The 102,357-nt window shown below is 36.7% G+C and overlaps 17 protein-coding genes, 1 long non-coding RNA gene and 1 pseudogene across 26 annotated transcripts in view; 8 read left to right on the top strand and 11 right to left on the bottom strand.

Annotated features, from left to right (window-relative positions):
- Positions 1–13,118: 13,118 nt before the first annotated feature.
- Positions 13,119–17,694, top strand: LOC103950806 (agamous-like MADS-box protein AGL30). 5 transcript variants are annotated; one of them, XM_009362049.3, is made up of 12 exons: positions 13,119–13,254; positions 13,844–14,096; positions 14,611–14,667; positions 14,756–14,774; positions 14,923–14,987; positions 15,082–15,097; positions 15,213–15,274; positions 15,398–15,494; positions 15,973–16,020; positions 16,147–16,274; positions 16,477–16,840; positions 17,217–17,694. In XM_009362049.3, exons 2-12 carry the CDS (start codon positions 13,912–13,914, stop codon positions 17,226–17,228), a joined length of 1,053 nt encoding a protein of 350 aa, XP_009360324.2. In that variant the 5' UTR covers positions 13,119–13,254; positions 13,844–13,911; the 3' UTR covers positions 17,229–17,694. The 5 variants fall into 5 exon arrangements, with proteins under 5 accessions (XP_009360324.2, XP_009360323.2, XP_009360321.2 ...); XM_009362048.3 differs by having other exon boundaries at positions 14,608–14,667; positions 17,220–17,694; XM_009362046.3 differs by having other exon boundaries at positions 14,608–14,667.
- Positions 17,695–17,767: 73 nt separating this feature from the next.
- LOC125471703 lies at positions 17,768–17,859 on the bottom strand (annotated as a pseudogene).
- Positions 17,860–20,091: 2,232 nt separating this feature from the next.
- On the bottom strand, positions 20,092–22,097 carry EXP5 (expansin-A1). Its single transcript, XM_009362050.3, has 4 exons — positions 21,939–22,097; positions 21,680–21,819; positions 21,263–21,575; positions 20,092–20,936 (listed from the first exon to the last, which is right to left on the bottom strand). Coding segments are annotated over exons 1-4 (762 nt in total). The 5' UTR covers positions 21,941–22,097; the 3' UTR covers positions 20,092–20,629.
- A 13,409-nt stretch (positions 22,098–35,506) lies between these two features.
- LOC103950805 lies at positions 35,507–39,338 on the bottom strand. 2 transcript variants are annotated; one of them, XM_009362043.3, is made up of 4 exons: positions 39,183–39,338; positions 37,849–38,627; positions 36,754–36,794; positions 35,507–36,672 (listed from the first exon to the last, which is right to left on the bottom strand). In XM_009362043.3, exons 2-4 carry the CDS (start codon positions 38,168–38,170, stop codon positions 35,788–35,790), a joined length of 1,248 nt encoding a protein of 415 aa, XP_009360318.2. In that variant the 5' UTR covers positions 38,171–38,627; positions 39,183–39,338; the 3' UTR covers positions 35,507–35,787. The 2 variants fall into 2 exon arrangements, with proteins under 2 accessions (XP_009360318.2, XP_009360319.2); XM_009362044.3 differs by having other exon boundaries at positions 36,754–36,788.
- A 1,429-nt stretch (positions 39,339–40,767) lies between these two features.
- Positions 40,768–42,426, bottom strand: LOC125468213 (putative methyltransferase-like protein 7A). Its single transcript, XM_048571678.1, has 4 exons — positions 42,319–42,426; positions 41,806–41,930; positions 41,281–41,431; positions 40,768–40,926 (listed from the first exon to the last, which is right to left on the bottom strand). The coding sequence occupies exons 1-4, from the start codon at positions 42,424–42,426 to the stop codon at positions 40,768–40,770; spliced, it is 543 nt and encodes a 180-aa protein (XP_048427635.1).
- Positions 42,427–42,765: 339 nt separating this feature from the next.
- Positions 42,766–45,116, bottom strand: LOC103950804. Of its 2 annotated transcripts, XM_009362042.2 has the most exons (7): positions 44,959–45,116; positions 43,971–44,142; positions 43,713–43,775; positions 43,545–43,592; positions 43,395–43,445; positions 43,133–43,196; positions 42,766–43,045 (listed from the first exon to the last, which is right to left on the bottom strand). In XM_009362042.2, the coding sequence occupies exons 2-7, from the start codon at positions 44,115–44,117 to the stop codon at positions 42,951–42,953; spliced, it is 468 nt and encodes a 155-aa protein (XP_009360317.1). In that variant the 5' UTR covers positions 44,118–44,142; positions 44,959–45,116; the 3' UTR covers positions 42,766–42,950. The 2 variants fall into 2 exon arrangements, with proteins under 2 accessions (XP_009360317.1, XP_048427479.1); XM_048571522.1 differs by having other exon boundaries at positions 43,545–43,775; positions 43,971–44,161; positions 44,959–45,093.
- A 676-nt stretch (positions 45,117–45,792) lies between these two features.
- On the top strand, positions 45,793–48,278 carry LOC125471330 (casparian strip membrane protein 1-like). The gene is made up of 4 exons (XM_048571644.1): positions 45,793–46,502; positions 46,878–47,391; positions 47,490–47,613; positions 47,903–48,278. The coding sequence occupies exons 2-4, from the start codon at positions 47,165–47,167 to the stop codon at positions 48,116–48,118; spliced, it is 567 nt and encodes a 188-aa protein (XP_048427601.1). The 5' UTR covers positions 45,793–46,502; positions 46,878–47,164; the 3' UTR covers positions 48,119–48,278.
- A 505-nt stretch (positions 48,279–48,783) lies between these two features.
- Positions 48,784–49,750, bottom strand: LOC125471329 (photosynthetic NDH subunit of lumenal location 2, chloroplastic-like). The gene is made up of 2 exons (XM_048571643.1): positions 49,175–49,750; positions 48,784–49,081 (listed from the first exon to the last, which is right to left on the bottom strand). The coding sequence occupies exons 1-2, from the start codon at positions 49,682–49,684 to the stop codon at positions 48,983–48,985; spliced, it is 609 nt and encodes a 202-aa protein (XP_048427600.1). The 5' UTR covers positions 49,685–49,750; the 3' UTR covers positions 48,784–48,982.
- Positions 49,751–50,548: 798 nt separating this feature from the next.
- On the top strand, positions 50,549–51,918 carry LOC125471671 (2-hydroxy-palmitic acid dioxygenase mpo1-like). Its single transcript, XM_048572368.1, has 4 exons — positions 50,549–51,023; positions 51,282–51,344; positions 51,437–51,508; positions 51,599–51,918. Exons 1-4 carry the CDS (start codon positions 50,676–50,678, stop codon positions 51,713–51,715), a joined length of 600 nt encoding a protein of 199 aa, XP_048428325.1. The 5' UTR covers positions 50,549–50,675; the 3' UTR covers positions 51,716–51,918.
- Positions 51,919–51,989: 71 nt separating this feature from the next.
- LOC125471670 (cytochrome P450 704B1) lies at positions 51,990–54,081 on the bottom strand. Of its 2 annotated transcripts, XM_048572367.1 has the most exons (6): positions 53,708–54,081; positions 53,392–53,607; positions 52,993–53,289; positions 52,529–52,915; positions 52,260–52,460; positions 51,990–52,174 (listed from the first exon to the last, which is right to left on the bottom strand). In XM_048572367.1, the coding sequence occupies exons 1-6, from the start codon at positions 54,023–54,025 to the stop codon at positions 51,998–52,000; spliced, it is 1,596 nt and encodes a 531-aa protein (XP_048428324.1). In that variant the 5' UTR covers positions 54,026–54,081; the 3' UTR covers positions 51,990–51,997. The 2 variants fall into 2 exon arrangements, with proteins under 2 accessions (XP_048428324.1, XP_048428323.1); XM_048572366.1 differs by having other exon boundaries at positions 52,993–53,607.
- Positions 54,082–56,684: 2,603 nt separating this feature from the next.
- LOC125471303 (NAC domain-containing protein 2-like) lies at positions 56,685–58,172 on the bottom strand. Its single transcript, XM_048571571.1, has 3 exons — positions 57,876–58,172; positions 57,311–57,594; positions 56,685–57,211 (listed from the first exon to the last, which is right to left on the bottom strand). Exons 1-3 carry the CDS (start codon positions 58,039–58,041, stop codon positions 56,822–56,824), a joined length of 840 nt encoding a protein of 279 aa, XP_048427528.1. The 5' UTR covers positions 58,042–58,172; the 3' UTR covers positions 56,685–56,821.
- A 5,301-nt stretch (positions 58,173–63,473) lies between these two features.
- LOC103947192 (exocyst complex component SEC15A) lies at positions 63,474–66,930 on the top strand. 2 transcript variants are annotated; one of them, XM_009358044.3, is made up of 2 exons: positions 63,474–63,753; positions 64,385–66,930. In XM_009358044.3, exon 2 carries the CDS (start codon positions 64,389–64,391, stop codon positions 66,756–66,758), a length of 2,370 nt encoding a protein of 789 aa, XP_009356319.2. In that variant the 5' UTR covers positions 63,474–63,753; positions 64,385–64,388; the 3' UTR covers positions 66,759–66,930. The 2 variants fall into 2 exon arrangements, with proteins under 2 accessions (XP_009356319.2, XP_048428353.1); XM_048572396.1 differs by having other exon boundaries at positions 63,474–63,758.
- Positions 66,931–67,636: 706 nt separating this feature from the next.
- Positions 67,637–69,606, bottom strand: LOC103947191 (methyltransferase FGSG_00040). The gene has a single exon (XM_009358043.3). The coding sequence runs from the start codon at positions 69,381–69,383 to the stop codon at positions 67,755–67,757; it is 1,629 nt and encodes a 542-aa protein (XP_009356318.2). The 5' UTR covers positions 69,384–69,606; the 3' UTR covers positions 67,637–67,754.
- A 693-nt stretch (positions 69,607–70,299) lies between these two features.
- On the bottom strand, positions 70,300–71,539 carry LOC125471354 (anaphase-promoting complex subunit 2-like). Its single transcript, XM_048571674.1, has 4 exons — positions 71,433–71,539; positions 71,089–71,189; positions 70,706–70,872; positions 70,300–70,443 (listed from the first exon to the last, which is right to left on the bottom strand). The coding sequence occupies exons 1-4, from the start codon at positions 71,537–71,539 to the stop codon at positions 70,300–70,302; spliced, it is 519 nt and encodes a 172-aa protein (XP_048427631.1).
- Positions 71,540–71,837: 298 nt separating this feature from the next.
- LOC108867228 (mitochondrial uncoupling protein 3) lies at positions 71,838–82,404 on the top strand. The gene is given in 8 exon segments (XM_048571673.1): positions 71,838–71,860; positions 72,828–72,884; positions 72,993–73,076; positions 73,078–73,282; positions 73,284–73,331; positions 73,333–73,457; positions 73,459–73,574; positions 82,283–82,404. Coding segments are annotated over 8 exon segments (780 nt in total).
- Positions 82,405–85,896: 3,492 nt separating this feature from the next.
- LOC103947194 (transcription factor MYB106-like) lies at positions 85,897–87,797 on the top strand. Its single transcript, XM_009358046.2, has 3 exons — positions 85,897–86,052; positions 86,212–86,341; positions 86,915–87,797. Exons 1-3 carry the CDS (start codon positions 85,920–85,922, stop codon positions 87,795–87,797), a joined length of 1,146 nt encoding a protein of 381 aa, XP_009356321.2. The 5' UTR covers positions 85,897–85,919.
- Positions 87,798–92,960: 5,163 nt separating this feature from the next.
- Positions 92,961–93,709, top strand: LOC125471229. Its single transcript, XR_007253536.1, has 2 exons — positions 92,961–93,024; positions 93,351–93,709. It is a non-coding gene; the product is annotated as an uncharacterized LOC125471229 (long non-coding RNA).
- A 5,265-nt stretch (positions 93,710–98,974) lies between these two features.
- On the top strand, positions 98,975–100,496 carry LOC103947198 (peptidyl-prolyl cis-trans isomerase NIMA-interacting 4). The gene is made up of 3 exons (XM_009358055.2): positions 98,975–99,130; positions 99,216–99,619; positions 100,234–100,496. The coding sequence occupies exons 2-3, from the start codon at positions 99,234–99,236 to the stop codon at positions 100,274–100,276; spliced, it is 429 nt and encodes a 142-aa protein (XP_009356330.2). The 5' UTR covers positions 98,975–99,130; positions 99,216–99,233; the 3' UTR covers positions 100,277–100,496.
- Positions 100,497–101,108: 612 nt separating this feature from the next.
- Positions 101,109–102,357, bottom strand: part of LOC103947197 (galactoside 2-alpha-L-fucosyltransferase-like) — a 2,133-nt gene continuing 884 nt past the window's right edge. Inside the window, exon 2 of the mRNA XM_009358054.3 lies at positions 101,109–102,357. This exon is cut by the window's right edge and continues 297 nt beyond it. Within this exon, the coding sequence (XP_009356329.2) occupies positions 101,180–102,357 (1,178 nt within the window). The 3' untranslated portion in view covers positions 101,109–101,179.

The following is a 102,357-nucleotide window of genomic DNA, read 5'->3' as shown; positions in this document are numbered from 1 at the left end:
CACAAGAATATAAAAAAAAAAACAACATAACATCAGATAACCCTGATTTGGTTTTAATTATTTTGAAAGTCTAGCCATTCAAACACTTGAATATTCATATAGACTGAAATAATTTTAAAAAATCCTTTACTATGAGATTGTTTGATAATTATTTCATTTTTAGTTTTTATTTTCATTTTTTTGAAAAATTAAAACTTGTTTAGTCACTACTTTAGGGTTTAGCTTAAAATAAATGAAATCTACTTTCTTAAGTTTACTTGATTTTCTGATTAAAAAATAAAACCGAAGGAACGATGCACGTTTGTGTGTCGCTACTCTCAGTCTCTCACTGGACTAGCTCATTGCTCATGCCTGTGCTTAGCATTTAAGGTACATGTATATGCATGTGATCATGCTTATGAGATCCCTGCTGGCTGGGCTTCTTCGTGTTATCATATCCATGGAGACCCCACGTTCGGAAGCTGCAAAACAAAACTAACTTCTGATCTGCTCATGTCATATATATTCATCCACATAATCAATGGCTAAATAAACCAAAAGTTAATCTGCATTCCTAAACTTCAATTTAGATTACAAACAAACTTAGACACTACTACTCTCATCAGCGAGACAGAGTCTCTTCAATTACTGAGTGGACTTGGCCAGACAATTTGGGTTTAAACATAATGATATATAACATCATGGTTAAGTAATAAGTGAGACAAAGACAAGGGTGTGTCACTATACGAGACAGGTTTTGCAAAAGATGACAGGATGGATTAGTTATGTATTAGTACACAACGTAATGTTGTTAATTGGGACATGAGTAAAATGGGGGTAATAGAAACGATCTCCAGAAATTCACAGAACCCCAATTATCGTTAGATCTTTCAAAAGACAAAGGATCACTTGGTCCTCGACTTTTCAGACCAGATGGGAAGACAAGTGAAAACCATGCATGTGTGTGGGTGGGGGCATTTAAATATTGACAGGTAAAATTGAACAGTACTTATTTGTGTAGAGAATATATTGTTCCCATCACCATATCTCTCGTATCATCTGCCTTCTCTCACACCTTCTGTGCTTTCTTTTGTTTTCTTCTCCCTCTTCCAGTCTGCCCCTCCCCACGTGTGACCCATGTTTGCACGTGTATAACCTAAATCTCAGACTCTGCATGAGGGGAACTTTGGCATAGTTACCCCAAAAATAAAATTAATTCAACTGAAGGTATGTAAAAAACTATACACTAATGATGGTTTAATTTGTGAAACTAAATATGTTAAATAGAACAATGAAACAAATATTGCAGCTTGAGGAAAGATACGATATTTATTAAAATCGATGAAAATTGAACCATAGATAGATTACAAAAGTAAGCCTCAGTTGCTTCCGGTAAGCCTCAGTTAAAAAAACTTTGCGGTGGCTTTGTACCGGGTCTAATTACAAACAATTCATATATAACATATACAAAAGAAAGAAAATAGGAATAAATAAATTATATCGTATTCAGATGTTCAGATAGAAGAAGACAAATAGAAGATATGAAACATATAGATTGATGTTTAAAAACTAGCTATATAGCCTATGACTCTGTGCAACTGTTTGAAAGCATGTAATCCTGAATTCACCGAGCTCAGATCTTATGCTTAAGTTCATGTGTAAGCGTTTAATCAATGCAGAAAAAAGATGTATTCATAGCCCTAGGCATAGTCAATGTACTCATTATCTCTGTTTGGTTTTCATTTTATTTTAGGAAAACTGGTCATTATAGGACAACTGCGAATAGCTTTTGCTCAAATAAGAAAAAAAATCCAACGATCAAAACGGGACATAACACGTGAAATGTTCAAAAGGTTCAACATGCATATCATGTATTTAACAGTAAGAATTTTTGGAGAATGAAATTGAATTGAAGATTGTCGATCGATCACGTAGTGATATATTTAGGGCATATAAGATATTTTTCGTGTCAAAGTTCATGTTAGTAGTGTTGATTTTCCTAATTCAGCAAAAGACTTTTATAATTGTCCATACAACATCCAATTTCTCTAATTTTATCACTTATTATTATATTTTTCTTCGGTTCATACTGTCATGACACTTTCTTTTTTTTGTCGGCTGTGAGCATGCACATATTGTGTATGACATATGCATGCATAAGAGTGAGGCAGGAAAGTGTCATGTAAAAAGATAGAAGAGTTTGTTATATATTGAGGGCAAGCGAATGAAAGAACATGCTTCTGGGATGATCCATGTAAAGACATGGGAATAGGTTGGCTTGCTGGCTCATGCAATAAGGCAGCCAGAAACGCATGAAAGAAAGGGTCACAAAAGGTTGATATGTTAGATGTCCCACAATATAATTTGTAGGACTGTTGTATAAGATTCTACTGAGTATGTTCCTTTGGAACTACATGCAAAAGAAAAGCCAGCAATGTCTTAGTTCCTATAGGTTACTCTCCCTCCACTCCCCCAAGTAAGGGTATCTTCCAAGGTCTATAGCTGAAGGATGTCTAGTTAAATGACTAGCTATTATAGCTTTGTGAATTTGGCTAGGAAGAGAGGAAAAGCTAAACATTTACTAAACACTAAAAAACACAAAAATTTCATTGTTTGTGGACTTCAAAAGAAGACAAAGATTTGGGTTGTTAAGGTTAGAAAAAATAATATTTAAATATTTTAACTTAAGCTAAAACAGTTAGTATCGTTGGAAGTAGTGGCTAATCAAATTAACATTTGGGTCACTAGCTAGAATAATTTATTTGGTATTGTTGGAGATGCTCTAAGAAGATCCAGACAAATCTAACCAGCGTGATTGGATTTTTCCAAGGCAAAAATGATGAACTCAAATTTTATCCTTGGTTTTTGGAACAAATGATACGTGTACCCAACATATTAATGAATAGAGTAAATTACATTTTATCCTTTTAGGTTTGGAGTCGATTTCAATTTCTTACAACATCTTTAAAACATTTCAATTTCATATATTTACTTATCATTTTATTTCAATTTCGTACAACTGTTAAAAAATCTGTTAAGTTCCGTTAAGTGATGATGTGGCAAATATGAGGTTCCCATTTGTGCTGATGTGGTTGTTACATTTGTGCCACATGGCTAAACACTTAATTAAAATTTTAAAATATTAAAATAATTAATTAAAGAAAATTAAAAAAAAAACCTAGAACCGAGCACCCCCTTTTCCCATTCCCCATCATCCACCCCTTACCCACCCAAGCCACCCTTTCTTCAATCCACTCATCCCTCTTCACCTCCCCAACCCACCTTCTCCCTCTCTTCCACTGCCTTCACCTCCCTTCCCTTATCTATTCCAGATCAACTTGCACCCAACCCTAATCCCCAAAAATTTATTAGCCCTAATTTTATCCCTAATTTTGGACGACAAGGGAACCAAACAAAGCCCTGGGTCTTGAGGGAAATAGAAGAGGATGAGGAGACACGGCGGAGGTGGGAGACGTCTTTGAGAGAGTAGCGAAGGAGTTGGTGACGAAGGGAGAGGAAGTGATGGGCTTTGTCTGGGGGAAAAATTGGGGGACAGGGTTGGTGATCCCGGGGGGGGGGGGGGGGGGGTTCTGTTACTTATAGGGGAACGAGGTGGAGTCGTGGATAGGGATGGCAATTTAACCAATCAAATCCGATCCCTGCAAGTAACCGATCTGAATGGTTTGATTTTGGGTATAAAATTAGGGTATATTACGGTTATGGGTAACCATCGGGTAAATTTTTTGTTTTCGGTTATGGTTATTGGGGTATCCGCTCCAAACCCATACTCGAAACCAAACCATTTCATTTATGAATAAAAAATATAAATATTTATTATATGAAAAGGGATTGTTAATAATCATGCATTATTAAATATGAAATTAATTATTTACTTTTATATCATTAATGTCACATCCCCGCCCGGGTCCCCATCACATCCCTGGCTCAACTCTACCGTAGCACGATATTGTTCGATTTGGGCCCCAACCACGCCCTCACGATTTTGTTTTTGGGAACTCACACAAGAACTTCCTAGTGGGTCACCCGTCTTGGAATTGCTCTCGCGCAAACTTGCTTAACTTTGGAGTTCCGATGAACTCCGAAGCCAGTGAGCTCCCAAAAAGCCTTGTGCTAGGTAGAGATGAGAATATATATATAAGGCTTACAAGATCTACTTCCCTGGACGATGTGGGATGTAACAATTCATCCCCCTTAAGGGCCCGACGTTCTCGTTGGCATACTTCTGCCCAGGGATTGACTCTGATACCAAATTGTCACATCCCAACTCGGGCCCCCACTACATCCCAGGCTCGACTCCACTGTAGCACGATATTGTCCTCTTTGGGCCCCAACCACGCCCTCACAGTTTTGTTTCTCGGAACTCACATGAGAACTTCCCAGTAGGTCACCCATCCTGGTATTGCTCTCGCGCGAACTCGCTTAACTTCGGAGTTCCGATGAACTTCGAAGCCAGTGAGCTCCCGAAAGGTCTCGTGTTAGGTAGAGATAGACATATACATATAAGGCTTACAAGATCCACTCCCCAGGACGATTTGGGATGTAACAATTAATAATAGGAATTATATGCTTATAATTTTTAAGAGTGTAAATGTTTTCTTAGTAATATAAATTTTTAATATTACTTATTAGATGCATTGTATCAATTGTATTAATAATAGCAATTTATTTAATATCTTTTTTTTTTTTTAAATTCTTCATTTAGTTAATAATATAAATAAACATATAAATATCATAATGAGGAAAACCGTTCCCCGATCAAAAATTCGTGACCTAACGGGTTCGGTTATGGAGAAAACTCGTTTGGGGATTCTACAGGTTCGGGTATGGGGATGGCACATCCGAACCTGATCCGCCCCGTTGCCATCCCTAGCCGTGGAGGGGGTGGAAGGGATGGACGTGTACTCGGGTATGGAAGACGAAAAGAGGTTCTGGGTTTTTTTTTTAAATACTTTTCTTTAATTAATTATTTTAATATTATAAAAATTTTATTAAGTGTTTAGCCATGTGGCAAAAATGTAGCAGCCTCGTCAACACAAATGAGAACCCTATATTTGCCACGTTATCACTTAACGGTTAACTTAACAAAAATTTTAACGGTTGTATGAAATTGAAATAAAATGATAAGTAAATGTATGAAATTGAAATATTTCAAAGATGTTATAAGAAATTGAAATCGACCTCAAACCTGAAGGGGTAAAATATAATTTACTCTAATAGATAATAATTGATGCAACAATTTACAGATGGTTTCTAAAACATTGAATAGGGTTGTAAATATAAGTACAAGCAAAAAATGAAGCATAGATTAGAGCGTTGGATATGAAGCATATGGAAATGGAAGCGCAGTCAACTTTGTCTGAGGACACGGGCTGGGAATATGGAAACAACCATTAGAGAGGGGGTTGTCTGGAAATTCTGGAACTTGACCGTCAAACCACTTTACATACTATTACTATTCCACATCTTTAATAGAAAACTTTAACGAAAAGTTTCCGGTGTAATTGATTTTAACGAAAAATCATATTTTTACACCAAAAAATCAATTATGGTACTATTTATTTTATCCTTTATTTTGTCATTATCGTTAAAATTCAAAGTTTTCAAGTCATTTTTATTAGTTTTTATTTTTTAATATGAATGCAAGACAAACTTAATTGATATATTATTAGGCACACTTAAGGTATAGTGTTAAGTGAACAAACTAACGTGTTATAACATGAATAGTTAAGACTAACAACACTATGCGTTAATATTGATGATGATATCTAAGCGCATACATGGATGATAATGATGTTCGTATGTAAGCATGTATGATGATGATGATGATGATGATATGAGTATATACATGGCAACAGAAGCCCAAGAACAAAAAGTCTACAAGATTAGAACCTCTTCAGTCAGTCAGGTTAGATAGAAGGTAGGGTGAGCAAGCTAGCTAATTGCAGTGCGTGCTCAGAACTCCAACAAAGGAGCTACAACTCTATGATCCCCACATTTCATCACTACACCAGCTAATGAAGTCATGTATAGCTAGATGTCTCCAGATATTAATAGTACTACTGCATATACATACATTATGAGAGAGAGAAAGAGAGAGGTAGAGAGAGAAATTACTTGCGAGTCAAAATAGACATAACGGGGTGCTAGTTAGTAAAACTGACTGACTGGGGAGTGAATTATCCAAAGAAGGGGGAGGCATCCAAAGCCATATGATGCCATAAGTAGATAGTAAAGGTCGACTGTCAATTTGTCATAAGCGTTAACAGTCAGTAAAAAAGCTCACTTGAACATGACGTACCACTCTCATTTCTTCGCAAATTCACCACCCCCATATATGGTAAATAAAGGTTGGTTTTCAGTTTTTACCCCGCTCTTTTCCATGATTCGTTAAAAAAAAAAAAAATTTGTTTACTGTAATTTAATTGGATCCCTCAGTCTCTCAGTCTCTCATTGCTTGTTCAAATTAAAATCCCTGCGAATATCTGATTCAATAGTACTACTTACTCATCAGTAACGTGAAAAATATCAGAGGGTACAGTTAGGAAAGGGCCAGGGGAATAGGGGTATAGTTGGGAATTTGGGGTTTTTTATTTTATTTTTGTACAGTAATAATGTGGGGTGTATGATGTATCAGTGAATCTGTGCGTGTAAGAAGTTAAGTAACTGAGAGTCTGGGAGGTGGAAGAAGAGAAAAGGACGGGGAGTTGATTTTGTTTGAGATTTTCTTTCATTGACTGGGGAAAAGACACAGCTTTGTGTACATTGAGGAATTGTCCCTGTACCCTATACTTTTAGGTTTAGGGTTTCCCTTATTTCATTTCTTTTTCTTATTTTTCTTATTTATATTTCTTCCCATGCACATATATTAACTACAGATGAGACTTTTTAATATGTTCCGAAATATCTCATGCTTCATGATTTTCGGCCGTTAAATAAAAATACAATGAGCAACATTTAACAAGTGAGTGACAGAGGATATCCCGAATTCAACGGTGAAACCCATATTTTTTTACCTTTTATCTATATGAGAAGATGAGAAAGTTGAACAACTGAACAAGTGAATGATTTAATAACCACTGTTCTAAAACTTTTCGTCTAGGTCTAAGCGCTAGACGATGGATCATCTTCCTGATTAATGTCTAAGCATTTGAAAATTAAAAAAAGATGCCTATACTTGCTAAGGCATCCGTCAAGACTGCCTATCCCTCCCAAACCCGTCTAAGTCGCGTTCCACTTAGACAGAAAATAGATAACTTTCATTTTTTAATAAATTGTAAGAGAGATGTTGCATATTTAAATGAACACACATTATATTCTTGCTCTTTATGTTTTCATTATGTTCTAATACTTTATAATAAATATGTCACTCTATTTTGTTGTTTATGATGAAATTATATATATTTCAAGTATAAACAAACACTTATTTATATGAAATATAATAAATTTACTTAAATTCGTCTAATTCACCTAACCGTCTAGATGCTAGATCCCAACTAACCACCTAACTAACGCTTAGTATTTTTTAAAAGGGTATATTATCAATTTCCCCCCTGAACTTGTGACCATTGACCAATTTCCCCCCTGAACTTTAATTTTGGCCAATTTCCCCCCTCAACTCTCATAATTAGTCAATTCCCCCCCTGAACTTTAATTTGGCCAATTTCCCCCCTTAACTCTCAAAATTAGTCAATTTGCACCCTACTGTTATTATTATTATTTTTTTTAAATTTTCCATCTATTCTTTTCTTAATTTTCAATCTTTCTAATAGCTTCCAACAAAGTACTAAAATTAACATAAACTCACCTGCATAATATAGGGTAAAATGTACAAAAACATAATACAGTTAGTATGTGACATGGGTTGATTATAAGAAAAAGTTATGAATCGGGTTTAAAGCATGTAGAAGAAGAAATAATAACAAAAAGAAATAATAATCCTAAACTCATGGATCAAACCTATTTCAATAAAATGGGTTATTCTTAATAAGGAGTCGAAAATTATGAATAGACTAGCCATTTTTTTACTAAAGCTCGATTCTCCGCAATTTACTTGAACTTAGCTTTCACTTTTATAAAGAAAATTGTATTCACATACAAAAATTTACACATCAATCCTTTTTGTTATCAATTTTGTATAGTCAAAAATCAAATAAAATTACTCCATACTGATTTATTATGACTAATAATACTATCTATGATAAATTGTAAAATTCTAAATTTTAATCTATTTGTAATAGGATAAAGATATAGGAACATGATTAACATACATCTTATTTAGTTTCTTACACACACTTGTTTAATTATGATCAAATTAAAAATTTAACAGTAGGGTGCAAATTGACTAATTATAAGAGTTGAGGGGGGAAATTGGCTAAATTAAAGTTGAGGGGGGAAATTGACTAATCATGAGAGTTCAGGGGGGAAATTGGCCAAAATTAAAGTTAAGGGGGAAAATTGGCTAATGGTCACAAGTTCAGGGGGGAAATTGATAATATACCCTTTTTAAAACCTTGATTGTAACAGAAATCCACGTGCGTTGGAGCCCCTGTTGTTTGTTGTTTGCAAAGAAACAAAACAAAGCCAACGGTTCATGGTCCTTTTGGACACCCGTACCCGTAAAAGCCTGTCGTTGCTAGACAACCATGCATGTGTGTGTAGTCATCCAAGGAAAATTGTGCTCGATTCATTCACTTTATTTTGGTTTCTTATGTTGGTTGATATTCATACACTTATTTTTCTATATATTTTTGTTAATATTTTATTGTTGAGAAGAGTGTGAAAATTAGAAATATGTGTGTGGATAATATTATTATTTTTATATATGTACATGTATGGGATGAGAGGTAGAAAGAAATATTTATATATTGTTGAATAAAGCAAAAAATTCCACATCTGTCATCTTACAAAACTAATCACAACTTATATCAAATGGTTCCACTGCTAATTACATCGAGGCATAGTGAACTACGACTTGTCTTTCTTAAACTTTAACTTGGTATCAGGACGGATTTCAGATCTGGGCCCGAATTATCCGGTTCACTTACAAACCTGACTGATGTAGGGGGCATGTTGAAGACCGCAAAAAGTCTCACATCAGTTATCTCACAAAACAAATCACAATTTATATCAAAGGATTCCACTTTTAACTGCATCAAGACTTTTTGCATAAAAACGCCACACTTATTGATTGCACAGATGATTAAATGCGGACAACTTCAATGCTATTAGTATAGCGGTGGACCGACGCCTGTCCCTCTGAAACTTTAACATATACTTGGATAATAACTTCAATAAGGGCATCCGAATATTTAAGTTGTAAGGTATATTTCACTTAAGTATGAGACTCACAGTATTTTATTACCACCTTATATCACATAGATTTTTCTTATGTGAGAGAGTTGATCCTTGTAGCGAAGGAAACCTAATCTCATGTTGCATCACTTCTTATTTAGAACATCTCCAACCCTTGGGGATAAAGCTTAAAAATTTAAGCCCATAAGCCAGAAACTGTTTTTCTCCTCTAATTCTCGTGGCTTAAAATTTTAGCCCGTGATGATTAAATAATGATTTTAGCCTAACTTTTTGTTTTCATTATTTTTTTTAGATAAATTTTATGTAGATTATCTTAATTGATTTTTATGAATATTTTAGTCTAAAAATATTTAAATTTCGATAAGTAATTAAAAATCATACAAATACATAGGTATTTATAAAGTTTTAAGTCAAATTTGATTTAAATAATTTTCTTAGATTATTTTAAATGTTAGATTTAATTTTGGGTCGTCAAATTTTTTTTTTTTTTACTATTAGATTTGATCTCATTTGATTATAACTGTTAAATTATAAGTAAAAAACAAAAAACAATATTTGAAATATGACAGTTTGGTGGGTCCAGAATAATTTAAACCAGACTTAAATCTTGGGAGGAATCTAGTCCAGAGATGTATTTTATCCTAAAACTTATTTTAGTCCATGGTTTGAGATGGTTTGAGAAGGGGGTTTAAAGCTTATATTTTAAATTTTATCTCATAAGTTAGAAATAGTCTTAGAAGAGAATTTGAGGGGAGTGCCCAATCATGTCAACGGCAAAGAAATGTCTCACACATTCTTGCCTCGTTGTAAAAATCGCCCCAACGTATCAAACATCAACTCTTTTACTTGTGATGAAAAAGGTGGCGGTTTAGACATTCCCACGTTCATTTGATCTTTTGGTATAACCTGCAGGAGAAAGGGATGTTTGTCCAACAGCCTAATCAATGTTTAACGTGCTTGATTGATGTGAAACTTTTACAAAGTTTGATAAATGGTAGTAAGTAGAGGAGTGTAGGGGTAGGGACCAAGGTATTGATTTTTCAAATGCAGAGTCATGACTCCTGGACTGTCCTGAAGAACCCCAACTGTGATAATCTTGAGTGGACCAACTTCACCACGAAATTGCTTCACTCGATTGAAGAAGCTTCTGTCTGCACTCTGAAGTAAATAGTTAACACAAAATAGTGCTTCATTATAATCAAATGCATGCACAGATAAATATTGGTGCAAGTCCTTTTGGAAACATAGTCATTTGTATGGTCACCAGGGGATGCCTAATACCTTACTTTTAGTGATTGCTGTGAAAAGCATTCAACTACTTTCTAAACGGCAGATTATGCTTTTGTTTGATGGGCATGTCCAGTCCAAACCTATACAAATTCTAAAAAAAATAAGAAAACTAATGAAAAAGGTTTAAAAATTTTGAATTTTAATGATAATGATAAAATAAAAGATAAAGTAAATAGTATCATAATTGATTTTTTAGTGTAAAAATATGATTTTTTGTTAAAGTGAACAGTAGCGTGAGCTTTTCGTTAAAACTCCCTTAAAAAAATCCCATATGTTTCATTTCCGATCTCATATAAAATAGTAAAGTGATGAGAAAAATAAAAAAAAATAGGCATAAAATTTGTTGCATGAAATTTTTTTTTTAAACAGTAGAAGATGAAGCTTAATCCTAGTTTGGTACCGAGGTGATTCTGAAAAAAATGGCTATCAAGAAAAGCTGGGAGCTTTTTTATGTTTGGTAAACATTTAGCTTCAGCTTTTTTTTCACAGTTTTGAGTGAAAAAAGTCAAAAACACAAAGCTGTAAAACCAAGCTTTGAAAAATCAGTTTTTTTTTTCACATTTGTTTTACATAAAAGTTTATCAAACACTGTAATACTACTTTTTTTTCTTTTCAAAAGCACTTTTACAAAAAAATTTACCAAACACTCTGCTGTTTTATTTCACAACTACTTATTCTTACAATACAGCAGAAACAATTTTTTTTCAAAACACATCAATATCAAACCAACCCTTAATATAACGATCCATTGCCACAAAATCACTATATAAAATAGTTAAAATGCACCATAACAAGGTGTAATTGACTTGAAAATATTGATACAGCACATCTGGCTGGAAGTCTCTCTAGATATTCATCTCTTGTTAATGCTATGACCGACCCTCTCATCCAGTCTTCTGTCGGTCGGTTATTACTTGTTACCGAGACCCGAAGGGTGGAGATAGAGAGCATCAGAATTCACAAACCCTACACCCTCGTTATTATTGCTCAGAGTTTCTTAAAACCAGCAATCTCGATTGGTCATTTCAGAGAATAAAGTCTCACAATTTTGGTGTCAGATAATATTGTCAATATACTGTCAGTGATCCAGAAAATCGATCGACCAGAGAGAGAGAGAGAGAGAGAGGGAGAGAGGGAGAGAGGTGGTTATTAGCTAACTGATTTATCCGATCTGACGTAACGCAACCCAAAGAGGTTCTTGAGTTGCTTGCTTTTTATGGACAAACTAGTACCTGCCTTAATTTATTACACTTTCCAAACACCACGGCCCATTTTTGCACGCATATCAAATTTTAACTGATTGAAAAATATGATGATGCACACGAAAATCCGCTGGTCCATTGCTGGTAGCTGCTCAGTTGTTCGTGCTGCTTTTCTTTTTGACCTCAGTGATGACTCTAGCAGCATAAGTGCAATCAAACGTTGGCAATTACTGCAATGTTTAAACCTTGCTATTATATACTCAGTGCTTTTATGGGTAAGTAAATGAATTAATGTGGGTTTGGGATTTGATTATCAATGTGTTTTTGCCTTGATCAGTGGATAAAGTACCTTTTATTTTTTAATCGTAAGTCTACCCCTTTCTCGTAATACTATTTAGACATATAAAACTTATACCCCTCTTTCGTAATACTATTTAGACACACAAAACTAATTTCATTGTTGATACTCTCTGATAAAAGTGAGAGCTACCTAAACCATCGGATGTAAGACAAACCCGTATTAGAAAGTGTCATCAACGGAAGTTAGTTTGTGTGTCTAAATAGAATTAATCCATACAAATTGTGATTAAGAGGGACAATCCTTTTGTGATTTGAAATCCTAGATGTTTAGTAGGAGTTTCCTCTTCTCACTTGCTGGTTTCAACTACAATCAAAGGATGGACCATATTAATAGAGTGCAAGTGTGTAACCAACCCAATCCATCAGGCCCATTTTTCTAGTCCAGAGGCCCATGAAATAGTATGTTAGCAAAAATAACACCACATTTTCCAAGCATTAATTACTCGTTTCCTAAAACGACCATAACGACATTATCTTTTCCATCAAAAAGCATGGGAAGTGGAGGGTAGAAACGTAATTTCACAAAATTTAAGTTCCGAAGCCCTCCACGACCTAGCAAAATATGTTAGAGAAACAAAAATCTATGTCGGATCAGAGGATAGAGGCCTGGTTTGGTACTGAGGTGATTCTGAAAAAAGCTGGTATAAAAAAAAGCTGGAAGCTGTTTTTGTGTTTGGTAAACATTCAGTTTCAGCTTTTTTTCACAGTTTTGGGTGAAAAAAAGCCAAAAACAAGAAGCTGCAAAACCCAGCTTTGAAAAACCGGCTTTTTTTCACATCTATTTTACATAAAAGTTTACCAAACACTATAATATTGCTTTTTTTTTTTTTCAAAAGCACTTTTACAAAAAAGTTTACCAAACACTTTGCTGCTTTATTTCATAGTTGCTTATTCTCACAGCACAACAGAAACAGTTTTTTTTCAAAACACAGCAATACCAAACCAGCCCAGAGTCGGAGGAGGAAGGAGGGCGAACGACAGACAATTGTTTTTGGTTGGTTGGTTTGGGAATTTCCGACGTTTCCGATTCTCCCGCTAATTTCGTTTACCGAATTTTTCGGTCACCCGGTCGTGTTATGCAAAGCTATATGTAAGCTCACACACACCCTTCTCTTTTTCTCTCTCCGTCTCTCTCTCTCTGCCTTTTGAATCTCCTCCCTATTGGCTTCCCTCGACAGCCAATCTCTCTCTCTCTCTCTCTTTCTCTCTCTCCTCTTCTGTGTCCCAACATTTTCCGACGTTTGGATTATGTTTTGCTAAAAACTCCCCTGTTTCATTTCCTCTTCTGGGTAAGTTTCTATTTTTTGTGGTTTTTTAGATATGCTTTTTGCCTTTTACTATTTATTCCTTATTTTTCTCAAATATCCCACGAGTCTCCGGTTCTCAGAAAAGGTATTCGATTTTGTTTTTGTTGAATCTTTGTTTTCTTATCTGGGCTTAATGCAATTTTAATCACCCCTGATTATGTAAGATTTAATTTGGTCATTAGGGTTTGGAAAAATAGGAAAAGCATCTGTCTTTATTTTGTAATGTTGATAGATTTGTGAACTTTCGGTAGCATGTTCTTGTATCTGGCAATGTTGTTTGAATTGGTTGCTGAATTGTGTGAGTCAGGAAATTGAACTGTGTGTGGTTGGAGAGATTGTGATGAAGAAATGAATGATTTTGTTTTTGGGCAGGCTTTTCGATATTTTGGACAGTCAAAGAAGAGGGATTCAAGCGTAAGATTCGCGGTCGAAAGTGCAGGATGGGAAGGGTAAAGCTAAAGATTAAGAGGTTGGAGAATACAAATGGGCGTCAAGCAACTTATGCTAAAAGGAAGAATGGCATTATGAAAAAGGCTAATGAATTATCTATACTATGCGACATTGACATTATCCTTCTCATGTTTTCGCCTACCGGAAAGCCTTCTTTGTGCTGTGGCAAACGCAGGTATGTATATACAATTGTACATTCATTCTAATAGTAACGAATTAAAGAATTTATATGAAGACTCGCACAAGGGTTTTGTGTTTGCGTTTGAAAACTTTTCAGGTTTATCGAGATTAATCCTTTTAGTTAATCGAAGCAGTTGATTCAGGGGGATATGTTCAATGTGTGAGGCACCTTAATTCATTCAGTTGTTTAGTTTAATTACCAAATTATATTCACTTTAGGAGTTACAGTAGTAAGGAATGTAAAATTCTTTAGATCACATGACCTACCTTAGTGTTTTAATTGTTTCTGTTAATTCTGAACAAGTCTGATTGTTCTATTGTAATGGAGATTAGATTGTATAACATTATTGGTAACGAGGGCTGTAAATAACGATCATGCACTTGTATTTATGAAATCATGTGTGGATGAAATTTTGTTTTGTGTGCCTTCGTCTGTAAGAGTATAACCTTTCGTTGGGAATCAATGATCAGTAACTTGCCCTTTTCTTTTTTCTTGTTGACTTTAGTAGTATTGAAGACGTTATAGCAAAGTTTGCTCAACTTACTCCACAGGAAAGAGCTAAAAGGTAATTTCTTCGCTTAAAGAAACAATCATGTATCTGAATTAAGTTTCAAAGTATCCTAGCTAAATTTAATTTCTTTGGATTCTAACAGGAAATTGGAAAGCCTCGAAGTAAGTCCCTTTTGATAACCTTTTATTTATTTACTTATTTATTAATGATATTATTGTTCTTTCTTCTTTTTTTTCTGTTCGGATGTAATCTAGATACTACCACTGCTGTCTCTTACTTAATTTTCTGTTTTTCTTGTTGAAAGTGTAGGCACTGAAGAAAACGTTCAAGAAGTTGGATCATGACGTTAATATACAAGAATTTTTGGGTACAAGGTACACAAGCTAACACACTAGGTTAAAATGTTGTCAGAAATCATGAAATTACAAGAATTACAATTAATATGTTTTTCTTTTCTTTTTGTTTCAGTTCTCAAACGATTGAGGTAAGAATGCAAACCCATATTTCCAATGTGATATTTCACCATTCGAGTCTCTTGGTCTTAACTTTTCATTGTTACATGCTGTTTATATTTCTCTCTCTCTTTTTTTTTCCAACAGGATCTGAGTAACCAGTCTAGTTTATTGCAAACCCAGCTTTCCGAAATAAAAAAGAGACTAAGGTGAATACCTGAAAATTTGGTTCACGAGCCATATTTTACGTTTCATTAATTTAATTTGCAATGAAAGTTTACTATGGTCTATGACCCCCTAAACTAATGCTATACCAATCTTGGATTCTGCAGCTGTTGGACTAGCCCTGATAAGATCAACAGTGTAGAACAGTTGGGGCATATGGAAGATTCACTTAGAGAATCGCTTAACCAGATTCGAACACATAAGGTATCCTCTTCATCCAGTTGTAGGTTTTATATGAAGAAATTTAGTATATACCCGCCCGATGTTAGAATTCTTGCGCTTGATAGGGTCAGCACTGGGAAGTGTTCTCATTGTCTGGTTCCAAATTTTAAGATTTTCTAATTATTGTAATTGGCCTAGCTCTCCAATATTATATGCCATTGAAATTTTACCACTGATAATTGAAAGTTGCTGAAACGATGTACTGCCTTAGACTGTAGAAATTTAGAAATTGATTACTTATTAATTTGGAAATGTATGTGACTAGTAGTGAGTATGACATCATTGGAGTTTCAGCAAGAAACCGTTGACAGTTACAAACAAAATAAAGTTATCACAATTGTACAATAAGGAATGTACAATTTTCTTCGAATCCTTTCTCTGTAGTTTTCAAGTGACCTTGTGCTACAATGATTAGTTCTACACCTCTTGATACTAATGCTATCCAATTTTCCGCTGGCAGGAAAATTTACAAAAGCAGCAGCTTATGTCGATAAAATGCACTAGTCAGGTAAAGCATTGCTACTTTTCTGACATGAGAAACTTTTTTAAGGTGTTATTTAACTTTTTTGAGGTTTTATTTACTTACCGGTACGATATTGGCAAACATAATATTCTTATGGTTCTCATCTTGCAGTTCCAAAATGGGTTGCATATACCCTTCAGCATGAATGCTGAGCAGCAGCTCCAGCCTTTGTCATGGATTCCGACTAATGAAAGCCGACATATAGTTTTACCTGAGGACACGACCTTGCTTCCCCATAGGTGAGTGATTGTTCGGAAGTACATACTAGCTCTCCTAAGAATTTTTGTTGTGTAAGACGGAAATATAATTGAAAAGAAAAGCAACATGTTATTCGATAAGATGATGCTCCTTATAACATAGAACGTTAAATGGCTCCCTCATCTAATGGTGGATTGCCTTTATCTCAAAAGTGTTACTCAGTGGAATTATTTCCTGTTATAGGGATCTGGAATGCTCAGCAAGTTCCTCCTTTGGTAGTTATTCTGGTTACCTTGGCACAGGAAAAAGTCCAGAGATTTCTACTTCTGGACAAGAAAATGGTATTCTAAATGACTTAACCAGAACCGCACCACTGAATCTACAGCTGGGTGGGCACATTCCTTATCTTCCGTACAATCTCAATATGCTGACAGATACGAAATTCCAGCCACCGGCAGAAATGAGTCCTCAAGAAAACCCTGTTGAGTATCAAGTTAATGGAAGCTTTGAAGCTCCTAGACCTGAGTTTTACCCCACTCAGCATAATTGGGCTTCTACATCTGGTCCTTGTGCGGTTACCATGTTTGACGAGCATTTATATTCCCAGGTCAGTTTCTCTTCCCCGATTTTCTCAATAAATTTTTCTTGCTTGTTACTAACATGGCTTCCTTTGCTGTATTATTATGACTGGAGTAGCGAATTACGTAAAAACTAGACATTGCTTATTATAACATTGTTTTCTCCATGTATATTATTATACTGTTAATGTGATTGTTCTTTCGGCTACAATCTAATCCAATTTATTTTTCTTCGGAGATAAACTGCAAAGTCAATTGTTTTCCTCCTTGCATATTCCACCTTAGAAAGCATCTCTGTATTATGTTGACTTACCCCGTTATTGCAATGTTTTGTTCTACTAATTGGAAGGTTTACTTCTCTGTACTGTATTGAAATCTTAAAAGCATCTCTATTGGTTGATGCAGCAGACAAACTGAAGTCCATGGGTGATTTTGTCGTTCATCCACCGATGGGGAGTTGCTGCAGAAATCCAACTGAATGCTTGAAGAACATACTCATCCATCAAGGTTTTCGCAGTCATATTTTTTTGGTCGTGGTAATATAGAAGGCAACCACTGAGTGTACAGTGCGGGTTCAACACAAAACGGTCCCATCATTAGTGATTAGTCCCCCTGCGAGAAGAAACAACGGTGCTGATGCGCAAAGCATGAAGCACCATAACTATATTGAGATCTTCTGTGTGCTTAATATATATAGAAATATCGGTGTTCTGCTGAGCTTTTTGGCTCCCTCCGCCCCCTTCATGTCTTTGGCTGTCAAGGTTTCCAGTGGCAGTTTAGGACATTGCCTTCCCTTGCTTCCCTCTCAGTAATCTGAGCTGTAAATAAAAGTACATATAAAAATATACAAAAACCATAACATTGGAAAATTTTTACAATTCCATTTTTTTTCGTAAATTAATGTCTACTGTTTCTTGTAGCTGTCTACACACCGCAAAACATCAGTTGGAACCACAAAGCAACTATAGAAGGTATACAAGGTCTCGTATCGTCCTTTTGCAAGGCCATGCTAATCTTCTCTGCTTCGTTCCAATTTTACAGACGATATGGTTTTGGTTTGCACTTCTAAAGCATGAAAAATGTTAACTAAAAATTAAACAAAAATGAAAAGTTCAAAAAATTGTAAAAAATGGAAGTAGTCGAGGATCTGTATTCAAAAAATATTTGCCCAACAACTACATTGCATGATGTTCATATATGATTCTCAAAGTCAACCATTTGGGTTAAACTTACCTTCCTCCGAAGCAACTGGAACTTTTTTGTTGTGATCAGAGAATTAAGAACCACTACCAGGACAGCATATGAATCCTTCTTCTCTTCCTCCTCCTCAAAACATTGTACGTACGGCATGTTCTTGAGCTTGAGGGGTGAAACCACCTCCCCGGGCGTTAAAAGATGCCAGAATCAATGTCTTTAATGGTGACGAGGAAATTAGACGATGGCAAAATATAACAGCCGTACTGGCGCAGGAAATCCAAGGGTCTAGGATCTCTGTCATCGTCTTCTCGAGGAGCTACGCAACATCAACTTGGTGTCTTGAAGAGCTTGTGAAGATCATGGAGTGTAGAAGAACACTAAGGCAAATGATTTTGCTAAAATTCTATGATGTCAGATGAATTTCTAGACTCTAGCTACAAATTGCTAGAAAAGTTACCAAGGTTCTAATTCTATATCAATCGTTTTGCCGTTGAGGTCGGAACCTGGCAGGCCGCACTTACTTGTGAGACAAGGCAAGTGCTTGTTGTGTTTGCAAAGCCCCATTCTTTGAAATTTAAATAGTACTTAAACCAAATATACAGTGAGTTATTCAGTTCAAGTAATTTATGATAACCGAATGGATCGTAAAGACGTATAAAGTATAAAAATTTACATGATTTAAAATCTAGAATTCAAGCTAATCTTTTATTCATTTATTATATAAAAAAAAATGAATGATAATTGGACACACAAAACTAAAATAGTTATGTATACACGTAAACTGCTATTATTCCGTGTTGCTGTCTGTCTATACACACAGCAAAACATTTAAATGAAACCACTAAAAAAAAAAAAAAAAAAAAAAAGGTTGGGTATGTGAAGTTTCGTAAATCTTTTGTTGTTAACTGGTTTGAATCTTTTGAGGCAATCGACGTTGAAAGGGACATGGAAAGCAAAAGGGACAATGGATGAGACGTTCAAAATTTTGAGATATGAAGTGTCTTTACAGATGTTTTACTCCAATTCATGTAACGTTGTAACCCAATCAATTATTCAGTCCCACCACACAAAATTTCTGCTCACAGATTTATTATATCGCCTTGTGAAAATAGATAGATGTAAATGATGAAAGTAGGGCAGCCTGATCGAGTGATTGGTTGGATCACTCTCACAAAGGAAATGATCTTTTATTTTAGGGTATCATCCGCCTCATGGGAAAAGGATCCTCGCCGGATCTTTTTTTTAGGGATCTCATGATCTCACATGTTAATCGTATATCGTACGGTCAGTTTTTGTTAGGTATTATTCATATTTAATTTTAAATTTTAAAATGATTTCTAATCGCACAATATACGATGAACGAATAAGATCACGGGATCCCGAGAAAAAGAATCATGATATACCATGAACGAATAAAATCACGAGATCCCTAAAAAAAGGATCCTCGCTGAATCCTTTTCTCGCCTCATGTGGTTACAAATTCTCAACGAACGGTAACTCACGCTTTATGAATGGCCAACCAAGTAGTTAGCTCCGTGGTCATGCTGCCCTATTGGATTTTCTCTTGTGTTGGCCCTTTTGGTTTAGGGCAGGCCCGTACCAATATATTTCCTATAGCTGGCCAGACAAATGAAATTCAATTCGATCGATCACCATTTCCTTCATTCCTTGCCATCCCTAGCATTATACTTTTCTAACTTGTTACCATTACCAATTACTTTAACTAGACAACGTCTTCATGCTTTTTCTCTCATGCTTATAATTTGTTATTGCATCAAACACAACCTAGAAAACTGATTACCAAACCTACTCATTCAGATGCAAGAACTATGATTTTGCTTAGTCTTGAGAGTAAAGGTTATTTTGTAAGTAATTACAATACGGGGAATTAGAACTTAAGCTCTACAAAACACATTGCTCTCACCATCTGATATAACCCACGTTTGTATTATTATTATTTTTTATATATATACAATTTGATTTAACCCATGTATGCATTATTTTTCTAGTTTCTTCATTGAAACAAGCACAAATTAGATGAACAAAATGATTGATTATTTGCAAAAGGTGAAATAAGAAGGAATAAATAGTAAATTAGAAAATCCATTACTTAGTAGAAAAAGGAAAATTTACATTTAGTCCTTCAGCAACATTCAAATATAACAACCACGGACAACACTGAATTAACCATCAGCCTCAGCTGAATTACAATAATGCCCTTCCAAAACAAGCCCAAGATGCTAGTAATATTTCAAAACACTAATGGCGGGTGGTCAAAGACTCAAAGTCCACCACCTCTGCCAACTTCTGATTTTACAAATACTTCAGAAGTAAAAAGAAACAATACCCAAGGAGTTAGGGTCCCAAAGAAAGTAGGGTACCCTATACCTAAGACACATATAATTCAAAAATTAAAACTTGATGGGAGAGCCCTTATAAAATAAGCCCTACTCACTTTTGACCGCAGAGGCCAAAGACCTTGACTCAGTGACTCAGAATACTAACTAATATCCTAGTATACTTAAGAGTCACACTAATCTTAATTATACTTCAGTATATATTTAATGACCTAGGAAATGGCTAAATATGGAGGGTAAATTAGGAGGTGGCGTGGGGGTGCCCTAGCGGAATTGGGCACCGCTGTAGGTCTGCCCAAAGGACCATCCAGCAGGGGCAGCATTGTAGGACACAACAGTCCTGCCGTCACTTGTTGTGACCTTGAAAGAGAGAGCTTGGCCGTTGAGGTAGCTGTTGGATTGCCAGTTTTGCCCCCAGTTTCGGGACATTGCTTGCCAGCCAGTTCTGGACCCTTTGACGGAAACAGAGTGCACATCACCGGCACCACCAACGTTTGTGATAAGGACCAGGTTGAAGTAGGAGTGTCCGTTGATTGTGAATCTGATGCCTCCCCTTCTCATGCAGGGTACCCTACAAAAAACCCAACAAAATAAAATTAGAAAAACACCTCAATTAGAGAAAAAGAAAATTTCACATATATTTGCATGTCACCCTCTATCAGTTTTTTAGCCTTGAAGTTCCTTTATTGTCCTTCTTTCATTTCCAGGAATTTTTAATTGTGAAATTCTTTTAGTGCCCTTCTTCCTTTTTTTCTTTTTTTTTTTTTTTTTCAAAATATAATGCAATATTAAAAGACCATGATAAAATCCCACAAAAATTCTCATAAAATTAATGATTTTTTGGGATAAAGTATGGATCTTTAGCTATGAAATGTTGAAATTTAACTAGGGTTTTACCTTCTGTAGGACACAGGCACAACTCCGGCTTTGTATTGGGCAATGTGCTGGAAGACAGGCTGAGAGAGGTCGAAGTGGTGCTGTGGAGGGTTGCACCAGCCGCCGGCATTGTTGGGGAGGGCGTTGTTCGGCGGGCAGAAATTGGTGGCGGTGACCACAATGGAGCCCGGCAGACACCATTTGGGGTCGTTCACACACCTAATCTCGTAGCAAGATCCGCACCCCAGCCCATTGTTGAACAGAGCAGTGCTCAGCGCGGCCGTGTTGGTTCCGTACCCCTGGCTGTAGAGGTTGCCGTAACCACAAGCTCCACCTTCAAAAACAAAATCCGAAAAATTCAGAAGTCAGAGGTCAGAAAGGGCACTTAAAAATGGTAACATGAGTAAAAATGGAATCTTCTGCTGTTTTGGTTCATACCCATTGTGCCAGAAGCGTCACCGCCGCCGTAGAAAGTGGCGCGAGCATTAACCCACCCGCCTCCGCCGTAAGCATGCGCAGACGCCACCAACATTGCAAGAAGACCCGCCATGAAAAACCCAGATGAAGAAGCCATTTTCCTGCATGCAAAGAAGTGAAACCATTAAGCATTTTAGAAAAAATGCAGCTTTTTGATTGGAAACCAGTAAGCATTTCTAATTAAAATTTGTACAGAGAGAGAGAGGCACAAGATTATTACATTTGGATTGGAAACGAATGAGGCTTGAAAAAACAGGGGAGAGGAAATGGGAGGAGGCAGATGAGTGAGGGAAGTGGGAGGGGTTACGAAGGATTATATAGAAATTTTGGGGAGGTAGGTGTAGGGTTAGGGGAATTTACTGTTTAGCCACCATGGCCACTGAGCCACTGACATAAACTTTTATTTTTTAATTAGTTGTGTTATTTAAAGCCATCTCTAAGCGAGGATTGGCTAGAGGCTTCTTTTAGCTATCTAGTCCGATATTAATATTTTAATAAACAGTACATGATGATATTTGTCTTTATCTCTAACCGAGGGCCAAAGGGTTATAGGGCTTGTTTTAGCCCTGTCACAAAAAATCATCTTCAACTGAGGGCCAAAAGGTTATAGGGGCAAACATAATTTATTATTTAAATTTAAAAACTATAATAACTTAAATTTAAAAACTACAACTTAAGAGAATTTTCAATGTGACCGTCATACGAGGTGGTACACCATGTATCTTTATATAAATAGTGGGATATGTGTATTAAAATGTTAATAACTTAAAAATTAAAATTTTCCACTACTTGATGTACCATCTATATTTCCATTACAACTAAAATCTCCAATTTTGGAGGACAAACCATGTGGTTTTGTGGGGGAAGTTTCCCAAATGCAAGTGAGATATGGTGTTTTTTGGGGTGTTCATCTGTAGAATGCAGACCTCACATGCAAGCATTGGCCATTTGCCGCAAACAACCTTTTCCCTCTTTTGTTTGTTTTCCATGCTTCTCTCTGCTTTTACTTTTCCTCCTCTCTTTTCATTATTTAGATTTTCAATTATATTTTTCTTTTTACAAAACAATATTTAAGCTAATTTAGTTTAATGAAAGAGATAAGAGACTTCGAACTCAGGCATAGCCGCGTAAGAGAGATTGTCGTTAGTTAACAAGCTTAACCAACGTCTAGTATAATTTACGGAAATGAATTTCGAACACAAAAACAAGAGGCGAATAGACTGCTTTAAGCCAACTTGACTAACCTACATGTGAATATTATATTTATTATATAGGTTTTTCTTCAAGGAACCCATACTCACCACAACAACCATTTTTAAAGAGCTTAAAGACTCTTGGTGAACTGGGTTTTCTTGCTTCGGACAGAATCTCTCTTACCTAACAGAAAGTGAACAACTTTATTTAGATTATTGCAGAACTGAAATGTGCATAAATAAAAATTTGCAGGGAGATTTTATCTTGAACCACAACCTTTGCTGTCTCAATCAGAAAAGAGAGGGAGAGAGAGAGAGAGAGATGTGTTGTGTCTCTGTCTCTCTTGTTCTCTCTTTCTCTGCAATGGCACACATTGAGACACACATCTCACACAGTTAAAAAAGCTTTAATTACACAGCCGTTTATTAGGACCTGGGGCAGGATGGGAGGAATTCAATTCCCAAATCTTTTCTGGTAAACGAATTGAATGAGGATTTTTTGCTCATGAATCCATGAGTATTTCATCCTTCTTCGTTAAATGGCATCTCTTCTGTAACAAAATAAAAAAAATCATCATCAGTTTACACTTTGTAAATATCAAAAGAATAATTTACATAAAACGAGTTAATTGTTATTGAGTGTTACCATGTATGCGGAAAAAATGAACATACAATTGATTATTGAGATGTTATATAACTGGACACGTTATATAACGGTGAACACGTTATATATCATATATAATTTCAAATTTTTATTGTAGTTATATTGAATTACTGTAATCGTCCGTTCGTTTTCAAGTATGTTGGGTTACTGCAGATGATTCTATCAAATCATAACAGGAAGAAAATCAGAAAAAGAAAGCAAAAGGTCCACGTGTACACTCGGAGAAGCACATGGGTGACGACATTTTCAGCAGCTTAGGTGTCTTCTCGTTGAACAAGACAGGAAAGGGATATCCCTTTTCACTTAATCCATTAAATTTGTGATTCGAACCGTTGAAATTTAATCCAATCGTTACAAACGTGAATTATTTTAAACGTTATAATAACTGTAGCCGTTGGATCAAATTTCAACAATCCAAATTCTAAATTTAATGAATTAAGTGGAAAGATTCCCCTTCCGAACAAGACCTCCATCTTATTAAAATCCCCACTATTTTATTTATATTCTTTACTTGAAGTGGACTATCTTTTGCCTCTCAAAATATGTTTAACAAATCATACAAATACTATGAGCAGAACAAAGCATTTTTATTTAAATCGTAGTTTAGAGATTTATTTGAAATAAGATGGGTGATTTATCTAAAATATATAAAGGTAGATTGTCCTAGCGAAATCGAGGTCTCCTTTTTATATAAAAGAAAAAATCACTATGAATATTCGTTAATAACAGCTTAATGAAGAAGGTGTACGTTAGTAGTTTTTTCTTTTTTTACGAAACAAACTTCACCAAGTTGATCGAACTTAGGGTTCACTTAGGGGTGTTTACTAAACATTAGACAAAAGAATTACAGAGAGATTTTCTTAATCGCAATTGATTGAACAAGAAAGTGCACACTTAGGATGGATGCAAGTATTGTTTTAGGTTGTTTTGTTTTCAATACAACAAAAATCAACTCGAAATGAGAGGCATGGGTAATTAACAACATGATCTAATTATAATTAGATACTGAACTCGTCATATATATGAATCAAATATGAAACCTTGTACAAGTAAAATTATATTGGCTTTGTATTTTCTTCTGATATTTAATTAATGGTGCTTGTTAATCACATAAACTAAACACAGATCTTGAATCTTGATTTATATTTAATAAGATAAGATTGCAAGGAAAACGACAACCTCTCGATTCCAACTTCGCATGGAAAACGACAACCTCTCTATTCCAACTTGATTTGGCGAGATCTTAATAACACCGTGATACTCGGCATTAGTGCTTTCAATCATCTAACTAGTGTCCAAATTACACATAGAAAATTTAGGTCATGTACGTAATTAGTAGCAGCAGTAACCATGTTTATTGACTTCATAAGTTTTTATTTTTGTTTTTTTTTACGCTATATCTTTTGTTGTACGGCTTCATTATCATGTGTACTATTCATTAATATAAAAAGAAAATTGGCAATTTGAGGCAAGTTTAATCATAAATGAGATGAGTTTATCAAGGATACTCATTTTCAACTTGCCATTGAACCCGGTCAAGACCTCCTTCCGCCGTCTGATTTTGCTCTTGAAGCCCATCTTTTGGATCATGCAAAATTGAAGAATGTTGACTTTGCTGCCATTATCCACCATCACTCTACCGACCATGCCCAATTGCACATAGATTACCAGGACGTCGTCATGGGAGAAGTCTACTCGTTCGGAGTCTTGCTCCGTAGAGCCGATGATCGGCCCTGGTATAGCATCGACAGTTTGAACCAGGAAAACCGATCTCGCCTGCTGGATCTTCCTTTTCTTGGAATTGCTGGTGGCCCTAGATGTTCGTATATTTGTATAAATTTGGATCGCATATGTGAATAACCTCATAATGGTAGCTCAACATTGTAACAAGTGTGTTATTCAGTTATAAATGTATATGAGAATTTGCAATATAGTGAGAGTATCTCAACTCCTTATAAGCCTTTGCAAAGTTAAATTTTTCTCCATTCTTTACATTCTTCCTATTTTTTGACATATGTGTCTATCTGATGTGGTCCTGATAGTTTGTCATCCGTTACAATTACTTGATTGAGGTAAAAGTAATATTCTTGGCACAGTTTAACCAACTTATTTAACTTCGTGCATTTTCAAGATATGCGCCCATTGTCTGGTGAAAGAGACTAGTTGAGTCCTTTAACGGCGCCAAGTTGCAGCTGCTGCACATGCAATTGTTTGGCTTATTGTTCTTTTGTTCAAAACCCATTTGGCTTCTATCCGATTTTCCTTTTGAGTTTTTTGTTTCCTGAGAGATTTTTCCACACAGAACCATTAAATTATAAAACCCAGGTGAAAGAAACCCAAATAGAAACAGACAACGCACTTCAAAATCGGATCTGATACGCGAAAGTTGCACTCCAATCTGTGTCTAAAATCCGATAAACTTTTGTGAGTATTGAAATACATGTCTCGTAGTGTATCGTTTCACAAGTTACTCAGGGTTGACAACATAATCCCATAATATTATTACTAATAAATCAGGAACTGTTATTACCATTCCAAAAATATCATTCTACACTCCTCACAAATGTATTTTTCTTTCTAATTATAGAAAGTTTGGAGTGCAAAATGAGATTTTTTGTGTGCCAATAACAATTCCCATAAATAAACTTGGTCATTATAACTTAAATTAAAATAACTAGCCTCTATGCACGTGCTCATGCGCGTGCAGAATGTAATTTTTTGAATCATAGTGTGCTACGAGCGATTTACATGTTTTAAATGTATTTATTAATGTAGATGGAAATTAATAATAAATACATTTAATAAAAGCGGTCTTTTAACTAATCAAAGCAATTGAATCCATGTTAATAAAAGCGGACTTTCAATTTTCATTTACATTTTATTGAATTTACATTAAGATTAGAAAAAATAATATTTAATAAACAAATTATTGATAGCCCATTATGATTTATGAGGCTAAGCCCACTCCCTTCCCTTAGTGTAGATAACATCATTTGTTAAAAAAAAATCATTTGACAACTAATTGAATCACATTATTATGCGTGTGCGAGAGACTTTTTTATAATTGACACTACGCATCTCTTAAGTGTTTAAAATTTGAGAAATAATATTTAATAAATAGCCGCGTGCAAAAGTTATTTTTTGAATCACAGTGCACTATGCGCGACTTAGATATTTTAAATAAATTTATATGAGTGAATTGCTTCAATATTTTTTTTATTTCGTTATTTTCTTTTTTTATCACCTGCGCACCTTTTAAAAAGTTTTGAACACAACATTCATGATTTTTCTTTCCCATTATCACGTGGGCACCATCAACTTTGTCATTGTCATTTGTTTATTCTTTTATCTTCCTTTTCATTTTTTTATTCTTTTCTCTCTCTGCATTTATATTTATATTATAATTTATGATGACCAAATTACCAACTTGCCCTTGCATAATTTAATATATTATTTTGGACATGTTTTGAATTTTTTGGCTAAGGGGCAGTTTGGTCCAATAATTTTGTACAAGCCGGTGACACCAAAATGAGCCTCCGGCTTTATATATAGAAGATAACGTCAGTTTTATAAGTAGACAAAAATTTAATCCGAAAATCTTCAGCAATACACTACAAAACCATTTTAAGATATTTATTTTATGAGAATTGTTAATAGCATTTCAAAAATCTCATTTGGCATTCTAAACTTTTTATAATTACTTGTGAGAAATGTAAAATGAGATTTTTAGAGTACTAATAACAATTCTTCATTTTATTTGAAAATTGAAGTTTAACGGCCAATAACCAACTTGTAGTTAAGATACGTCCAAATGAAATAGTCCATCAATCCAAGTTGCTTTTTCAACTGCGCCCTTTTGTATAAGATTCCATCTGGACCGTCCATAGTCCCAAGTATTTCTGACCGGTGTCAAATGGTGATGGCGTTTTAGATTTTCTAACCTTTTCTGTTTTCTCAGTTCAAGATTTGATACTCTGCACCCGGGCAAGGTGCAACTACAAGTCAAATACATCGAAAAATCTCATTCATTATTGACTTATGACTAACATATTAAGGTCTTTTTCTATTACTCGTTACTCAAATCAATAAGCTAGATTTAATCTTTAAGATAAAACGATCATCTAAACTACATATTAATATAATATTTGTTATTAATTAAAAATAAATAAAAAAATTATTTAGTCTTCTATCATAAAAAAATAAAAATAAAGACAATAACATAATTTCACGTTACTACCCTTAACTTAACTAAAAATAAATAAAAAAATAAATCTCTCACCCTCTCCCTCCACTCTCACATTCTCTTTCTCTCTTCCTCTCTCATTCAATTTTAAAAATAAAAATAAAAAACTTCACACACTTTGTGTATGACCATATACTAGTATATGACTGTCGAAACATAATTAAGGTGTGCAATTTTAAGTCCAAGTCTTTCTCGCTTATCTGATTATCCACCATTTAAAGAATAAGAAAATACTACATACGCTAAACCTTTCATAAGTTTGTATTGAACAAATTTTAGATTCAGAAATCATCAGACACAAATTATATGGCATGACATGTGAATGTTGTCTTTATGGTTGATTAATTAGAAACTTTATTAATTTGACAGTTCCGCTTGAAGAAAGTACAGAGTATCTACCCTAAATCAACTGGCAGTATATCAAACCGTGCATGTCCTTGTAAGCATAAGCAGTAATCTACTCTTCTTCGTGTTACTAATTTGGTTTTATGATACAACTTGAACTTTCTTTACGCAACACATAATCTTTTTTCCTGGAACAGTATTAAGAATCTGTTAAAAGGGAATTAAAGATTTGATTAGATTGCAGTAGTACTAATTATATACCTCGTGAGGATGACTGTAATTCGCAACTCCTCATAATCTCTATGTTCATCTCTTGTCTCACCTCTTTCGTTGTGCTTGTTAAAAGTGACCATCACATGCTAATCATATGGAGCGACGACTTCAACCCAAAGCTATAATCAATCGAATACTAAGGGAGTTGTTATTCACATTTATCTTTTTATCTCACACACCTTTTTAATTTTCGATCGTCAAATCAGATTAATTAAAGAAGATCAAATGACAGTAATTATTAAGAAGTGTTAGGGAGGTCAAAATGTGTGTAAAAAGCCCCATAACTAATCACCACCAACATGTGGTCCAGCAAACAAATAAAAAAAAAACAGAAATTTGTACCCCCAACAGAATTCCTCCAGTTGGAATGAAACAAAAATTTGAAAAAAAATTAAAGAATGGTGGAGGAAGACGATTCAGTTGGGTGTGATTTTGAATGCTGTCCAGTCTCTTGTTACAAGTCCGTGAGGAGAGAGAGAGAGAGAGAGAGAGAGAGAGAGAGAGAGGAATGATTCTGAATGCTGTCCAGTCCTTAGAGAGAGAAAGAGAGAGAGAGAGAGAGAGAGGTATAAAGTCACAGCACATTGCTCTAGAAGCAGAAGCAGAAGGAGGCAGGCGTACGAGTAAGGGAATGTGAGAAGGAGAACAAGCCCGCGATCAAAGGAGTTGTTGCCTACTCAAAAAGCAGGAGGGACTTGAATTTAATTTGAAGATATATCTTTATGGTAGATTTGGCTTTTCTCAGAAGTGCTTTTCTTGTCTGCATGCTCTTTTTCTTTTATGTTTTAAACGCTGCCTCATGGTTAACCAACCCAACTACCTCTAGGATTCTTTCTTCCATAGCACTGGGCCAGTAAAGGCACCTCCAACAACCCAAAGAAGATTTGGTGAAGTGCTTTCAAAGTTTTAGGGTTTGGTTTTTTTACTTGGTTAAACAATAAGCACTGATGGTGGGCAAAAAAGTTTAGTGTTTGTTCATTCCTAAACGGGAAGAAGAGTAAAAATGATTGTCTTTCTAGTCTGAGGAATGTAAAATTAGAGATGCAACCCAAGTAAATTTTGAAATTTTGAACCCTAAGTAACCAATGATTGTGTTTTACATGTTATATCTTAAACAACTTTAAGCCTCTTTTATTTGTAACAATTAAAGTACAACTCTCGTGTGACACATTATTCTCTTGTGATATTGTAGAAAGAAAAATATGCTGCCGACACTAATTATGTTTAAGATTTGCATAGATCCTCTTGTTACAACATTTAATGATGGATCACTTGACTTTTTACATTAGAATAAACCCTAAAAAAGTTGTCTATGCAAAAGTGTGCGCCGGATCTTGCTTTATATTTTAAGTAGGGTGTAAAAATAGGTTGAAGTCAAACGAATACACACTACTAATTCCCCTTTGGGTCATGCATGTCCCATGGTGTTCGAATGTGCATGAAAATCTATTGGATTCTCTGTGTTATGTGACCCCTCACTATCACAGATTCACATTGGTTATTTTTTAAGAAAATTAAGGTTTTACTATAAAATTAATTAGTAATATGAGAAGTGGTTCAATCTGTTATAAGCAGATGTAAAGTTTTTCCTTTTCTCGATGTGGGATTGATAACTCTCAATAAGCCCACACGCTCCCTTCTGTGTGATGAATTTTCAAGTCTAACATGTGGACAACACAATGGACCGTTGACTTGGAGTACTTGTGACTGTTGGACTGTACACCTGTGACAACCTACTTTGATACCATGAAGAAAGTTAAGGTTCTACCATAAAACCAATTGGCAAGAAGCAACCCAATCTTTTATAAGCACATACAAGGTCTCTCATTTTCTCAATATGAGATTGATAACTCTCAACAAAGTACTACCTCATACATATTGTACCCCTTGGAGAAAAACATTTTTGATCTAACAAAATCTACGTCAAGAAAAATATATAAAAGGTAAATACATATAAAGAAATGATTTTTACATACTTTTTCTTATTTTTCACATAGATTTGTAATTATTGATTGAAAACAAGAATCAATGGCCGAAATCAAGAAGGCTATCTAAAAAGTGTAAAATATATATTTTTATGTAAAGAATTTAAGTATTACTAAAAGAAATGAATATTATTACATTTCAGTAAGCAATCTACATTTTGAGAATGTTTGGTTTAGGTTAAATTATTCCATCTTGTCGAACTAAATTAAGCCAACTGCCCAACTTCTTGTCACGCAATCTTTTTGTTGAAAAAATGGTTCGAACTACAGAAATCTTGGGTTAATAACATTTAAAGCTATCATTTTCGAGTCGATTCGTTTCTACAAAACCTAATTCATGTTGCACAAACATGACCTAAATCGATGTGATGCTTAACCACACAGTAGTCTCGATTTTCAGTACTGTGGAAATATTTCACCGACCTCTTGATGCTCTTACTCGATCGAGCACTTGTTTGAGATCACAAAAGCCGTATAGCCAGGCCAAAGGTTACATGACATAAGCCATGAACTTGCATTCAGTACCTTACAAACAGAAACCCTATTTGAAGCAACTGACATACAATATCCAAATTAATCCTGCCATATAGCTTAAGCAACATAGCATACATCTTTCAGCCATTGCAAGCAAGCAACAACGAGGGGGAGTTCCATCACGTGTGTACGTATAGAGAGGTTTACAGTCACACTTGCATGCACGTGCTTGGACTTCTAGTTCTACGTCCCTTGCGATTGCATGTGCCATACGGTTTAGGGTTTATAGTTTCTAACAATTTGTAGAGAAGTTTGACTTGTACGCTTCAAATTACATTTATATGTATTAATTATTCTTCTTTTTATAGTCAATGAGAAAATCAACGAGTAGATCAAGTAGATCAACCATGTTTTTCATATTAAGTCAATTTATTCCAATAAATATAATATAAAGAAAAACTTTATAAGAAATGATAAGATGTATATAACGTTAATTATTAGTGCGTATTGGTTAAGTCACACAACAGATCAATAATAATTTAATATCGAATTCGTTATTTATGAATTTTAAGACCTATCATTTATAAGCAGATAAAAATATCATTAAATTGTAGTGTTAATGACAATATATGTATATTGTGATGGTACAAGTTGGTGCATAAACTTCAACCATTACCCTTTAACTATCAGTTATAAATTTATTGCTTGGAGGTTTGAATTTTATATTTTTGAAACGTTTGAAACAAGTTTCCGTCTAGGTTTGGTGAAGGGAACATGTCCACATGCAATTGGTGGTTCGTATAAGAGTTTCTTGTTATAGAAAAGAAAAGAAAAATGTTTGGATTTGGGTAAATTACACAGAACTACCTTAATTATTGGGTCATTAATAGTTTCATACCTCGTTTTTAAAAAATGTCAATGTCATACTGTATCTTCAAATTTGTTGCAATATCATACATTCTGTCAGTTGTCTGTCAATTCATCTGTTAAATTTTTTTATAAATAACTTTTTTTTAATTAATTATTATTTTAATATTTAAAAATATTAAATGGTTTTTTTTTTTGTTTTTAATAATATTTTATTAGTTTTTTTAATGGAAAGTGTGCCACATCACAAGCCACATTAGCATTTAACAGAGGAATTGACAAACAACTGATGGAAGGTATGACATTGCAACAAATTTGAAGATACAGTATGACGTTGAAACTTTTTAAAGACAAGATATGAAACTGTTAATGACCCAATAATTAAGGTAGTTATGTGTAATTTATCTCTTGAATTTTTACTTTTCTTGAATTTCTTTCTCATTGGTCAATGCTCTTTCAATTGGGTTGGCCCAGATTATGAGGCCCATATCATGATAACTTGGGTTGGCTCTAGATAACCCTACAGTTCCCCTATCTCATAGTAATGGCTGCTAAAATTTGGAGGGAGTCTATCATCACCACAGTGCCCGGCAAAATGGTCCTACGAATTGACAGTAGTGAGTACGAAATTTAGGAGGGCACGTGGATACAATATCTGTCTTACTGGGGCTGTACAAGCATCAAGCATGGAAGGGAAAGTAAATTGTTTAAAAGGGTAAACTGTACAGTACAAGATTTTCTAGTATGGAGTTGCATATTCAACTTTTCGTTCATTCGGTGTATGTCATACATATAATAATTGTAGAGCTTTCAATTAGACTAATTGTGTCGTCTAAACACAATTAAATGGTAAGCAAAATGCTATTTTTGCATTGCCTAAGTTTTATTTATACGATTTGTTAAGAGATAATCTGCTATACAATTGTTGATATATACTTTTGTTTACAGATTTTATCATCTTAAGAAGAAAGCATATTAAAAGTTGATGTTGATATATATATTTGTCGCAAAAAAATAAAAAAATCTAGATCATTGCTAGATCAGGATTCTCCATTTATCAAATGTTGAAATTGAGACCTTGAGAAAAGAATTCTAGGAAAGGATAAAAATGAGTGAGCGTGATATGGTTGTGGCTGTCCGAATGGTACTTTTCATGCTATAAGATGGGTGCATGGATTGGATATATGATAGAGAAAAAGAAAAACCTAAGCACTGCTAATTGAATCCAGCTCTGCACTAAAATGAAAAAGAAGATAAGAAAAAGTAAAATATCCATTGAACGACAACATGGTCACCCACTAAAACGTATAGTAGAGAGTTTGAAGACGTGCCTCAATGACAAGGCGATGAGCTTTGGAACCACTAAACAAAAGCGAACCCGCTTCAAGTTTTATTACAAACTACTTTTCAACTTCGCTCAACCAATGAATACCAAGACATCTCACATTATAGTCTAAGAAGAAGGCTTACCTAAAACGAGAACACTAAAGATATAAAATATCAGTGTCTGAAACGTATCACGTGTCGTCGTGTATTTCATAGGAGGAACGATTGCTTGAACTCGAAGAGAAGAGAGTGCCGTTAGGTTGGGCAGAGCAAGTACTGTTTAGGAAACAATCCCACATGAAAGAGGCCAGCATGTTGGAGGAGTTCCTCCTCAACTCTCAACTGATAAAGTTCTTCATGCACGCTTGGTCTGTAATGGGCCCCTTCCCTCCCCCTCTTCACATGCAGCTCACCTTAAGGGAGTAAAACTTCATTACAAAAATACATAAAGGAGCAAAACCCTAATCTTTTGTCATAAAAAATTATTTTCTTCTTAAACCCTTATTCCATTCAGTTTGAGCGCCAACTGAATTTGACTTTGCCAAAAAAAAAAAAAAACAACGATTTGTAATTTATAAAGTCGTTCAAAAGAAAAAAAAAGAAAGAGACACAATGGTCGTATAGGATCGATAAATATTTGCATCATGCATGATGAGCTTGGTTAATATTTTCATTCATTAAGCTAATCAAATCAATTGAATTGGGACATCACATTACTATTGTCGGCTGCGAAATGATAATTGTTACGATAATTACTAGATTTAAACATGACTAGATGCTCCCACAAATTTAGAGAGATGGCATGAAACAAAGGGTGAAGGGTTTTCCCTTTTCCAAAAGGAAATTAAAGATATGCTTCGATCTTTTGTTTCAAATTGTACATTCTTTGACAAGTTCAAAACTTTATCACTCCCATTAGGAAAGCGAATTCAAAAGCATGTGTGAGTTATGTCAATGGATTAAGGTAGTATTTTATCTCATTCACTGGAGTTTAAGTTACTCACATCGTAAATTATAATGATTTAAAATATCATACTGTAAAATAAAAACATTAAGTGGTTAATTAGGTCAGTTAGTTAATACAGTGTGCGTCTCTCATTCGCTCTTAATTTCAGATCATCAACTTCGTAGATTAGAATGGTTGAGAATATCGTATTATCATATAAAACCTAAATACTTAGCCTATGGGCCTATAATCTAGTCACAATCGCAATACTATCTCAAATCTTTGTAGGAGTAATTAGGGCTTTTAATCTGATTGTGACAAGGAAAGGGACCATAACATGGCTACAAATACAATAGGCTAGTGGGTGAAAGTTCCATTTGTGATGTTCAAACATGGCCCAGTTGCAGAAATAGTGATAGTTGATGGTTTGAAGAAAAGAACAGAACATCTGGGCATGGTGGCATCTTACAAATGCAGGATGTGCATTTGTCTGGGGCAAACCCGGCTCCGCACATGATTGTGGGGAAGGAGAAGATGATGGTCCCCGCAGAAAATACTCCACTAACCCCATTTCCATTGGTAAAAAATTTCAATGGGAAAAGTGTATCGAGATTCTCTCCGGATCTCTTAATTCGGAGCCGATCGATCGAAAACTCTGGATTGCTCATTTTGAATTCTATGGTCCTCCTAAGCCTATTCACTGACTCACCTCACAAATCAAGGATCCGTGTCTCTCTCTCTCTCTCCCTCTCTTGAACTGGGACTGCGAGAGCCAGAGAAGATTTGAATTCAGGAAAATTGTTCTCACTTGGGTAAATTATAATACACTCTAATTATAAACACTTTTTGTGGTGGAGGGTGAACTTTACACTCACATCTTAGTAATTACACGAGATGGTCCAAGAAATCCGATCCCTGAAAAGAAATCTGGCCCAGAACAACAAGGATATGATAAAGTTTTTGCAGCAACATGTTAGATCCCTTCGATATACGCATGCAAATTGCAGGATATGTAGAGGACCAATATTTGATAGTGAAATTGTCTGTATTAATATGTGCATGTTAATATGTTACGTTGCACTCCCCACACAACTTAATCCAATTTTTTTTTTTTTTTTTCCATTATCTTTGTTCTTGTCTGTAATCTGTGACAGCGGCTAATATGTCTACCATGCCAAGTGAATAAAAAGCTTCTCAAATATCAAACAAGATTCATGTTGCTTGACCACGTAGCCGTTTATTTAATATCAACATTTTGTCCATATTACTGGTGTTTGTTATTGACATTTCAATACGTAAGTGTCAAAAATCATGTCGATGGGTTTGTCACTAAAAGTCTAAATAAATAAATAAAAAAGTAAAAAAAGTAAATGATAATGTAACAATATTTTGCCAGATGGTTGACATGACACGTCTACACAGAGATTGAGTCGACCGAGCGAGCGAAATGTGCAACACAGGACTCTTTAGTCTTCAGACAAAATCAGATATTCATTTCCACAAGGGGAAGAAAAATCATTCACAACCAAAATAGAGAGGCACAATAACAACGTTAAACACTGCAGTTGTCTACTTCCAAAAAGGGTTTCCAACACAATTTGCACAAGATCGAATCTATACAAGGCGATAGGTTTTGCAAATCACGGTTGATATATAACGATCTATTGAGACTTCCAACCAATTAGCAGACTTCAACGATCGCCTATTGAGAAAAATTTCGGACTCCAAACTTCCAGTTAGCTATGTGTTTTCTTCAGTTTTTAAAACTCGGGCCTGCTGTCATCTTTGATTTTGAGCTTCCAACTGCTCCCTGGTCGACTGATTTTCCACTCAAATGCTGCAAAGAGTGAGAACCAATTTTTCTTAGCTTACCTGGAAACTCTTTGCCCAAATTACCTTTCAAAGAAAGATTTTTCTTTATGCGACTCCTGTTAAGCAACAGCATACTATTGCGCGGGGGAGCATGCAAAGCCCCTTCAACGCAATCTCCCACCTGTGCACAGCCCCAAGGCCTGGATGGCCCATCATCACTAATTGGTCTAAGCCTTGGAAAACCAGCCCGCAATCTTGAGAAGCCTTGCTGCTCTTGGAGATTTTCTTCCTCAAATTTGGCACATAGGGGACAGGGAGGGTCGCTTTTTCGTGTCTTGGGTGTTGTTTGCTCCAAGCATTCTGCATGGAAAACATGAGAGCAAGAAAGAACCCCGGTAACTGGCATATCTCCACTTCTCACTATCCGACGAGAACTCCAAGGTGATCTCTGTGAAAGAAACCTTTCACACATGCCACATCTAAAACCATCAGATACATTATTACAAGGTCGACCAGAAACCTCTGCCTCAAATGACTCAGAAACATCTGCAAAATCAATGCTGCTACTGGCACTACTCCAGCGGTGGCCATCTCTTTGAGGAGTAGCAGAATCATACTCTGGAAACCCAGCAACTGTGAGATCAGAAGACTCTCTGGGGGAAGTTTGTGCAGGAAAGGACAAGGGATGAATAGGTTTGGACATGAACGAACACCGACTTGCATATGTATGATGAGAAGATAGGTACGGCTTGACAGTGGGTTCAGACTCGCCACTGTCTGAACGGGATGAGGTGGAGCCCCCCATGTCTTGGATTTCTGAGGTTCCCTGCAAAGATACCATAAAAGGAAACGCTAAACAAATTTCCTTAATCTGATAAACTAGGAAAGTTAAAATCTCATACAATACCTCCATGGTAGGTCTAAAGGATGTATGCCCCAAAGCCACACCTAGCAAGTAGGAGTGAAGTTAAAACAAAATGAGTTACAACATGAATATTACCAAACAATGACAATCTTAATGAAAGTCCTTAATAAGTATATATTTTCAGTTCTCTATTTTTACAAAGCTGAAATGACCTGATTAATGATCAATCATGGAAATTGTTTAAGCATGGTTTGTTATAATCAATGGCAATGGCAAGAACTCAATCAGGGCTACACTTCAAATGATATAACCAAATCCTTCAAAATGGAAACTTTGAAAATCCCCGAGGATACTCTATCAAGAATCTCAAAAGTACGAAATGTCAATTGAACTTGTGATCATCTGCAATCCGGTACCTGGGAATCTAATGGGCACAACAAAGGTCCACATCCAAGTTTACTAACTCATAGAAATGATCTTGAAACGAATGGAATTCCAGATCAGATACAATAAGCTCCAAAAATTCTTTATCACTAGCACCCTACATGATCGAGAAGAACAAGATGCATTTTAAGTTGTTAAGTAGAAGTAGTCAAGCATGACACTAGTTATCATTATAGAAGTGTCCAACAGATGATCTATAATAACCAAATGGGACATATACGTAGGATAGTTAGTAAGAATCATCTATCAGATCACCTAATTCAGATGGCTTAGCTTTTTGTGACACCTTCACGGTACACACATGCACACAGATGTTAACGGGTACTATATATGTAATAATATTTTTCACGAGACTGTTACATACACTCAAATTGTGGAGTAGCTGCATATGCAGATGTGTAACTCAAAACTATAAACAATAATCATGCAGATACTTTGCACAAATTCATTGATACATTGTAAGATCATTAACAGGCATAAAATGGTACTATGGTCCAGTTCAATCCAACTAAATGAACTGGAAAAATATATGGAATCCGAGAAATATCTTAATCATTGAGGTTACCAAACATTACTCATCTGCACTTTCTGTCGCCAGATTTAAAGCCAAGAAGTAGAAATTCATCTCAGATGTCATAATGTGTGTGTTTGCACAAATATAACAGAATAAAGATTCATCATCAATTGTATTACCTCTCCTTTTTGCAGTTTCATAATCATCTACACTGATTTCCTGTATTGCTGGAGGTGTCCATTGAGGACCTTGAGAAAGGTCAGATGAACCACTTAAAAACAGCCCAGCACCATCAGAAGCTGAGTAGTGGTGATTGTAGAGATTGTTGCCTCTTACCCAGCCCCTACTTCCTTTACTGTTTGATGAAGTAGAAGACCCATATTGCTGAATACCATCATGAAAACCATATTGTAATTCTTCAGGTTGGAAACGGAAATCCCATCTTGATGGGGGTGGTGAGAAGCTGGTATTAGTTCGCCAGCATGGCTCTGCTGGACCCATTGACCAGTCCCTACTGGCAGTATGTGATTCATGTGGCCTTGCGGCCACACAACACAGCGACCCCGTTTTAGCTATTTTTTATAAGACACAAGAAGATTGATTCTGTTTGCTACTAAGCTTCCTGAAGCTCAGCTCATTAATTTACATTACTCACAAGAATTCGTCATAACAGAAACAAGTTATGCTCATTTATGCCAAGTGTCACTTATCAAAGGCTCATGGTACAACACATCATACTACGATGTACTAGGCAACGTCTGACCTTACTAATGCTGTACTCAAGGGTTTTCTATGACCTTATGAACTTCACACGTAAAACGGGTAAACTCAAGTATAAATAGGATCAGAGTTCCTTCCACATTAACCAGACATAATATAAGTATGCTGCTAACACCCCCAAACTTTTTCAGCAAAGCAGAAAACTTTCAAAATTCTTCAACGGTCATAGTGGCAAACCCTACGAACAAAGTTAAGTCAGAAGAACTCAGACAAGGCTCTGTTCAAACACCGAATACGCAATTCGCTTCAAGCTTTCAACAAAATAAAACATCAGAATGCAAATACTCAACAACAAACTAATCCATCACCACTACCATATATCAGCTATTAAAACAAAAACAATGAAATGCATAGAGATAACTACTAACAACTGCAAAGAGCCGAAAATTACATAAATTTGACAAATCCAGTGACTTTTACCACCTATTTCAAAAGGGTATTTTGATAACGACCCAAGTTAACTCAAATTTCAAGTCTTTCGGAAAGTGCATTTTTTTCATATTTATAGAATATTCAACAAAAATCTCAGTAAAAAAAATTTTCAAAAGACCAAAAATTTAGTCTTCGAAACACCAAAAACACATCCAGAAATTACAGTGAAGAAAAAAAGACAGATGGAACGCGCATTTGGGAGCTGAAATCAGTGGAAAACCCTAGAAATTGGATATAAACAATTGAGTATTTTTGAATCCCTGAAATGTAAATCGAGAAAGTGAGAGAGACAGGAGCTTACAATTAGGCGACGGTGAAGAAGCACGAGAAGAAACTCTCTGAGTCAGAGCCGTGACCTAGGCGAGACTGGTCGTCAACTGAGGAAGAAATGGAAAACCCTAAATATATTTGGGGAGAAAAAGGAGGAGCATGTTTAGTGGACCTTTTTGCATTAAGATCCTCCCTTTTTGCATAATTTTATGTAATCACCATTAAACTTTATCAAAACCCTTAATCAATTGCCTTCTCTTTTGGGTGCAGTTTAATTAACAATTTTGTATAGGTGGCAAAGATTGGTTTTTTTTATGTTGCATGACATGACTCATAATTATTCTTCCAATTTTCTCATAATTTAAAAAGAAAAGATATAAACTGTTTAGAACTGACAACGAAAGACAGTGCAAAATCGAACGCAGTAACATTTTAAGATTTATACAGCTGATCTTACTTAGTGTAATAAGATATGATCATTGTTGTTGTTTTTTTGTACGAAAAATTTGTCATTAATTTTTTTTCTTCTTTTTCAACTTACTTTCTTTACATTTATTTTAATTGTCCATGCCCATAATTGGATTATATATTAAATTGTATAAGATTGAAAGAAGCTAAAAAGATTGCATATTAAATTAGACAAGAGAGATATATATACACACCACACATTATGGGACCAACCTAAGCAGGATAATATATATTTAATTTGGCTGATGATTTTCTAAGTTATAGAATTTGTTTTATTCTTGTAGGATTAAAAAATCATATGTCTATTTATTTATTTCATGGTTACGTTAAAAAGAATAGGAGAAGTTGGAACATATGGATTTACTCTTGAGGCCCAAGTGAAGTTGCCAAATTCCTTGCATTGAGGTTGTAGTGACCACAATTGTTTCATAACCACGCTTCCTACACGACATTTTACAGTGACTCATGTGAGTATCAAATTAAATAATTTAACTCATAAATTGGAACCATTTCTATGTACCTAAAGTTTTTGGTGCACTGTAAGAGTTCGTCCTATTAATTAGAATCAAACTCAATTTTCGACCCGCTATGAAACGTCTTATCTAGCCAACATTCTCCATCAACATTTTTTGGATATCAAGTGGACCTCCCGGCCATAAGGTAATTATAATATGGCACTTGTGGCTCGTTCTCGGTCCAAATTATACTCCTTTATTGCACAAATTGCCTTTTGAGCTTAGATAATTGGAGAGCTTTTTCAGTGTGTCAGGAACACGGTCTGATACACAAAAATTTCTCTAATAAATGACCATTATTTATGGGATCCCTTTTCATTTAAGTTGATAATCACACATTATTATAGCTTATAGGTGTAACAAACAGATTACGCTAATTGCTAATTCATCAGGAATTATGCAATTGTTAGTTCAACTTCCCTTCAGCAACAAGCAAGAACCTTGAGGCCCACAAGCCGAATGATAATGCATAGAAGAAAATTTAGCCATCGCATGCAGGTTCATGCACTCACTTTTTTTTGTTCTCTCTCGCGTTACGTGTTGAGACCAATAACCTTACGTTGTCACTTGCAAGCTATTCCATACACTTGAGGGTTTATAATTGAGGCACTGGACAAGGTGGTCGTGTGAAGGTTAATTTCCGAGAACCCGGATTTGGACAAGGTGGTCGCAATTGTGTTTGCTTCTCGTTTCCCAGGTGAGACGACACCCATCAGCTAGGGTTTGTTGCAGAGGATCAAGAACATTGTGTATGAATCTAAGGATTGTACCATCTGCAGCAGCACCATACAGCTGCAAACAAAATGATAAATCACAATACTCTTAAGATTTCCAGCTCACACGACCTTTTGCAGCCACATGCTCCACGAACAGGTAACGTCCGCCTGGTCTTATAACTCCCTTTTATATCTGAAGGTTACAGGACAAATGAACTTGTTAATAATTCGGATTTTAGATTAACACGGTCTGCAGACTGCGGAAGTTACTTTGTGTGAGAAACGAACGCGCATTTCACATCATCATTTGACAGCGAGAAGGAGCAGTTTTTTCGAAAGCTAAAGAAATAAAACGGATGCTTCCCAAACGATCAACTTAGAAAGCAAAGGCATCTACAATCACAAGTAGTAACCCTTAGACGACAATTACCTCGTGCTGCAAGCGTACGAAAAGGAAATTGTGCCCCTCGTAAGCTAAATTACCTTTCAGAGTGTTATCGACATCTTTAACAGAACACAACACAAGAGTTCCAACAACTGCATCAACTGAAGCATCGTCTAATGGGAATAGCCTCCCCAACCTGTTAAGATTAGCATTTCCCGGCTATGAAAAACAGAACTTTCTTGCATCACAAACAAAACGCAAACACAATTGCAAATGCAAACGAAAACTTGAAAAACAAAATTTAATCACAGGTAAACAAAGCAGCTCAAAAAAATAAAAACTTGCATCTTACTAGGTTCCTTTAGCCAGTGATCATCTTAACAAGAAATTATGCATTGGAAAATAGTTTTATTGCTAACCAGTTTCGGTTTTTTCTGCTATGCCATAAGGGAAGTTTGAAGTTTTCACACACTGCTTGTATAAACTCAAAATTCGAAGGGGCAGACAGGCAGCCACAGCAGCAGCCCGAGCATAATTTTCCATCTTTATATTCGGATCCACGCCAAAAACCCCTGCCGAACACCACTATCAGCAGCGTAGTATCTCAGATTAGGACCAGTCCCAATACCAATTTCCAACACTTGCTCAGCTTTTCCTTTCAGTTCAGCAAGGAGCTCTGCCTTGTAACCTGCAATCTTAACCATCAAATGATATCGCAGTTAAAACATCCCTACGCTAATCTCAAACTTTGGCCAGTTTGGATAGGAAGTGCTTTTGTATGAAAGCATTTTTGCTCAAAATAGCTTCTGCTAGAGGTGTCATTAAAAGCACATTGATACTTCACTGAAAATTGAAGTGCTAACTGAAAAGTTGAAGTATTCTTCAAGAGCATATGCTTCTCTAAATCCGCTTATGTGACTCAAAAACATTTTAGTATTTTTGTCAAATGTAGTCAGAAATGCTTTTAATTGACACAAGAGAGAAACGCTTTTAATCTATCTAGAAGCAGTCTCAAACAAGCCTGTAGTCGAAAATGAGATCAAAACTATTAACATTTGTTAACTTAAGTTTATAATCATTAACCTCGTCATCATAAGACTTCATGGAGGTATTCAAAACCGATGCATAAAACTCCTCGCACCGGTCTGGACTTGGAGGGTGAACTTTTTCTAACATGGCCCATGCATTCATCAACGTATACCCATCTAACCATGTTAGCCGAAAACACCCTTCAAATTGGAAGCCATGGCGGCCAAATTGGGAATCACGATGTCGCCACTGCTGCTTCAATGAAGCGCCGTCCTCTGCACAAACATATCCGCTGCTGACGAAGCGCCAGTGACCCAGCGGTTGAAGAATCCGAGTTGACTCAGGTCGGAGAAGGATCGGAACGCGATGTGATTAGGCCACGTGGCGCAATGTTTTCTTGGCTAACTATGGTATAACCAATGTCGTTTAATCTTACTACTTTTTGCTTGTTTTAACAGTTAAAATAGCGCCATAAACAGTTAGAATTCTGCCTGCAGTGTATAATGTATATGTCAAACATGCAATTTTTAAGTAAATGAATGTCATGTGTTCATCAGTGTGTAAACGATTCATGTTACACGTTACAACCAGTACAAAAATCTGGCATTGTTCACGTTATTCGCTCTGGTACTTTAGTAATGACAGAATGCTCAGCTTCTAATTTGCGAAAATGCAGCAGGCAGCAGCTACTCGTGGTGGTGGGTCTGATCCTCATAGCCAGTGTTGTTACCGCTGCCACTATCTAGTTGATCCTCCGAGGAAATGTTCATATTTCCGCCATCTGCCATATGGAAAAGAAAAAAGAGTTCCAGTGTTGAAGAGGTGTTTAACATGTAGAAGAAGTTTACTGGTGATTGATTGCACATACCATCACCTTCGCCTCCACGAGAATAAGCTGAGCGCCTTGAACGCCCCTGCTGGTGTGGTGTGGGCTGATGACAACAAAAAAGATCAAATAAGAGATTAAAACCACCACAAATGCAAACAAACTAACTTGATGTATAGCAAAAATTGGCAGGAGCAGAGCAGAATCAGCATATACGGTTTTTAGTTTTCAATTGGTGTTGGCCAATCTTTGAACTAACACCCATCTTGAGGTAAGAAAATCAGGATGATATCATCGAACATACCTGCAGCTTTGGGCGGAGTGCTTCAAGTGGCCCTTTTGGCTTTGCTCCTTGCTGTTGAAGAAGTGAAAAGAACCAAAGATAGGCAAAGAGATTAGTCATTTAAAAGTGTCATAGCAACTGCAGTTTAAGAAAATCCACAACCACGAGTACCTTTCCCAATGCCCAATCAGCAGAATCAAAATAAGCGCGCTCATGGTCCTGACATAAAATTTGAACTTGTTTGTTTGTAACTTTTATCTTGATAAAGCAAAAACTAGAATAGCAACATCGGACAGTGGGGAGATAAGAAGAAAAAAAGGATACAAGACCAACAATTACCTTGGATATTAGGGGAGTCTTCTTTGGTAGTATGCCTCCATACTTTTTCTTAATTGCTGCCTCCTGCAGAAGACAGAATCATAGACAATGATCCTACTGCATAACTTCATATGATAACTGAAAGTTTAAGACTTTGGGAAAGTTTGAAACAAAAAGAGAATATCAATGCAAAGGAAACAATCTGTACTAATAGACAACAGGGCAATAGGTAGGACATTTCAAAAATTTTCGGAACTAAATTGTAGAGCAGAGTTGCACCTCCTGTTGGGCTGAAGGCATGGGATTTCCATGATTTTCATTTGAAGCTTTTTGGTCTTCCCCGGTATTGTCACCATCACCTAGATCCATAGGAGTGCTATCAGCAACCTCTTGCTCCTTAACCTCATCCATGTTTGTACCGGACATATTTTGCTCAGGGTGCTGGCGACAACTGCAAAAACAAAAGACTCCTTCACCCAATCATAACAGACGTAAACAAATGTAGCCATTTCCTTGGGAATTCCAAATAAGCGAACCAGTTCCTTCCGTTTTTTAAAATCTCATACAACAATTACTTATAATAAGATCAACCTATTCATTGGTGCAACTCTATCCATCAAATCACAGAAATATCACTATGACTATGTTGATAAATGTATGATGCCATGAAAACACATTGAAGTAACCGCACTAATTCCATTAAACCACTCTCCCGGCGCATCACCGAAGATGCAGCCTTTCAACATGCCCTACCAAATACCCAACATTGAAGATAAAACTCCGGTTACAAGAGCAGCGAAGTTCAACTTCCCTATTTAACCCTTAGCCGAAATGGCTCGGATCAGCATCTTGAAGATGACATAGAACTATGGTAACAAAGAAAGTCAAATCTTTGCAGCAAAACAATTCAAAGCAAATCTTTCCGCACGCACAAAGGCACCAACAAAAACAACAAAAAGAAGAAGAAAAACAACACGAATCCAAACTCATATAACATGCAAGAAGCTTCAAATGGTGAAAGAAGAGCTGAAAATATGGCAAAAACTGTAAATACGGTTCCCATTAGGGGTAATCATAAAAAAATCAGAGCAAAAACCAATTGGAACATGGACTTTTGGAAGAACCCGGATTAGAGATATCAGTGAGTTTGCTACTGGGCAGCTAAGTTGCTTGATTTGCAGCAGAAATCTAATAGTTTTGAATGATAAATATCGAGATTTCTGAACTGGGAAATAGCAGAATTGAAGCGAAAGGGTTGGAAGATTACCTAATCAAGGATCGGATCCGATCGCGGAAGCAGCAGCAGCAGAGGCTCTCCGGAGAAGAAGGCAAGCCTAGAGAATACGCTGTACGCGGCACATTGTCTCGAATCTTAAGAGCGGGTAAGAGCGAGTGGCACTCTTTTGGGCGTGTGAGAATTGAGGCCTTTGTTTTCAATTGGACCGGGTTCAATTCTGTGCCCTTTGGGCCTTTATTTTCATCAACCTCGGCCTCAAATCCATATCTGCTTTTTTATTTTTCTTTTTTATTTTTAACTTTTCTCTGGAGGAGTTTGAACTCGGGACGTCTTTTGAGAAGAGAAATATCGATAAATCAAAATACATTTGGTTGAAATTTGAGTGCGCACAGGGAATGAAGTGGTGAAGTTCAAACTCTATAGGGTAAAACAATGTTTGGTATTAAGAAAAACGCTTCAGAGACTTTCTAAAAAATGAGACTCTCCATGAACATTCTGTCATCTCGTGTTGTTTAATAACGTTGTTACGGGAATTAATGTTAAATTATGAGGTGGCAAAGAATCCATGAAGAGTTTCACTTTGAGAAAGTCTCCTCTTCTCACACTTTTTTCATTGTCTTTCTTTCTCTATAAAGAAGTCACAAGTTGATGGTTTAATCATGGGTAAGAGAAGGAGAGTGAGATTAGAAGAGGAGAAAATCTTACTCCTAAAATCGGACGTCGGTGGTATTAATTTCTACTCCATCAAGGTACCCAAAGGTGAAAAAGAAAAGGAGATTATAATTACCAGTTAGGTAGTCCGTGTCACGCCCCATAACCATTTTCATCATTCTATGCATTGCCCCATATGCCATTACATCACAAAAGAGACACCCATCATGTGCAAAACATCTTTTTCCGATGATCGACAGGCATTGCTTCCCATAATCTTTATGGGCTTAATTATCCAGACATGATTTTTGGCAAGTGATGATAAGATTCTGTTTCCAAGAAAAAGCTTTGCTTATAAGTAAGAGTATGGAGCAAAGAATACCAATCTCATGACTGTCGACCATAGCAGTTTAGAATATCGAATTGTCTAAAGAAAACCGTAACTACGTCTTTGCATAATTTGGCTCGACATCAACAGATATACATTTCCCTTTCTTTCCTTCTTCCAACCATTCACACAGACAACTGCAAGTTATGAATATTCATCTGAAGTCTTGCATGCAAACATGAGATAATAATGTGTGCTGCAGCCAAGGATGACTTGCCGGAAGCAACCAACTTCTCTTCTTCTTCTGTTATTTACAGGTACATAATATGTTCATCAAATAAAATTGGCCCTTCGGGGTATAACGTACGATAAAGAAAATTAGTTCAGATCATAGGTTACGATTTGTTTAGCTACGAACACCAGCGTTACATCGTGGATTAGTGGCATTTAGGAAGAAGTAGGTGTGTTTTGACAGGAGATTACCGGCAAGTTGTCCCTGGCTACATGTCTGTCTCATGTTTACATGTTAGATCTCCATGATGATATACAAAAATGGCGAGGGGAGAGGCCAAGATTCAACATGCCATGACAGTAAGTAAGTTTTCGCAATCTGTTTCACTAATCCCCGTTCGGTCTGGGGTTGTAATTATTAATTAGTACCATAATTTTGATTAAATATACTAGCTGGAGTGTTTTATGACAAATGATGCCATGGTTTTTACTTTTTGATTATTTTAACAATTTCTTTGTGTTTGTATATGAACTTATTTGTCACGCCTCAGATCTGGTTAAATCAGTTGATTAAGGTAGTGTGTCCGTCTTGTTACACTCAATGTTGTAACCTCTTATTCCGAAAAAATAAGAATAGTTAAAACCGCTTTGTCACTGGAAAAAAAAAAAAAAAAAAAAAAAAAACATGCTGGGAACCCAAGCACCAAACCCACTTACACAGTGACAACATTCTCCACAGAATTTCCAGATGACTTCATAATCTTCATTGGCCATTTTTCTATTACCTGGACGCGTCACCAGAATTTCTAGGGTTGGAAACATCCTCATGGTTCAGAATTATATATGCACAGCAAGTGCTGCGGGTAAAGATAGAATAATATATATTGCAGCCTATCAGAGGTTTACACATAGGATTGAACTCCAACATGCACATTAGTACAAAAGCTTGCCTTCCCCTGTCACTCCAGATCGGAACCAACCACTGTAGAGCTCAGCTTCAAAGAAAAGAACTGAGGAGAAAAAAAAATGAAGGCGGGAGGAGGACCAGTTGTTGAGGCTACGGAAGCATCGAAACCGATCCCAAAAATCAAGGTGAGGAAATTGCTCTCTGTCCTAGACTTTACTCTTCGAGTCGTTGCAGTCCTCGGAACATTAGCCAGTGCCATAGCTATGGGAACTAGCAGGGAAACACTTCCCTTCACTGCGCGGTCAGTTCGCTTCAGGGCTCGGTACAAGGATCTTCCCACGTTAACGTAAGAATCTTTCGTTTTCGCGAAAATAATTGTACTATTTTCTTTTTTTCCGAAGATAAAATGCTCAAACTTTGAGCATGTGTTCATATCACATGCAGGTTCTTTGTGATTACCAATTCTATCGTATGCGTCTACCTTGTGCTTTCCCTTCCTGTATCTATTGTCCATATCATCTGGACTGCAGCAGTAAACAGTAGGATCATCTTGATCATCTCCGACATGGTAAAAGACGTGGAAATCATTGCTAACTAAAGGGAAGTGATTTCTGCAGTCGCCTTTCTCCTGCTGTACTCCTCGGTTTATTTATGTCCATTGATTCAGCTTTTATTCAATCTAAAGGACAGAAAAAAAAAAACAAAAGAGTAAAGAGGAGAGAAATGACATGTTGAAATCACTTTCCGTAACAAATTAGTCTTTAAGCTGCCTAAGCTTATTATTTTGCTCAAACATTTAACTTTTGTCAAATTTTAAATGCTACTTTGGTTAATAAGTAAATTCAAATGTTGTGAAGGTGATGATGGGACTTGTAACTGCCGGAGCTTCAGCTGCTACAGCCATAGTGTACCTGGCGCACTACGGGAACCCCTCCACCAGCTGGTTCGCTTTCTGTCAGCAGTTCAACAGCTTCTGTGAACGCATTTCCGGGTCTCTCATTGGCTCCTTCGTCGCCATAACTGTACTTGTATTGCTAATCATCATGTCATCCGCGGCAATTTCTCGACGTTGATGTGCTGTAAGCAACTGTTGGCGATGAATGCCATCTATTTGTGTGAATACAAATATGAATTTGCAAGTGTGTGATAGGAAGATTTGCTCTAGTAATTATCACATATATCTTGTGTAAATTTAATTAAACTTTAAACCATATTTACGATATCTAATTACAATTTTCTTTTGCGCTAAATAAAACCAACACTCACCGCAATGAATCTTAAGCACAAACAAATCTCCTAAAACTGCAAGATTAATCAATCATACACAGCCAGACATATTTGGTTAATTACGTCACCCCACCTACTACTAGGCCAATAGTGGAACCAGATCATCCGTTGATCCGAAGCTAACATGGTCCATCAAACTGCGGCACAACCCAAACCGCTCTCTGAGACTTTGTGTTCATAGAGTTTTGGCCTGCTTTGATGAAAGCCAATTTGTAAGACAAATCGACAAGTGCTACAACCACATAATTCTCCGGATTCAGACTGAGTTTCTCCAAGACATGACCCATAACGTAGAGTCGCCGGTATGCTACGGGTGGTGGTTGTGCGGTGGCTGTTCTTAAGTTTTGACTTTGGTGACCATGTTAAATTTAGAATGTACAGTTTTATTAATCTCAAAAAAAAATTTGGTCAGTGATCACTTCTTCATTTACAAATCATAAATTTGGAGCGGTTTTGCATCTTACAATCTGCAATATCTTGATTTATTTATTTTTTCAATTGCAATGATGTAGTTGTACAGCTAATCCAAATGAATCTAATCACAAATCTACGAAAATTGCATTAGTTCATGCACTTCTATATTTATTATTTACCCAAACATATTTGGTTTTAATGCAAGCCACTCAGAATATTAACCCGAGCCACTAGAACTATGCCAATAGTGCAACCAAATCATCGATCGATTTCAATGTCTTCTCGTAGTACAAGTACGATTCATATACCTTCGGCGTTCGAACATAATAATCAAGCTGCAGCAAAAACGTAATTACATTGTAATTAATCGGATGAAAGATAAACTTTTGTAGGCAACATTGCAAGATGATAAACCGATTGAAGATTACCTCTGCCATGTTATCCACCAATTCATTGGCCGTCTTAGCATACTCACTCCGGCGAGCTTCCGGCACCAAATTCACAGCATTTTTCAAGTCTTGCGAAAGATAGGCAGACTTTAGACGAATGTAAAATATGACGTACCTCCAAGCCATGGCCTCCAACATGTCCCTCATGCTATGTAGCCCTTCGGCAGTCTGCCTAATCCTAGCCACTGCATCTTCGGGCGAAAGTCCAGGCTCGAAAAAACGTTCCCTTATAAACGAACGAACGCCCCAATTTTCGGCTAGTCCAAGCGGTGTGGCAACCCCGTGTTGATGTGCCCCAAGTGCCATTGTAGTGACCAAAAATGTTGTCACAATTTTTCTTCGACTCGTGGCATTATTTTCTTGTTCGTGCTCTTCTCCTGGAAAGGATGCTCTGATTACCGGCAGTGAGATTTTGTGACGGAAATTTTGGGGTTTGGTGACGATGTGGAATTGGAGGAAGGATGTGGTGGTGTTCGTGAAGCTGCCCATGGCTTTGGGGAAAATATGAACAAGTTCGAATTTTCATCAAAGTATGGCGATGGACTCACTTGTGGATTGCAGGCTAGGTTTCTGTGGCTGACCGTGTTGCTCGTTAATCCAACATGGACCTTACCTTCTTGCCACGTGGCATTCATTATCTTGCTATATATGGTCGAAAGACAGGCCAAAACTAGGTGAGATTTTTTAGCACAGTCCGATACACGAAGTACAATAAAATAAGTGATTGGATCTTTGAAAAAAATTTCAACCACTTGTATTATGTTACTTTGTGTATCAGGCCTCGTTTTAGGCATACTCGTCTTGAATCATGTGATGGTTTAGTTAAAACACGCAATAAAAAATTGGAGAGGGTAGGGTTGGAATGCAGGGAATGGTGAGATGTATTTTTGTGTTGTAGAATTGGGATGGCACGGTCAACCGTACTCTTGAACTTCTTAGTATTCGACCAAAATTAGAAGAAAAGGTTTGGTGACGACTTTCACACTCTTGCTTTTTTATTATGCACTCTCTTTTTATTTTGTCTTTTGATTATCTTTTAATTCATTCAATTTCTAAATTCATCGGGTGGAACATCAATAAAAAATAAAAACGAAAATAACATTCTGAAATTTTTTAGCATAACGATCGCACAACTATACAGACTCAGTTGATGAAATCATTGTTATGTCATGAACCTAAGATTTAACCTTAAGTAAATACACATTATCATGAGCGGATCCCTAACCACCAGACAACGATGTAACTGCGCGTCTGTGACACAAAAGTGACCGCAAACCTAAGATGATGTTACAAATGAATAGCCGGGTCGGGTCAATTTTATCTAACAACATCAAAAGCCCAAACCTTTTTGTGTTATACGAAAAAGCATCTTACTTTTCCTTCTTAACGAGCTAAAGAAATCGCCATCACCCTTCACCCATAAAAATTTTCCCGAGAAAATTCTCAACAGAAGTCCTAATTTTCTCGGGAAAATTTTCAAATGGGGAAGACCGGCCTGTTCGATCTCGAAAAGCACTTTGCTTTCTACGGAGCTTACCACAGCAACCCAGTCAACATAGCGATTCACATGCTCTTCGTCTGGCCAATACTTTTCACCTTTCTGCTCATCTTCTACTTCACGCCCTCGCTGCTGGGTTTTGCGGTTTCGGTGTTTGGGAACGACGTCGCTATTCCTTTCAACATCGGCTTGCTGTTGACTATAATCTATTCGGTGTTCTACATCTGTTTGGACGCAAAAGCTGGCTCCTTGGGTGCTCTGCTCTGTGTAATTTGTTGGGTTGGTAGCTGTTTCCTTGGAACCCTACTCGGATTTTCCATCTCTTGGAAGGTAATTTCTGGAGTTGTTATTAATTTTTATGAAATATTTGGTCTTGGTTTTGTTTATTTGTGGAACTAGTACTTATTTTTTGAATTTTTTTTTCTTTGCAGTTCAGTAATTTGGAGTTTTCTTAGTTTTTTATCAAGAAATTTGATCATGGTTTCGTTTATTTTGTGAAATTAGAAATTTTTTTTGTGAAGATTTTTCTTTAGAATTCAATAAATTGATAGCTCCTTTAGCAGTAAATTTGACCTCAGTAATTTTCAGGTTGTTCTTGTGACTCAGATTGTGTGTTGGACTGGACAATTTATTGGCCATGGGGCCTTTGAGGTATTAAATTTTTTTTATTTTTCCTAATTCTATTTGTAACTTCATATCTTTCTTGTTGCATTTATACTCTTGAAATGTTATGTAATCTGCAGAAAAGGGCACCAGCTTTGTTGGACAATCTAGCACAGGCCTTTATAATGGCTCCCTTCTTTGTTCTGTTGGAGGTAATTTTGATGGTTTTTTTTTTTTTTAATTTCTGTGGTAATTTTCTGATTTGGCATAATCATGATTTGTGTGTTTTCTTGTTGCTTCAGGCTCTGCAAATGTTCTTCGGCTACGAGCCCTACCCCGGGTTTCAAGCAATTGTTCAGGCAAAGATTGATGCTGAAATCAGTGAATGGCAAGAGAAGAAGAAGAAACTGATATCCTAATCTGTAATTGGATTTACTTTCACTGTAATATCTGGGAGTGGTTAAAGTAATTTGAAAGTTTTTATCTGGTATATAGTGTAAACATGTGACTTGGAAGCTTTGAGATATATATAGCACATGAACTTTTGGGAAGGACATTTAATGGGAAGCTATTTATGTCAGTTGCGACATGATGTATTCAAATAAAATTAAGTTCTCCCTTTTGGCTGTTGCGTGTCTAAAAAGCTTCGATATATATGATAAGACTCTTAATCTGCTTTTAATTATCTTTGACACAGATGATTAGCGCCTGGCTATGGTAAGCTTCAAGCCGTGCGCCATTGACAGAATTGTCATCATCCGGTACTGAACTGGATGCCCGGCGACCAAAGTGAAGGTGTAAAATCTGCACAGAATGGCCAGGGCCATCTTCATTTGGAGGTATGCAGAGTCCTTCCCCAGGCAAATTCTTGGTCCTGCCTGCAAATCAGAGGTAATCGAGTGTTTATGTTTATGACCTGGACTTTAGAATGAATATATGGCTAAGATTGCTGGGTAAACGAACCTGAAATGCGGTGAACTTGAACGGCGATGCATTTTGGAAGAAACCCTCTTTGAGCCATCTCTCGGGCTTAAACGAGGCTGCATCAGGTCCCCAATTGTACTCCATTCTACCCATCGAGTAGGGAACATAAGTCACCATTCCTCCTGCTTTGACTTTGGTTCCATCTGGTAGAACATCATCCTCCAAGATGCCCTTAGGATCCTGCAGCCGTGTAGATTACTTAGAGCAACAATATCGACATCAACGTTTTAGTTAGATAATATGCACACCTGAGGGACTGCAGGGTACAGACGAAGCGTCTCTGTAATAACAGCATGCAAATAATACAGTTTCCCCAGCGAGTCGTAACTCAGCAGTCCTGCAAATTGCGCAACTCTTCGATTGAATAATTCAAGGTTCTCTGTGTCATACGGGTGCAACGAAACCTTCTCTTCTCTTGCCTGATCTTCTTCAAAAGTTTTCAGCTCGGAATAGAGCTTCTCAGCTACATGGGGGTGAGTCATTACCATGTATATGGCCCATGAGAGAGTAGTTGCTGTTGTGTCCCGCCCGGCTATTACAAAGTTGAGAACAACGTCTCTCAGGCTTTTGTCAGTTAAATCGCTTTCCGAGTCTTTGCCTAACTCGATGAATCTCGACAGTAAATCATGCTTCATCTGATCACAAATTAGGTTAATCGGATTATGAATCTGTTTTCTTCATGCTGCAAACAAAAAGTAACGTTTTGTGTTACCTTGTTGTTTTCAGAACTCTGCTGAGTTTCTTTGATCTCTGCTTTCCTTCTTCTAATAACAGAGTATGTAAAATCATCAATGGTTTTAATGCTCTTGTCAAGTAAAGCTTCTGATCCCACATTCAAGTATCTCTTTATTCTCCACAGAGGATCGATAAATCGAAGCGTCACGATGATGTTTGCAGTGTCAAAGGCCTTGGCAAAGTGATTGTCCGGCAGATTGGGAGCCAGAGTTCCAATTTCCACCCCAAATCCCACCTTGCAGATGGAGTCCAAAGTCATCCTCATCAGCAGTTCCTGCACAAAGAACATATATTCATTTCTGATACCGTCCAACGAAGTAAAACCATCTCTATCAAGACGACAACAATGCGGACGCTGTAACGAAGGTGTTTCCACCTGCATATCGACTTGTTGGCCTTGAAAAGACGCTCGGCTGAGAATCGAATGGAGCTTGAGACTGTAATCTCTGAAAACCACAGTGCTGAAATCCCTCAAATTCTTGGACGCAAATTCAAAGCTTGCAGTCTTTCTCTGTTTCCTCCAAAGCTCTCCATCCACATTGAAGATCCCATCTCCGAGCAGTACTTCCATGTACGAACGATACACTTCACCCTTAAAATTAACAAAACGCGCCGGAGATCAACACAAAATTAAACAAAAACAAGAACCAACCAAATCAACACAATTAGTAACGGCGCCGAAGAAATATCACCTTAGGGTAGTTTGCAAAGTTGGTCTTGAGGACATGTTCTACATTCGCAGGATCTGCAATGTAAGTGTAAGTTGTGAATGGCATTGGGACGACGACAGAGTTTGACTCCGAGAGGTACTTGACGAGCCAATCGTGCATTCTGTCGTAGTTGGTGAACTGTTCGATCGCTGCTCCGACGAGAGGCCATGTTTTGGGGCCTTTTTTGTTCCTCTGGCTCCATCTGTGGATGAATATCCACGACAAAACCATGCAGAGTACCATGAAAACTCCATCTTGTGAAGAAAAAGCTAATAAAATGTTACTTTCTTGATCTTCCATTTGATCAGATGCCTCACACACAGAGGGCAATGTTGAAATGCTTGGGGGTTGATTTTATAGTGAAGTAGTTAAAGATTTAAATAGCTAATTAGCTAGTTAAGTGGTTGGGACTTGGGGATTAGTGAGAAATTAGCTACGGCTTTGTTAACAATCTTTACATGCTCAGTTTCACCTCTTTTGTGCCCTTAACCTAATTCTTTCCGACCATGATTTTTAATTATTATAAAGGCTCGCAAAAATTCATGGCTTGAGGTGAGAAAGAAGAGATCTTTTCTCAAACGCGACTATTACAGTATCTCAAACTGATCAAGTAGTATTTTGTGTTAAAACTAAACCGTGTCTCATGGGAGGTTCAACAAACCAAGCCCCAACACCATAAATTTGGAGAGCAAGCTGAGCTAGACGATAAGCGATACCATTAGCTTGGCAGCGCGTATGGGCAAATGAAGCTCTAGTGACCTCATTTAGCAGAACCTTGGTGTCTTCCACAATATGTCCGACTGCAGAGATATTAGTAGAACTGTAGAATTATCATGTAATGCTGAAACGATTCGGAGAGAATCGCACTAAAAAGAAATTTTGGAGACCCCTTTCCACCTCAAAAGTTGCACCCTCCCCTTGCCATCATAGCCTCGATCTGCAGCGGAGAGAAGACGTGCTCAAATCACATTGCTTTCCCTACCACAAACTCCCCACAAATCATGAACCACAATTTCAACCTCACTCGGATACCCACTCTTACTTTAATTATTCAAGTTGTAATTTACTCGTACTTTTCCCTATTTCTATTATTTTATAGCTTTGTTACTTTTCAGATGTCGATCAATATGTTTTGATCTGAGTATTTAAGTAAATAATTCAAATCGGGGTGTGTTAACGTGCGTTTAGTATGTGGCTTACATATATAAAAAAGTTTACACATTTTTCTTTATTTTTTTACTATTAAATTGAATAAATTAATAAAAAAATATATAGTGAAAATGAAACCTGAATGTGTGTGAGAGACAAAAAAAATAATGGATATATCGTTTTGCTATCAACAATTGTAAAATTGAATTATGGACCGAATCGATAATATTGACAATATGACATAACGGAAACTGCTGTTAAACTTTGAGGTGACAGAGAGTTTATGAAGAGCTCCACTTTGAAAGAGTCTCCTCAGCATTTCTCATATGTGAAAGGATTTGAGTTTGTTGTCCATCATTATTATACTTAATTTCTAGATTTTTTTTCTATTAGCACCCCATAATATGTTAAATACACATCTCATTAAAATTTAATATTAAATGACTTACATACATAATATCTAATGACAATTTCCACCTTATAAGGTTAAAAAAAAAAATCCAAATTACTTTTCACATGTATATCCCAAGTTTATTTATCTTCTTCAACTCTCAAAACTACTCTCATCCTCCACTATATAATTAATGAAACTACAAACATGTTAATTGAAAAAATTATTCTTGATGAATGAAACGTGAAATCAACGTTTCAAAAACTTTACATGAGGTAAGACTTCGTATTTTCATTGTTTTAGTGATTTCAACGACATTGACATGCATATAAATGCGTTATGAATGATATCCATTAAAAACAAATATGATTGATGATGAGAATCACACATCTAATAAACCTTAGCCACATTAGATCGCAAATATCCCTTGATTTTAAAAGTAGCATAACAATCTAATCTCTTCCTCTAATTCAATGATTCAATAACTAAATCCATTCCCATGATTCAATCAAATGAAAATAAGAGGAATCATCATCATCAACCCTAATATTTATTTAATCCCCATTGCCCAATGCCACTGCTCCTACTGTATATAAAGCTCTACACTTCTATAGCTACCATATTTATTTATTTATTTTTATCTTCCTCATCCACTGTTGCGAAAATCATCTTCCTCATCTACTGGTACGAAATACCCACAGCCTTCCACCGCTTTCCATGGAAGGGATAGAGAAACATGAAGGGATAAACACATGCAAATAATCAAACAATTGTTGGCACCATTCCAATAGAAAATTTTTTTTAAAAAAAATCGAAATCACGCCAGCTTCAGCTTTACACCGAAGGCACTTTTGGATGACCTTATGTATTTACACTCAAAATTTGAAGAATGTGGGGTGTATGTTGAAAATGTAAGTTATATGGTCAAAGTGTATGGTGTGAGGATATTATAGGAAAGTAAATGGGGTGTATTAAGACAAGTTTAAATTAAAAAAGCAAATGTGGGATGTATGTAGAAAATGTAAGTTATATGGTGAGAGTGTAGGGTGTGAGGATATTATAGGAAAGTAAATGGGGGTGTATTAAGATAAGTTTAAATTAAAAAAGCAAATGGGGGTGTATTAAGTATGTGAGATGTATTCAACAAATGTGGGGTTTCAATATAATAAGTCAATTTCTATCTTAATTATACTTATTACTTATGATGTAAATAAATGGTGCTCCTTTAGAATATGGGTAAAAATTAAAATTAAGGAAACCTTTGAGTTTTAACGATAAGGATAAAATAAATGATAAAATGAATAGTACTGTGATTGATTTTTTAGTGTAAATATGTGATTTTTCATTAAAGTAAACAGTTCCTGGAGCTTTTCGTTAAAGTTCCCTTAAAATTACCCAAAATCATCTTCTTTGTAAGAATTCAAATTAAACAGCTCAAATCCATTTCACAATTTGTTTAAAATAATTCAACTCCTCTCACAACCCACCATTTTATTACAACATTCTTTTTACCACCTTAATTTCCCATCTAAAACACCCAGATTTTCATTGTTTAATTACGGTCCAAACCACGGTTGGTGGTCAAAAACGCTATTCTGAGCCGTCACTTGGAATTTACCGGAGTCCATCGTGTTTTGGTAATTCTGCGTTTCCCCGAACTGAAACATTTGAGCCTGGCCGGCTCCTGCGCCGGCCATGCTGTTCTGAAAATCGTATCCAGAATTATTGTCACTAAAAAGTTGGGAGATCGGGCCCAAGTAGTCCATGTCCAGTAAGCTAGTTATCGAACAGGCCCGTGGAAATTTCAACATCACTTGTTCCTCGTTGGCTTTCGCCGTTTCTGGTGTTTTCATCTCAATTTTTTGATCTTCTTCCACTTTTTGATCCAGATAAGCTTTGCCCAGATGCTTTTTTTTGTAGATCCTGCAGAGGACCCAATCATCCAGCTAAAATTCAACAAATACAAAGCGAAATACAAAGCGATTGTCAGTCTACAGTCAAGTGTTTGCTAAAATGCCTGACTGAACGATGACAAAGTGGCTTACTCTCATGGACCCGAGGTGCTTGTTGGCTTGTTGTTTTCGCGAGTCGCTTAAGCGATACTCGTGCATAATCCAGTCCGACTTGACCCCCTTTGGCGGCCTGCCCTGGTAAAACACAAGAGCTTTCTTCACCCCCACGTACTTGGACTCGCTGTAAATCGCCTTGTCTGTTCCCGTGGCTTTCCAGTAACCCGATACGGTTGCCCGATTCGGGCGCACCCCGTTCGGGTACTTTCGGTCTCTCGGGGTGAAGAAGTACCATTCGCTCTCTCCAAACTCTGCCTTCTCTGAACATCATAAACAATACCAAGTTACGATCAATAAAAAATCAGGGTAAGCAAGTTCTCTTAAGGCCCCTTTGGCCGAGAGAAACTCGCCTAGGCTTGGGATGTCACTGCAATGGTATCTTAAGCCAATCGCGCACGATATAACTATGATATAACTTTTCTCGCATGCAGTGCGCACGATTGGGCTAAGATATTGTCATGGTGACATCACTGTCATAGTGACATCCCGAGCGTGTAGGTAAGTCCTTCTCCGCTTTGGACGTCTAAATTACGATACTAACCAGGCAACTCCCACGGGTCAAACTTGTAAATATCAACCTCTGGGATGATGGACACAGGGCAGGGCCTTGAGGAGGCTTGGTTTTTTAGGTAAAAAACGATGAGCTCCTCATCAGTTGGGTGGAATCTAAAACCAGGAGGAAGGTCGGAGCTTCGTTTTGCCTCCATTTTTGGACCTCCCTCAGAAAAATAATCAAAAAAAAAAAGAAAAAAAAAAAGACAAAGACACGAAGACGCAAAGACAAAGCTGCTGGTGGATGAGGCTCTAGGGTTACAGGAGTAGAAAGGAAATGAAGGCGTTTGAAATGTTTGAACGGAGAGGGTTGCTCCTTTTATGGTTGATTGTGTTTGTCGTTTTGTCTGCGTCCCGTGGCTCTGATTGGTTAATCATTTGACTTTGGCTGCCTAGGAATGGAATGTGGAAAGCGTACTCGTGCAAGTAAACCAAGCTGTCCAATAATTTGGCTTTTGTCCAAGGTTCCTTGCACTTGTCACAAACTTTATCCGGATAGCATTATTCTATTGGGATTATTCTTTGTAATGGTCAAGAGATTTTTTTTCAGCGTGACTGAACCAATAGTGTTATACTGCATATAATTATGCAATTTGAGAAACACTGGAAAGAAAACTTTCCACTACTAAATTTATGATAATATGTTATGTGTCGCATTATATTTAGAGCATATTGAAAGATTTCTCGTAACTCTTTCGTCCTATATATATCCAAAAGAGGGAAGTTGCTAGTACTTTTGATAAATGGTGTGAAAATTTTCAAGAGAAAATTTATAGTATATATATTTTTTTCCAAATTTTTTTATAGTATATTGACTATAGTCTACTATCATCTTAAACCTAATAAAACGAATATGGAGAAATCATTTTCGTAAACAATCAGATGCTTGTGTAGTTATATTAGTTAAAACAGATGCGTTACTCGTATGTGTAATCAATTTCGCATCTCTCCTTCACATATTAAGTTAAAGATTAATATCGCGTTGGTAAAAGGAAAAGTATTTTCTTAGGTAGTAAATGGTCAAATAATTAGAATCTTTGAATGGAACAAAATGAAATTAGAATCTTTGAATTATACCAATTTGTACACCTAAAAACATTGAATATTTCGTCCGCCTAAATCGGAAGCCGTTATAGATGCTAAGACAAAACTTCGTAAGAATTTTTCTCAAGAAATCTATGATCTCGATCCCTTAATTTGCTTCCTACAACTCAATTTGTTTTCTAGTGATGACTAAAACCTACTCAACACTCTTTTTTATTTGTCTTCTTCTTCTTCTGTGTGAACGAAACAAATAATAAGTCAAGTAATTAAGTAAAACTCTAGTAAGTATACGTTAACGTAAGTGTATGGTGACTTGGTAAATATAATTTAGTAACTATTTAAAGCATACTAATTGAGTTCAGCATACAATAATATATGTTTAGAATAATAAGTCAAATTTACATAAACAGTTTTTAATAAAATGTTATTGACGTGTACATCAATTCACATATTTGGTACGATCATTTACAACGTTTGAACAAACACTATAACAGTAATTTTTTACGTATACGAAAAATCAATCAAAATTATCTTACAATTGACATGTGATTAAAACAATAATTTATTATTAATACATACGTGATTGACTACACTTGCAATACAAAACAATCAAATTTAATTTTTAATTAATTCAACATTATTCAGCTTCCACTAAATCCCAATGCTGTGGAAAATAGATAATTGAGAAAATTAGGTAGAGATGCAAGTGACTTTTTATCACAGTGTTAAAGAGTAGTATTGTTCTTGTATTACAGTGTAAATTCGAATTCTGCTAACTCATAATTTAACATCTCGTTTAACAAATCTCTTGTTTGATTAAAAAAAAAAAAAAAGAGAAAATTAGGTAGAGAGCGAGTAAGGAGGTTATTCCCACCCGAGTAATTGCCGGAGCTTAGTCTACAAGGTAGGCTGAGGTAGCTATCTTTCCCGTTTAGTGAGCTGACGCGTGTCCATTCTCAAAAGGGTATAAAAGGATAAGCACTAGGGTAGAATTGTAGGCGGGTTTACTTGTGGTGCTTATCTTGCATGTCGTCAGTGGGGACCATGGATGCACATTTGCCCTTTGATTCGTTTATTTTTGACTAGATATTATTCAGTGTGATCGGTACATAAAGTAATACATCATATATTATTATATAAATAATACGATATATGTGTTAAAAAGTTAATAACTTAAAAAATAAAAAAATTTATCACTTCTATAAAAACACGTGGTATACCACTCGTATTCCGATTACAATAAAAAAAAGGATGTGATATCCACACACCCCTTTTTTTACTTCTCCCACATTTTTTTGGTTTTCAGTCTTCGGATCGGATGAAAAAATTCTCATTTTTGACGACACTTTCTCGAGTATTCTACTTCAGATATTATAAAGATATACTATTTCGGAGTCACTAAGCATCTAAATGAAAATTGTGGCTATGACTCCAATTTTAAATCCGCGATTAGTGTTCTTTTGATTCATAAAAATGTGTAGTTATAGGTTTTTTTGTTAATTTCGTTAGAACATCCGTCAAATTAAGAGATGTTGGAAGTACCATCGGTAGAATTGTTTTAAAGCTGATGGATCATTGCTCAAATTAAGTTAAAGTTGAAGGACTATTTCTTCAATTTTTATCATTTAGTTTCCCATATTGCTCCTTCATTTAGCCTTGCATGCATGATACGTGACTCATTTCTACGGAAGTTATAACGGATTTGACAAAAATGATCATATTTGTACGTTTTGATAAGTTAAGGGACCAACGATCACAAATTTTTAGTTGAGCCTATTACTTCAATTGGATTAAAGTTGAAAGAACATTGCTTCAATTTTCTTGAACATACATAAGAATTTTTAAATGTCACGTGAACGGCACGTTTGGTTTCTTAAGATTCCAGGAGGATCCTCGATAGATCATCTAATCATATCCGTTCATCGTACATCGTGCGGTCAAAAATCATTGTAATTTTTTTATTTAAAATTAAATATAAACAGTACTTGACAAAAACTGATCGTACGATATAGGATGAACGAATATAATTGGAAGATTTCCGAATGATTCGGCAAGGATCCTCACTCCTCAAGATTAACGTTAAACTGACCACGTGGCAGGAATGTTTTGAGCTAATCTCATGAGCATTTCAACGAGATAAATTAAATAGTCTATTTTGGCTCGTTTCCATTAAGCATGCAAGGGGAGGGGGTAGTAGGTGCCAGGTGGATTGTATTATTATGAGTAAAATAATGACTAATGAAAACTTATTAATCATAATCGTGATTAGTTGGCATCATAATCCTCTATGTATATTTTTTGTATTGATAATATTAGAGGATAATGATGGACGAGGCATGTGTAACTCCAATTATTCAAAAGGTATAATAAGTAGTATTGAGAATAAAAATAGGTATTATATATTGCCATTTATTTTGTCAATTTATCGATGTGAGATTTGTAACTATCATTATAAAAACGTAACGCTGTATCAAGTTTTTACAATCTAAGAATTATTAGCGTGGATGGGATGATGATTTCATCGCGAGACATTGTCAACATATAGCAAGAGCTCGTTCGTAATTAACTTAAATAAAGTAAATCAGGTAATGATATGTACATATAAATATATAATATACATTCTGTTAGAGAAAGAAACTTAGATTTGGGAGCGACAAAAGACAAGTGCAAGAGTAACATAAGCAGAGATTTGTGTGAGAAAGAAGTAGAAACAGAAGTAAAAATCGAGAAGACGTAGGGCTGGTTTGGTATTGTTGTGCTTTGAAAAAAAGCTGATTCTGCTGTGCTGTGAGAATAAGCGGCTGTGAAATAAAGCAGCAGAGTGTTTGGTAAACTTTTTTGTAAAAGTGCTTTTGAAAAAAAAATAGTATTATAGTGTTTGGTAAACTTTTATGTAAAACAGATGTGAAAAAAAGCCAATTTTTCAAAGCTGGGTTTTATAGTTTCTTGTTTTTGGCTTTTTTCACCAAAAACTGTGAAAAAAACTGAAGCTGAATGTTTACCAAACACAAAAACAGCTCCCAGCTTTTTTTGATACCAGCTTTTTTCAGAATCACCTCAGTACCAAACCAGGTCGTAATCGAAGCAGATGCTTGGATGACGATGGACTTATGGCCAACATGGACAAATGCGTCATTTTACTGTGCCAAGGAGGAGAAACAACAGGGGCGTGCAGTTTGTTGAGGTCCATTTTCGTCATTTACTGCTGGTGAACATTGGTTTTTGAACTGAATTTTAGTATATTGATAATATACTAAACACGTGTGTTGTGGGTGTTGGGTTTGACGAGGTAATTAAGCCATGGCTTGTGGATGGCATATGCAACTAAAACTTGAATAAACTATTGGTCTCTCATTAGTTTTCTTTGGTTGGTGGCTAATGACTTTTGACGAACCATGTCACATCCATTTTGTAATCTAGCCATAAGCATAATTAAGCTCCATAAACTTTGGGATATAGGTTTATCCAAAACTTTTAAGATTATGTTAAGCATTTTGTAATAAAACAAGACAAGAGGAGTCACCGACTTAGAGAATAGATAAAGTGCGCTCACGCCGATCCCATAATATAAATGTTTTTGCGAAGCACTTGGGCCAGTGCTCTACTAATTGTACTAGTTGCATAACCCGACATCCCGCCATGTGTTATCGCAAAAGGCATCAATGCAATTACAAGTGAAACTATTCAATATAAATTATAACTTATCTTGTGAAGTTTTTCGATATGAGACTTGTTCTTCAGCATGAAACCTCCTTATTCCTTAGCGGAACACAATCACTAAGCCAATCGTTGAACTATTCTCTTGACTTGTTACACTTGCACCCATTTGTGCACTTTTGTAATACACTTACGCATATGGGTGTGCATTAACAACCCAAGTCAGGATCATGGGACCAAGATTTCAGATTAGTCTGGAACCACTTCTTAGATCAGTGTTTCATTTTTAATTGTTGGTTTTAAGATCACTTACGTTATTATCATTAGACGATCATATGAAAAAATAGAGCAAACTTTTTTCAAGAAAAGTCATATAAAAGGAGGAGAGTTCAAATACAGAATCTCACGTTGTAGTGTATACTTTTTAATTATTTGTGTGGAGAGTGCTTTTAAGTTGACTGAAAACGTTTTTAGTCAAAATGTTTTTAAAGTCAATCTTTAGTAATAATCGAAGTGGATCTTGGAAAAACATTTGAAGATCTTTTTTGCAAGAAGCACATATCTGATTCTTCTTTAAAAAAGTACTTAAAATGCTTTTGAAACCTAAAATTAATTTTAAGAAAAATATTTTTAATCATTTTAAAAGCATTTCTAAACGGAATGAAAAAAATGATTCACGGAAATATTGCTACGAGGAAATGTAGTACCTGCATGGAAACGGTCAAATGACATTGTAGTACTTGTTCATCTTTTTGACTTTTGTGTAAGGGTAAAATAAACATTTGAACCCAGCAGAGAATTGAGGTTGTTCAAATGGGAGTGGGACCCAGAAAGGGTGGGCCCGTCTTCTCCTTCACTCGCCAATAAGAAACCGAGTGCGCGAAAATCTCCATGGACGAAAGACACCGGCCTCCGCCTCACTCGCATAGGCAGCATCGCAAAAAGATGAAAAAAGTTAAAAACTTTGTTGCGGAATGCCAAATTCCCAGCTCGAATAATTGCACGCAGAAAAGCATAATCCATTTCGAAATGGAAAACACAGAAAATAAACAACAGAAACAGGAAAAGTAAAGGCTTTTCGTTTTTTTTTTTTCAAATAATTCCATTGGAATAATCGCATTTTCTCGTTAGATTTGGAGGAAGAAGAAAATAAACAGCTTCTCTCTGTAAGGTATCCCTTTTAAAAATCAAAGCTTTCACATTTTGTCGAAAATACATCTGGGTTTTTTGTTCTATGTTTTTTCCTTCTGTTTTCTGAATTGATCGATTGAATTCTTGGTTTGTTTCCTTTTCTGGGTTGTTTTTATCTTGCTTTCTCTTACTGATGTTTCAATTTTCCACCATTTTTAGGCTGTGAAGGCGTGAATAATGCCGATATTAGTATGATTTAGAATGCTCCTCTAACATATTAAAAGAAAAAGTTTCCATTTTTATTGATTTTTTTTGTTGTTTTTTCAGGTGCATTTCGCCCCCAAATTCTCCTTTTTTGCTGATTATTTTTCTGAGCAGTAAATGGGTAACTTAATTAGGGTTAATTGGGTTATAGGCAAATATTTTCGTCTTCTTCGGGCAACCCACCTGGATTTTTTCTAAGAATGTGCATTGTAATCCCCTTAATCTGTTATGGATATGTATGTATTAGGTTATGAGAAATGATTATGTTCTGTTTTAATTAGGATGAGTAAGGTATAAATTTGCTTGTGTGTTTTGTTCAGCTTAAATTTTTAGTTAATTTTGTTCTCGTTGTGTGTAATTTGATTTAAAAGTGTTTTGTTTGTTTTTTGTTGTTTCTTTCAGAATAATGGAGTCAAAAGCGAGGAGAAGAATTCCTACAGAGAATGGGGATACTGGTGAGGACTTGGTTCTTGCTACATTGATTGGGAATGGAGATGACCTCGGTCCTATTGTCCGGCATGCATTTGAGATGGGGAGGCCAGAATCACTCCTCCACCAGCTCAAGCATGTTGTAAAAAAGAAGGAAGTCGAAATTGAGGAGCTCTGCAAGACTCATTATGAGGAATTCATTCTTGCAGTTGATGAGCTTCGTGGTGTGTTGGTTGACGCCGAAGAGCTCAAAGGCCAGCTCTCTAGTGATAATTTCAAGTTGCAAGAGGTCGGGAGCGCTTTGCTGATTAAACTCGAGGAGCTTCTTGAATCTTATTCAATAAAAAAGAATGTGACGGAAGCTATCAAAATGTCCAAGAACTGTGTACAGGTGTTGGAGCTCTGTGTTAAGTTTAATAAACACATTTCCGAAGGCCAGTTTTACCCGGCATTGAAGACTTTGGATTTGATTGAGAAAAATTACTTGCAGAATATTCCTGTTAGGACACTAAGAATGGTCATAGAGAAGAGAATTCCGATCATTAAATTGCACATTGAGAAGAAAGTAACCAGTCAATTCAATGAATGGCTGGTTCACATAAGGAGTTCTGCAAAGGATATTGGACAAACCGCAATAGGCCATGCTGCATCTGCCCGTCAGAAGGCTGAGGAAATTCTCGAACTCCAAAGGGTAGTTGAGGAGCAGAATATTTCGGGGCTGGGAGATTTCGCATATACTTTAGATGTTGAAGAGATTGTTGAAGAATCTATTTTGAAGGTTGATTTGACTCCTCTATACAGGGCATATCACATCCAAAGTTGCCTTGGAATCCAAGAGCAGTTTTGGGAATATTACTACAGAAATCGATTGTTGCAGCTTAATTCGGACTTGCAGATCTCTTCAGCACAGCCTTTTGTTGAATCCTACCAAACTTTTTTGGCTCAAATTGCTGGATACTTCATAGTGGAGGATCGTGTATTGAGGACTGCTGGGGGCCTGCTGTTAGCCGAGCAAGTTGAAACAATGTGGGACACAGCTTTAGCGAAAATGAAATCTCTGGTAGAGGAACAATTCTCCCTTATGAATTCTGCAACCCATCTTCTTTTGGTAAAGGATTATGTGACTCTTCTTGGCTCTACTCTTAGACAATATGGATATGAAGTGGGACCACTTCTTGAGACGCTTGACAAGAGCCGAAAGAAATACCACGAGCTTCTTTCAGAAGAGTGTCGGAAACAAATCGCAAATGTTATTGCCAATGATACCTATGAGCAGATGGTCTTGAAAAAGGACACTGACTACGAAAGTAATGTCCTGTCATTCAATCTCCAGACATCAGATATAATACCGGCTTTTCCATATATTGCACCATTCTCCTCTGCAGTACCTGATACCTGCCGAATTGTCAGATCATTCATCAAAGGGTCTGTTGATTACTTGTCTCATGGGGCACATACTAATTATTATGATGTTGTGAGGAAGTATCTGGACAAACTCTTGATTGATGTGTTAAATGAGGTGATACTTAATACAATTCAAAGCGGTAACATTGGTGTCTCTCAAGCGATGCAGATTGCTGCAAACATATCGGTACTTGAAAGAGCTTGTGACTATTTTCTTCGTCATGCAGCCCAACTATGTCGGATCCCAATCCGTTCAGTTGAGAGGCCTCAAGCTAGTTTAACTGCTAAGGTGGTTCTAAAGACTTCAAGGGATGAAGCTTATCTTGCTTTGCTGAAGTTTGTAAACACTAAGTTGGATGAGTTCATGGCACTTACAGAGAATATCAATTGGACTATGGAGGAAATGCCACAGAATGGAAATGAGTGTATAAATGAAGTTGTTATTTACCTCGACACTCTTATGTCGACAGCACAACAAATTTTACCTTTGGATGCTTTATACAAGGTCGGAAGTGGGGCTCTCGAACACATTTCTAACACTATAGTGTCGACTTTTCTAAGTGATAGCGTCAAGAGGTTCAATGCTAATGCAGTTATGGGTATCAACTACGATTTGAAGATGTTGGAGAATTTTGCAGACGAGAGGTTTCACAGTACCGGCTTGAGCGAAATTTACAAAGAAGGTAGTTTTAGAGGTTGCTTGATAGAAGCACGACAACTGATAAACCTTTTGTCAAGCAGTCAGCCAGAGAACTTCATGAATCCCGTGATAAGGGAGAAAAACTACAATGCTTTGGATTATAAAAAGGTGGCTAGTATCTGCGAGAAATTCAAGGATTCTGCTGATGGTATTTTTGGGAGCCTTTCAAACAGGAATACCAAGCAAAGTGCTCGTAAGAAATCAATTGATACGCTTAAGAAAAGATTGAAGGACTTCAACTGAGGCTTGATAAACCTTTCTCCATTCTGCATTAGAACAAAGAGATTTCTTTTTCATTGATTATTAATATAATTTTTCCCAGTGCTCTCTTTTGTTTCTGTTTAGAATGAATGGGATTTTTCTAATATTTCTTGCCAAGTTATGTTCGTATAATAACGTTCACTTGTTCCAGTTATTTGAAAGTTTTGTTTCGTTTTACATTAGAACGATGCTTCTACGTTCCCATAGTATAAGAAATATATCCAATTTGTTTGTAGGTGCATTATGAACTAGAGCTCTTTGTCATGCATAAATGTTATTGATTGCGGAAGATGCTGCATTTCGGGTTTTCAGTGTTGGGAGACCATGTTGTTATGAATTTCAACGTTGGCCTCTTGTTGGCTTTAGTCTATTTGGTGTTTTACGCCTGTCTGGATGCGAAAGCTGGCTCCTTGGCTGCTCTGCTGTGCGTAATTTGCTGGGTTGCTAGCTGCTTTACGCCTGTCTGGAAGGTAATTTCTGGAATTCTTTCTTCTGTTGGAGGTAGTTTTGATGGATGTTAGCATGACCTTTATGACTTGGCAATCATTAGGAGTCTGTTTTCTTGTTGCTACATATTCTGCAAAGCTTTCTTCGGCTTCGGGCTGTATCCCTGGTTTCATGCAATTTTTCGAGCCAGAACAGGATTGATGATGAAAGACCAGAGGAGAAGGAGGAGGAGAAGAAGAAGAAGAAGAAGAAGAAACTGATCTCCTGATCTACAATTCGATCTGGTTTTCCGGGGTGTTTATTTGCTGTAAAAGCAATTCCAAAGCTATTTTCTAGTATATTAGCTTCAAGCCACGCGCCATTGACGAAAATGTCGTCATCTGCTCCCAAATTGGAGTAGTTCAAATATCGACTTGTTGAAAAATAAAAAAATTGCATTGGTTGAACAAGAAATCAGATCATCAGTGGATTATTTGCTAATACAAGAAAATATAAAGATTGAAAATTTAGGCTATTAGTTAATAGCTTTAATTAAAGAATGCCTAAACCAAGAAGAGTCTTCATTGCTTGCTTTTTCACTACTTTCCCATACACCCCTCTTCCCAACTTCATAGCTCTCTCCATTTCCACCATTCCTCCACCACGTCTCTTCAACTTCTCCGCCACCATCTTCAGCACCCTCTCGTCACTTCCCACCGCTTCCACAACGCTATCAACCACCGTCTCTATTGGCGGTATGCGTCTTGCCCACCCCTTTGCCGACTTCTCTGAGTCATAAGCCTGAGAGCATGCTTCCCAAAACGATGCTCTCAAGTACCCTTTCTCCCTTTCCTTCACCATCCACCTCCTCATGCCTTCCTCCAGCTTGTAAACTGCTGCGCCGGCATCCATCCCTCTTTCGAGACCCATCTCAATCTCTCTCAAGTCTTCTCTAGAATACAGTTTCTCCTCAAACTTGCACCTCTTGCAGTTACATCTAAAACCCCATGTCTTGCTACCTTCGTTGCGCTTTTCCAACGACGAAAGCACATCAAAATATGCAAATGTTATCTCCTCCCCGGCCTTGACATCTCTAGAAGCATGAACCATTACATAATCTCCTATATGCATACGTCTTGCATTCGGAACACATGAATGGTTGATGAATGAAGCCAGCACCCACAGCCCAACACCGTAGTAATCGTTGTTCTTCCCCAAAACCTTGGAAGAAATTGCATCCTCAACAAGTGAATTGACATCCAATATGCTCAACATCCTGCTCGCATCATGCTCATTCTCATTATGGTAGCCGCCATTGTGCTCCGCCTCGGGCTTAAAGCGATTGATCTCAGGGACCTCAAGCTCATCCTCATCTTCCCCACTCGACAATGTACTAATCAAATTGCGGATTCTCGAACATTTAGCCACGGAATGCATCACTTTTTCAGTGAAGTTCTTCCACATGACCAATTGTGTATTCTCATCCAAATCTTGACCAGGAAAAATTCCTCTCTCTGTAGCAACCGCTTTCGTGACCAGCACCAAAGTTCCGGCGTCAATGTTCTTCGTCACAAACAGTCCACGCCCTCTAATCTCCGATTTCTTGATCTGCACTGCACCAATGTACTCAGCCGGTTCCAGAGGCTTCCCACGAAACCCGTTAACAACCCATTCAGAGAGATCAAAGGCTCCAGTTCTCGACATCAGCTCGAGCTTCTTGGACTTCTGCAAGTACCCATCGAGGTCCACAGAGCTCCCGTTAGCCTGCGGGTCGAGCTGAGCTGTTCGAAAGTAGTCCAGCGCCATGGAATACCTGTTCAGATTCAGCAAGATCTTGCCTTTGCAGACAAGAGTCTTGAAATGGGCCCTCTCGATTTCCAATGCCCGATCGCAATCCCTCAATGCTTCAGCGAAATCTCGGAGCCTGGATCGCGCTTCGGCCCGGTTGGAGAGGGCAAGGCAGAGGGATTTTCGGAGCTTGGGCAGATGATCGGGGTCGGGGTTTTGAGGGAAATTTGAGATGTGGGATTGGCAGAGGGTGATGAAGTGAGAGTATGCTTGTACGGACTCCTGCCATTCTTCTCGGAGGAGGAGCTCCGTGGCTTTGGACCGGAGCTGCTGCAGTTGCTCTTCTGCTGTCGCCATTGCCAGTTGATCCTGCTGTTGAGCTTCTTCTCTCATCTATCTGAATTTCGGTTCTTTTTTTTTTTTTGGGTGAGGGTTTCGTTTCGATGTAGTTTTTGAATTTGGGATTATGTAACGGTCACATTGCCTTTTTTTATTCTGCATTTTTTGTAACGTTAAACGGATATGTCGGTCTTGACGAGGTCGTAAAATATAGCCAGCAAAAAAAGCAGAACGTCGTTAAGATTGCAAACGGAAACTTTTATTATTATTAAGGTGAGGAAAGGATTGGAAACTAGTATGGGGGAAATAAGAGTTTTGAACTCGGGATACAAGATATTCAACATCCTATCTACTAAAATATTGAACCATATGCAAAAAAAAAAAATTGTTTTGTTTTTTTTTGAAAAGCGATATTATCTAAACTAAAATATTAACAATAATGTTGTTCAAATTCGCATTTGGCGAGACTTGAACTTAAGATATCTCACTTATAAGTGCAGAGGAATGTTACTAGACCGTAATACTAAGTTAGTGACTTTAATTTATTACTAAAGGTAAGGGGAGGGTTTGAAACTGTTACAAAAATTTAGTGGAGGGGTAGTTTCGAATCTAAGATGCATAGGTGGAAACGCAACACCCTATCCCTTAGGATGTTGGACCACATGCAAAAATGTTTGATCTCAAACGAAAAATTATTGGTGCGAACGACTAAACCACATATCCTTCCGCGCATGCACAAAATACTCGGCTTGGGGTCGGATTGCCGCCGTCCCCAAACCGGAGCAAGGAGCGGCGGCTAGGAGTGTTTCATTTTTTTCTGAAGGCAGAGGGAGGAAAGGTACAGGAGAAACCGCGTGAAGAATTATCTTTCTGTATAGATTTACTAAAATGATAAGGATGCTAAAGAATACATTGCAATTCTGTTTAGTAATTGCTTTTACATGAAATGCATTCCATCTCTTAGTTCTAACTACTCGTCGGAGACTAGACCCGGTAAGAAACTCTGTAGCTGCAGGAGAGTCTTGTCGTAAGGTGGATCCGCTATGCAGAACATCTGCAGGAATGTGTATGGAGATAAATTAGAAACAGCTTTGCAGAAACAAATTATCCAGCACTATTTTAGAAGATAGTATCATAAGCGACAATTTCGCGCTCTTACTTTAACGAAAAGATCTCGATACTGTTCATTTTAACAAAAAACATATTTTTACACTAAAAAGTCAATCCTGGTACTGTTCGCTTAAAACTCAAAGTTTTCAAACATATTTTATCAACTTTCCTTTAGTTTTTCGTCAGAAATATTTTAACAAGGCCCTAATATTACAGATGAAAACACATTCGGGGAAGCGAGATTAGCAATCTCGAACACATCATACCTCATACACAGTCATTCCCTTGCGCAGTTGATCCTCTACGGAAGCTACAGAGCTCTCTCCCTCCTCATCACCAGCTACAAGATCCACAATGCTCCCATTGTTATCACCCCTTTTACCAGTGTCAACCATGCCTTCCATTCTTGTAAACACGTGGTCTTCAGAATCTGCTCTGCTCCAAGCGATTTTGCAAGATTTCCCTTCAGTAGGAAAAAAGAGACAAGTGTATGAGCTTTCCTCTTGACTTCCAAATCTCAAAACTTCAATCGGTAACAGGTACGAATCCATCTAAACAAACCACTGGTGCGGCATCCAGAGTTTCAAATACTCTCACTCTATCTATTTTTGTATTGAATGACGAGAAGTAAATTATGAAACATGAAAGCATGAGTTTATCAAGCATACCTTGCTTATCCAGAAATTTACCCTGCGATTAAGCACGTCTACTGGAACCCAAATTGCAGCTGCAAGATCCTTAGAAGTCCAGCTGAAAGTAGAAAATATAAATATAGCAAAAAGTAGGTAACGAATGCATTATAATTGCTGCTTGTACGGGAGCAACCATGAATTGCACTGCTCTTCGTCAAATTGCAACTCCAACTAAAACAACACCAACCACCATGCATGTTGTTAACGTCGATTCAGTGATCCAGAAAATAAAGAAACAGTAAGCAGGTCAAAAAACTCCTAATAGGAAAGGGCATGAAATGACATTGTGCAATCACCGTACCTTGACAGTACCAAGACTTTTCTTCCATAGTAGTTTACGAGGTGTCTTGATTTCATTAAACCTCTTTGCATAATCAGATAGTAGTTTGTCAACAGGCCCAGATACATTGAGGGACTCATCCCGAAATTTAAAATCACTTTGATCTCTGAGATTGAAAATCAATAGAAATGGTCTCTGAGATTGTCCACTATCCATCATTTTGGTTCTTCCGCTAAGTGTCCCTGAACCCTTGGTCGGAAGTTTGTGCAATTTTCAAAGCTTTGTAACTCAATCGTTTCTTAACCAAATTCAACTCATAATATATCAAAATGAAGATAGTAAAGTGTACAACAAGATTATACTTATTTGGAATCCCAATGGTTGCCAGTGATGGCTGGAAAATAGACTGAAAAGTGACTGGGAAAAATGGAAAACTCGCCGGAAACTGGGTAAACTTTAAATGTTCATAACTTCTTCAATACTCAACAAAATCGAGTGATTCGAAAACAAAAATCATACTTCTCAATGAGATGAAGAGAATGGTACCTTTATTGATAGCTAAATATTAGTGGTTTGGCCGGAAAATGACTCAAAATTAGCTATATTGGTCTCGAGTTAGCCAATTTCAAGCCGTTTTCCAGCCATACCACAGCGAGGTAGCCATCGAAAAAGGTACCATTCTCTTTGTCTCGTCGAGAAGTATGCTTTTCATTTTTTAATCACTTGATTTCGTTGAGTATTGAAGAAGTTATGAATGTTTTAAGTTTGCCTAGTTTCCGGCGAGTTTTCCAGTTTTTCCACGGACCAATCACATTTCAGGCTATTTTTTGGCTATCTCCGGCAACCATTGAGCTTCCAAATAAGTATAATCTTTTTGTACACTTTCCTATTTTCATTTTGATATATTATGGGTCGAATTTGGTTAAGAAATGATTAAGTTACGAAATTTTAAAAATTGTCCAAACTTCCGGCAACAGCTCCAGGACACTTAACGGAGTTTTTAACGGAATGACCAAAATGATGGATAGTGGACAATCTCAAGACCAAAGTGATGTATTATGTAAATCTTAGGGACCATTTTGGCTATTTACCCTATAAAGATATTTCAATCCCTCTATCAAAAATTTCAAATAAATGATAGTACCAAGGAAACAATTCATTAAATGGATTTGAGGCCAGAAATTTGAAGAGATGCTTGTAGCATCAAAATTGTCCATGGAAACCCCTTTATCTCCCAGTTCAGTTCCTAAGAAATCCGCCCGAATTTAGTGGAATCAAATAAAATAACTAGTCTTCTGTTAATGCTGCAAAGAAAAATCCCAAAACCATCACCCCTGGGTGAAACATAAAATTTAAAGAAACCTGTTTGAGATGGCTGAGCTTTGGTTGCTTTAATATTGCTGTTATTCCTCTCAGAATCAATCAGATCATTCGGCATAATTTCGCATTTCTGCATGCTGCTCTCTCCAAAATGTATCTATAGAATGATTACACAATACGTACATTAAGGTAGACAGTTTGAAGTAATTTAGTAGGCTAATTGATTTTATTTCGTTTTAAATTCTGTAAACGCTTCGGAAGTAATGGTATATACTTCTGTTTACTGCTAGTAGTGCAGTTGGTGGCAAGCCCTGCAGATCTTGTTAAGGTAAGGATGCAAGCAGACTAGGTATTCGGGGTGTTTCGATGTTTTGAACAAGATCGTACGAGTAGAAGGCGTTGGGGGACTTTGAAAAGCGGTTTTCCCTAATGTCCAAAGAGCATTCTTGGTGAACATGGGAGAATTTGCTTGTTATGATCAGGCAGAACGTTTTGTGTTCGAAAATGGGGTTTCTGAGGACAACATATCCGCCCATACTTTGGCGTCGATGACGTAAGGGCCTTTTGGCAACTTCTTTGAGTTGTCCAGCCGATGTGGTAAAAGACGAGAATGATGAATCAGTGGCGGAGCAAGGAAGGGAAGATTATGCATAACAATTCGTACGATTGTCTGGTGAAGACCGTCAAAGTTGAAGGTTGAAGAGCACTGTGGAAAGGGTTCTTTCCTCCTCGGTCCTAGGCAATTCGTGTTATGGGTCTAGTATGAGAAGTTTCGACAAATTGCAGGATTCTCTTTTTCTAAACACTTTTTTTTTCTGAAATTGATTCGAATTCGTATGCGAAGTATAAGTATCATTTCTCTCCATACAAAATTTCGCCTTTATTGTCACGTAAGGAATCAAAATAGAATTTGGCCTTACGTTAAAATCGGTTATATATCTCATACGTGAACAATTAGGTATAAGATAATTATGGGGTATGATTATCACATACCTAAACAGCCACGTATCATATAGTTCATCACCTTGATTCATGTGTGTACTTAGTAACACCTAAGGAACCAGAAAAATAAGCAACACAGATTAAAAACTTGTAATCGGCACCTAAACAATCATGTGTCATTTAGGAAGGGGTGGTTTATTTCATTTTTCTTTTGTCACAGAAGGGTAGTTTATCTTATACCCTAGTATCATTCCCATTTATTACATTCTGATTCCAAGTTATTATCATCCCATAAATATAATCAACAGTGCTTCCCATTGATTCTTCAAACTAAATCAACTGAAAGGTTAGAAAGATCATAGATGAAGAAGCAAAAGCAACCAACCATCATTAAACGTTGTCATTGCCGACTGCCAAAGTAAACATGTAATGAGAAATAGAACCACCGTTCATTACTTTGCTCACCTGCTCACCACAACTATTGTGACGTTACTCATCACTCTTTTTCTTCCCGCACGTGTGCAAAAGAATAGAGAGAGTAAACGGAAATCATTTCCTATAACTTAAAAAATTTCATTGTAATGTCCTCCAAGCTCATCCCTTAACCAATAAAAAGAACTTGCCGTTGGAAAGATGCATCATACATACGTAGAGTATTCATATATACAAGTTCTTTAGCAAATAGCTCTTTTTTCTTTTTCTTTTTTTTTTCTTTTTTCTTTTTTCAAAGAACGGAGTTTAAGTGTGTGAGACCCACTCCACAACGAACTTCAACAGTCTGAACTGTCTATTTTGTAAGTCTCGATTCATAGATCATCCTTGAAAAAAAATCAATTCAATTTGAATTCATTTGCCCATTAAATTATTATGATAAAATTTCAATGTTTCTTAAAACATAGTTTTCGTCAACTTCTTTGAATTCAATTAGATACCTTAAATATTTCCGATTTGACTAATATTTGGCAAGAATGATATATGAGGTGTGATGACTAGATATTATATTATGTATATTACCCTAATCTTATTATTAATTTATTAGTTATTTTATAAGAATTTTGATACTTTGAATTATATTTCTAATGTAGGACATTCGACTTCCTCTTCAGCAAAAATTGGCCAACGGGATGAATTTTGGAGTGATTTCAATTAGAGGATATTCGTGTGTCTCTCAACTTATTCAAGTCAAAGTTTTAGATTTTGTCAAAGTTTTAGATTTTGTACTATGCGGTTTATTTATGGTAATGAAATAAATGAGCATCGCCCAATGCTGTCAAAGTGACATTTGGGGCTTATTTGGGCTTTTTAAGGTCCAAGATGATGTCTTGTGGGTTCAAAGCCTTCTGCAATTATGTTCGGCACATCTCAAGCTTTAATTCATGCCGTTTTGGGCCTGTTTTGAAGCCCTAAAGATTCAGAAACATGGCTAATTTGTGGCTGGGCAGATTTCCCGTATATGATTAGGATTATGTTTCCTAGTTTCTCTTAACTTATTTTGTTTCCTAGTTTTTAGAAGACCTTTTCTTGTAAGTATTTTAATTGTGTAGTTGTATAAATAAGACTTTTTAACTATTAGGGTTTTTGGGGAGAGAAGAGAAGAGCGCATAAATTTTGGAGAACATTGCTAGGCTTTGAGGATTTATATTTCAAGGTGTTTTCTATCATTTTTCTATTTTTCAATAAAATTCCTTTTGTTTTATGATTGTTCATAACTAATTCTTTTTTGCTAGGGCGAGGCCATGAGCCTTAGTAAGAATATATAGTTTCTTTTTAATTTGCTTATGATATTATGCATGCAAGTTTGAATTATTAATCACCGGTTTAAGCTATCTAATTGTCTTAATGCTTGATCACCATTAGGATGTTTAGAAAAGTAATTTGATGCAATTTTGGTTGGAGGTCGGTCCCTGAAATTGATGAAGGCTTCTTGTGGTTCATATATGCAAGTTCACTTAAAATAAATACCATGTCTTAAGGGTTGCATGACTTTTCAAAAGGTTTCACAAAACTTAATGAGTTTTGCATGTTTAGATTTAATCTGAATATCACAGACATATTGCATGTTTGATATATGCTCTATGTTGGGGTTCCAAGTAGGCATATATTAAGAAAACCTAACCTTCAAATATGCATGTGTAAGTCATAAGTAATTGGAAGAACGACATAGGATTGTTAAGATGACGACGGAATCGTAGTGCTTTCAAAATTTAAATTTTAAAAGCTGTTTTCTTTTAGTTTATGTTATTTTACCAATTTATTTAATTATTTCTATTAAATTCGTTTTTATTATTTGAAATCACAAAATCAATTTTTTTTTCAAAAATTATGTTTTAAGTAATTAATTAAGATTTGATTTGACATAAATTTTTCATTCAATTCTTGTGGAAAATGACCGTACTAGAGCTAACTATATTACAATTATCTTGTACTTGTGCAAGTATTTTAAGTGTCCTTATCCCTACTTTTACAGGTGCTAAAAATCCCTATTAAAATACAACTTAAAAAAATAAACAGTTCAAATTGTATTGATTTGACAACCCCCCGCCCCCTCCCCTGATTGTTAGATAGATACCGACAAAATATCATAGTTAACAGCTTTGCTAATCTACAACTAAAGCACCAACTGCGCTTAATTTTGCCTCTATCATCTACGTCAATTTCTTCTTCAATATACTACTTCCTAAGCAGCGCTCACCGGGATGAAATATTCCTCGTTTATCATCTCGCCACAACCCCCCCCCCCCCCCCCCCAAAAAAAAACAAAAACACACACAAAAAAACTCCCACATTTTAAAAGAAATGGAGATTCCTTTTCTAAAGTCTGTTCACACGTAAGTTGAGCACAACCGTGACACTAACCGTATAATTTATTTCCATACAAGTAAATCTTTGTAGAGTAATAGTATTCATATTATATTTTTGTATCACATCTTCATACCATTTTAGGTGGTATTTGATATGAATAGTCACATCATTTGAATTAATCAGATTTTTAAATTTAGTTCATTATTTAATAAACTAATAATTAAAAAAAACTAATTAATTAAATGATGATTATGGTATACGAGAAGTCTTTCTCCTTCTTTTCATCGGGTTTTGTAAATTTTTTAAATGATGTGGCTATCCACATTATATGCTATATAAAATTGTATAGAAATGTTGTACAAAAACATGATATGAATAACATTTTGTATATTTTAGTACATGCGGTAGACGGAACTAAGTCCACTTGGTCCAAAATGTGACGTGTGGCATGGTCCCACAAATGTAAAGTGTGTTATATATGGTGGAACATGTACCTACATTTGGTATATGTTCATAAATGATGTGTCAGCGCTATGCATGCGACAAATAATAATCAATTCTAGCTATTTACATCAAGTGTCTGCTTTTCACCCATTAAATTTTATGGTAGCTTCTCCTGTTTTTGTCAAAGAAAAACGTACCAAAAATTGGAGAGGACATCCTCAAATAGGCATTAAGGACCATGGTTGTACGTGAATTAAATTGCACATGCAAGACATAAGTTGCACGTCAGTTAAACAGTTATTGAATATATCGTGGAGGATACGAAATGTTGCTCCCTACAATCATTAAAGATGTGTGGACAACCATATCATTTGAATTCGTCGCCAACCCAACACCGTTCCTCATCGTCTTGCCCGCTATAGCCTGAGTATTGGCACTGCGAATGGTTTGATAGTCCTCCGTTTTTCATCGTTGATCTCCTCTATGAGGGCCTTTTGTAGTTTGGTTTTATCGTCCGAGTACGTACAAGTTAAAAAACTAGCGACCACTTACTAGGATCAGGATCCTCTCCTAATCTGAGGATGAGGATCATCCTGACCAAGGAATGTGGACCGTTGGATGAAAATCCAACGGTTATAATTATTATAACTTTAAAGGGACCCCCCTGTTTGTAGCCGTTGGATTTTCATCCAACGGTCCACACTCCTTGGTCAGGAGGACATGTATCCTTAGATCAGGAAAGGATCTTGATCCCACTTACTATTGCATGCTCCAGTTGCATCATCATAAATTGTCTGCCATGCAGTAATGTCGACGGTTCTAAACGAAAAAGATAAGATGAATCCATCTCAAATAAAACAACACCAACAAAAAAAAAAAAAAAAAAAAAACAGAGGTTTTTTATCCCATCAACTTTTCGTTCCATTTCCATTTGATACTTCTGGCAATTCGTGTTTTGGGTTTAGCATGAGAATTACCAATATCATGCGACCGTTAATCAATTTGTTATATTGATCGATGATTTTAAAAAGTGCAAAGCTCACATTTACTGACAATAATAAAAATAAAAAAAATTACAACTTTAACTTATTTATCAATTTAAATTTAAAATTAAATTAACATACTTTTCTGGGTTCTTCGTGTTGTCATCAAAACGTTTCTGGGTTCTCTCATTCTTCTTATTTGTCATCTTTTAAGATCTCTCCACTCTCACTTAACGTCGACCAACACCATTGCACCCACAACCATCCCTCTCATCCTCCTCAGAATCTCGTCGTCTCATTTCAACCCACTCAAAACCGCCATGACTTCGAAAACTGCTACGAGGTCGAGTTCAACGGCTGATTCATAGCTAGAGAAATTAGGTTTACATCCTTCTTTTTACTACTGTATTGATTAAAATCTTATTCATTTTCAATTTTTGATCAAGGTCTTTGGATATTAATAACATCATTAATTATTTGAATAATAAAATATTTTTATTTTTAAATATATTCCTTTAGTGTTAAAAATGTTACAATTAGTATATTTATATTTATGGCTAAATTTTTTATCATATATTTTTAGGAAGTTTTAATGAAAAGCCAGCGGTACTGTTTACTTTAACGAAAAACCATATTTTTATACTAAAAAGTTAATCCTAATACTATTCATTTTACCCTTTATTTTGTCTTTATCATTAAAATTCAAAGTTTTCAAGTCATTTTCATTAGTTTTCCTATATTTTTTTTTCTAGTTTGTACCTATTTTTAATTTGTACCAATTTTTTTTTCATTTTTAATTTGTACTCATATATTAGTTTCTTTTTGTGCCCATATTTTATAAAGTTTTATTTGTGTTTGTACCCATGTGTATTGTGACATCCTACATCGCCCAGGGAAGTGATCCTTAAATATATATTCTCATCTCTACCTAGCACGAGGCCTTTTGGGAGCTATTGTGACATCCCACATCGCCCAGGGGAGTGATCCTTCAATGTATATTCTCATCTCTACCTAGCACGAGGCATTTTGGGAACTCACTGGCTTCGGGTTCCGTTGGAACTCCGAAGTTAAGCGAGAAGGGGGTTAGAGCAATCCCATGATGGGTGACCCACTGCGAAGTTGCTCGTGAGTTCCCAAAAACAAAACCGTGAGGGAATGGTAAGCCCAAAGCGGACAATATTGTGCTACGGTGGTGGAGCGGGCCCGGGAAGTGATCCGCCCTGGGCCGGGATGTGACAATTTGGTATCAGAGCCTAACCCTAGCCGCGTGTGTGCCGACGAGGACGTCGGGCCCCTAAGGGGGGTGGATTGTGACATCCCACATCGTCCAGGGGAGTGATTCTTAAATGTATATTCCCAACTCTACCTAGCACGAGGCCTTCTGGGAGCTCGCTGGCTTCGGGTTCCGTAGGAACTCCGAAGTTAAGCGAGAAGGGGGTTAGAGCAATACCATGATGGGTGACCCACTGGGAAGTTGCTCGTGAGTTCCCAAAAACAAAACCTTGAGGGAATGGTAAGCCCAAAGCGGACAATATTGTGCTACGGTGGTGGAGCGAGCCCGGAAAGTGATCCGTCCCGGGCCGGGATGTGACATGTATACTGTTACATGACATTGTATATTTAATCAATGATAGAAAAATTACATATGGTATATTTATGTTTTATGCCTAAACTTTGTATTACATATTTATATTTTTAGTTTGTACCCACTTTTAATTTGCAACATTTGTTTAAATCTGTAGTATTTTCTTTTTAGTTTTATTTTGTACCGATGTATTAATTTTTTTTAGTGCCTATATTTTTTAAAAATTCATTTGTACTCATAACTTTTTAATTTTTTATCTGTACCCTAATTTATTTATAATGTACCCATTCTTCTTTATTAATGTACCACTTTGTTATATGTGAAATGTACCAATTTTTTTTTTGTAAAATGTACCAATTTCTTTTAACACTATGGATACATTCTTTTGCCATTCATTATTTCTTATTTTTACATAGTTTTTATCCATTTATTCAGTCAAAATGTTTGAATTTTTTTATTGTAAGCGTTTCTAATAGTATTATAATGAGGGATTTTAAATTTATAGGATTATAAATCTCATAAAATATCAAACAATTAATGTCAAAACTATAAAAATATAATTATTAATTGTAATATAATGAGGTGTTCAAAGTCAAGGAACTTTACTCAAACTTTGAATATCATTAAGGTTTTAGTCAAAGAATGTTAAGGATTAAAGATCGCATCTAAAGTATTCCTTTTTATAACTTGAGGGTGGTAATTTTATTACCTGAACATAAACTTTTTAACTACTTTACCCCTCATCTTGTGTGTTTGTTAAAAGTTTAGGGGCGGAGCGGTCATTCCATATTAGGATTAGGGCAATATCACAAGTGTCTTTAAGAATTTATAGAAGAGGTTTTAGCTTATTTTTTTGTTTTACAGATCGTCTATTAAGAGAGATTGTCGGCAAAGAAACTCAAATTTAAATCATGATCTAATTAAAAGAACGATCATAACCAACTCAACCAATCATAGCTAGCCTTCACCCCTCATGTTCAACACCATTGCATAAAGTACTATTTCGGACTGACTTCCTGGAGGTTCTTATATAAGAGTTAATTTTCTCCCTGCACACATGCAGAGTGTTTTTAATGATTATTAATCGTTATGTACGAAGTGCATACCTATAGGCTATAGTCGCTTTCTGGACACATTCATATTTTGGTGAGATAGAAATAAGTGCATTCAAGGCTAACAGGTCTGCATGGACATTGGACTGGGAACTTTGGGAACCAAGGCACTAAATGTGTCATTGAGAGTCTCCGGAATCCTCCTTACAACTATTCCGGCAGGTATGGAAGAAAATAGCAGGATTTACTTTATTTTTTTATTAAATTAATAAGAAATAAGAAAAAAAATTAGATTAAATATTTTGAGATTTTTATTAAAACGATAAATTTGTTACATTATATGTTAGATTAAGGAGCCAACGAAATTCGAACTCACGTTATGATGTAAGGACAACACTCCTCTTCACCATTTTAGTAGAGCTAGGGCCACCTGCAAAGATATTTTGTCCATTTGGAAGTAAATGAATTGCAGTTTCGTCGTAAGCTTAAATATACACACGTGAGCGCTCAAACACTGATTAATTTAGTAATTTAATACTATGTTAATCATTCATCTAGATATGCTTTAAAAGTAATCTCATATCCTAATTGTTCATTTCTTATGTTATATACAATCATAAATTATCTTTTAATGACAGTTTCTAGATATGCCATAACTTTATGATAAGTATCCGTAATCCCGAATGCTTGGAATATGGTAGGTTAATTATGAGAAAGTAGCAATTTAGCTAATTTTGCACATTATTGGGGTTTTAATTTTGGGAACTTTAACGAAGAGATTTCGGTACAGTTTACTTTAACGAAAAACCACATTTTTCCACTAAAAAATCAATCATGATACTATTCACTTTATCATTTATTTTGTCCTTATCGTTAACACTCAGGATGCATTTGTTGTACCAGACTATCTCGGACTGGAGAAGCTTCAAGGACTAAGCTAGATTGGCTTAAACTAGACTAAGCCGGACTAACTTAGTGAAGCGTTTGGTGCACTATTGGACTAAACTACAAACTAATTATTTATTATTATTATTTATTTATTTTTGCGTTTAAAAACAACAAAACAACAAATATTAAAATATTATTTGTAGTTATTTAACTTTTAAAAACCTAATTAATGTTTCATTTGCTGCCTTTACTTTTATTTTAGAAGAACAACCTTTATTTTTTGAAAAACAGACCGATATTTCCAAGGAGGCAGATTGTCTGCCTTCCTATTTCGATGCCCTTTCCATCCCTTCCTATTTTGTGCGGTCATGGTTAAGCCACGTCAATATTTTTTATAAAGATAATAAGACAAAAAGCAATAGGAATATAAAATGTTGACGTGGCTTAACCGTGACCGCACAAAATAAGAGGGGATGAGAAGGGCATCGAAACAAGAAGACAGACAATCTGCCTCCTATTTCCAAAGCAAATTCTCTATGCCTCTTCATTCCTCTCCACCTTTTGCCTCTTCACTTCCTCTCACAAAATCGGTTGCAAATCTTAAAATCAAAACACATAGCGAGAAAGAGATTGAAGGAGGTGAGGTGCATGTGTGATTGGCTCGAAGGTATAGAAGACGAGGGTTGGATCTGGTTTGGGTTTTCTGGGTGAAATTTTCAAGCTCATCCCACTGCAAAATTTTTTTTGATTTTCTAACTTATTTGGGTTATCTGGGTTCGAATTTTGGGAGTTGGATCTGGTTCTGAAAAGGGAACCTTGGGAAATTTTGTTGCTTTTTTGTTTCGGATTTTGCAGGATCTGGGTTTGAAATGGGTTGTGAGACGCGAGGAAAAGGTAGATGGGAGGACGAAGTGGGTAGGAGTGAAGCGGAGTATAGTGGTCTTAGCAGTCCGCCTAATTTCGGGGGGTCTCGCTAAGACCCTGTAGCGAAGCTGTTAGTTGGACTAAGTCGAGGCGAGTCTCATTAAACGTAGTCCCCGCGTGAAACAAACATCGGATTACAATTCAATCCAGTCCAAGAAAGTTTAGTGAAGCCAAACAAACGGACCCTCAAAGTTTTCAAACATTTTTCATTAATTTTCCTTTTAATTTATTGGCACATAGGTTCACATGGGGTTACCGCTAACTGATAATTAGTATGTAGATTTTGTTTAGGTTAGACGATTTCTCACCTCTGATCAAATGTGTGTTCTACATTGATTATGCATTTACCGCAATGCTAGCATTTTACATAAAATAAGCTGAAGCATATACTGTTTTACAAATCCCAACTTTTTACAAAAAATTGTCGGCATATGCTTCAGCTTATTTTATGTAAAAGAGTATATATATGTGTGTGCGCGCACGCATGTATACTCTTTGTTAGTGTGTGTGCGCGCGCGCGAGCGCATGTATACTCTTTTACAAATCTTAACATTCAGTTTTCGGTAATCAGATCAAATGAATTAAAAAAAAAAATTAATGGATAAAAATTAACAAAGATATGTCTAAAGTAAAAAAAGGTGTGTGAATAGCATTACCCTCTATATATGTGTGTGTGTGTGTGTGTGTGTGCAGGCCCTTTAAGAGAACGGGTCCCATTTTTTTCAAAAAATAAGAATTGGTTGTGGGACCTACTCCACATCGAACTTCAATGATCTGAACCGCCTATTTTATAAGTATTGATTTCTGGATCATCATTGCAAAAATTCAATTCAATCTGAAATTATTTGCCAATTTAATTATCACGATGAAATTTCAATGTTTCTTAGTGAACAAAATGTTTGTCAATTTTTTTAAATTCAATTAATAGATGTCTCAAATATTTTCTATTTGGTTAATATTTTGTAAGAAAAAGCTATAAGGTGCAACTTGAAAAATAGATGATTTGAATCGTTAAAAATTCGATATCATGTGAACCCCACTACTAATTTTTATTTTTAGAAAAAAAATAAAAATCTCTTTCCTTAAAGACTTCCTATATAGACATTTACAAACATAGGTACAATTGGCTGGGTAATAAAGTCCAACTCTCCAAACCCTGTTAAAATTTCAAATTTGAAATAAAGAGTAAAAGCTCAACTACATATTAGCTCTAGCTCCACAACCTCGAGCTAAAAAATTCTCACAGTATCACTGTCCATAAAGTATGGCAATTTCCCAGACATGCATTCACAAAAGAACAATATTTGATTACTCAAATATGAGTAAGAATTCATACTCAAAATTTCTCAAAATTGTTCGTTGTCAATTTATAGAACTTCGTATTTATAATCAGAACACCCTATAAAGATCGTCTATACAAAAAATCAATTAAAACTAAGACCGTTTAGTCATCAAACTGTTTAAAAACAAGTGAACAATATTGGTAAAAGTATTACGAACCGTCTATAATCTGAAGCATATACTCTTTTACAAATCCCAACATTTTACAAACAATTGTCGGCATATTCTCTTTTACAAATCTGTAGTGTGTGTGTGTGTGTGTGTGTATGCATGTATACTTTTTTACAAATTTTAACATTCGGTTTTTGGTAGTCAGATCAAATGAATTTAAAAACATTAATGGATAAAAATTAACAAGATATGTCCAAGGTAAAAAAAAATGTGTGCGAATAGCTTTACCCTATATATATATTTGTGTGTGTGTGTGTGTGTGCAGGCCTTTTAAGGGAACGGGTCCCATTTTTTCAAAAAATGAGAATTGGGTGTGGGACCAATTTCACATCAAACTTGAACGATCCGAACGGCCTATTTTGTAAGTATTGATTTCTGGATCATCCTTACAAAAATTCAATTCAATCCGAAATTATTTGCCAATTTAATTATGACAATGAAATGTCAATGTTTCTTAGAGAACAAAGTGTTCGTTAATTTTTTTAAATTCAATTATTAGATGTCTCAAATATTTCCGATTTGGCTAATATTTTATAAGGATGATCTATGAGGTGCAACTTGAAAAATAGATGATTTGAATCGTTAAAAATTCGATATTATGTGGACCCCACTACTAATCTCCATTTTTAGAAAAAAATAAGGGTTGTGATTTTCACACACCCTTAACTACTTTTTCCACACCCCTCCCTATTTTTTAATACTTAATTGGTATCCTACTATTTAATCTTCCATATATACCTTTCCTACTTTTTTATGGTAATTAATGAAAGATTAAATAAGGAGGGGTATATATGGAAGATTAAATAGTAGAATACCAATTAAGTATTAAAAAATATGGAAAGGTGTTGGAAAAGTAGTTAAGGGTGTGTGAAAATCACAACCCAAAAATAAAAATCTCCTTCCTTATATCATCTCCAGTGGTTGGGGTTTTTAGCCCGAAAAATTTAGCTTTTAGCCTAGAAACAGTTTTTCTGCTCCAACAGTTCTAACATAAACTTTTAGCCCGAGATTATTAAAAAATGCACTCAGGCTATTTTTTTTTTGTTAGATTAATTTAAAAAAAAAATGTAGACTATCGTAAATTAATTTTATGAACATTTTAATCTAAAAAAATTTAAATTCTGATAAATATTGGGTGGAGTCCACTCCGATTTCTGGGCTAAATTTTGGGGGGAATTTGGCATTGGTTTACCATTTAGCATTTAGCCCAAAATTTCCCCTTGGGTTGGAGTGGGTTTGGGGGGAAATTTTGGGAGGTAATTTGACTTTTAGCCTACCATTGAAGTTGGTCTTAAGGACTTCCTATATAGGCATTTACCAACAAAGGTAAAGTTGGCTGGGTAATAAAGTCCAACTCTCCAAACCCTGTTAAAATTTCAAATTTGAAATAAAGAGTGAAAGCTCAACTACATATTAGCTCTGGCTCCACAACCTTGAGCTAAAAATTCTCACAGTATCAGTGTCCAGAAAGTATGGCAATTTCCCAGACATGCATTCACAAAAGAACAATATTTAACTATTCAAAGATGAGTAATAACTCATACTCAAAATTTCTTAAAATTGTTCATTGTCAATTTATAGAACTTCGTCTTTATAATTAAAATCGTTCATATTATAAATTACTATATATAGATCATTTCTGCAAAAAATCAATTAAAATTGAGATCGTTTAGTTATCAAATTGTTTAAAAACAAATTAACAATATTAATAAAAATATTACGAACGTTATAAATTCCCACAGAAAAATATTCGAAGAGGATCCTCGTCCGTAATTAGTAATAGTATGTACCATCGATCGATTCACTGCTACAATGTACGATTTAGTTGGATTTGAAAAGCTGAGTCATAAATTAGCACAGCAAAAATAAAATGGACGCCACGTGTATCCACCTACTATTTAATTCTTTATGCGTCGTTTATGTGTGTGCGCGCGCATACATTGGCCTCACCCTTCCTGGTTTTCCAACATTATTCTAGGCCAAATTAAGCTTTGAGAGATTATATATCCTTGCTATAAGGCTTGGAGCAACGTAGCTAGCTAGGGTTTCAAACTAAATGGGGAGGTCTCCATGCTGCGAAAAAGTGGGTTTGAAAAAGGGGCCGTGGACTCCAGAAGAAGACCAAAAGCTCTTAACTTGCATCGAAGAGCATGGCCATGGAAGCTGGCGAGCCTTGCCAGCAAAAGCAGGTGATTCCTCCGCACTAAACTTAATCAGCTTGTCTTAGGGTAAATAGTCAACGAAAAGGTTAATTATAAGACATGCATCCAGCATGCCGGAGATAAACGCTTTTTTTTTTTTCATGCACTTCCATGTTAATTTTAGGTGGTTTTGTGATGTAAAAATAGGGCTCCAAAGATGTGGGAAGAGCTGTCGTCTAAGGTGGTCCAATTACCTGAGGCCCGATATCAAAAGAGGAAATTTCAGTTTGCAAGAAGCGCAGACCATCATTCAGCTCCATGCTCTTGTCGGAAATAGGTAAATTAATTTAACTTTAATATCTAAATATAATTTGTAATTTGTACAGTGATCAACTGATCACGACTCTCTCTCTCTCTCTCTCTCTCTCTCTCTCTCTCTCTCTCTCTCCCCTCCAGTTTTATACATCGTTCAACCCATGTATATCACATGTGTTTGTCCGTACATATATATAGTAATAATATTCTTCTTTATTATTTTCATCGTTAATATCACTAGAGCAATACTAAGAAGGCTAAATTTTATAAACTAAATGACATATAAGTTAACAATTGAATTATTACTTAAACGTTGATAAACGTATTCATTTTCTATTGTTGACGCATTATTTAGTTTTCATAACATTACTCATATCAGTATATTCTTGCTAATTCTAACACGTGTGTACTAATATATATATTCTCCTTTTACCATCTTCTCCATTAATACAACACACACAGTCCTAATACTCTCCTCATCTTCTCCATCATTAATTACTAATTTAGTTAATCCTTTATATGTTAAGCCATGAAAAAGGATAATTAGTATGCACTTTGTTAGATTTGTACTCAATGATTAATTCACTGATCTCAGGTGGTCAGCTATAGCAAGCCATTTGCCGAAGAGGACAGACAACGAGATCAAAAACTACTGGAACACACATCTCAAGAAGAGACTAACCAAGATGGGCATCGACCCGATGACTCACAAGCTGAAGCACCACGAGGGTCATGCCAAGGACGCTGCCAACATAAGCCACATGGCGCAGTGGGAGGGTGCCAGGCTCGAAGCCGAGGCCAGACTTGGCAAGGAATCCAAGCTTGTCATAACCAACGCTAACCCTTTCCAACACCACCTCATGATCAGCAGCTCCCCCAACCCTGCTCACCAAGTATTACACGTCCGCAACGCCCCGCCGGCGCTTCCGTGCCTGGATGTGCTCAAAGCATGGCAAGAGGGATGCTCGTTGACAACAAACTCAACAATTAGAAACAACGTTAACAGTTCGATGTTTTCGGGTGGTTCTATGACGGACGTGGACGACCTTGAATCTCCGACGTCCAAGTTGAACTTGAGGCACGTTAATAACGTGTTTAATCCTCCCCCCATGCTAAACATAAACAATGGTTTTCCATGCGAGTCCGGGGTGTTGCAGAACAATGATAATGTTACCTCTGCTTGTACGGATGCTAGTGCTGCATGGTTTGCGGACGGTTTTAGGTCAGGGAATGTTGATGAGGAGAAGAATGTGGTTGTGCCAGCTGAGCTCTCAAGTATGGTCATGGAGGGTTTCACAGATGTTTTGGTTTACGACTCAGAGGATCATCAGCAGAACGCGTCGCTGGGCGGAGAGATCTCTCGAAATGGCGGCGACGACGGAAGCTGCGGCGGTCGCGGCTTTGAAGAGAACAGGAATTACTGGAACAGTATACTCAATTTGGTTAACGCTTCATTGTCTGGGTCGCCTGCGTTTTGACGTTTCAGAGTCTAGGTTAAGGTAACTGCATCGGAGCTACGGTTGATGATTACGGATTAATTAACCCAGTGTATTAAGGAGTTGTTGTCTGTAGTTTTAAATAACAAGTCATTTGATCAACCAGAAAATATCAAGCACTTTAGTTTTTATTAATGTGTTATTTGATTATTCGAAAACAAAATGATTTACAACTTTATCATATCATACTACAAAACTATTTCACTTCATTATCTTACTATTTTATTTTTATAGAAAACTAGATTTTAATCCTTAAATAAGATGACGTTTAGAAAAATGTCCTGTACAAGATTGAAAATTAATTTTAGTCCCTAGACTCTATTTAATGCCAACCTATGTATTCAATGTCTCTTTTTTTATTTATAATTTTATGAATTTAAATTTTATGAAAATATTATAAATTTTAATTCTCATTATGGTAAGCATCTTATATAATAAAATATTTTTGTAGAGATTTTTCGGTACAGTTATGTTTTTGTATATTTTCTTATCTGCCAATAATTCATTACAATATATTTAGGTACGAACATTTCGGTACACTGGGTTAGTATAATATGTTTAGGTACCGACATTTCGGTACACTAGTTTAGTATCATATAGTTAGGTATGAAATTTTCGGTACACTTTTTTTTTTACATATTTGCTTATGTGTCACTAATTAACTACAATATATTTAGGTACGAGCATTTTGGTACACTAATTTAGTAAAATATATTATGATATGGACGTTTAGGTACACTATTTAGAGAAAGTTAAATAAAATTAATGAATTAAAATGTGTATAATAATAAATTTAAAATTTAATGTAATAACATTAAATAAGTTATCTATTAAATATAAAAATAAAAATATAATATAAATTTGAATTAAGTACACATTAAGGGACTAAAATTAATATTCAATCTAACACTAAGTTTTTATTAAGTTTTAATCTTCTCGAAGAATTAAATTTCAAAAACCCCAATAAAAGTTCTGTATAGTTATATGTTGAGACCAAATCTACTTATGACCATAAAGAGGTTATTAGTTAATAGAGGTGCAGCTAATTTTTTATTTATTTTTACTTAGTCATCATTTATTGAAAGTTGTTTGAATACAAATAACTACATTAGTAGTTGAGAATTACTCATTTTTCAAAATCTGATTAATTCAAATGATGTGGCTGTTCACATTATGTGACATCCCACATCGCCCAGGGGAGTGATCCTTATATGTATATTCTCATCCCTACCTAGCATGAGGCCTTTTGGAAGCTCACTGGCTTCGGGTTCCGTAGGAACTCCGAAGTTAAGCAAGTAGCGCGCGAGAGCATTCCCAGGATGGGTGACCCATCGGGAAGTTCTTGTGTGAATTCCCAAAAACAAAACCGTGAGGGCGTGGTCGGGCCCAAAGCGGACAATATCGTGCTACGGTGGTGGAGCGGGCTCGGGAAGTGATCCACCCTAGGCCGGGATGTGACACATTAAATGCCACCTAAAATGGTATGAAAATATGATACAAAAACTTGGTATGAATAACATTACTCCTTTTCAAAATATAGCTTTGGAAAAGGGAGACATCTAGTCTCTAATAGCTGGTGTATGTATATATGTATTTATAAAATAAAAAAACTACATAATGTAGTGTTGTTCACCTAAATGCCAAAAATTTCATTCTAGAAGTTGTAAACATGCTTGAGAAGTTAGAAACATTTTGGCTGGAACAACAACGTGCCATGTTACGAGTTATTACGTATCTGCAAGCTCAAAGACATAACATTGATTCTAATAAATAAAATATTGTTCTGGACAACTTAAAAAAATATTTAATTTCATCTTAATTTTTTTTTTTTTTTTTTTTGGTGACATTTCATATTTATAGACTTAATGATAATTACTATGTAGAGGTAAGTTTCTTAAGACGGAACTTAAAAAAATTATGTGAAATTTATTCTTATACAGAACTGGCTCAAGTTGGAACTAAAATGACTAGCTAGATGGAGGTACTTATGTAGAGGTAAGTTTCTTAAGACGGAACTTGGAAAAATTATGTGAAATTTATTCTTATACAGAACCGGCTCAAGTTGGAACTAAAATGACTAGCTAGATGGAGGTACTTTCTATATAGTGTATCACTATAAAGAGGTTTTACCTTATATACAGAAATGTGCACTAGTAATGTTAAGTGCAAAGTGCAGGAGTAGTAACATATATATAATGTTAGGGTTAACTTTTGTTTTTTATTTTTCACTAAGAAAAGGTGTATATTATAACTTCTTTGGAACGCAAATAACATTATAGGAAAATAGTAATGTCATAGAGAAATACACAGTAAAACCCTTTCTTATTTTCATCTCAAACACACCAATATCATAGTGCAAAGGCTCCCTTCTCATATATATTGGCAACGAAAATAGGGGTCATCTACAGTACAAGCATCTGGGATTCTGGGGCGGTGGCCTGGTATGGAGGAATGCTTAATTAGGTAGACGATGGCCTGGATTGAAATTCCAAATTCCGAGTCAAGAAGTCCTTGTCCCAAACTCATTGATGACAAAAATCACGCTTCTTTGAAGTTTAGCCGGCACATGATTTAACCGTAAAACGTTTGTGGTTACTTAGAATGAGTCATTTATAATCCCTCTTATATATCTTTGTAATATACATGTAGTGTATTTTTTTAATTCCTTCTAACTTTCTACTTCCATTTCTTCTTCATTTTACGTAACTGTCAATAAATTTGGAGAAGAATTTGACAGTAATAAAGACAGTACAATGATAATATAGTATCTACATGGGGGGATTTTTTTTTTTTTTTTTTTTTTTTTTTTTTTTTTGAAGAAAAAGGCGATCTTTCATTTCATTTTAAAAGCCAGACAAACTAAATAGTACAAGGAATGGAGAGGTACTCCTCAAGAAGATCACAAATAATGATAGGAGTTCATTAAACCAAGTACAATCACCCCCCAGTGGAGGGCGAATTTTGCAAGACAGTAACCGAATTTGTTTGGCAGCAGATATGGGAAGCAAAAACTTCAGCGATTATTTGCATCAAGAACTTCGCATCCTCTTAACCCATGCGCACGATTGCGGAGAATTTCTGAGAACTTTAAAGTCCCTCACCCAGACATACCCTAAAAGTTTTTTGTGGTTTGCTGTTGGAACCCCCAGTCCCACATCGGACAGAGGGAGAAAAGAAGAGTGCTTTAAATAGAAATACCCCTCTCTAATTAACACCGAGGCCTTTTGTGATAAAACCCCACACCTGAGGATTGTGCAGGTGGTTAAGTGGGGACAGTATCGGTGTTGTTGGAGTGGGCCCTCGGCCCGTCGACCTGAAAATTTCCATATGGTATCAGAGCAGGAAAAATAACCTGCTTCTGCATCATCTTATCCATGTCGTTCGCATTCGCGCCGAAATAATTAACAAGATCGGCGAAGAACCGGAGAAAAATGGGACAAAATTGCCATCAGAACGTAATTCAACCCATCAGCGAATCACAGCAAAGCTCAAGAAAGAAGCTAATACAAATTCAACGCCGGTAGTCAACGACTGGTCGTCTTCCTCGTCGGAATCGAAAGGGTTCACCAGATGGTCGTACCTGAGAAAGAGAGGCGAAGACGAAGACAGCTCCGACACGACAGCCTCCGATTCCGAAGAACATCAGACAGAGCAGAATCCGCAAAAGGGTAACGAAAGCAAACGGCAGCAAGAGCAGGAACAGAGCAAAGGCGGGACCTTGGTGACCGTCGACGGCGCAAAGGAGCTAGAACTCGAGACGCTGCTCAAAGCCTCGGCGTACATGGGCATTCTGCAACTGCCAGATCCAAACTAACTCCGTGGTGGTATCGCAGCCGAACCGGGGCACCGTTTGCAGGAAACGGGTCGGGTTGACCGGGTTCAAGTGCAGGTGCGGGACCACGTTCTGCGGGGTTCACAGGTACCCCGAGAAGCACGCGTGCTCGTTCGATTTCAAGACCCTCGGGAGGAAGGAGATCGCCAGGAGTAACCCTTTGGTCATAGCCGAGAAGCTCGAGAAGATTTGATCCGGGCAGTTCATCGAGCACGCGTGGGAATTAAGCTGATATAAATATATTTTCTGTTCCCCTAGTTTTTTAAATGGCGGAAGAGAATTCTTATTCGTTTGGAGATTCCCAGATACCTTCCTCCTCAACCGTGTCTGAGGTGGATGTCAATCCAAATCAAAGATTAAGCTCGGTCTTGTTAAATGAGTTTAATTACTTACCTTGGTCAAGAGCAGTGAGTCTTGCCCTAGGTGGAAGGTCCAAGCTAGGGTTCATAAATGGAAGCATCGAAGTTCCTGATGTTTCTTCACCAACTTATGAAATCTGGCTTTGCAAGGATCAGCTAGTTATGTCATGGCTCCTAAATTCCATGGAACGTAAACTAGCTGAAATATTCAGTTATTCTGAATCATCATTCAAACTATGGCAGACAGTCAAGGAAATGTATGGCAGCCAGAACAATGCTGCACGTGTGTTTCAATTGAAGAAGAACATTTCCAACATACAACAAGAAGGAAAGCCTTTTGTTCAACTTCTAGGCAGCATGAAGAGCATGTGGAATGAGCTGGAAATGTATCGGCCTCACACAACTGAGGCGTCTTTACTACTGAAAAGGGCAGAAGAAGACAAGATATTCCAACTCTTGTCAAGTCTCGATCCAGGATACGAAGACCTACGAAGCCACATACTCATGAACCCCGAACTACCTTCCTTCACCAGCGTATGTGCAACAATCCAACGTGAAGAAGTACGAAGGAAAGTCATGAACACTGGCACAAAGACCAGTGTAACTGAAGCAAGGGCTTATCTAGCCAACGAAAGAAAATACAAAGTGAAGAATCCACACTTAAAGTGCCAACACTGCAACTATATTGGTCACGTTAAGGAGACATGCTGGATTTTACATCCAGAATTAAAGCCAGAGTTCATGAAGGATAACAAGGGCTCACAAAGACTGAACCGTGCACCACATAGAGCCAACAATGCAACTACCTCAACCTCTCATAGGTTTGATGCACTCAAGAGCTTCACTGCAAATCCAGCTGCACTCATAAATGAGTTTGCAGTGTATCTTCAAAGCAAGAAAGAAAGGATTAAGAGTGACCAAACGGTCGGCTTTGAAGATGGAAGTTCAATAGCGTTGCTAGGCAAGTTTGCTGGATTTCTGACAGAAACACAACACATGGCCCAAGATGACATGCAAGGTATCATGACTGCTTTTAAAACTGCTCTTAATGTAAATATGATGCATGATTTGTGGATTGTTGATTCGGGTGCCACAGATCATATGACAAACCATGTTTCTAAGTTTCACAAGTTTGAAAAATTTTCAAAACCGTCTCAAGTCTCAACTGCCAATGGTGAGAGTTCTAAGGTTTTAGGGAAGAGAAATATCAACTTAATATCGGACAAAATTGAGTCAGTAGCCTTATTTGTTCCTTCTTTTCCATTTCAACTTCTATTTGTGGGAAAAATCACCAATACCTTAAATTGTTTGGCCATTTTCTCTCCTCACAATGTCATTTTTCAGGATTGCCTCACCAAGAAGACGATTGGTGAAGGGTTTTACCTTGATGGCCTCTATTACATATCAAAAAACAGTCCCAGAGGATTTCAAGCCAAGTCCAGTCCATCCCAAGATAGTCAATTATGGCATCAACGTTTAGCTCATCCTTCCCAACCTGTTTTGTCTTCCTTGTTTCCAAACTTAGGTAATGATTTAATTTCGTGTGAAACATGTCATTTGTCTAAAGCCACCAGATTGTCTTTTACCTCATCCTTATCTAGGACTAGTAAAGTTTTCGAACTAGTTCACTCAGATGTATGGGGACCAACGTTTGAATCTTTTGATGGTTATAAGTATTATGTAACTTTTGTTGATGATTTCTCTAGAGCCACATGGTTGTACCTTTTAAAGTCTAAGAGTGAAGTGATTGAAGTTTTTAAGGATTTTCACAATCTTGTTAAGAACCATTTTTCCTCTCAAATTCAAACCTTAAGATCTGACAATGGCACCGAATATATGTCCCATATCATGTCATTATATTTGAGCAAGCATGGTATCATGCATCAAACAAGTTGTGTCGGCACATCTCAACAAAATGGTGTAGCTGAAAGGAAAAATCGTGACATTTTGGAAAAAACGAGAGCATTAATGTTACAAATGAACGTACCAAAGAGATTTTGGTCACAAGGAGTCATGGCGGCTGTGTACATCATCAATAGACTTCCTAGCCGAGTCTTGGGGTTTAAATCTCCACTTGAAGTCATGAAAGGAAGAAAAATCGACCTTTCACATCTTAGAGTCTTTGGCTGTGTCTGTTTTGTTCATATACAGTCACACCATCGAGATAAGTTGGACCCTAGAGCTCTCAAATGTATTTTTCTTGGTTATTCATCAACACAAAAAGGATATAAGTGCTATGATCCTCAACTAAGAAAAATAATTGTATCTAAAGATGTACGATTCCATGAAGCTAACCCTTTTTTCAGCAAATCACATGAAGCCACAAGTCAGGGGGAGTGCATCTTAGACCTAATTCCTCTACCAAGAATCTGTACTTCTACACCTCCCATTGAAGTCAATAATGAAGGTACTCATCCTGATAATTCTGTGCATGATGATGACTCGGTGCATGATGATGACAACGGCAACATAGAAAATCCTCAAGGAGTGGATGACAATTTGAATGAGGATGAGACAAACCTCCTAGTACCTCGACGCAATCCTCGGCGTGATAGACAACCTCCCACAAGGTTTCAAGATTTTGTCACATATAAACCGAGGCATCCAATTTCAAATTGCGTGTCGTATCAAAAGGTAACTCCATCTCATGCTGCCTTTCTTAACAACATTTCAAGTCACAGTGAGCCTCAAAACTTTTATGAGGCTAATAATCAAGTTGTGTGGAAAGAAGCAATGAGAGAAGAACTCAAAGCACTAGACCAACACAAAACCTGGAGCATCACCAAACTTCCACAAGGAAAAAAGGCAGTAGGCTGTAAGTGGATCTATAAGATCAAGTTTAATTCTGATGGTTCGATTGAGAGGCATAAAGCCAGGCTGGTGGCTCGAGGATTCACTCAAACATTTGAGGTGGATTACAAGGAAACATTTGCTCCTGTTGCAAAAATGAACTCAGTAAGGGTTCTATTGTCTGTTGCCGTCAATAAAGGTTGGTCTATGTATCAAATGGACGTGAAGAACGCCTTTCTACATGGTGATCTTGAAGAAGAAGTCTATATGAGATTGCCACCAGGACACCCTCAAAGCCAAGAGCCTAATTTGGTGTGTAAGTTACATAAGTCAATTTATGGACTGAAGCAATCACCACGTGCTTGGTATGCAAAACTAAGTACCGTTCTTCATAGCATTGGTTTCAAAATGAGTAATGCAGATTCATCATTATTTGTTCGCACAAGAGCTGCAAGCAAATTAGTTGTGTTGATATATGTGGATGACTTAATAATTACAGGTGATAATGCTGCTGAAATCACCACACTCAAATAGTCACTTCAACAACAATTTGCGGTTAAAGATCTTGGGGTGTTGAAGTATTTTCTTGGAATTGAAATGGCATCTTCTTACAAGGGACTATTTCTTAATCAACGAAAGTACGTCATGGACCTACTTAAAGATGCCAATATGAGTGATGCCAAGCCTGCACTTACCCCTCTTGATAGCAAGCTCAAGCTTGACTTGGGAGGCACGCCACTCTCGGATATCAGCTTATATCAGAGGCTTGTCGGCAAGCTGATCTACCTAACGATCACCAGACCAGACATCTCACATTTAGTAAGTATTGCCAGTCAGTTCATGCACTCTCCCACCATCGAGCATCTGAACCTTGTCAAAAGAATCTTACGTTACTTAAAAGGGTCTGTTGGTCGTGGCATCCTCATGGCAAAGAATGACAACACTCAAATCATGGGGTACTGTGATGTTGATTGGGCAGGAAACGCAATCGATCGCAAGTCCACCACTGGTTATTGTACCTTTGTTGGTGGAAACCTGGTCACGTGGAAGAGCAAGAAACAAACTGTCATCGCAAGATCAAGTGCTGAAGCTGAATATCGTGCAATGGCCTCAACCGCGTGTGAGCTGATATGGCTAAAAGGACTTTTATGTGACTTAGGTGTGTTCACAGCTCAACCAATGACCTTATTCTGTGACAACCAGGCTGCCATGCACATAGCATCAAACCCCGTCTTTCACGAGAGGACGAAGCATATTGAAGTCGACTGTCATTATGTCCGTGAACAAGTACAGACGCAGGTGATTCAGACACATTATGTAAAAAGCCTCGATCAGCTGGCTGATATATTCACCAAACCTCTGGCTTCTCATCAGTTTCAAAGACTCATCTCCAAGCTTGGATCCATCAACCTACTGGATCCAGCTTGAGGGGGAGTATTGGAAGAAAACGGCAAGGAACGTGCACATACAGCACAGCAAGGAACGTGCACAGACAGCACAGCAAGAATAGCACAGCAAGCTCAGCAAGGAACGTGCACAGACAGCACAGCAAGCACAGCAAGGAAAGTGCACAAACAGCACAACAAGGAACCTGCAAGTGCATGTGTGCTGTCAGATTACAAGTGTGTAGGGTGTAAAGCTTTCAGCTTTCTTTGTATTGTGTATAAGTATGCCTTCCATAAGGCTTTCTAAGATATGAAATACATTACAATTCAAATCACGGGCCCGTACTGCCACGTGATTGGGTGGGTCCCCATTGGCCCCGCGTGATTGTCCACGTAGGCCAAAGATGCCACGTGTTTGGGTGGGTCCCCATTGGCCCCGCATGATTGGGTGAGTCCCGACATGGCTCCACGTGGTTGCCGATGTGTGGAAATTCACGTGTGACCCATAAGTGGGGTCTCACGTGCGGGGGAGTGTTGGAACCCCCAGTCCCACATCGGACAGAGGGAGAAAAGACGAGTGCTTTAAATAGAAATACCCCTCTCTAATTAACACCGAGGTCTTTTGTAATAAAACCCCACACCTGAGGATTGTGCAGGTGGTTAAGTGGAGACAGTATCGGTGTTGTTGGAGTGGGCCATCGGCCCGTCGACCTGAAAATTTCCACATTTGCCAATTGTTTTGCAATGCATTGAAGACTATTTCCGAAGGTGGATCATTGCGTTCCTTTCTCTAAATCCTCATCAAACCATCTAGTAGTTCACTACTTTGGGCACGAATCTTTCTATATATTCGGGCTTGGATTGAAGACAACCTAAAAGCTGGGCCTTTCTATGTATGTATATAGTCGGTCGAATATAGTGGTTTTTCGTTGTCGGCGGTGTCTGGCTTTGTGGAGCAGCGAGGGAGCAGAGGAAGAGCTATGTTTCTGGGGTTAGAGTTTAGGAGATAAAGAGTGTAAATGCTCATTGTGCTTTTCATCCTCTATTATATATATATATATATATATATATATATATATATAATATAATATAATATATGTATATATATGTGTATATATATTTATAATATATGTGTGTGCTTAGGATGATTATTGATTAATAATTTTATTTTATTTTAATATAATATATGTGTACGCTCAGTGTATATATTAAAAAATTTAGATCCCGTGAAGCTTCGCCTCACGCCTCATACCTAAGTCGGACTATCCCTCAGACACCACGTCCACATCTCACGCTTTTAATACATTGGTCTAATGTGAAAAATCATCTTCACCTTTCATCGATTCTTCTGACAGAAACAATGAAATGAACAGTTACAGTGGATGCTAGTTTGACCATTATCTCTTGTTTGGTGATCAAGAAAGATGAAATGTACGGTAACTCATCATTAGAATTTTTGTTTTCGTTTTTTGCACAAACGATAATAACTATAATAAGTGGACGTGAGAGTAGGCTAAACATTACAATGGGCGTGCCATAATAATGTAATTCAACTTCGTCTTTGGTGAGAATCGAACATAAAGCCTCTCACTTACAAGTGAAGAGGAATATCACAGACCGTAGTATTAAGTTGCAACTCATCATTAGATTTAATATCTACGGTTATCAATAAAATGACGTGTTGTTAGTGTTTTAATCTCAACGTTTAGAGGCAAAGCCATGAAGGGATTATGATGGTCTCATGCCCATCTCGATATATTTTTATCCAGAAAAGTTTTCTGTAAGCTCAGGATCCTAATCCAACATTTTTACTTTAATTTATTTCATCGGGTTTGATTTGAGGTTGGTGGCTCCAACGTAGTTCAGGTAGTCTGTTGTTTTTGAGCTTTGAGGAAGACTCTGGTATAGGGACGAGTGGAGGGACAGAGGAAAAAAAAATGAGAGGCTTGGGGTTTAGGTTTAAGGAAGATGATGATGAGGACAACACTACACCAAAGTTAAACGACGGTAGTACGTTGCTCACCACATGACAAAATAATTTTGTAAAATCAGAAGAGCATTTCGGATTGAGACTTTTAGGCCCCTCTTAGGTTAAAATCATGGCTCCATCATTCTCAACATTTGATATCAAATCTAATAGTGCGTCACCATACATAACAAAACTTATATATATGCACAAATCAAATATAAATTAAAAATATTTATATAGAAAAGTGAAAAAAGCAAGATGTTCTTCCCACCATGGTCATAAGGAAGGTATGTCATGGAGCAAATCTTTTTTACTCCTCTTTTCCACAAGCATATCTGAAGGATCACTTTCTGTTTACATGATTACAAGATCGATTTGAAACAACGGGCAAAGTGTTCTTCCAGCTTCGATGTAAAGTAAAAAATTATTCTTCCAATTGATAAAATAATATCACATCGTAGTACGTTACATAAATTTTTATTGAAAGATATCGAAATTTATGATACAAAAATGAACTGACATATTGATAGGTAGTAACCTCTCCATATGCTTATTGATATTAAATGTGTATTCCAATCAACTGATCCGACAAAATGATGAAATGTTTTTTCTCCTAGTAAAACATACATTGCTCTCTTATAACTTAAGCCAATCTGATCAATTACATCACCAACTTTTCCACAACATACAAAAGGTAAATGTCCATTCCAAAAATTGAAAATTCTCTTTCACGCATTTTTTATGAATGAACAGATGAGGTTTAACTAATTAAAATTGAGCTAAATCTCAACCGTTTAACCGTTGACATGTTTTTGGAGTCCAATTTTTGAAAGGCCCAAACTAATAGGGGCAAATAGTAATATGTCACAAATTGGAGGGCAAATCCTAACCAACCACTTTCTCTCTTTAGTCTGCGAAATCTGCAGAGTCCGGGCCGTCGTCTTGGCACCAAGGGAGAAGATCACTCCGACTTCCAATCGGTTAGAATTAAGATTTCATTTGTGCAATATATTTGTGGGTTTTATTAATTTGTGTGTTAATTTTGGTTAAACGGTAATTTTATAGGATAAATTAGTCAAAGAGATGGGAAGGGATGCGAAGGCAGGAGGAAAGGGGAAGGGAAAGGCGGCGGGCGGCAGCGAAGACGGTGGCGGAAAAGGAAAAGGAAAATCTGGGAAGGCCGCCGATGGGCTAGGCACCTGCACTTATGTGAAAGCAAGGCATATACTTTGTGAAAAGCAGGGCAAAATCAACGAAGCCTACAAGAAGCTGCAGGACGGATGGCTCGAAAACGGCGACAAAGTCCCTCCTCCAGAGTTCGCGAAGCTAGCGGCGGAGTACTCCGAGTGCCCGTCGGGCAAGAAAGGCGGGGATCTTGGGTGGTTCCCTCGGGGGAAGATGGCAGGACCTTTTCAGGATGTTGCTTTCGCTACTCCAATTGGGGTAACCAGTGCGCCTTTCAAATCGACGTATGTGTTTCCAAAGTTTCAATCTTTCAGTTTTTTATCTGCTACTCCTTTTATCTGTTTACGTAGCTGATTAGGAATAGAAATGCGTGTGTTGTTTGATGAGGGATTGGATTATCTTCAATAAACTCATTTTTTAGGTCACATCAGATTGCTTGTTGATTGTGCTTGGCTGCAATTCTTATCACTCATTTCATATTTATCAATAGAACTTGAGAAATGCTAAGGAGACTCTTTACGAACTCTATCTCAGCTCAGGTGTTTGGCACAATGTTTTATAACGTTGACACAAGAATTAACTTTAAACCGTGAGGTGACAGAGAGTCTATGAAGAGTCCTACTATGAGAGAGTCTCCTTAGCATTTCTCATAGAACTTAAGCAATTCTTGAAACTAAAATAAAACTTTTTCACCAATCGGCACTAAACCTGCAACGAATCATGTTCTATTGTCGATTTAGTGTTCAATTATCAGTATGATTCCTGCCCAATCCTTTCATTTTGGTTTTGGATTAGATGCTATAAGATGCCATTAAGTTTGAAGTGTGATATTATACTTGTGCAGAATTTAGAGACACAGTTTGGTTCATATTTTGTTGTTGTTTGGATACTTGTGCAGGCATGGTTACCACATTATCTTGTGCGAAGGCAGAAAGAATTAAGACCTTTGATTTTCTGATGAGCAAGTCTGCAACTTTGGCCATATGTATGAGTTTTCTAGTTAGATACTGCTTCGATATTGTAGGCATTTTGCTTAATGACTGATGAATGCTATCTCTCTCTCTCTCTCTCTCTCTCTCTCTTTCTCTGTGTCAACATCTTTTTTAATAATATTTTTATATTTTTCCAGCAATGCAAATGAAGAAGTCCAGTTTAGTTATATGATTCAGAAGCATGTTTATGGTAACTTTCTTTTAGGTAAAACGGCAAGTAACAGAACTTTGTTGCACTATAATTTTCCATGCTGACTGCTGTTGTAATGGCGCAAGCAAAAAACATTGAGCAGGCCTTTTAACTTGGAATGCATCGATATTGATCGATTTTCAATATGCCGAGTTTATGAACGTCAGGGACCATATTGAGACCATATCCAAATAGGACCTATAAATTTACCAAATTAGGACGTTAGTATGATCATGCGTGTGATTGGCTTAGTAATTTTTGGGCTTGTTTGGAAGTGCTTTTAAAACGATTCAAAGCTTTTTTGGTGAAGGTGTTTTTGGTTTCCAAAAGCACTTGAAGTGTTTCCTGCATGATTACCAAAAAAAAGTGTTTCCTGCAATAACCATTTTAAGTAGAATTCACTTGCTTTTTACTAAGAATTGGTTGCAAAGGCACTCTCATAAAAAATGTTTTCACTCATTTTAGAAGTATTTTCAAACGAGACATTCGTCAAGTTGTACTATCTAGAATATAGTTTGATACATGCATTCACTAAAAGATTCGCAAAGGATCTTTTCGTAATTTTATCAAAAGAGAGAGGGACATAAGAAGGAAAAAATTGACTATATCAACAATGGTGCCCAAAAGAATTACCATCTCGCATTAAATTTAAGAAAAAACAGCTACGACTGGTCATGAGATTCATGACTATCAACTAGCTTGAGTCCCCAACTCATATCCTCACAGTGTCTCACATGAGGCACAAGTGCACCCGTATCTACTCCTTTCTTCGCCTTGCAGTCATAAAACGGTGGAGCATGGAAGCATGGCTCCATCGACATGACCTGACCGCAAGGTGGATCAGGCGTCGTCTGATTCTCCGGCTTGTACAGAATCGACGGTTTAAGACCTCCCAGACCTTGAGCCACGTACCCGAAAGTCGACCATGCACTTGTGACCAACACATCACACAAACTAAGCAGGTACATTTCAGCCCAAGCTTTCCGGTCGTGCAGATTCTTATCCGTCTGCTGATGCCCTTCGTAACTCGGCTGGAAAACCCCGATTGTGTCCCCATTCACAGTCGGATGTTCCCAGTACATATTCCTCAAATCCTCAGAGTACCCTGAGGTCAAAGAAGTAATTAAAACCGACTTAAGTTTCGGTATTCCTGATGCAGCTGTGACGATTGGTTTCTTCCTATCCACTTGAGGAAGCAGTTTCTCCTTGAAAGCGCATGCATAGATTTGGTTCATCACATGCCGAAGCGGGCTAGGCCCTGCCTCGAAAGTTCGAACTTGAATCCCAATCCTCTCATCTGCCTTTGCTAAGTAAGCTTGGTAGTATCTTGTGATCAACCCCCATACATGATTTGAAGGTTGGAAAAGATACCTACCCAAATGGTGGAAAACAGTTTCCTTTTCCGTGAAAAGCTTTTCGAGTTCTTGCTCGAAAGACGGCATCAAGAAAAGCGATGGAACAAAGTAGTTATTTGTTCTCATAATCAGCCAAGGAACTTTCTCGATCAGACTTTGTTCTTCATCGCAGAAAAAGAGCCTATCTTGATCATCATAATCATGAGCCAGATGAAGATACAAAAATAATGCCGAAGCGTTTGCGATCTTATTATTCTTTGATTTCAGAATGTTTCCGTAGCAATAAGGAGATTTTTTATCAAACGCGTCAAATCGGTCTTTAACAGGGAAGTCGTTAGGCAACAGCCATGAGTTTTCAAGGAAGGGCTCGCAGAAGAGGTCGGCCATGTCCTTTCCAGGGTCGACGAGAAGGACTCTGTTCGTGAGCAAGGCATAGAGGAAAGCAGAGGATATGGTGAGTATCTTGTTCCCCAAGCCACTGTAAG

This window comes from the organism of the source record quoted next, unplaced genomic scaffold, assembly GCF_019419815.1.
Source record: "Pyrus x bretschneideri cultivar Hongxiangsu unplaced genomic scaffold, Pyrus_bretschneideri_v1 Contig6, whole genome shotgun sequence".
NCBI classification, from domain to species: Eukaryota; Viridiplantae; Streptophyta; class Magnoliopsida; order Rosales; family Rosaceae; genus Pyrus; species Pyrus x bretschneideri.
This window is presented reverse-complemented; position numbering and strand designations above follow the sequence as displayed.

Bases quoted from the DNA above. Each gene is read 5' to 3' on its own strand.
- LOC103950806 (XM_009362046.3), top strand. From the start codon at position 13,912: ATGGGAAGGGTAAAGCTAAAGATTAAGAGGTTGGAGAATACAAATGGG. The intron at 14,097-14,607 runs GTATGTATATAC...TGTTGACTTTAG, and splicing joins TTGTGCTGTGGCAAACGCAG to TAGTATTGAAGACGTTATAG. The intron at 15,495-15,972 runs GTATCCTCTTCA...TTCCGCTGGCAG, and splicing joins ACCAGATTCGAACACATAAG to GAAAATTTACAAAAGCAGCA.
- EXP5 (XM_009362050.3), bottom strand. The intron at 21,576-21,679 runs GTATGAACCAAA...TTGTTTTTGAAG, and splicing joins TGACGCTTCTGGCACAATGG to GTGGAGCTTGTGGTTACGGC. The intron at 20,937-21,262 runs GTAAAACCCTAG...GGTTTTTTGTAG, and splicing joins GTGCCTGTGTCCTACAGAAG to GGTACCCTGCATGAGAAGGG.
- LOC103950805 (XM_009362043.3), bottom strand. From the start codon at position 38,170: ATGGGTCCAGCAGAGCCATGCTGGCGAACTAATACCAGCTTCTCACCA. The intron at 36,795-37,848 runs GTAATACAATTG...CCTACTTGCTAG, and splicing joins TGAAACTGCAAAAAGGAGAG to GTGTGGCTTTGGGGCATACA. The intron at 36,673-36,753 runs GTATTGTATGAG...GTATCTTTGCAG, and splicing joins CCTTTAGACCTACCATGGAG to GGAACCTCAGAAATCCAAGA.
- LOC125468213 (XM_048571678.1), bottom strand. From the start codon at position 42,426: ATGAATGCATGGGCCATGTTAGAAAAAGTTCACCCTCCAAGTCCAGAC. The intron at 41,931-42,318 runs GTTAATGATTAT...TTGATGGTTAAG, and splicing joins TGAAGTCTTATGATGACGAG to ATTGCAGGTTACAAGGCAGA. The intron at 41,432-41,805 runs GTTTTTGGCGTG...TAATCTTAACAG, and splicing joins GATAGTGGTGTTCGGCAGGG to GTTGGGGAGGCTATTCCCAT.
- LOC103950804 (XM_048571522.1), bottom strand. From the start codon at position 44,117: ATGTCCGGTACAAACATGGATGAGGTTAAGGAGCAAGAGGTTGCTGAT. The intron at 43,197-43,394 runs GTATGTTCGATG...TGTTGTCATCAG, and splicing joins CACTCCGCCCAAAGCTGCAG to CCCACACCACACCAGCAGGG. The intron at 43,046-43,132 runs GTATGTGCAATC...TCCATATGGCAG, and splicing joins TCGTGGAGGCGAAGGTGATG to ATGGCGGAAATATGAACATT.
- LOC125471330 (XM_048571644.1), top strand. From the start codon at position 47,165: ATGAAGGCGGGAGGAGGACCAGTTGTTGAGGCTACGGAAGCATCGAAA. The intron at 47,392-47,489 runs GTAAGAATCTTT...TATCACATGCAG, and splicing joins AAGGATCTTCCCACGTTAAC to GTTCTTTGTGATTACCAATT. The intron at 47,614-47,902 runs GTAAAAGACGTG...AATGTTGTGAAG, and splicing joins TCTTGATCATCTCCGACATG to GTGATGATGGGACTTGTAAC.
- LOC125471329 (XM_048571643.1), bottom strand. From the start codon at position 49,684: ATGGGCAGCTTCACGAACACCACCACATCCTTCCTCCAATTCCACATC. The intron at 49,082-49,174 runs GTAATCTTCAAT...TTTTTGCTGCAG, and splicing joins TGGTGGATAACATGGCAGAG to CTTGATTATTATGTTCGAAC.
- LOC125471671 (XM_048572368.1), top strand. From the start codon at position 50,676: ATGGGGAAGACCGGCCTGTTCGATCTCGAAAAGCACTTTGCTTTCTAC. The intron at 51,024-51,281 runs GTAATTTCTGGA...AGTAATTTTCAG, and splicing joins GATTTTCCATCTCTTGGAAG to GTTGTTCTTGTGACTCAGAT. The intron at 51,345-51,436 runs GTATTAAATTTT...TGTAATCTGCAG, and splicing joins TTGGCCATGGGGCCTTTGAG to AAAAGGGCACCAGCTTTGTT.
- LOC125471670 (XM_048572366.1), bottom strand. From the start codon at position 54,025: ATGGAAGATCAAGAAAGTAACATTTTATTAGCTTTTTCTTCACAAGAT. The intron at 53,608-53,707 runs GTGATATTTCTT...GTTAATTTTAAG, and splicing joins ACTTTGCAAACTACCCTAAG to GGTGAAGTGTATCGTTCGTA. The intron at 52,916-52,992 runs GTAACACAAAAC...ATTTGTGATCAG, and splicing joins AGAGTTCTGAAAACAACAAG to ATGAAGCATGATTTACTGTC.
- LOC125471303 (XM_048571571.1), bottom strand. From the start codon at position 58,041: ATGGAGGCAAAACGAAGCTCCGACCTTCCTCCTGGTTTTAGATTCCAC. The intron at 57,595-57,875 runs GTTAGTATCGTA...TATGATGTTCAG, and splicing joins TGACCCGTGGGAGTTGCCTG to AGAAGGCAGAGTTTGGAGAG. The intron at 57,212-57,310 runs GTAAGCCACTTT...GTTGAATTTTAG, and splicing joins AGCACCTCGGGTCCATGAGA to CTGGATGATTGGGTCCTCTG.
- LOC103947192 (XM_009358044.3), top strand. From the start codon at position 64,389: ATGGAGTCAAAAGCGAGGAGAAGAATTCCTACAGAGAATGGGGATACT.
- LOC103947191 (XM_009358043.3), bottom strand. From the start codon at position 69,383: ATGAGAGAAGAAGCTCAACAGCAGGATCAACTGGCAATGGCGACAGCA.
- LOC125471354 (XM_048571674.1), bottom strand. From the start codon at position 71,539: ATGTATCTGGGCCTGTTGACAAACTACTATCTGATTATGCAAAGAGGT. The intron at 71,190-71,432 runs GTACGGTGATTG...TTCTACTTTCAG, and splicing joins AAAGTCTTGGTACTGTCAAG to CTGGACTTCTAAGGATCTTG. The intron at 70,444-70,705 runs GTATGATGTGTT...CTTCTAAAATAG, and splicing joins AGGGAATGACTGTGTATGAG to TGCTGGATAATTTGTTTCTG.
- LOC103947194 (XM_009358046.2), top strand. From the start codon at position 85,920: ATGGGGAGGTCTCCATGCTGCGAAAAAGTGGGTTTGAAAAAGGGGCCG. The intron at 86,053-86,211 runs GTGATTCCTCCG...ATGTAAAAATAG, and splicing joins AGCCTTGCCAGCAAAAGCAG to GGCTCCAAAGATGTGGGAAG. The intron at 86,342-86,914 runs GTAAATTAATTT...CACTGATCTCAG, and splicing joins CATGCTCTTGTCGGAAATAG to GTGGTCAGCTATAGCAAGCC.
- LOC103947198 (XM_009358055.2), top strand. From the start codon at position 99,234: ATGGGAAGGGATGCGAAGGCAGGAGGAAAGGGGAAGGGAAAGGCGGCG. The intron at 99,620-100,233 runs GTATGTGTTTCC...ATACTTGTGCAG, and splicing joins AGTGCGCCTTTCAAATCGAC to GCATGGTTACCACATTATCT.